This window comes from Pseudorca crassidens, chromosome 14 (genome assembly GCF_039906515.1).
Source record: "Pseudorca crassidens isolate mPseCra1 chromosome 14, mPseCra1.hap1, whole genome shotgun sequence".
In the NCBI taxonomy this organism is placed as follows: domain Eukaryota; kingdom Metazoa; phylum Chordata; class Mammalia; order Artiodactyla; family Delphinidae; genus Pseudorca; species Pseudorca crassidens.
The window spans coordinates 65543834-65688012 of NC_090309.1; the positions used below are offsets into that span (position 1 = coordinate 65543834).

General features: G+C 39.4%; 1 protein-coding gene across 6 annotated transcripts; it reads right to left on the minus strand.

Annotated features, from left to right (window-relative positions):
• Positions 1-6725: 6725 nt before the first annotated feature.
• Positions 6726-112892, minus strand: RASGRP3 (RAS guanyl releasing protein 3). Of its 6 annotated transcripts, XM_067703292.1 has the most exons (18): positions 112611-112892; positions 52800-52928; positions 49807-49998; positions 48691-48793; positions 46798-46860; positions 46129-46260; positions 44552-44699; positions 42921-43094; positions 42420-42536; positions 40167-40442; positions 33138-33215; positions 29645-29761; positions 23644-23759; positions 20923-21070; positions 15914-15950; positions 13310-13435; positions 12599-12963; positions 9271-11032 (listed from the first exon to the last, which is right to left on the minus strand). In XM_067703292.1, exons 3-18 carry the CDS (start codon positions 49874-49876, stop codon positions 11024-11026), a joined length of 2079 nt encoding a protein of 692 aa, XP_067559393.1. In that variant the 5' UTR covers positions 49877-49998; positions 52800-52928; positions 112611-112892; the 3' UTR covers positions 9271-11023. The 6 variants fall into 6 exon arrangements, 5 of the variants coding, with proteins under 5 accessions (XP_067559393.1, XP_067559391.1, XP_067559388.1 ...); XR_010934086.1 differs by lacking the exons at positions 46798-46860; positions 48691-48793; positions 49807-49998; positions 52800-52928; positions 112611-112892 and adding an exon at positions 6726-6938 and having other exon boundaries at positions 9565-11032; positions 46129-46694; XM_067703290.1 differs by lacking the exons at positions 48691-48793; positions 49807-49998; positions 52800-52928; positions 112611-112892 and having other exon boundaries at positions 46798-46859.
• Between the last annotated feature and the right edge of the window lie 31287 nt (positions 112893-144179).

The window sequence follows — 144179 nt, forward strand, 5'->3', positions numbered from 1 at the left end:
TGTCTGCAATCCGAACTCCGAAGCCCGAGCCTCAGCTCCCAGCCCCCGCCTGCCCGGCGGGTGAGCAGACAAGCTTCTTGGGCTGGCGAGTGGTGGTCGGCACCAATCCTCTGTGCGGGAATCTCTCCACTTTGCCCTCTGCACCCCTGTTGCTGCGCTCTCCTCCGCGGCTCCGAAGCTTTCCCCCTCCGCCACCCGCAGTCTCCGCCCATGAAGGGGCTTCCTGGTGTGTGGAAACCTTTCCTCCTTCACAGCTCCCTCCCTCTGGTGCAGGTCCTGTCCCTATCCTTTTGTCTCTGTTTATTCTTTTTTCTTTTGCCCTACCAGGTACGTGGGGGTTTCTTGCCTTTTGGGAGATCTGAGGTCTTCTGCCAGCGTTCAGTAGGTGTTCTGTAGGAATTGTTCCACATGTAGATGTATTTCCGATGTATCTGTGGGGAGGAAGGTGATCTCTGCATCTTACTCTTCCGCCATCTTGAAGCTCCTCCCTGTATATATATCAATTTTTAACATCATGGTTTAGAGTACAGACTCTGAAGGCAGACTAACAGGATCAAAATCCCAGATTCATTACTGGAATCTTAGGCAAATTACTTAACTTCTCTATGCCTCAGTTTCTGCATTGTAAAATGGCTATAATGATAACATGTACCTCTAAGGGTTGTTGTAAGGATTAAATGGATTAATATATGCAAAGCATTTAGAACAGTGTCTAGAATGAAATAACCACTATATATGTATTAGCTGTTTCAATTATTTAGATTTACCTTGTTGATTTTTTAGTTCTTCTGGAGCAGCACTGTCCACGTGAGATATAACACAAGTCACATACACAATTTACAATTTTATGGTAGCTATGTTAAGAAAGTGAAAAAAATGGTAAATAAAATATATTATTAAAAATAATTTTAACTCATTATATCAAAATGTTATCATTGCAACATATAATCAATGTACAAAATTTCTTAATGACATATTTTAGCTGGTTTGTTGTGCACTGTCTTTGAAATCTGACACGTTTTATACATATAGCACACCACAATTTGGACTTACCACATTTCAAGTGCTCAATAACCACATGTGGTCAGTGGCTACTGTACTAGATGGCATAGGTCTAGCAACTTATTTTTTGTGTACTTGGTGCTTGGTATATCATGTGCTGAGTAAGGTGAAAATAAATGTCTTATGCCATTAATATATTTCTGTGTATTTCTCCTTGAATTGCCTTTAGTTCCTGTTCTATAAATGTTGATGCTCTGTAATTTGGAGCAAAAATACTCAATTATTAAATTTTCATTGTGAATTGTATCCTTTAGCATTAAAAATCAGCCTGTCTTTGTCTCTTTTTGTGCCTTTTGCCTTAAATTTAATTTTGTATGATATTATATTTATGACTAGTGTTTTCTCTTTGCATTTGCCCATTATATCTTTGCCTATTTTTTTTTAACCATCTGAATCACTCATGAGAAGTCTCATGTACACATAATAGAATTGAATTTTTCTTTGTTATCAGTCTGAGAATCTTCTTAAAAAATCGTTGAGTTTAGCCCATTTATATTTATATGACAGATACGTTTGAACTTAGTTCTGTCTTATTTTAGGTTCTGTTTTCTACTTTTGTAACAAGTCATAGAGAATCTCTTTGTTTTGGTTTTTGTATTTATTCTGATATTTAGAAAGATTTAGAGATTTGTTCCAGTGTTTACCTTTATAACTATGTAGAATTGCATTCACCTTATATTTCTTTAGAAAGAATTACTAAGAAAAGTCATCCAGAACCTGGAAATAAGGCAAAAGATTGCTGCACTGTCCTTTGGATGTCATTCTAGAGCAGTGTCTAAAGAGTGGCCTAGGAGTTAGCTGACTTCCTAGAGCAGCAATTCTCAAATGCAGTACTCAGCTAATAGCATCAGCACTTAGCACTGCCTGGGAACTCATTGGAAATGCAAGTTCTCAGGCCCTCCCCACCCTGACAGAAACTCTGTGGATGGGGTCCTGCAATCTGTGCTTGAGCAATACCTCCACATGATTCTGATGCATGAGCAGTGGTTCTCAGACAAGAGCAATTTTGTCCCAAAGAGGACATTTAGAAATATCTGGAGACATTTTTGATTGTCACAACTTCAGAGGGGAGACGGAGTACTACTGGCATCTAGTGGCATACCCTACAATGCACAGGACAGCCCCCACCCCTTTCCAACAATAAATTATACACACCAAAATGTCAGTAGTGCAGAGGTTGAAAAACTCTTCTAGGAGAATGTAACTTTGTTTGATATACTATTTATTATGGATTAGGGCCCAGATGCTAACTTGAAAAAATTTGTTAAGATGCAAATTATTTTTATCTGATAGAGGTGCAAATTATTTCTGTGCAGTAGAGAAGATAATCCAAACGTTATGGTTTAATCACCAAGTAGGGTATTTTGTGTAATAAAACACCCTAAAACTTAGTAGCTTAAAACAATAAGCATTCACTGACATATATACACTACCAAATGTAAAATGGATGGCTAGTGGGAAGCTGTTGCATAGCACAGGGAGATCAGTTCGGTGCTTTGTGACCACCTAGAGGAGTGGGATAGGGAGGGTGGGAGGGAGGCTTAAGAGGGTGGGGATATGGGGATATATGTATACATATAGCTGATTCACTTTGTTGTACAGCAGAAACTAACACACCATTGTAAAGCAATTATACTCCAATAAAGATATAAAAAAAATAAGTGTTTATTATTATCACGGTTTCTGGGATCAGGAATTCATTAAGTGGCTTTAGTTCTTAGCTTTGTAACAGCGTTGTTTGTTTGTTTTTCTGGTGAGAGGTCTCACATTTAACTATCCTTTTTTTCCCTCTAGTATGTTCTGGGTTTTTTGTTTTGTCTTAACCATTTTAATTTTGAGTTCTTATCCAAAATTTGTAGGAAGTTCCTGTAGGAAAGAAGCCAGGATAATATCCAGGCCAGGTGAAATTTGTCTTATGATCCTAGGTTTTACATGTAACTTTGCTTACCAAAGGCTAATTGGCAGGGATTGGCAACTGTGGGATTTTTTTTTTTTTTTTCCATCAGAAGGACTCTCTAGCAGTCTGCTATCTCAGAGACAGATCACGTCTTGCCAATATTCCATCTGTGTGTTCCTTCCCTACTGCTTCTCAGAACCAGACCAGATCCAGGACGCTACCACCACCTGCTGGTATCCACTCCTTTGGTTTTAAACAATGGATTGAGGATTTGCACTTCAGACTGTGCCCCTCTGTGCTGAGAGGGGTATTTGTCACTGCCTGCTGTTTCTTTGTTTCTTTATATTGCAGCTGCTAAATCCCTCTTCACTACAGCAACTTCTCTCCATGTTCTCCTGCAAGCCTCTCTGATCAATCTCTGATGCTTTTATCTTTCCTCTGTTGGGCCTAGTATTTCAGATCTCTTCTAGTTTCTCTGCAAATGGAGCTTGGCTTTTTTGTTTGTTTGTTTTTATTTTCATGGTTGCTGTTTTGATGAATTCCAGTAAGAGAAGCAGTAATTTTTTTTTTTCCCCACAACTTTTAAAAACTACAAACCTTCAGAAAAGCCTTAAAAATAATACAGTGAGGGCTTCCCTGGTGGCGCAGTGGTTGAGAGTCTGCCTGCCGATGCAGGGGACACGGGTTCGTGCCCCGGTCCGGGAAAATCCCACATGCAGCGGAGCGGCTGGGCCTGTGAGCCATGGCCGCTGAGCCTGTGCGTCCGGAGCCTGTGCTCCGCAATGGGAGAGGCCACAACAGTGAGAGGCCCACGTACCGCAAAAAAAAAAAAACAATGAATATCCATATCTGTTTGTCATACTAGCATTTCCTGATTGACAAACGTATGCTTTAGTCTTCCTCTCCTAAGAAGGCAAAGTTAGGTAAACTTAGACTGCCCAGCAATTAATGTTCTAATATTTTATCCTATTTGAAATGACCCAGATAGTCAATGAATTCTCTTCATTTAACTTAGTTTAGTTTCAAGTTATGAAAATCTGGAGAGACTATTTTAGTTAGACATTCCCAAAACATAATTATTCCTATAGAGTTTATCTAAAACTCTTACCTCATTTACCTCTATTTACTTAAAAGCTTTGTCATATTGTTATCTTTCTTGCTGACAAACTTTGTAACAGGAATTATAAGGTCTTATTTTATTTCTAGTAGACCTAGGTACCATAAATGTATTATACCTAAATTGATGACTCTAAAGACATGTCTGTATTAATCAAACAAGCAAGCTTAAGCTAACTTTAATACCAGATATTAATTCAATACTGAATATTTCCTAGATCACATGAACCCAAAATTCATTCTGGCCAGTCTTTTATGTTTGAGTATTTATATAAGTGCTTAATTTCCTTTAAGCTAATTAAATAGAGCTCTTTTACAAATTAATTTTGGCAGTGCCATGCATCTATAACACACATACAAACACAGGAACCTCATAGTTCCCATTCCAAAATTTCAGCCATGAATCAGGTATAACAATGTAAAACCCATCAGTTACAAAAGAGATTGGATTCAAATTGGGTTTCTGGCAGATGGGAGAAATCAGGATCACCTGTCTAGATGGCTAAACCCTTTTTACTAGTATTTATGGAAAAGACACTTCTATTTGTAGCTTTTGGTGATTTTAGGAGTCAAGTGGAAACTTTCTCTTCTCCCTGGGAATGTCCCACTCTTGGACAAGAACAGACAGGGTTTTTTTGGGTTTTTTTCCTGATTCTTTCCTCCATTTGACAACCCTCAGAATGGGTGAAAATATTTGCAAATGAAGCAACTGACAAAGGATTAATCTCCAAAATTTACAAGCAGCTCATGCAGCTCAATAACAAAAAAGCAAACAGCCCATTCCAAAAATGGGCAGAAGACCTAAATGGACATTTCTCCAAAGAAGATATACAGATTGCCAACAAATACGTGAAAGAATGCTCAACATCATTAATCATTAGAGAAATGCAAATCAAAACTACAATGAGATATCATCTCACACCATTCAGAATGGCCATCATCAAAAAATCTAGAAACAATAAATGCTGGAGAGGGTGTGGAGGAAAGGGAACCCTCTTGCACTGTTGGTGGGAATGTAAATTGATACAGCCACTATGGAGAACAGTATGGAGGTTCCTTAAAAAACTACAAATAGAACTACCATACGACCCAGCAATCCCACTACTGGGCATATACCCTGAGAAAACCATAATTCAAAAAGAGTCATGCACCACAATGTTCATTGCAGCTCTATTTACAATAGCCAGGACATGGAACCAACCTAAGTGTCCATCGACAGGTGAATGGATAAAGAAGATGTGGCACATATACACAATGGAATATTACTGAGCCATAAAAGGAAATGAAATTGAGTTGTTTGTAGTGAGGTGGATGGACCTAGAGTCTGTTATACAGAGTGAAGTAAGTCAGAAAGAGAAAAACAAATACCGTATGCTAACACATATATATGGGATCTAAGAAAAAAAAAAAAGGTCATGAAGTACCTAGGGGTAAGACAGGAATAAAGACACAGATCTACTAGAGAATGGACTTGTGGATATGGGGAGGGGGAAGGGTAAGCTGTGACAAAGTGAGAGAGTGGCATGGACATATATACACTACCAAACGTAAAATAGATAGCTAGTGGGAAGCAGCCGCATAGCACAGGGAGATCAGCTTGGTGGTTTGTGACCACCTAGAGGGGTGGGATAGGGAGGGTGGGAGGGAGGGAGATGCAAGAGGGAAGAGATATGGGAACATATGTATATGTATAACTGATTCACTTTGTTATAAAGCAGAAACTAACACACCATTGTAAAGCAATTATACTTCAATAAAGATGTTAAAAAAAAAAGTTTTAAATATCACAGAATTGATTTGGCTGTAAATAGAGAAACAGTACCAAACAAAATAAAATGAAAAATCCGAAGGACAAACAGAAAATCCTAAATAAACCCTCAAGTTTGGTCTTGGGGTTTTACATACACCAACGACACAGGAGACCATAAATTGTGTAATTAACACAGCAAGAGTAGCAGTACATGGTGCACAGGGCCGCAGGATAACCCTGCCTAAACTCCTGACAGGTACAATGCCTACACATTTTTACAAAAAAATATCATCTTCCTCTCACCCATGGGTTCATAGCTACAATCAGATCACTTATCCAAAATGTGCCACACAGGATTTTCTTTAGGGATAGTTGAAACGTTCCCCATTTTTAAAGACAGAAATTCAAGACAAGCAAAACACAAACTATACACACAAATGCTATCATCCAAAGAAACAAATGAACCAGTTCACAAATTGGGTAAAAGTCCAACAACGCTTCTCTCTCATCAACAGGGTACCCCGCTCAAATACAAAATAAATTGGCTTATTCCAGAGAAAAAGTCCCAGGGAGGAAAGAAAGTGCCAACTGTACTCACCAGAGTGACCTACCTGCTGTCTGGAGCCCATCGGCTCCCAAGTGTTGATTCCTTGCTCCAACTGCCAAGTGTTGGGGCAACCAGTGCCACTTTGGGGAAATCTGAAAGGAGGATCTTCAGGGCAAGTGACCCCTGCAGCTGCTAGGGCCTTAACTGAAAATTCCCCAACCAGGGCTGGCTAGCCACGAGCAGCAAGGCTCCTGGCTGACTGCACCAAAATTTGTTACCAAGTCCAAGCTCATACTGATCACTGCACGACAGGCCAATAAATCAAGAGACTTGCTGGGGCAAGGAATAGCGACTTTATTCAGAAAGCCAGCAGACCGAGAAGATGGTAGACCCGTGTCCCAAAGAACCATCTTGCCTGAGTTAGAATTCAGGCTTCTTTTATACTAAAAGGGGCGGGAGTAAAGTCAAACATTTCCTGGTTCTGGTCAGCCTCCGGAAGGGGTGTGTTAACTTCTTCCTGCCTGCAGTCATTCACAGGTGGGCCTGGTCAGGATGTTTCCTGTGAGCTAAACAAAGGTATTTTAGCTTAAGGCTCATTACCTGGGAGGCAGGTTTCCCAGAGATGGGCCGTGATGTATAATTTAAGCTGATAGGGAACATCCCTTTAGTGATTAACTTGTAATAGCCCTAACTACTTCACCAGCTATCTCCTAAAAATAAAGACATTCTCCTACATAACCATAAAATCATTATCATACTGGAGTGAATTAACATTCATTCCATGTCATTTAATATGTAGTTCACATTTAAATTTCCACAGTTGCCCTCCAAAAATGTCTGCTTTATTTATTCTTTGGTTCAGAATCCAATCAAGGTTTACAACACTGCATTCTGTTGTTGTGTTTTGTTTGATCCATAACTGCTCCTTTCATCCTTTTTCCTTTTTTTTTAAGACATTTTATTTTTGAAGCATTCAGGTCAACTGCCTTATAGAATGCCCCATGTGATGCTTTCCTTATGCTATTATGTATAAACTGCAAGTCACTTAAATAGATGTGAATTCCAACGTGCTTGCCATTAACATTTTAAAAAGAGAATAAATATTGTTGTTTGAGGTCTGAGTACTCTCTAAACTTCAGCAAGCAAGTTTTGGATGAAGCATGGAGGAAGATATTTCCTGAATGAGCCTTAAATTCCAAGTAGTTTCCTATCATTACCACCTTCAATCGCTATAAAATACATTCTAGTTGTCAAATAAATGGAGTCCTTTTTATATGAAAAGTTAATTTTTATTTTCCTCGTCTCCCTGTAGTAAAATAAATTCTTCCAAGAGTCAGCCTCTTAAGCACATTTATACTTTGACCTATTTTTCTCTAAGCTTATTTACATTTTACCCATTTGGTTTCTTAATCTTGTCTACCTATTTTCAAACAGAGTGAGAATAGCTAATGTTAGAAAACAGAGCAGAACTGACCCTATACACACACAGTGCCAGGCGTAAGAAAAACCCCTGTGAATATTTTTTTTTTAATTCTTTGACACAAAATTTAGTTAAATGTTGGATTTAGAGCCTCCAAAGAACACAACCATGTAAACATGTAGTCTGAAGACAATTGTAGAGAAGAACCTTGTTTAACTGTAAAATAATATTAATTTATAAGGTCTTTACACAGTACTTCTACATGTACTATTAGACTTGATCCTTACAACAACTCTATGAAGAAGGTTGTAAAATCTCTCCTTCTCAAATGTGAAAATTGAGGCTCAAATAGATGTATATGACTTGCCCAGGATCTCATGACTACAACTAGCATAGATGGGATTTAAATCTGGCTGTGGATTGCATGCCAAAGATATGCTGTGGGAATCTCATTTGACTGAATTTACCTCCTCAGTCCAAAATCAAGGTGTTTATCTTAGGAATGCTTAAGCTTCTTGCCATCAATAACAGTTTGGTACTTCCTTCTGTAGGAGTCCTGCCTTCATTGTTAAACAGCAAACCTCTCTGTCTTTTGGAGAGGCTGTTTTACCATGGAAATCTGGGGACATTATTGCTTCAGGAAACACCACTCAACATAAAATGTTCAAATACCGGTTAGGATCACTCTCTGATTTAGGCAGATCTCAAAAAGCATCAATACAATTAGCACATCCTTCAATGAAGACCCAGTTGCAGTATCTAACATTTCCTCTCTTGGTATCTAATATTATTAATTTTTTTTTTTTTTTTTGCTGTGCCATTCAGCTTGTGGGATCTCAGTTCTCTGACCATGGATTGAACCCGGGCCACAGCAGTGAAAGCCCAGAATCCTAACCACTAGAGCACCGGGGAACTCCCAATATTCACTGTTAAGATTTTGGTTTTGTTTTTGCTTTGACAGTGATCATCAAACCTACAAAAGGAAGGTCTGGAGGAACCAAACATCATAGTTCTTTTTGCTCCACCATGGGTTTGCCTAATTTACTTATTTTATTGATTATGGGAAATTGACATATTGGAAACATCAGAGCCACCATTGGTTATGAGTAAATGATATAATCAAAATTATAAAGCAGCTTTATTATGGACTCGAATTCCTCTTCAGCAAAGTAATAATAGTAGTATGTGTGTGTATGTGTGTGTGTTTGCATGCCTGTGTATACATATAAACACACATATACAAAAATAGTTTACGTACATATATACACATAATATGTTAGTTTTATTATTTTTTTGGTTTGTTTTTACTCGAGGTTCATTTAGTATCGTTGTAACAGGAAGGCTGATCCTATAAAACTCTTCTCATATGTGAAAAATCAAAAATAACCCAAACTAAGTGGCAAGTGAAATAACTGCTTTGAGAAGAAAAAGAATAGTCTTAACATTCATTAACAAAAAAAACACACACACAAGAAGGGTTTCTTGTACTTAAATTGCCGTTTTCTCTTTTTAATTTTGTTAACATGTATTTCGTTGCGTTTATGAATAGGAATAGAGGGTATATATACATGGAACCAACACTGGGGATGGCTATTTGCTTCCTGAGGTGCTCGCAAATGGTGAGTTCTTACATTTTTGAGCTTAATCACAACTCCCTCACCTAATAACTTCATTTAACTTGCAATATCTCTGCAAATTGATCTCTGAATCTGTTTGGCATGATTAAGTCAGTTCTACCTAATTTGAAACTCTATTTTAAGGGGTCATCTTGCCTTAAATGCCCATGGGCTCTCAGCTCCCAAGGGCAGAGACGAAGAGTTGTTCCTCTTTGTGCATCTAACTCAGGACCTGCCCAGAGCAGGTACTCAAGTGTTTGTTGAACAGAACTGTCTTCACTTACCTAATGGAAAATGAGAAGAAAGGCATTTTTTTATTGAAGCGACTGCCCCAAAAGAAACAAATTCAGTCTTATGTGGATTATATATACTTAAACTACCAAATGCAGACCAATGCGCCTCTGTGGGTCCAGTTTCTGACTGGGCACTTGGTAGCAGGTCATTCTCCTCAGCCATAGGCTCAAACCCATCTCTATTTTTGAACGTCTTCAACCAAGTTCTTTCTTCTCTCATCATGTAAGAAACAGACCCACGTCTAGTAATGTTGGGTCAAAGGAAGATATTCAAAATATTGATACTTTAAAAGTTTAAATGAAATGTTAATCAAAGGTGGTTTGTGATGATTTGCTTTCTATGACTCTTCTTAATCATGATGGCAATTTCTGAGGAAGAGCATGAGAGCTCTCTTTCACAACCAGAAAGTTTTCTTTTATAACAAACAAAATTCTCAAAACTATTTTGAGGTTTTAAAAATTGCTGGTTGAATTTTAAAAATTGTATTTCAGTAAGGGGTTTGAGGGATGGTTTGTTTTTCTCCTGAATTTTATTCCCAAAAACTTGAATTGATTTTTTTAATTGTTATTCATACTTCTTAATAGCAGTCTTATGAAAGATGGCTAAACCTAGTGAGATGGGACATGTATTTAGTTAATTTCCCCCCATGGCAATGATAAATATTAGGATAGTTTTCATGACTGTGTCGTAGCTACCTAGTGATACAGAATTGGCAAGACTTATATGATTATAGAAGTGTGACTTGTTACACATTATAATAGCAACTGTATGGTAAGAACAATGTAAACAGCTTCTCCTTGCAGCAGATCATCATTAGAAGAACCACTGCCTTCCAAGTCTGGAAGAGCTTCCTTGTCCCTCAAAAAAGTAAGTCCTGGTCCCGTCCAAAAAGCCCACAAAAAGACCCCTAAATTGACTCCTCGTTAAACACCCCCCTCAAAAGTTTATAAAAATACTGAAATAACATTCTCACAGAAAAAGCAAAGTCTGAGTTTAGAGAATGAATATCAAGTACATGCACAAAAGCTTTCATTTCACCCGTATATAAATGGCTCTAGAGAAAGATAGGAGAGAAAACTACCAACTACATAACACAGTCTTTGTGGCACCTCACTAGGAGCAGGGAAGGAGGAAATAAATAGTTCATAGGGTAAGTCCTCTGTCCCATAGTTCAATCAGGGAGATCCCACAGTGTCACAAGGCAGTAAATGTCCAGATATCTTTTCAGATAACTTCCTGAGTTTTGGAGTGTTCTTCAGAGCGTCTCATCTTGCTCCTTCCAAATGCCAACACAGTTGCCTTCAGTGTCCTCAGCCTGAAGTCAGCCTTCCTGCAATACGAATCAGAACCTGTTGTATGGCTGCATCTCATTTAAAAAAATAAGACTACTCCTAGAAAGCAGTTTATCAGATAATTTCAAGGGAACATCTCAAATGATCAGTGCCTTGTATACTCAAGATTCATAGAGGGAAATAAAAGACCATGTAGTCCACGCAGCACATGATGTAAATGTTCTGAAATTAGATTGTAGTGGTGGTTGTGCAACTCAGTGAATATACTAAAAACCATTGAATTATACACTTTAAATGGGAAAATTTTATAGTACATAAATTATATCTCAATAAAGCTGTTTTAAAAGTTGGTGTTAGGGCTTCCCTGGTGGCGCAGTGGTTGAGAGTCCACCTGCCAATGCAGGGGACACGGGTTCGTGACCCCGTCCGGGAAGATCCCACATGCCGCGGAGTGGCTGGGCCCATGAGCCATGGCCGCTGAGCCTGCGCGTCCAGAGCCTGTGCTCCGTAACGGGAGAGGCCACAACAGTGAGAGGCCCGTGTACCACAAAAAAAAAAAAAAAAAGTTGGTGTTAAAAGAAAGGAAACAATGGCTCAGAAGGAACTTACGATAAACTTCATACTACTGAAGACCATGTGCGGCATCCTTACTAATTGTCTTCGATGAGGAAGGAACTAGAGGAATTTTGGTTAAAGGTCATTGGCGATTTTCTCATCATAGGAAACTATGGAGATTGTGCGCTTAGATCTCCTGAGGACAGGTGGAATGTGGAGGACCAGTCATGAGAAAAAAGAGCACTGGCTTGATCCAGTAGGGTCTCTACCTAACCTAATATTCTGTTTATGAAAATGATTCAGTAGAGAGGCAATGGCTTCCCTCCATGACATTACTTTTAGGTTAGGAATGTGACACCAATTTCCCCAAATCCTTTTTCTTAATACACTATGGACTGTTGACTAATAAATTTATCTAAGTCCATCTTGAATCAATTTATATTTTCAGCTTGTTCTAACAAATTCCATATGTTTCCCAATTTGCTTTGGATGATTTGAACATACTTTTTGCGTGGAGGCAAAGCCCGACACATAGAACGCTGAGGTTCCCATGTCTCTGATATTCACCACCCTCTCCTCCATGATGCTGTCAAAAGCCTTTTTTTAATTATTTTTTAAGTAGGGGCAAGAGTTTCCAGCTCTCCTTCTCTATCTACATGTCTTTTGCTTTCACTGCCTCCTCTGAGTTTGGACCCTGATTCTAGCTTGGAAAACTAAGCTGATGGGTATAGCGTACTGTTATATTGGATACAAGCAACAGTCAAGGGTCCCTGGACATCATGTCAGTATACAGACACAGAAACCTTCACTGAGTTTTAGAACCCATTCGGTTCAGTTTTATACATCATAAAACTGATGTCCAAGGAGAAGAGACCATTTGTCCAGAGCCACATAACTAGCCAAAGACAAGACTAAAAGTGATATGTCTTGATTCCCAACCATTCTGCTTTCAAAACTACCAGGCTGCCTTGTGGACTCACTATAACACTCATCTCAGCTGCTTTCAGCCTCCCTCTTCTGATTTTATTTGTGGTTTGACCAGCACTGACCTCACCGTCCTGTCTGGTCTCAACCATGTCAGCTTCATCCTGGTCTGGTTCGAACGCAGTGCCTCGGTCAACAACATCCACACCAGCCTGCACCCTGGGCTTCTCATTTTCCCACTTGGCAAAGCCTTTGTCCTTTGCTGCTTTGTCATGGAACTTGGACTTCATTTTGGGGAAGGTGTGGGACCCTGAGTCCCCCCAGCCAGCCTCTGACCACACAGGCTCGGTCTGGGTGGCCTGGCTAGTGGTGGCCCGCTGCAGCCGCACGGAGATCTTGCGAGAGGAGCCTGTGACCAGTGTGATGGCTCTGCTGTCCAGGTCTCGGTGTCCAGCTGCGACGCCAGGGAACTCGAAAACCTCATCCTGCACTGGAAGGGGAAAGATTACTGTGATTATTGTGATTAATCATACATCTGACTGCTTCACAGCAAACCGTCAAAGTGGGTGCAAACAACAGGAGTCTTACGGGTAAGGTCCTAGAGGAACAGACCAGAGGTGAAATGAAATTGACCTCAGGTGAACTGCATGTTATTGAGACCCAAAAGCCAAAAGGAGCATGTAGGGTTCAAGGGTCTTTAGCCACTGCTGCTTACCCTGAAGACCTTTATGTTTATAATGGCTCTGACTAGCTTTAGATCCAGAACCCAACCAAAGTGCAGGCATGGAAGGTGAGCAGAGAGAAATTGCAGTAGGAAAGAAAGTTGAGGACATTACCTGGAGGCAACGAAGGACTTCCAGGCAGTGACCCATGACCGCTGCCTAAGGAGGGCGCCCGGGCAAATCTCCGGCAGGCCAGAACCAGGAGGTCTTTGCACTGTTTATGACAGTTGGCTCCACAGTCTGACACAACCAAAAGTATCACAGGTGATTAGTGTGAACCACATGTCAGGTGCTGATCAGGCTTCCAGGTTGGCGTTTGGGCTCTCACGCCTCCCCTCCCCCACCCTTGTTTCTGTGTTTAATCTCAGGTCCACAGGGTGTGTCTAGGTCTAGTAAAAGGGCCAGTGGGACTCTCTTCCCTTCCTGGGGTTCCTAAAGTTCTCTCTTGTATTTGTTCAGCTGCTGCTTCTACACAGTTCACTGAAGTGCTGGGGAGCAACAAGCAGGGGCAGCCTGAATGGGGAGTTGCCTTTGCCCAAAACTAAATGCAAATTACATGGAACTGGGGTTCTTCTCCAGACCAAGATGGATTCCCCACAAAGAGGCTCCCTGAGCCAGAATGAGGGTGAGAAGCCTCAGCATCTAGTCTCTCCCAGGACCTACAGTTGCCTCTAAATATTTATAGCAAGCTGTCCCTCCATTCAGTATTTGTCTGCATTTTCTATTCTTCTTCATTTCCCAAAACCTTTTCCAGAGCAAGCGATTATATCTTTTGCTTCCTTTCTTGGCATAGAAGCAGAAGACAAGGTGAGCATATGCTCAATAAACATGTCTCAGATTTGACTATGGCTTGGAAATGGCATGCAGCAGATTCTGTGGCCTTCCCATTAGATGCTTTAGTTAAGAAAGTAGATATTAATTGCTACTTGGGGTACAAAATTTTGGCCACTTTGGAAGATAGCAACACAATTACTTCATACGATGAGGGTCCTACATTTCTCTGAAATCACTGAACAGATATGATCATTTTATAGGGTATATTTCTCTCACCATCAAAGAGGAATTTTCTCATTATTTCCAATACCCGTTTTCCCCTAAATGGTCTTGTTTCAAATGGTTTTTTAATAACATCAGGGAAAGATCAAATTGCAATGACATGTCTGGTCTATTTTAATTAGACTTTTCACTCTATATGTCTTTAAGAGAAATACCATCTGAACAGAGATCCTAGGGTTTAATTGATTTTCATCTTCACAAAATTGTGTGTGTGTGTTTGTCTGTGTCTGTGTGTGTCTAGGGGATAAGGGGCAGAAACCAGTATCTCTGCTGCTTGAAAGTAAAAATTCAAGTTAGACTAAGTCAACTGATTCAGAGAACAAAAGGGAAGGGTTTTTTTGTTTGTTTTTTGAGCACTAAAAGGTGGCTCCCATAGAGGTTCAAGGAAGTTCCCTGTCCATGTAAAATGAGGGCCAAATACTGAAAGACAGCTAGAGAAAAAAGGCATCACAAGGGAACATTATTAATCTGAAGGCATTCTGTGATTAAGATATTTCATTTTGTGGCTTTATTATATTTTTCAAGAGCATTATCAGATTCTTAAAAGAACCAGTATAAACAGTCTGCATAAAATATCCAGCAGTTTTCTGAACACCAATAATGTGTAATAATCATATATCTACAAGTAGCCAAACATTCCTATTGCATTTATCAAATATATATTTATTCAATTGCTATAAATTTCAATTAAATGGGGGAAGTATATGAACAAATTCATTGAAAAGGGCAAATGTATCTCCTCTTTTCTCATCATCATCTGTGATTTAGTAGAGAAAGGAATAGCTATGTGAGAGTAGAAAGAAACGCATATGTATTACAGAAATGAGCATGGGGTTTTTTTTCCCTTGAAGGACAAAGTTCTTATATACAGTATTTCCATTAGGCTTGCCCTCCTCAGAATTCCCACCTTAAATGTGTGCTGATGATGGGCAAGACATCTTAGAGATAGGGGTTAGATGTGTGTGGGATAATAAGTGTGGTTTCCTTGCTCTTTGTAACAAGCGGTAAAATTCCAGCCTGGGATCTCCAAAACTTCAGGGAGTCCTTTACTGGACGGTTAACTCTTCAGTTGCCAGTAGCCCCAAAGCCCCAATTTCTCTGTGATGCCAAGAGCTTTAAAGTTTCCCTCAGAGGGCTTCCCTGGTGGCGCAGTGGTTGAGAGTCCGCCTGCCGATGCAGGGGACACGGGTTCGTGCCCCAGTCCGGGAGGATCCCACATGCTGTGGAGCGGCTGGGCCCATGAGCTGTGGCCACTGGGCCTGCGCGTCCAGGGCCTGTGCTCCACGGTGGGAGGGGCCACAGCAGTGAGAGACCCGCATACGGCAAAAAAAAAAAAAGTTTCCCTCAGACAAATATGATTCCTGCCCCAAAAGTCACATTTAAAAATTTTAACAATGGGAGATTGGGATCGACATATATACACTACTATGTATAAAATAGATAACTAATGAGAACCTACTGTATAGCACAGGGAACTCTACTCAATGCTCTGTGGTGACCTAAATGGGAAGGGAATCTAAAAAAGAGGGGATATGTATATGTATAACTGATTCACATTTCTGTACAGCAGAAACTAACACAACATTGTAAAGCAACTATACTCCAAGACAAATTAATTTAAAAAATAAAATAAAATAAAAATTTTAACAAAGTAACATTTACCTTTGCATTTGTATCCTTGCTTGATTATGCCCCAGAGCTGTAACAAATGACAAAGTAATGTCAGGGAATCTGGAGAGAAATCTGGAAAGAAAACAAGGCCACAGAGAAGGAAGCCCTGGGAAACGTGATGCCTGGTAGAGCACAAACAGGATGTAGCTGCTCTGACACCCTTCCTGTCAGATAGAAGGACCCTCTCCCAGCCCACCGCAGCTGGGGCAATAACAGGAGTTTTGCTTCCCTTTTCTTTCTGGGAGCCAAACGGGAGCTGGGATGGGAAACTGACGTTGGTGCATTTATTGGACTTTGGCATAATGCGCTCTCAGCAAAACTCACAGGGAGACTCTGTCACTCTGCCTTTGATAGCCCCTGGCTCCCTCTGCTTTTTTTTAAAATCACACTAGCTGCTCTTGGCGCCCCCTACGGTAAATTAAGCGACCCAAGCAATGCATCCCACTAAAGCATTTGGATTTTGCTTGATTCTCTTCTGAGAAGCATTTCTACCTTGAAAGAATACAGAAGAGGAAAAGATTTTGCATTTGTTTGTGTATTTATTCTCTGCATTTGCTGCGTGTTTGGCCTGTGCTGGGGCTGTGGGAGATGCAGAAAAGGCTCAGATTCTGCCAAGCAAGTAAGGAGTAGGATGTAGGAAGTGACGAGAGTCTCAGGAGAGATGTGAGGGCCTACAGTTTAACAAGGGAGTGTTTGCCCAGGCGGTTCAGGGGCATCATCCTGGTGGTGGTGTCTTCACAAACCTCTGCCACACTGTAATCTCTGTGAAGAAGGGAACTTCCCACATTCTTTCCCAGGCCTCCTGCAGCACTTGCATATGGGAACCAGGGGCATCAGGAACATACAGTGCTGACGAATTAAACGGGCTTAGCTCAAGTTGGAGAAGCTCCATTTCTACACTTTGAGTGGTTAGGCTAAGTGGCTGATATCTACCTAATAAAATAATTTTGAAAGAAAGAGGGCTGGTAGGCTACTGGCATTGATGGGAGTGTTGTTCACAATGTGTTATAGCAGAACAATGCCCTGAGTGTGGGCATCATGGCCCTAGGAGAGTAGCTACTGATGTGAAGGGATTCAAGGCTTTGGGAAAGTTGCTCCTTACTCTCTTTCTGACAAGGAAATTCCATCAGTGGAGAGTGATTCCTTTGAGCCTTAAAAGTTATTTGGTCCTCCAGAAAACATTATTAAAATGCAAATGTCTCTTGGGACAGGGCAACACTTTGCCTTGGAGACAGGAAGGATTATTAAGACAACTAACTGGAAGCGAGGCCTCAGGTGCCTAGGATGACTGGAAAAGGGATGGGGAGGTGTCAGTACGGAAAAGGAAAGTGGGTGGGTAGGCCAATCACATCTGTCAGAGCTATAAGGATCTTAACGATAATCCAGTTTGCTTCCCTTTTATAAAAGGTGAGTGTGATGATGCAGGAAGTTAAATAATTTGCAAGGTCCCACATCTGGGAAACTTTGTAGCGATGAGAAATCGTTTCCTCACAGAGCCCTTGGTAATAGTAATAACAAAAATAACAATGATAGCTAACATTTAATGAACTCTTGCTATGTGAAAGGCACAGTTTTAAGCTATGTGTAGCAAGTCATTTTTTTAATTAATTAATTTATTAATTTATTTATATATTTTTGGCTGTGTTTGGTCCTCATTGCTGCGCGCAGTCTTTCTCTAGTTGTGGCGGCGGGGACTACTCTTCGTTGCGGTGCACGGGCTTCTCATTGTGGTGGCTTCCCTTGTTGCAGAGCATGGGCTCTAGAGTGCAGGCTTCAGTAATTGTGGCACATGGGCTCAGTAGTTGTGGCTCGCGTGCTCCAGAGTGCAGGGTCAGTAGTTGTGGCGCATGGGCTTAGTTGCTCCATGGCATGTGGAATCTTCCCGGACCAGGGATCGAACCCATGTCCCCTGCATTGGCAGGCGGATTCTTAACCACTGCACCACCAGGGAAGTCCCATGTAGCAATTCATTTAATGCTCACAATATCCTTATGAGATAGGTAATAATAATTTTCTCATTTTTACAGATGAGGAGACTAAGCTACAGAGAGGTGAAGTCATTTGGCAAGATCTCATAGCTAGTAAGTAGGAAAAGAAGAATGTGAAGAGTATGTCACTTCAGGGAAAGAGAGGAAGCCATTGCTCCTGGGAGTTTTGTGTGTGATCAGAACAAAAGCCGCTGATCTAGGACAAGACAGGATAAGGTTTAAGAAGCATCCAAATCTCTGGCTATGGCACGTTATTAGCACAGCTGCAGAAACTGCTGAAGAAGATAAAGTCAAGCATGAGTCCCATGAGGCGGGCAAGTCAGGGCGTTGCTTGCTAATGCTTACTTAAGAAGCAGGGGGTCTTCCCTGCTGGCGCAGTGGTTGAGAGTCCGCCTGCCGATGCAGGGGACACGGGTTCGTGCCCCGGTCTGGGAGGATCCCACAGGCCGCGGGGCGGCTGAGCCCGTGAGCCATGGCCGCTGAGCCTGCGCGTCCGGAGCCTGTGCTCCGCAACGGGAGAGGCCACAACAGTGAGAGGCCCGTGTACCGCAAAAAAAAAAAAAAAAAAAAAAAAAGCGGGAGACAACACGAGGCACGAAGAGGCTCTGGGTCAGCGTGCCAGCCAAGGACAGGAGAGGGTACTTCCCACAGTCTCTGATTTAGAGACCTGAGGCTACTGTAAGACTTGGAGTGACTGTGGTGGGAGGAGCACTCGACTAGGAGTAAGAAGAACTAAACATGAGTCATGGTTCTGCTGCTAGTGATCCATGTGACCTTAGGGAAGTCACTTAACTTCTCCAGAGCTCAAAATAAGGGAATTAGCAAAATTCTTTCAGCTCTGGAATTCTAATTCTAAAATCAATGTATTTCAAGCAGTGTCTATTTGTCTTCCTTACCCTTAAAATGGAATTTATTTCAAAAGCAGGTGGTCCAAGCACTAAAAAATAGTTCCTTCTATTCCCCCACAGTTCCTTTCAATGACCCAGCTAGAGCATGGTATTTATAAATCCCTTTGAAAACCAAAGAACTTTTTAAAAAAGGTGTGTGAGTAAAGATCAATTCAAATTATAGCAAGGAAATTAAGTATATTTTGAAAAATAAAAAGGGATATTAAAACTCTGAATGAGTTAATTTCGATAAAACTCCAAAAGCATAAAGGAACACTAAAAAAAGAGAAAGATTCACTCTGAGCTCTGTGGTATGCAACATGTCTGATATCGTTTAATACCACAACAACATGGCAGGTAAGTCTTAACCCCCTCTTACAGAGAGGAAAACAGCGACTCAAAGATGATCAATAATTTGGTCAAGGACATAGATTAATAAGGGGCAGAATTGAGATTCAAAGTCAGAGTTCTGGACTCCAAGTCCAGAGCTTTCGACCTGATCACAGCTGCATCAAAAACCTAGCGCCAGCAAATCCGCTCTGATGAGTTGGGGAGGGAAGTGTGTGGAAGCTCCCAAGAAAGCCTACCTTGCTGCTTCTATAGAACCAGAGCCTCCATGGAAGGGAGAGACATCCAGAAGGACTGGAGAGCAGAGACAAGACCTTGAGATTTGATAAGGACCTACCAACTCTCACACCACACCATGGGTCAGATGTCTCAGCCTGACTTTTGGCTGTGCCAGGCCAGGGCCAAACAGATTCCCTGGGCCTCACTCTGCAGGAGAGAGTTACACATGGCTCCGTACCACTTGAGAATTTTTCAGGTCTAGATACAGGCAAACATTCCCATCAGAAGAGAGATACATGAAGAAGGAAATGTATTTGTTTGATGATAAAATGGTCAGGTGATGCAATCCCAGTGGTGTAGCTGGTAGGAGAACCTCTCCTTCCCTGGGGTGGGCTAAGAGAGCTGGTTAGGCTGCCTTGCCCCTTGATCACAGCAGCTTCTATGATCATGGGGGGGCCATCTTTGAGGTAACCACTGCCTCTAATTTACCTTTTCTCAGCGGGGTGTGTGCTTGAATTCAAACGCCTGCCCTTTGGCTCCCCAAAGCCAGTTATTCAAGACTGAAAGCGAAAAATGTAATTTAATGGGAGCGTATATGATATCAGCTACGAATTCCATACGGGTCCACAGGGGGACATGACTGCTGAATGAAGCTAACAAAACTGAGCTGGCATCTGGACAAATGCCACTCACCTGGCTGCTGGGCTACCCTTGTGTAGAGTACTACATTTTCCATCTTACATTACTTGGATATCAACTAGAAGATGTTCAGAGCTCGAGGGTCTTTGTTTAACACCAGGGCCAAACATGACCTTAGTTGCTAAAGGATCATCAGATGTGGGGAAGTGAGGTGTACAACCTTCATTTGTTGCGGTGGTGTAGGTAGAGCCAGAACACTAGAGTTTGAGTCCTGGCTCTAGTCATTACTGGCTGTGAAAACCTGGGAAACTTGAGTTATCCTCTCTGGACCTCTCTACATTCATATGCAAATGGGGAGAGTAAAAGGCCCACCTTATGGGCTAGTTATGAGGATTAATTACACTAATGCCTCAGGAAATATTTTATTACTGTCAAATGCCAAGTAAATGTTATTTATTATTATAACCATCTTCTCTTCAAAAAGATTTTTTTTCCTTTCTGAGTTATGAATTATGGAGCCATATCATGATAGATTTCTAGTGACTGACACCATATGAGACAAGAACTGAGAGGAACCGGCTATAATAAATATACCACTTAACTGCACTCAGTGATGGGTGCCATGGCTCATTGGGCAGAACTTTTCCCTGGCAGGTATTAACAGACAAACTGCTCTCCTGAGTTAATACGCCTCACCAACCTTCCCTGTCTTCTCCAGCCCTGCATTCCTAGAAAGAACATAGCTAAATCTGCAGATCTTGCTTTCGTTTTTAATTGCATGTTTAATTTCAGGGAGCCATCATGTTTTACTTTGGATCTAAGGCAGACAATGGACTCTGTTCATGTATCATTTTCCCACATTCTCAGAATACTGCACAAATCACTACATAGAAGAGAAAGCAATGGAAAACAGACTTACAAATCCTGCACAGTGTTCACAGAAGGTTGGCTTGAGATAGGTCATCTCCTGAAAATTATGGACAAATCCCGGTCCCATTTTACAGTGTAGTTGGGACTTAGCTCTCAGGAAGTAAGCCATCATTTCATCCTTACTAATTAGACCATCCCTGTGAAGAGAATCAAAGAAGAGAGGGATCTTTGAATGCCATGTTGCTAAGTAATTGCCACACTTAAATCACTCACCTCCCAAACCTTTCTGGACAAAAGCGGGGGGTGGGGGGTGGGGAATGTTCACTTTCCTGTCACATCTGAAAAGAGAGAAACTCAAAGGACAGCTTTCAGTGTCAAAGGCTTTCTTAGCAAGCAGAAGATATGTGTGTGTGTGTGCGTGTGTGTGTGTGTGTGTGTGGCTTGTGCACTGCAGCACAGAAAGTCTTCTTCATTACCAAGTAGTAGCTTCCAGAAAGACATCTCCTTTCTAGCCTTTGCCTCACAATAGAGTTTGCAAGAATCAGGTTGCTAGAGAAAGGCAGAAAACTGTGAAAACTGGACCTACCATTCTCATATTCATTCTGCCTGATGTCATCCAGGCCACTACCACTGGTAATCTTTTCATTCATGTCTTACTGGCTCACAGATCATTCACTAGAGTGATTCTTCCAGATCTTCTCCACATAGAAACTCTGGTTGCATCTACCACCACACACCCTGACTTCTTGTTTACCAAAAAAGATCAAATCCATTGGCGTAAGGGAGCTGCATATTGCCTTCTCTCCATACCCTTCCATGCCAGTTCAGAATTCCTTTATATCTCGTCGGTCCTCTCTTGGGGGGGTCATTCTCCCCTCCCCCACTCTCCAGCCTCTCCAGGACCATGTTTCTCCTGCTGCATCTTGTCACCCACTCTTTCCTCTGTTTACAAATACACTCAGGACTTCCCCTCCTTACAAATGTCTTTCCTCAATCCTGCCTCCATTTCCAAAATTTGTCTTTTCCCTTTTTCTTCTCTTACTCCTGCAGTTTTCAAGAAGAGTACTCATTAGAGATTTTTTCCATTTCTTTCAATTACTCTTTCCTCCATATAACCAGGTTTCTAACCCACCATTCTACTGAAACTGTCACAGTGACATCCTCAGCAGCCTTTTCTCATTCCTTGAACTTGACCTCCTGGCAGCATGTGACATGGGACAGGTTTCCTCCTTTTTGACACTCCCTCCTCCACAGTCCCCTGTGATTCCATGTAGCCCTGGTTTCCCTCCTGCCTCTTATGCGCCTCCTTTGCCAGCTCTTCTGCAGGATCCACGTCTTCCTTTCAGTTGCTGCACGTGGGGAGAGGAGTCCCTGAAGCTGCATTCCTCAGGTCCCCGTGCTCATGTTCCTCTAAGCTTTCCCATCAGACTGTGCTAACACTCCTGGAACTCCAGCTAACACGACTGGGCTGAAGACCTAACAATCTACGTCTCTTGCCCTAACCGTTCTACTGAATCTTGGCGCCATATCTTTGACAACTTGTTAGACTCTTCTCCTGGATGGTCCATTCTTCTCTCAAAATCAACATATCTAAGCCTGTCTGACAAAAGAAATCATGTAAGCTATGAATACTTTAAACCTTCATTTTTAGGGGAAAAAAGTTTTTTTAGGAAAAAAAATATATCTGCTGGGACACTCTCTGTTCCAAACAAGAACCGGCAGAGAAACAAAATGAAGACTGGGAAGTGATTTTAAGTTTATGTTCTACGAACATGTCACTGACAGAAACAAACTGAGGGAAGAAGTGGGTAGTTAGTGGGAAGTAAGTTTTATAAAATAAAACTTAAGTTTTATTTTATAAAGGAAGTGTATGTTTCTAATAATTTTATTTTAAAAGTATTCTCTGTTATACAATGAAGATGGATTAAGGTTTTAAGATGTTTATGATAAAGTATCAAGGCTTTAATTTTCGTTTAATTCTCACACCAACAAAAATATTAGAGAATTTTAATGTGATATAACTTGGACATTTAACCAATATAAAATCCAGCATTTCATTACAGATGATTTTTAAACTAGGAACTGATCTCACATAACTAAAAATGAAGTGATAAAATTATTAATGCCAGGGTTTCTTGGCAAATTTTTTTTTAATCATTATAATTTTTTAATGATCCAGGTTTTAGCCTCTGAAGTTATTTAATCTCCCATGAATCATTTGAAGCTAAAGAGAAATATATTTTTTCCTTTGTTTCTCAAGACAACCTCTGAACTAGCAAATGAAAAAACAAAGCATAAACACTTCTTGGCTATCTGCAGCCATCACCGGCTCTCCTGAAGATCGTAAGTAATGTAAAAAAAGATCTTACTTACTTGATGACTTTTAAGATTGCCCCTGGGTGCACTGATGCTGAGGACTCCACCATGCTAGATCTAACTATATTTAGTCTCTATTCTTTTTTGATGGAGGTTTTGGGGTTGATGAACTAGCTAAGTTGCAGCAGTAATAATCGGAAATGGAGAGCTAGGCTAATTTGTAAGTGAGCACTTGTACTTAACACGATGATGTGGTCTGCCCTGTGATTCCATCCAGCCAGTCATGTTTGTGGACACCAAGAAAAAAATCAGTGAAAAGACACCTTAGACACCTTTCATCAATACACTAGGATCAACTCTGTCAAGACATAAATTAAAGGTTTCCCTGCTCTCCTTTCGTAGTAATTTTCTGCTTCGGGACAGTTGCATTACAATAAAACAAAATTAAACTTACTGATCTTTGTCCAGCACACAAAAGGAATCCAAGAAGGGAAAATTGGCAGCTATACTTTCAAAGTCCTCTTGGGAGATGTACCCATCCTGGTCATGGTCATAATTTCTAAACACAGACTGCAAAGGAAAGGCAAATATTTATTGAATGACTATTTATGAATCAGCCTCTGAATTGTTACTGGGAAAGCAATGATAACTAGCATATTATTCTTTCTATCAAGGAGCTTGGAATCTAGTAGGAGATAACAAAATTGAGATGCCTTTATGGTATAATGAGATAAGTGCAACGCTGAGGATAAAGACAGAGTGCTGGGGGAGGGGGAAGGGAGATTTTAAAATGTTTCCTGGAGAAAGCAAGGTCTCAACTGAGACCTCAGGGTTGAGTAGGAGTAAGGCTTGGTGAATTCACAAATGCCAGTACCATGACAATAGAAAATGAAACTTTAAAATGTTAAATTATCTCAAAAATCAAAGTATACATTTAATGTAATTGCAGTCAAAATCCCGGTGGGAATTCGTTTGAAATGAACAAATTGATTCTAAAGTTCCTATAGAAGTGAACATGTTGAGAATAACCTAAAATTGTTTGTTTAAGATGAGGAGTAATGATCTCAGGCAAGGGAAACAAAAGCAAAATCAAACAACTGGGACTATATCAAACTAAAAAGCTTTTGCACAGGGAAGGAAACTATCAACAAAATGAAAAGGCCACCTACTGAATAGCAGAAGATACTTGCAAATGATATCTCTGATAAGGGGATAATATTCAAAATATACAAAGAACTCATACAACTCAATATCAAAAAACAAACAACCCAATTAAAAAATAGGTAGAGGACCTGAATAAACATTTTTCCAAAGAAGACTTACAGATGGCCAACAGACACATGAAAAGATGTTCAACATCACTTATCACTCATCTCAGGGAAATGCAAATCAAGACCACACAGAGATACCACCTCACACCTGTCAGAATGGCTATGATCAAAAAGACAACAAATAACAAGTGTCGGTGAGGGTGAGGAGAAAAGGGAACCCTCATGTACTGTTGTTGGGATTACAAATTGGTGCTGCTACTATGGAAAACAGTATAGAAGTTCCTCAAAAAATTAAAAACAGAGCTATCATACAATCCAGTAATTCCACTTCTGGGTATTTTTTCCAAAGAAATCAAAAACACTAATTTGAAAGATATATACATCCCTGTGTTCATTCCAGCGTTATTTACAATAGCCAAGATATGGAAGCAACATAAGTGTTCATCAATAGATGAATAGATAAAAATGTGGTATATAAATAAAATGGAATATGACTCAGCCATAAAAAAGAATGAAATCTTGCCATTTTTTGACAACATAGATAGACCTTAGGGTATTACCCTAAGTGAAATAAGTCAGGTGGAGAAAGACAAATATCATAGGATTTCACTTGTATGTGGGATCTAAAAAACAAATGAACAAACAAAAAAAAACCCAGAAACAGATTCATAGATACAGAGAACAAACATGTGGTTGCCAGAGGTGAGAGGAGTGGGAGGATGAATGAATAGGTGAGGGAAATTAAGAGGTGCAAACTTCCAGTTATAAAATAAACGAGTCACGGGATGGAAAGTACAGCATGGGTAATATAGTCAGTAATATTTTAATATCATTGTATGGTGACAGATGGTAACTAGACTTATTGTGGTGATCATTTTGTAATGTGTAGAAATATTGAATCACTATGTTGTGCACCTAGAACACCTAGAAGGGCAGTTATATTTTAACTAAAACAACGACGGGTAATGAGGGGCAATGTGCCCTATCAGAACTCAAAGATACATTAGTCAAAACAACATGGTATTGCAACTTACTGCAGAGAGTACAGTCCAGAAACAGATCCATATGTATGTAAGAATTCAGAATATCCAAAAGTATCTATTCAAATCCACAGGGAAATTATGGGTTACCTAATAATTGCTGTTGAGTTAAATGGCTGATAATCTTATAAAATAAATTGCCCCCAAACTAAACTCCAGATGCCTTAAATATTTTAATGTAAAAATTAAGTTATAAAAACCCAAAGGTAAATAGATAAAAATATTTTTCATGTTTTATTATCTTTGAGTAGGAAAGACCTTTCTTAGGACCACATCCAAGTCAGAGGTCATAAACAAAAGTATTTCATTACAATAAAATGCAAAATATCTGAATCAAAAAAGCTCAATTAACAAATTTAAATATAAATGACAGAGAAAATCATTTGCAACACTTACGAGAGGACACAAAAGGAAAACAGAGGATCACCAAAGTAAAAATACAAATGGACAATACATTCACGGAAAGACATTCAATTCTGCTAGTAATTATGGAAATACTAATGAAACTTTTTTTTTATCTCTCAAATTGGAAAACATTAAAACAATTGATAATTTCCTAGGGTTATGAGAAAATAGGCACTCTCTTATCAAGTTGGTAAAGCAAATAGCCACAATCTTTCTGGAGGACAATCAGTGCTTACTCTGACACAGCAATTCCACTTCTAGGAATTGTTCTAAGGAAATAACTGAACAAGCTTTCTCAAAGATATACATGTATATATGTGTGTGTGTATGGGGGGGGAGAATAAAATCAGACAAGATGATCTACAATTTACCAGTGATTAACCCTAGACAGAAGAGACATCAAGTCCTGAAAGTAAAACTTTCTATTTCTGAAATGTTTTAATATTCAGCTTTTTAATTTTTTTATTTTTTTGCTGCACCACGTGGCTTGCGGGATCTTAATTCCCCAACCAGGGATTGAACCTGGGGCCATGTCAGTGAAAGTGCTGAGTCCTAACCAGTGGACTGCCCTGGCTTTCTTTATAATCAGAGAAAAATAAGGAAGATTTTTTTGGGCTTCCCTGGTGGTGCAGTGGTTGAGAGTCTGCCTGCCGATGCAGGGGACATGGGTTCGTGCCCTGGTCTGGGAGGATCCCACATGCCGCGGAGCGGCTGGGCCCGTGAGCCATGGCCGCTGAGCCTGCGCGTTCAGAGCCTGTGCTCCGCAACGGGAGAGGCCACAACAGTGAGAGGGCCGTGTACAGCAAAAAAAAAAGAAAAAAGATTTTTCCATTGCCCTCTGCTAAATTGGATTTTCAAAAAGTTTGTAAGTTCTCCCTGCAAACACATGTATGCAAACATTTGACTTAGAGTCCAGTTATAATGAAGCAATCTCTCTTTCCCCTGTGATTTCTTTTTTTTTTAAACATCTTTATTGGAGTATAATTGCTTTACAACGGTGTGTTAGTTTCTACTTTATAACAAAGTGAATCAGCTATATATACACATATATCCCCAAATCTCCTCCCTCTTGCATCTCCCTCCCACCCTCCCAGGTGGACACAAAGCACCGAGCTGATCTCCCTGTGCTATGCGGCTGCTTCCCACTAGCTATCTATTTTACACTTGGTAGAATATATAAGTCCATGCCACTCTCTCACTTCGTCCCAGATTACCCTTCCCCCTCCCCGTGTCCTCAAGTCCATCCTCTATGTCTGCGTCTTTATTCCTGTCCTGCCCCTAGGTTCTTCAGAACCGTATTTTTTTTTTTTTTTAGATTCCATATATATGTGTTAGCATATGGTATTTGTCTTTATCTTTCTGACTTCACTCCATATGACAGACTCTAGGTCCATCCACCTCCCTACAAATAACTCAATTTCGTTTCTTTTTATGGCTGAGTAATATTCCATTGTATATATGTGCCACATCTTCTTTATCCATTCATCTGTTGATGGACACTTAGGTTGCTTCCATGTCCTGGCTTTTGTAAATAGAGCTGCAATGAACATTGTGGTACATGACTCTCTTTGAATTATGGTTTTCTCAGGATATATGCCCAATAGTGGGATTGCTGGGTCGTATGGTAGTTCTATTTGTAGTTTTTTAAGGAACCTCCATACTGTTCTCCATAGTGGCTGTATCAATTTACACTCCTACCAACAGCGCAAGAGGGTTCCCTTTTCTCCACACCCTCTCCAGCATTTATTGTTTGTAGATATTTTGATGATGGCCATTCTGACTGGTGTGAGGTGATACCTCATTGTAGTTTTGATTTGCATTTCTCTAATGATTAGTGATGTTGAACATTCTTTCATGTGTTTGTTGGCAATTCCCCTGTGGATTCTGTTATATATTATCTGTATTGCCTTAGGGCACAACTGCTTCAGGAGTATTTTGGGAAGTAGGCAAAGTATAAATGAACAAATTACTTAATTAAAAATATGATTGTTTAGCACCCATTACAAGTTTATCCATAAATAACTGAATTTTTTTGCAAGTCTCACTATCAATGCTTATCCATAATCAAAATTGCTTAAAAATGAACTATTATGGAGTGCTTACGATTTATAGTTTAATACCTGTATTTATACTGAGAGTACAAGATTTTTTTGGAATAAAATTCATTATGGAAATTCAAATGAAACCCAGTCATTTATTCAATTAAATCAATAGTACTCAATCTAACCAAACTGGGCCAACCTTCCCCCATGAAACTGGAATTGGAGAAAAGAGGTAAGGTACAAAGGGGTGGGGGAGAAAGAGGCTCCTCGTGTGGAGCAAGGAAAGTCTGTCTGCAGAGAATGGAGTGAGCATTCAGAGAAAAGCAGAGGAGAGAGTAGGAGAAAAAATACTTCATTCATTTCCTGATTCTAGACCTTCCTGAGCTGCAACTCCATGCACCCAGATCCTTTGCCCACCTTCCCTGGCTCCAAGTTGGGTCTGTCACTACCACATCATCACATGGTCTCCACTGGACCTTATGGCTGTCTCATCCCCTTCCCTCACCCTTTCTAATCTCCCCTTCCTGACTCCCATGCCCCATGCAACTTTTCTTTCAGCACTTCATAGTTCCATGGATAATCCAAGATATAGAACATTCTTTTTCTGTAAACGTCCTTTCCCAGCAAAGAGCACATAATATCCCAAAGACTTGTTCCTATTGCATCTGAGGATGTACTAGTCCATGAAGGGAGATGTTTAATCAACAATCACAATTTCTAGTGTCTGAGATATTTCCATCTTTCCCACATTGGTGCATCTACTCTTTTTTTGTTGTTTTTAATATAGAAAATTCTGACACAATCTTGCCCTTCATTAAGTGATGTTTCTGACCTAAATGCTGTTGCGCTGCGGTGTCACAGACCCCCAAATATATACAGCTGGAGAAACTACTCAACTTACAGTCTTTTTTCCTACCCTCAGGTAACCAATTTATCCAGCATTTTATGGTGACCCATGTGGGTTTTTTTTATTATAAATAATAAACTTATTTATTTATTTACTTATTCTTGGCTCCATTGGTTCTTTGTTGCTGCCTGAGGGCTTTTTCTAGTTGCGGTGAGCAGGGGCTACTCTTTGTTGCGGTGCACGGGCTTCTCATTGGGTGGCTTCTCTTATTGTGGAGCATGGACTCTAGGTGTGTGGGCCTCAGTAGTTATGGCATGTGGGCTTCAGTAGTTGTGGCACACAGGCTCAGTAGTTGTGGCTTGTGGGCTCTAGAGCGTAGGCTCAGTAGTTGTGGCGCACGGGCTTAGTTGCTCAGCGACATGTGGGACCTTCCTGGACCAGGGCTCAAACCCATATCCCCTGAATTGACAGGCAGATTCTTAACCACTGCACCACCAGGGAAGCCCCCATGTGGGTTTTAATGAGTAGATTCTAATCCTCAAACAGTCCCTTGGGTTGCAGGAACAATGACAGAAGTGTCAAATGCCTGGGGAAGTGAGGGGTTCTAAGTAGCTGAGAGTATTTGGGCAAGTGAGAACTGACAGACAGGAAGGGGAAAGGGGGACTTCCTGGGAGGTTCTTCCCCAGAAGCCAGTGCCAGGTAGAGCTAAGTGTCTACTGAATTGCTCTTACTTGCTAGAGGGCTGTTTTCATGGACTCCATCTGATTCCTGGGCAACCAGAGAATATTCTGGAAAGAGAAAGGGGCCTCCTTTTAACTGCTCACATTTAACTGTCCCTCAACCACTTACCTCAACTAATTTCCTTATGTGTTTGTTGATGACTGTAGGATCTGGCTTTGGCATCACGCCTGAGGCCCACTCCAGGGGCACCACGGGCTTGGTGGGCGTCGTAGGGGAGGTAGGCTGCTGACAGAAAACACACACATTTTTCAACTTTATCTGGGGCCTCGAGCAATTTGGACCAGGGACACTGAGAAAGCCATATAAGTTTTGCATATTAATATCAGTAAAAACTTCTGTTTATGTAGTACTTAAATATTTTGAAAACATCAGTGAAAATTTTGTTAATGCGATATTTTGTCTGTAGAATCTAATCTGTAACTAAATACATATTTTGTTTAACAGCAGCCTAGATTGTATTATTTTAGGTGGAAAAAAATATTGCTCTCCCAGCTCACCCAAAAATCCTATCCAAGTTCCCCAGATACTACTAAAACACCCTTAAACATCTCTGTAACAATCCATACAATTTTTTGCTTGTATAATACAAAGCACATAAAACACCAGTTATCTAATTCTTTAATAGTTAGTGCTAGTGATAAATTAGGTGTGTGCAGTAAGTGGCCAGCAGTGCACAGCCAAGTTTATGTCATCTTACCAGCATCTCTCAATATGCTTAATCAGTTCTTGACGGTTTGGCTAATCATTAGCTCTCTCGAGCCCCGCTTTGGTGAACTTGTTTCCTCCACAGGTTCGTCCACATTCGTGCAAGACATTTTCACTTAATAATGTGGAGAAGATGGTAGTAATAATATATAACTCGTTTACACAACACAAGTGTGAAACACAATCCTATTGGGAGCCAAGAGTGCTGTGCACTTCGTATCCTCTCCCTAGGGATCTCATATGATGAAATATTTTTGCTGGTGCATGCATACAAACCTGTATTAGCAGGTTGTTTTTAAATTTGATACCGAGTTGGGGATAACCATTTTTGCAAGAGGAGTTGAGGCGTAACTGTAAAGATTTAAGCCTCTACCAATGTTGTGAGGTGGGTGCTGCTGTGAGCTACAAACAGGACAAAAAATTATCTGCCATCTGAATATGGTCACTCTCACACACAGTTTCTCTCTCTCTCTCTCACACACACACATGCACACACACAAGCCTTTCATCTTGTCGATATAATAAAGGATTAAACCCTTGGTTCCCAAACTATACAGCAAGGCACACCCCTCCTCTGGAGCACTGCGACGAACTCAGAGGGTTACCGAAAGATATTTCAAACTTCTGAGGGAAATACAGCAATACTCAATATTTGTCAATAGCACACGAACTACCAGCTTGAAATAGTTCACAATTCACCCATCAGCTCATGCCATCTTTCTATCAATGATATCATGCCCCTGAGAAGCAAAAAATCAATGTGGAACAAGCAATAAAGGTGACAGTATCCAATCTGATTCCAAGATTTAAGAAATTGCACCATGCCCAACAGGCACACATATCCATTAGTAATTGTGGTTATTTAAGAATGAAATTAAAATGTTATTGTTTTCAATCTGTGTGTATTATTTTTTCAGGCAGGTAATAAGCCATTAGAACATCAATGTTTATACATATTTAGTTGCTTGGACCTAACTATTCTATAAGTGAAACTGTTAGGTATTTCTTCTGACCTAGAGGGAGCATGAAAAAACTGAGACATGAATTAAAACACAAACAATTATGAGGCACTAAGGGTGCCATGAACAGAATAAGGTTGAGAAGCTCTGGGACTAACTAGGTGAGGTTGGCCAGTGCTAACTGTAAGCACATTAAAGCTACAGGCTCTCAGGAATATAATCCTGACGGGAAATTGTTCTTAGTTACCAGTATGCGTCGAACACCAAATACAAAATAAGGTGACATTCCACTTAGAGAAGAGACAGAAAGGGATTGGGAAATGTGTTTTCATAGATTCATGGGATTTTAGCACTTGGAAGGGGCTTTGAAAGCTTCTGCTTTTACAAGAGATAAAAAGACTTTTTTATGTTGGATGGAAATGTCTCCTAAAATTGGTAAAACTTAATCCTGAAAATAAACCAAAGTAAATCTAAAAGGCACAAATCAGGCATGTGTGCTAAAATGGTCATTCTTACCCTGTTTCTGAACAAGGGGTGGTGGGAAAATAATGGGCAGCATCACGCTGTAGAAAAAGCACAGGCGGTGAAGGCAGACTCCTGAGACCAGTCCAAATTCTCCTACTGACTGGCTCTGTGGTCTGTGTAAGACACCTATGCTCACCAGACTCTGTTTCCTTAACAGAGTTAATGAGATAACATATATATTATGACCTGCCAGGCATCCAACAACCAACAGGTGGCAATTAAGGTGCCTAGTTATAGGTAAAGGAAGGCGTCAGGAGGTGGCAATGCTGTGTGTGCATGTACAGGACAGCTTCATCACACCAAAGCTATGGAATGAGGGAGGAGCTTACGAATTCCTTTTTTTCAGTAACATTACTTTTCTTTCTACCTCTCTCTTCATCACGCGAACTTTGAAGAGTCTGGTCCTAACCCCTCCCTTTGCCTGTGCTGTATCTTCCCATATGGCTGCCTTCTGCAGTGTCCCCAGGAGATGGGCTTCTTGGAGTTGGCAGGGAGGGGAACATGGTGATGGACCACCATAGACATTATTTTAAGAACAGATGCTACCAGGTCAACTGACTCAGACTCAAGTTCATAGTCTCCCACCTGGCCTTTACTGTGAACAGCATTCACAGTCATTCTGCCTCTTTCAGTTCGATGGTTCAGAATGGTAGTAGGTATTAATAGATGGACAGACTTAGGCCCTAGGGTTGCTGGCAACGTGCCACAGAACTCAACTGGTACGGAGGTAATGAATGAGACCTTCATAAGAAAACAGATCTCAGGATATAAGAAGCAGACAGAAATTTTTTTTCAACATGCAAACCTCATCCTCATTGTAAATTTCATATTCACCCAGATATTTGTTTTTTTACTAGTGCAAAGCATATCTGAGCTACAGTCCACTTGATAAGAGTAATGAGCAGTGTACATTCAGTAATTCAGTTTCTTCAACTCATTATATAATGTTTCTTTACTAAGACTCAGCTATCAATTAAGTGAGACTCTATCCAATGTGATACTGAAATTCTGAGCTGGATGAATCATTAGTAGAGAAATTTGTGAATTATGATTAGGGTATTTAAAATTTATTAAATCTAATTTTATGTAGAATCAGTTTTTTTAAAAAAAGCCTAGAATGGTCATTCAAATTATTGTTCCTTCTTTTTTGGGGGCGGGGCAGGTTCTCAGAGGGAAAATGGAAGATCAACAATAAAACAGAGTAACTGGAAATGATGTTCTTCTTTGTTAGCTTCTAATGTGAAGAAATAATTATCTGTCAGGGCTAAGCTGTTCCATTGGTAAAATGGGAAGAATATAGATTTTTTAATTCTTCAATCTTTAGATCACAAAGCACTACTGTAATGGTCAATTATTGTAAATATAAAATAATGGTGTTTGTCACTGAACCTGAGAGAGAAAACAATACTCACCGATTTAGAATTTCTAGGCTCCAGCACCAGTGATAGTTTGTAAATATCATCTTCTGTGTGATAGAGGTCCAGAGAAAGCTACAACAAATTAGAAGGGATAAATAAGGATGTTGAATCATTTATTTACTTATTTACATTACTGAAATTTTTCCAAACTGAATGCTTAAGCTCAATGTCTAATAACTTGAGTAAATGTAGAACGTTAAAAAGATAGCATGCAGAGGTGGAAAATGAAATTTTTTTTAAAGACGTTTTAATATTTTATTTTTTGGCCATGCAGGATGTGGGATCTTAGTTCCTCAACCAAGGAGCAAACCCACGCCCCCTGCATTGGAAGCGCGGAGTCTTAACTACCGGGCCGCCAGGGAAGTCCCAGAAAACGAAATTTTAAAAAGAAAGAAGTTAAGCCTAGTGTGGTCATCAGCATCAACAAGAACCATTGACTCAATTTTTCTTGATAATTATTGAGTAGCTCCTAAGCACCAAGCACTGAGCTGGAGGTAAGGGATCCTTGATGTTACAGGCTAGGACTGGGGACAGGTGTATAAAATAAGACTTGGAAATGGAATAAATGGTGTCTTGGAGGTTTGACTAAAGAACTGCAGAAATGAAAGAGCAATTAATTATTTCAGGGCATTGTGCTAAATTCTGGTGATATAAAATGGTATAAAATCATTCCTGCCCTCAAGGGCCAGACACCTTATTTGACTAAATAGGACCTGAACACAAAAAGATATATTCACATCAACAAAAGGCAACACATGCTAAATGTGAAGGAAGTTGCCCCACTCTAAGTGCTATAGGAATTTTTCAGGGAGGCAGCGTGTAAAGCATGAGGGAGAGGTTTTGGAGACCGGTGGGTTTGAGTTCAAATTCTGAGCCTGCCACTGGTTAGCTCTGTGGCCTTGAGCCAGTTATTTCCTCTCTGACACTCAGTTTCCACTCCTGTAAAATGATCACAAAAGTCCCTATCTAATTGGATTTTTATCAGGATCAAATGAAATAATGCATGTAAAGTACTTCACACAGGACCTAGTACACAGTGAAATCTCAGGAAATGTAATCTGGTGTTGTTGATGTTATTGTTATTATTATAGCTGTTACAACTACTTTTATTATTATGTGTGGGGGCCACTGAGGACAGAAATGATCAGGATGGATTCACAGAGGAACTTGTGAACTGGGACCTAACTGGGAGGACTTGGAGAAATAGAGACAGAGAGAAAGATTAGGGTAGGCAAGGATAAGAATGTAAATGAAGATTAAACTGCGTGGATAAAATCTGCAAAACCTTAAAATGCATGGTCCCACTTACCTAAAACAGAAGTCATAAGATTTAAAATAAGCCTGGATAATTCCCACACGTGCCCTTCAATGTTAAGAACCTGATTAATCATACCATTTTATCAGCAGGGAAGAGAACCAGGTGCCCTGCCCTTTCTCTGATCATTTTAAGCATGAAAATTTTCCTTTGACATATTTTGTCTAAAGATAAAGGCTTAATGTGAGAGGCTTTATTCCATTTCCAAGTCTTATTTTATACACCTGTCCCTGGTCCTAGCCTGTAACATCAAGGATCCCTTATCTCCAGCTCAGTGCCCGGTGCTTAGGAGCAAGAGAAAACTCAGAGGCACAGGATGTCTTTCAAGGATTTATCTTGCTGTTCTATCTCATTTTTTTAAAAAAGAAACTGGCATTATAAACTGTCATTTTTGCATCATTCATTCAACAAATATTCATTGGTCACCTAATACATGGCGGGGACCATTGTAGTCACTATTCTAGCTACTAAATACAGCAGTTAAATTAAGGATTTCATATATCTGGTCATGTATTGCATTATCTAGACTTTGTCATTTAAAGGTTTTTTTAAGCATAATAAAATTGACTTTACTATAAAATTGCCCCAGTATCATTTCAGATCATGAAAATCATGCTCACAAAGAATGCACACTGTATTCACCTTCCTCTGAACAGCAGTCACTTCTACGTCCAGGGGCCCTGCCTTTTTTCAGGAGAGGAACTGTCCCCATGTCACAAACAAATGCTTTGAGGAACCAGCCCACCATATAAAAGAGTGAAGGGAGATGCATGAAAGGGATATTGTGATAGAGACGTTGGTATAACAATGTATTTGGTAAAAGAGTTTTGCAGATATGATTAACTTGGGGATCTCTCCTCATAGCTCAACAATAAGAAAAATTTGTGCTGATAAGTGGAATTTGACACTGGATCTCTGGGTTAGGGAAGCAATAGGGGAAGGTGTGATCACTGATGAATGGGAGATAGCCACTACTCATCTAAGGCAAATTGTTGTCAGTTTGATGACAATTGCCACATCTAATTTGTCAAGAGAAGTCAGAAATCTAGAGTTTTATATAAAATATCCTCATTTTTAAGCACTGGCAACTAATAACAGATTTTTTTTTTATGATTCCATGTGGGCCAAATAAAACACATCTGCCATGGGCAGTTGCCCACTGTTTTGTAAATTCCACAACAGAAGACTCTACTGGTCTCTAAGCTTCATGAAAGGAGACAGTACATTTGTAATCTCACCTCTATAATCCCAGTCCTAGTTTGCTACCTTGCACTGTGAATGTGACATAGACAGAAAACTGACTGACTTCTTCCTTTTGACTTCCTTATTGTCAGGAGTTAATCTGGGCTTTGATGAGTATGTTCCTGTCCTCCTGACTCTTCCTCTGATGACAGCACTGGCATCTGCTGGAAAGGAGATGCCAGCAGTGCAAGAACATCCAACCAGAAACCCAAATAAGCCACACACTAAATAGGGGAGATGCTCTTTCAAAAGACACAGAACATCCCTGAGTATTTTCATACGTCACATGGACAGATATCTGACTCTATGATGGAAATATTTTTGTTTTCTCCCAATGTTTGCTCTCCATTTATTAGTGGTCGTATGAACCTAGGCAAGTCATTAATCTGCTTGAGTCTGTCTCTTGAGCTGTAAAATGGGAGTCATCAATAATAGCTCCCTCCCAGGATTGTTGTGAGGATTAAATGAGCTAATGGTGTCCAATGGGATTTGTTTAGAGGGCCACACAGATGGGAACTGCAGGGTTTGGCTCCCAATCAGTGCAGCAGCCAAATGCCACTGTGCTCATCCACGAGTGCAGAGCCACCTTCTGGGTTAACGCTAGCCATCTCTCTGCTTTCCAAGCTGCGATCCTACTTGCTTTCTCGGATCTCCTCTGGGCCTTATGGCCCTGCACAAAGTGATCTGTTCTACTTCCTACACACCTTTTAAATAATATAGGCAGCTTGTCAATGGGGTTTCAAAAATATTTATTTGTGTCTAACATATCTTAAGCTTGTTTGTTTCTAAAAAATGTTCTGAGTCACTGTTTCAGGTTGTTGCTTTTACATCCAAGCCTATCAGCAAAGATGGCTGTGGATTTAGTCTGCACCTCAGGACCGACATTGTCTTGACTGGAGAATTGTAAAATATCACACACTTGGTCATCAAACTATCTCCAGTCACCATTTTTGCAATTCTTCCTCTTCCTCCTCCTCTTCTTCTTTCTTCTTTCTTCTTCTTCTTCTTCGATTGTAAAAATACAGGGGCTTTCCAGTAATTTGCATATACTCAGAATGGTAAATGTAACTGATAGATCTAAAAATACTATGAAAAAAATCAGACTATTTCGTATACCATGAAACAAGAAGTGTCAGTTTAAAAGCTCCTGGTTACATGAATTGGAATCACAGTGGAAAATGTCTTCTCCAGATCCTCCCTAAAAAGGGGAACAATACAAATCCCAACAGTTTGGCGGTGTGGTCCTCTTTCCTTCATGTGTCCAGTACTGTTCAGGGGGCTCAGATTACAATGATAAAAATGGCAAACATAGTCCCTGCTTGCATAGATTTCATTTTGTAATTAACTTTCTTTATACACCCATGAAGAGGGAGAGAGATTATTTAATTTTCACAGATGCAAAATAAAGTAAATGTCAGCAATATTCCCACATTGCAGAGTAAATGTCCATCAGAGAGAGAGAGAGAGAGAGAGACACACACACAAACTGGGATTCAGAAGTTGGCTATTTGCAAGCCTTTTGTCCGTTATGAATCGCAGCTTCTTCATTTCTAAAATAGGAAGGGGCAGGGGTGATGTTACACCCTCTGACCTGCCCAGGCTACATCATAGGGTGTGTGTGTGAGAATCTACTGAGGAAATGTATGTGAAAAGTGCTGTGAAAACTGTAATCAACTATTACAGAAAGTTCAAGCATTGCTATACAGCCTACTGCACAGAGCAGGCATTTAGTAATTGTTCATTAACTTAAGAGTTCTCATTTTCTTTCTTCCAGGGCTCTCAATCATAAATCACCTTCCTCACCTGGGACATGTTTAGAAGCAGTCACTTCAGGCAGAAACTTGACCTAGAGTCTTGGAGCAAAAAGAATCACCCCTTCAATGCTGTGCTTAATAAGAATGACCTCACATGCATTCGGGCAGCTGCAGTCAACGTATGGTTCTAATCTCAACATGTATGTGGTTCATGAAATGCTCACTGGGCTCCAGTGAACACCTCCTGGGAGTCTCCTCCATCCTCATTCTGAGGAGATTAATCTGCCTAGGGCCAGGAAGAATGAATGCACCGAACTTTCTCCTTGGTTGTGGGGAGAGAGGAAGGCTTTTGGCTTTAAATAGAAACTGGCTTGACAATTGTGCTCATCTGCTGAACTGTGCTATCCTGATGAGCCACTGGGCCAGAACCACAGAATTAGGTTGACACTTGGTTCCTTAGTCCCAAGGCTCCACCATTCCTTACATCTAGCACCACAGAAGTTTAGAGCTGGATGAGATCTTACAAATGAGCACAAAACCCTTTAGGAAAAATCCAAAGTCAAGACTAGTTAGCAAGGAGACAAAGCTAAGTAACTGCAGAGGCAGGACAAAAAGTTGTCTCCCATCTGAGACTCTTGCCACTATATTACACTATACTATACAATGCTGCTGTGACTAAATATGGTGCTTGGTGGCTTCTAAATTTTCCTTCAATTCCTGAGAGAGAGAGAGAGAGAGAGAGAGAGAGACACAGAGAGACTGAGAGATTGAGTCTTTTTCTTTTTTCTTTCGTTTCCAGCAAAAATGAATTATTTCTTAGCTTTTACTTCTAGAGTTCAGATTTTCCATCTGCAGCCCCAAAATTTCATTCCAAATCCTTTAGTATTTCTCAAATATCTGTCCTGATGTTGCCTGCTGCATTTACAATTCAAATTTCTTTTCCCTACTCCATCATTATTTTTTATCCAGATGAGGAATTGCCCAGCATAGGCAGCTGCTCATGAAGTTCTCCCCCAGCTCGTGGAGGCAGCCTGAGCACAGACACTTGGAGCCTAGGCTACCCCCTGAGACTGGTCTTCAGACATCACCTGTGGCTGTGGGGTTACAGTCTGATTGGGGCTGCAACTCTGGTCACTTATTCATGGAAACAGATTTACATGGCAAATGGTTAATAAAGGCAGCTGCCTGGATAATTGTGAGGTTCCCCCACCCTAATAGAGAATGTCTGGGTGTTTACTATTTGTTACAGAAACTCAACCCCAAGAGATTTGTGCTTCTGTGTGTTGGCTACTTCTGCTTTATACTAAGAATGCAGCTACCATTATTGCCTACACCTAGGGGTTCTCTTCCTTGGTAAACAATTCTGTGTTCTAGGAACAGTTTGTGAGAAGGTCTAGGAACTGTACTCTTATCCCAATGCAGCAGTCCTAGAGGATTTAGCTCTTTGGAGTTCCAGAGGGGTTCTTGTTTTCATTCCCCATGGCTACTGGAGGAAAGTAGTCAATTCGGTGTTGCAGCCAAGTTTCAGATGCTACAGTGTCATAAACCCAAACAAGGAAGTTGCTCCTCCACTTGTTTAAGCAAGGGTGAGAGAATTTGCTTATGCCTCTTTCCCCCTGACAAAGAAGCAGCCAATGGGAAATGTTCTCTACTACACACCTGTGTGTCTAAAAGTGCTAGGACCTAGAGACCAGCTAATGGTGCGTGCCGCCAAGGCCAAAACGTATGAGCAGTAGGTGAATTTCTTCCAACCCACTCCTAAATACAGCACCCAGTTCATCTGCTGAGTTCCTAAATATGCCAGGTATTGGGTGGGCCAAAAAGTTCTTTCAGGTTTTTCCGTTAAGATGTTATGCAATACTATGAGAGGTGCTGGGGACGGGCGATGTATAAGGCAGGTAAATAGAAAAAAAATCTAATGTCAAGTGATACTTCCTATAGATAAGAAAGTACAAGGGCAACACATGTGACAGATGCCTTACTGCTTTGGAAGGAAACAGAGAATGCTCCAGAAAGATAGAGGCTTTTGAATTTAAGCTAGTCATGGTGGGGTTGGGGGGTGGGTAAGGAAGGAATTTTCCAAGAAAATGCAAAGCCAGAAAGTAGAAGGCAGCAATTTGTGGTGGAAAGTATAAGTCCCACATTCCTCAAAGGCAGGTGTGATGCGGGATCAGGTGATGATAAACGAGGAGAAACTGATAGTCAGAAAACAAGTCGTGAAGGGCTCCAGTGGCAGACTGGGACCTGTATCTGGTGGTTTGGGGAGGTTGGTGGGGGTAACGGGGAGGGAGATCTCAGAGGAGGTCCCCGCATTACTCCAGGCTTCAACTACAGCAGTGCAGTGAGGATCAAGAGAAGCCGATGAGTTGAGGGCATATAGAAGGAGGTGATGAATTAGATGAGTGTGATGAGGCACTGAGGACAGGGCTGGAGGGCCTCTCTAAGAACTGCAGAAGCCAGAGCCGTGGAGGCTGAGACTGGGACCCTCAAAGCAAAGGGAACTTTCTTTGCTCGGAGATTGGTGTCTCAAGTCACTTGGGTTACAGGTGTGTTTCCCTCCCTTCATCCTTTGAGATTTCTTCCCATCTACTGACCCTGAATTCAACACCTCCCCCACCCCCATTGTGAATTGCTGGCATGGATCGTCCTGCATACCCTGGGAAGTGAGGTACAGGAGAGTTATTAGCACAAACTCTAGTCCGTTGGACTCACCGTGAGCAAGTTGATCAAATCCAGGTTGGGTTCCAAGTGGTGAGAGGCATTCTGTAGGGAGACCAGTTCACTCAAGGTAACGGAGAGCTGGTGCATTTTCACAATGTTCACTTTGTTCTCCTCCATCCAGTCTGGGAAAATGACATGGACTGCTATCAAGTCTTTCAAGTGGACGCCAAGGATTGGGATTTTGAAGCCATCACAGTCGGCAAAGGCCTTGCGGTAATTACAGTAATTACCGTTGGAGGAGACCAGCTCCGTCATTTCATTCCAGTTCTGGGAACAGATGGAAAAGTAGTATTTTCAAACAGCCTTCCCTTCTGCCCACCCTCAGGCCCAACAGTGTGTGGCTAGGAAATTCCTCGCCTACTGAAAGAAGTATCAATTGCACCAACGTTGATGCAGGGAAATATTAACCAGGGAAAAGACAGTTAGAAAAATGTACTAGGCTTGGCTATGAGTTGGACAGTCTGTTCCATTCTGCGTCAAAAGAGAAATAGCCCACAACTCTGCCTACCTACTAGGGGTGTTGAGATGTTAAATAGCATCATGTATATATAAGTATTTTGTAATTCATGGAAATATTACAATCCACAAATACAAGCATGTATTGTATTGAAGTATGTAGTATATTAAAATTTCCTAGTTGTTCCAAGAAAGTTGCATTCAAGATATAACTTGAAGTGGCCAGTATGGGGTAGGAACAGTCATACTGATGTGTGAGATAGCTGTGGTTTTGGACTCTGCCACTAACTAGGAGGGTGACCTTAAGCAAGTCACTTCACTTTTGGGGACCTCAGTTTTCTTTTCTGTAAGAAAGGGGAGTTCAAATAAATAATTTTTGAAGACACACTGGTGGTTGCAAGCTTCTATGAGCCTCCACTGAATTCTTATTCTTTACAACATTTAAAATATGTTTTGCTCTTTACTGGAAATTCATTACTAATCTAAAGGAAAATGAAACACATAATGAGCCCCATTATACTTGGAAAGGGTGCAGTGTTTGAGGTCACTCAGCAGTGCTTCTGTGGTTTATATTCTCCTGTTTATACGCACAAGCTATTGTTGGTTGCCTAACGGCAGCCATACCTTCCTAATAGACCCATGTGTCTACTTTTGATCAGTCTACTCTTTCCCATGTGTCTCGGATGACGCTGTTTCCGTGCCCAGATCCAAGGATGGGTTCTGATCTACCATCTTCATAATTCCATCCCTCTGGTTTGTGATTGGTTCAGGAACACAGAGTTAAGCCAATCAGTACATTGTATTCCTCTGGATACTGTTATTGGCCCAGGGGTGGGCATGTGATTTGAGATGGTCCAATCTGTCTAAAAAAGGTCTTTTATTCCATGGGTGCAGAGCTGAAGAGAGGTTTTCCCTATCTCCAACTTTCATAAACAAGAAAGCATAATTTTCCCGTTGCTGCAGACAGCCCAATCAGGAGGGAAACCAGTCCGATGAAAAACAAAAACTAAAACAAAAACCTCATACTCAGAGGAATACAGAGCAACTGAGCCAGAGCTCTGATCAGACCATGCCTGGACTTGGCCTTGCCTCTGGACTTTCAGGTATGTGAGACGATCCATTTCCTTATTGTTTAAGCAATTCCAAGATTTTTTTTTTTAACTTACAGCTGAAAGTGTCCTTACTGATATAACAAAGTACACGCTTACAAGGAAATCTTTTCATAAGGATGAAATGTTCTTTTTTGCTCAATAAGGAAAAATATTATTGTGGTCTGGAAATAAATATGGCAGAAAAAGTTCAGTTTGGGAAACAATCATTGCTTAAATTTTTTTTTTTTATCCCTGAAAACTGAGCTATAAATCTGAGGGCTTTCTATACAAAAGATTTCTTTCTGCCTCCCCTTCCTTTGTGTCTTCCACCATGTTGAACACAGTACTATGAAGAGAGCAGGTGTTCAATGACTTCATTTGAGGACGGGACGGTAGGAATGATTTCTGTCATATTTGCCTTGTAACCCCCATGTATTTCACAATGCCTATCACATAGTAAGCACCAAACACATATTTTTTGAATATTTACAACTGCAATATGTTAACAGTGTTCAAAGCATTCCTATTAGGACACTTGTTGCCACCTCTAATCTGTTTTTCCAGGTGGTATGGCTGTAACCTCCTATTGTCTAAGAAGAAAACTTTCCCCTTCTGAGTGACATTTGTTAGGATCATCCTACCCCCAAACAATTTACAAACAAACTTTCTACTTGGGTTATGATCTGATCCACTGTACCTTTGTAACTTCTGAAGAAAGATGAGAATGGGTCTCTTTGAGCCGGGAAATGGAACTATGACTAAGGCCTCCTACCACCGCCATCAGGGTGTTAAAATTTTTGAGCTGAAGGAGCTTCTGCAATAGAAAAGGTTAACTTCAATACTTAGTAACAATTTTTGAATTATTCTGAGCTTTTTGAGGTACAGATGAAGTCCTACAATTTAACAACAAGGATGTAGGGAAAATAGTATCAATTCAAAATGAAGTACAAATGAAATCCACTAGAAAAATATATCAATCATTACACAGAAAAATAGCTACATTAAATGCTTCCAAATACGGCCAATTAAAAGCAATCTTCTTGCATGAGAGAAGTATATTTGCTCATTAGACATTTATGGGTATTTTAATTGGCTTTTATATTGTGAACCCCAAATTTTTTCAATGACTTTTCTCAGTAGAGAGAATGAATATCTAGAATCCTTTGAGAATCCCAGTCTAATTAACAGACATACATACCTTGGCAACATTGATAAACTTTGTGATGACTTCTGCCCTTTGCTGAGGGGTTGGTTTGCTTAGAACCATCAACTGGACCCACTTAGAGATTCCATTAAATAAAGCAATAGATCTCTCCAAGGTTGGGTTATTCTCCAGGCAGCCATGGATGACATAGCTTTGGTAATCAGTGAACTAGTAAAGGAAGATTCAGAGACTCTGAATTATAATGGAGTCTTTGAAAAAATTATAAATTAGAATGTTGCATGGAAGGGGTGAGATAATATTTCACAACAGCATAACGATTTCTTTCATTTCACATTTATAATGGAATCTTACAAGTTTGAATATATCTGTATCTTTAACATGTTATTTTGCTGCATTTCACTCTTCCACATCCAGATGCACACTTATTACACACCACAGTGTTGATGGGAGGAGGAAGGGACAAGACTCAAAGTCATATTCCAGTGAGTCCAAAATTTGCTGGATCATAAGATCCACCTGGGGCATTTGCTAAAATACTGGTTTGGGGGAACATGTCAGACCTAAAGGATCACTGTTCCAGAGGAATAACCTAAGAATCTCCATTTTTCACCCACTACTGGTGATTCCAATGGTCAGGCAAGTTCGAGATACAATGGCATACATTAAAGAAGAGGAAATGAATATAAATATTATAATTTCAAGTCAGAATAAGTTTGCAATGTGTTTTCAAGAAGAAAAGAGAAAAAACAGAAATTGAGTAAGGCTGCTCTTTGGCAAAACTGACACATTTTCAGGAAGTCAGCATGGATGTCATCAGATACATATGAGCCTCCTACCATACAAACAGAGCAGGGGATTCCCTCTCATGGCCTGCCTGTGGGGAATCAAAAGGTCCTCTCCAAGTAGGGTTACTTAGTGAAAAGAATCAGTCTTTCAGAAATCCATACTTCTAACCTCATGTTCTTCTTTGCAAGCAATAACGTAATTCATTCTTTGGCATCTTGGAAAAGAAGGAGTGACTACCCCAGAGCTTGGTTAGACAAAGACAAAGGCTGTTTGTGAACCATTGTGGAAATATCATAACAAATGGATAGTGAGTAGGTGGCTAGGAAGAGATCACAGTCAGGGGGAAGAAAAGGGATGCAGAGGAGGAACTCTATCAAGACAGAGTAGGAAAGAAAACTTTAATTCAGGATATCCATCCCTGCGAAAGAAACAACCTGAGGTTGAGATTCTCCTGAAAGCTTACAATTCCTATTTTCAACCTATATCCATAATCAGGTATTTATACGTATCCCAACCTAAATAAATATTTCTTCTCCCAAAATGAAGGGCCCAGCTAAACATGTTCACTTGGGAGAAGTCAACAGAGCTAAATAAACCTTGAATGGTTAAATCTCCACTGAATATTTAGAAAATCATGCTTTAATCCTATGAAAGGAGACATTGAAAATAGCAACAGAAATATAGCTCCTGAGCCATAAAATAAAGACAGGATAATATTTATCTTTGGTTAAAAGGGATTGTTCCTGTGAGTTAAGGGCACTTTTCCAGTGGAGCACAGTGACAGAGGCTGCCAACACTTCAGAGTATGAAAATGCAGCTCTTGGTAAAGTTGGCATGGTGGTTGTTATCCTTGGAAGAATAAGTGTCCAGTTTCTTACTGAGATCCTTCTAAAAGATTTATGCTCCAGAAAAGTGAGGTGCTCAGCCAATTCAATGGGCTCCAGATGGTCAAAGAGCAGACAGGCTTTTCCCTTCTTGGATACTTTTTTCCTCTGTGTGACTCTTCTCATCCAGTCATAGGAAGGACTATAAAAGAAGAGTGAGTCTGGTCAATGTGCTGAAAGCTCATTTCACTCAATGGAAGTTATTAACCTACTGACTGTGTAACTCTTGGCCTGCTTCCAGGGGCTTGTGCAAAATACACGCCCAGTCCTTCATATTTGAAGAGAAAACCACTGACCCATTGCCAATAGAATATAAACTTCGAGTTGTTTTTCCATACAGGGTAGGTTTGCACTGATTCATCCAGAATCCCTTACTTGGTCTCTCCTGTGACCAGTAAGGTTTGGATCATGAGGGAGAGGTTAGGGCTAGGTATATAAATTTTGGAGTTTATCAATATATAGGTGGTGATGGAAACCATCAAAAGCTGGTTCTCACACTTCAGCAACATATGGATTTTTTGAAAAGCTTGTTATAAAGACAGAGACCTAGACCTCACTACCAGAGATTCTGATTTACTAGGAATGAATAATCTGAATAATCTGTATTTTTTAGTATAAACATTTATCAAACTCTTAGATGTCCCAGGCACCACTATAATCACAAGTATTAACTCATTAGATCTTCACAACTCTACCAGGTATTACTACTATTACTCCCATTTTATAGATGAGAAAATATAGGCACAGAGAGATTAAAATTTTACCCAAGATCACACAGCTAGTAAGTAGAGGAGTCAGGCTGAATAATCCTTATTTTTAACAACATCCCTAATAACTCCTGGATCACTCACCGTTGATCACTCTTGAAGAAGTATTCTAGGAAAAGAGACTAGAGTATGAATGCCTAGGACACAAGAGCACATATTTGCAATATGGCTAACCATACTCACAGGCCTAAAATAGTTTTGTCTACAAAGTTAGCTAGTCAATATAAAATGCTAGCCTAATTAGCACCAAGTTCCTAATCCCTGAGCTAACGAGTTCATGGCACAACTATGGTCAACATTTGTACAGCCTCAGGCTGACCTCAGAGCATCTCAAACTTGAATGATCATATGAATCAGCTGGGGATCTTATTACAATGCAGTTTCCAGTTCAGCAGGTTTAGGGTGGGGCCTGAGATTCTGCACTTCTGTTGAGCTCCCAGGTGATGCCAATGTTGCTGACCCACAGACCACACTATGAGTGGCAAGGGTATAGGAGACTAGATTCAGTAACCGAGTACTGAGCATCTGTTATGTGCCAAATGCGTTCACATATAATCTCAGGTATTCATTGGATGCTCATAATACCCCATGAGAAAGTACAATCCCCATTCTACAAATACAGAAATTGAAGCTTGGAGAGAGAAACTCTGTCCGATGGGACTGTGCTCATTGCATCAAAGCTTTCCTCAGAGAAGCACACCTTGATTCTGAAATGGTATGGATGGAGGTCAAGTGGGGTCATCACTACCCCCTCCCTCAAACAGTGGACTCATCTTGTTTGAAAGAAGCTTGTGCCACTCTTACATGCTGGATATGTCGATGAGGCTGACGTGTTTCTCATATCCTAGTTGACTAGCTACTTCCCGGAATTCCTCAGTCATACGGATCAAACCGAGGTCCAAATTAAACTCTGCGGGAAACTTCAGAATCCAGTACCTGAAAGGCATCAAGTATTTTTGACAACTGGAAGATTTCAAGCTAGACCTCTATGGAAACCATGGTATCATTTTACAGATTACATTTAACAATGCATCGAGACCACATGCCAAATTAGCAATCTCCCATCCCTCATCCATCACATTGAGTCTCCCTCTTCCCTCCTTTAATCAAGGACTCAAATCCACTACTCCCACCCTGAGCCTTTCTTTCTCTCTCTTCAGAACCACTGCTGAGAAGAAACCCTTATCCCAATTCATGGCAAGTAGGTGGGAATGTGTATGGTGAGGGAGTAGAAAAAAAATGAATGTACTCTTTCTAAGAGCTGCTTTCATTCCCTAATCACATTGACCATTGCTTGATCTACAGTCCAAAAGAAAGATGAATTCTACTCCCAGGAACAGTTTTAATAAAATCAATAAAAGGGGGACTTGAGTCGATTCTATTGTCAGACTAGGTCGGTTGTATGGTGAAAAGGAAACTGTCAACAATCGCAGAACTAGAAACCACAAGACAATTAAATTCGTAAATATTTACCTCATGAAGTAACAGATCTTTAATCGAAATTCATCACAGCTTTCTCCACTGGCATTTCGATACGTACACTAGTTAAAGAAAAATCCTTGCACGTTGTTTCCTTTGCACAGACCTGCAGCTGTTTGATCAATTTACATGAATTCCTAATAAGAGGGCCGTACTAGGAATATTAGGGTTATGTGTACCTTCAAATGGAGAGAAAAGTGTGTTCTGATGACATCAGTGCTAAATAATTGACACAATGTATTATTGCTCTGGGATGTATTGTTTTGGTCTGGAAGAGAAGCCATTTATAAAATTAGTTTTACCTTTCTGAGCACTTACCAAGTGATGACTGTCAGCTGTAATTACAAATATACTACCAACTATAGATGATTTAAAATCAATAGTACATAAAAGCACCATTTTAGCCAAAAAGATTTTATATATAGGATTAATGCTTTATATAAGTACTCTAATTTCTTTAGTATTTGAAAATGTCATTTTTGGGTATATTAATACACATGTTGTGTTGTGATTTAGTTTCAAGTCTATTTAGTCATACTCTTTTTAACTAACATATATTGAGCTCCTACTATATGCCAGGCACCATGGATATGCAGTGAGCAAGGAATCCAAAGGGAGGAATATCTAAAGAAATGTTAATTCATAGGCAGTTTCAACTTTCATACAATCTGTACTTTCAGATATTAAACTTTACTGTGCCTAAATATCCCTTTCTATTTGTGTTTCATACAGCAGCAGACCTACTAATGATGAGGGTGCTGCTTGTGGGCACATTTCTGGACACTGTTTGGATCCTGAGGCGGGATGGACCAGACTGAGTCAGTTCCCTCCATCCTTCTCTATGTATTGCCTTTCAGTAGTGGGACCTGTGGAATCCTTGGACCACTGGGTACTAGTATCTCGCTCACTTCCAGGGACCTCTGTTCAGGGTGAATGTCCCCTTATCTTCTCTAACATCCCCTTCTGCCCCGAGGTTGGGGGCATGTTGGAAGAAAGAAGTAGAAAATGGAGGAAGCTTGAAGTAAGCAGATGGAAGCCACGCTGGCCCTAATAGTACTCAATGGACCCTCTCCCTCTGAGGCTCCCCTTGTCCTGAAAAGCTTCTCACTCATCTGCAGGACCCCTGGGCTTGCAGCCGGCAAAGACTGTAGGAACCAACATTAGTGGTTATATAATAAACATTAGATCTCGGGGAATAAAACCTCCGTATAAATGTGTGACTATTTTGTAGCCATTTTCAGTCATTTGGCCTTTAACTACCTTTTAGGACTGTACCGTGTACAAAAGTGGTGGACTGCTAAAAGCCCTTATTATAGAATGGGATTTCTAACTATGGATTCTTTTTTTGCTTTTATATCAGAAGAAAATTTAAAATTAATATCAATTAACAAATTGTAATAAACCTGCTAGAATATTCCTTGTGTCTTGCCAGCAAGGGAAGTGTGAAAATTTAGGTGGTGTTTATGCCTGAGCCAGATCATATTATTTTGGCTGGCATTTCCATATGTCTAAACTGTATCCTCTAGGTCCACCATTCTGCATTCCTAAAAGGAATAAGTTAGCTCTTGAATCAGTGTTAAATATTCTTTCATTATACTAACAGCAGAAATATTTAAGACAAGTTAGAAACATTCAGTCTACAGCTCCTGTTTCATTTTATATCTAGTGATTATTTCCAAGCAGAGCCAACACATCCAGATGGATAGTTAACTATTTGGTCAATCATCCAGATGTTTTGTCTAGACATGTATATATATTCACAAAACAGCTGGATAACCGACTGAAGACTGTTTATTCATCTTCATTTACTGGCTGTGGTTAGACACTCTATCTAAATACAGAACTTGATTTATGATTGTAAAAATTACACAGTAGTTGAAAAGATATATGCAGAGAAGTTTTTCTGCCAACTCAGTGGAAGATAAATACCATCGGTGCATAAGTAGAACTATTCTTGGCAAATAACTATTATTCAGCTCTCCATTGTCATCTGTTAAAAAATAAAATAAAATGAGAGGTGAGGAGACGACAGTACATACTACTTTTCTCTTTTTCTAATATCAGTAGAGAAACATCAGTGTCAAAATTTTCTTGTAGACCCCATTATCATTTTCCTCCTACTTCTGCTGGTATTTCCTTGCAAATTAAGTGGGTAGGTCTCACCCTTCCTCTGATGTAAGGTTGCCAAATTTCACAAATAAAAATACATGACACAGTTAAATTTGAATTAAGTAAACCACAAATAATTTTTTAGTATATGTATGTCCCATGCACTATTTAGGACATACTTATACTAAAAATGTGGGTCATCTGCAATTCAAATTTAACTGAGCATCCTGTATTTTATCTGGCAACCCTTTTCTGTCTGGTTTAACTCTTCCTATAACAATCAGTTCAACAAACAACTCCTCTGTGACTCTGTTTGTGCAAGGAATAATCCAAAATGCTGAGGTAGATGAACAACATAAAAGGCATATAACTGTAAAGTCTACAACCTAGTAGGAGATACAAGACATATACACAAAGACAGAATGCAGGAGCTTGGGCAACTCACTCTTGTCTAAGCCAAAAGACCACGAAATTATCACAGTAGCATATACCACATACCATAAGAAAGTCATAAAGGGCTGTGGGAGAGTGGAGGAAGCAATCAGCATTCCTGACAGGGGAGATTAGGAATGATATTATGAACATCTAGGGTGACATCTGAAATGAGCTCTGAAGTAGAATTTCAGTGAAGTAATATGATAGAGGCATGGAGGTAGAAAGATGTAGGGAATGTTCCAGAAACATTAAGTGAACAGTATGGCTGGGGTATCAGCTGTGGGCAGTAAAGGGAAGGAAATGCAGAGGGCAGTGATACTGGGGAGACAGATTGGGGTCAATCAAAAAGGCCTTAAATACCAAGGTATGGAGATTGAGTTCTGTTCCACGGCAACACCTACATCTGAACAGGGGGAAGCAAGAGTAGCAAGATGTACAGAAGGGAGAAAAGGCTCATACCAAACATCTCAATGCAAGTGCTCAGCAGTTCATCTAATGTTGCCGCTTTCCCAAGTCCACTTGACCCCATGGTTATTTAGCCGTTGTCAAAAAACTAGGGGCATTTTCAACATCATGTAGACCATCTCCATAATCATGCAAACAGGTGATGTTTGTGCCTAGTGGTGGTCTCTGTCCTAGAGTCTCAAGACTCTAAAGAAACAAGAAGAAAAAAATATCAGACTAGAGTTCTGCTATCCGTTAAAGCATGACTTTCCTACCTGAAAAGATAATGACTTTCACTGACTATATTTCTGCAAGAAAAGCATCAAAATGACAGAGATTGTGTGAACCACCATGATGGTGAAATGCCTGCTAATCTGTTCCTTAGCATGTATGATGCTCTGAAACCATGGAAACGTTCCCTATTAAATACCATCCCATTTAGCAGCTGAAAAAGTTTTTTGATACAACATGTTACACTTCATATTCTTAAGTGATAAAGACGTTCAAGAGTACATTGTTATAAGCGTTACTTGGTTTAATATTATTACAAGTATATAGAGGGAGATAACTTTAAAGAGCAAATATATTGATGAGCGTTATCCTCAGGGATCATGTAAACGTTCAACAACTGGTAAAAAAAATCTTATTTGCATAACTTCTCTAACAGGAACAGTATTATTAATAGTAGTAAAATATTAACAATAATCTATTGAACATCCACATTATGTACCAGGCACTACACCAAATGCTTTGCATATATTATACAACTTGATCCTCATAACAATATTGTAAGGTAGATTATTATTTCCAGTTTACAGACAAGGTCATGAGATTCACACAGATTTAGCAACTGGTCCAAAACCATACAATTATTATGGCCTTGAATCAGGACTCCATTATAAAATAAAGTTTTTGGTTTCCCTTTTTCCCTTTTATTGCTCTCCCAAGTGGGGATATCATAAGGCTGTCATAATTTTGCCCCCTAATCTTGTGTGAAAAATGGCACTCCACACCACCTCAGAAAAAGGATATAAACCAGATTATCTGTTACAGAGGCAGTAGAAAAATGTTGGCATGACAGCTGTCCCATTTTATAGCACTGTCATGGGGAAGGTGGGATTAGAAACAGCCTCTAAGAGATGCTTATACCGAAAGTATCCCTGTTGGGAACATACCATCATTTTATTTTACAGAGCAAGTCCTTGATGCCAGCTCCATATAAGGCTTAGAGAAATTGAGAGGTCATCATGATGTAAGACAGTTACCCACTGTGGATAGTTTAGGAGGTAAACGTGGCCATTGGGAATTCACTCATGAACTGTTTAAAGTCGATTTTACTCTCAAAGTTTATTTGTTCAACTGGTAGTCATGGAGCACCTGACAATTGCTAGGCACTAGGCAAGGCATTGAGGCTGCCAAGATGAACATATCATTGTCTTATCCCTGCCTTCAATGGGCTCATAGTCAACTTCAGAAGGCAAACACGTGAATGAATCGAAAAAAAAAACTAAGGTCCATATGTGTGGCTGTATTAGTTTAGTGGTACCACTGAAGAGTGACATCTGAATGAGTCTGTTCACCAGCTGTATAAATCAGGTGGAAACATACTCTTGTGCAAAAGGTACTACTCTTAGAGCATCAAAAGAAGGATTATTTCATGTGTCATAAAAATAACGGAAACACTGGGTCAATGCTGTACCACTTCTGGAATGGGAATATTAAAGCTGTCTAGAACCAACTCTTACATCTCTTAACCAAGTCACCTTATTGGTAAGGCCTTTCCCGACCACCATAATTTAAAACAACACTCTCCCTCCAAGCCCACCTCCCAATTGGCATGCCCTACCTCTCTTACTGGATTTATTTTTCCTCATAACACGTATCCCCATTTGACATACTCCATATTTTACTTGTTTATTTACTTTTTAATCTTTCTAGCACTATGAACGTAAGCTCCATGAATGCAGGAATTTTTGTGTTAGTTCTCTGGTGTACTGCCCAGCTGCTAAGATTTTTGCCTCTCATATAGAAGATACCCAAAAAAGAATTTGCTAAACTCATGAATGAGTGGATGGATGGATAAAGAAAGAATAAAATAAAAATGGTAAAAAGTTTGTCTTTGAATATGTATATATTTGTACGAGTGGATACTATAAAATTTTAAGGGATTGTTTTTTAGTTTGTTTTACGTATTTAAACTAGCTTTTAGTAAACATCACTGGGACAGAAGTTTTCTAGACTTTCTGCTAGCCTTCTAGATGTGACAGGATCTGCCTATACTCTATTCATAATAAGAACTTGGTACCTCTTCCAGGACATTTTGCGGCAGCATTTCTCTGATTTCCTTAACGTAAATTCTGTCAATCCCAAGAAAAGTCAACAATGGACAATTGACATGTTTGATTACCTTCCTGTATAAATAGGAAGGTTTTTTATCTTGTTAATTCTTGTTACTGAATAGTAAATGTATTACTTAGAACCAAACAACCTAGATTAACTAAACTAATTCTTAGGTCAAACCCAAAATTATTCAGCTAATTTGTTTGGGGAAGATATTGACTTTCCACAAGAGGTTAGAAATAACCTCGCACCAAACACCTGTCACCATGTTTGGAGTTATATTTGTGATCTGTAAAGAAGCCAGTACCTGAGAGCCAAGTGGGCCTCTCCAGTTGCAATCTGTTTCTTCAATCAGTAGATGTGTCTGTGTCTCTGCTTAGCGTTCTGTCATCTGCATATGTACCTGAGATCTCATTTCATATGTGTGGATATTATTGTATCTACAACTGCTTTTTCAAAAGTAAAGCTTCTTTATTGCAAAGGCAATATACATTCATCATTTAAAATACGACAGTAATGAAAAAGGAAAGAAAAAGAGTTTACCCATAATCTCATCATCCAAAGGACTCTTGTTAATACTACGATATGTTTCTCTTAGTTTTTCTGGCATAATTATTTTGGTGAGTTTCTTACATAATCTAAAATGGTTTAAAGAAACACTTACTTACTGGTCTCACACAGGTAGATATCCAGGTCTGAAATAATTTTAAGGGCAGTTATCATCACTGGAAAATGCATTGGGGACTCAGTCTGCTGAACTGGTTTACCCAACTCGAATAATAAGTACTTTGGAGAACCTGATAAAAGAACAGAAAGAAATCCCCAGAGTTAAATAATAGAAACACTGAATAATCCACATTGTTTTAAAGCATTTCCAAAACCCTTCAATTATAAGTGGTTTTTGTCTAAATGTCACCCACAACATTAGTTAAAAAGAGAATACATTTGAAGTAGTTATTTGGTGCCATGATACTTTAAGATCAAATTGTTTTTAAAACATTCAGCCTATTAAAAATGATGTGTGACCAAACCAAAATTTATACACATAGTGTAAAATACTATTTTAGTCCAAATATACTTCTATGGGTGGATTTCCAAACACTGACTTTGGAATGTTAATAAATCTAAAACAATTTGTTGTGGTGATCACCAAGCTCTGACTATAAATCACTCCTGACTGTCTCAACAAGAATGTCAATGTTATTTTAGTCCAGGTTGTTTAGTCTCTTGATGGCTTAGGAGTTGCTTTTGTGTTGATAGGTATGCTCTGGCTGCACTGAAAATTATTGCTCCTCAGCATAAACATTTTCTCACAAATCTGAAAAGGACGCAATAAGCCAAAATTTCCCCAGGGCTTGAATTATTTCTAAGAGAGAAGGTCTCACTTCAGAAGGGCAATAGAGTTCTGTTTGGTGTGATTTCCAAAGGCCATGATGTCTTCATGCAGCAAAAAAGACCATTAACGTGACTGGTGAAGACTCAAAAACATTGTGAGGTTGCCTAGGACAATAAGAACTATGCTTTCAATGTTAGAAATAGTGAAAAGGAGCCAATTCCATGCAACTATACACGGACAGATCTTAATTAGCATCCCAGGCTCTTGACTCAGAACATTTAGAAGTTTTTAAAAATTGGATTTCAACATTAGATAAACAAATGGGGAGAATTTTACTACTTTGAGTAAAACGCCATTAACGCTACTTACTTTACTAGATTGTTTAAGAAGTTAGTGAGGTAACATAAATGTACCCACTGTCAATCCTGCAAAACACTGGGTGCTCAGGAAGGTGTCTCCCTTTGTCCACACTTCCTCTTCTCTTCCAGTATTTAAAGGCTTTTAAGTTGAGGACTTAAGGTGAAGTAGAAGATCAACATTTAGAAGTGACAGAAAGAGAGATGTTAGTTTAGAGAAGGGAGAAGGAAATAGGAGAAAAAATACTGTGACACTAGGGCATCTAGTAGTGGGGCAGGTGGCCTCATCAGCAATGGAATCCCATTCCCGAAAGTGCTCAAGCCAAAGTAAGGTAATGACTGTCAGAGATGTTGTAGACTAAATTCCCAGACAGTGTCTAGGAAACACACCAAAATAACAGCAAAGTTTGCTCCTGGCTCTAGGATTGCAAAATGTATAAGGTGAAATATTATATCTATTCAAGAAATAGTTTTGAAATTATATTGGCCATATTAGAACTTCCAAAGATAGTCTTGTCTATAGCACTATCTCTGTTGTAAGAAAAAACAAACAAAAACTCTTGAATACTTTTCCCTCCTAATGGCAGATATTGTCTTTAGAGATAAATAACCATGTATATGTTCTTACACTCATATGACCTTCATATGGAGACATGGGGTTTCTCCAAATGCCTAAATCCTTTGATAAAATGAATGGTAATTATTACAAATCTTTACACTTTAAGGATTAACAACAAGGGTGTCATAGCATTTGTTATTCTGGCAACACTCAAGCTTAATCTTCCTTTCTTACCACAGACATGAGATTTTAAAAGTGCTGTCGTTATATTCTCTGAGACTCCACAGGAGAATCAAGATTATTGAGTTCAGTAAGAGAAATGACAAAACTATGAAAGACAGAATTTATTTGACAAATACTTACTGAGGATCTATTAGACACCAGATACCAAGCAAGCTACTAGAGTGACTGGTAGAGGAAGTTGCAGATAAGCAAAGAGAAGGATAAATTGGTGAGCAGGACAAACACGATTCTTGCTCTTACACTCCAGCAAAGAATAAAACAAGTAATTACCATAAAGTATCCTATGAAGTTGCAGGGCACTAATACAGTCTAGGAGCCAGAGGAGTTTTAGCTAGGCCAAGTGTGGGTGGGAAAATGGTAATGAAGAAAAGTTAAAAGACATTTAGAATGACTGAAGTATTGAATGAGACAAGAGATGAGACCAAAAGGTCGGTAGGAATAGCTCATAAATAGTATTGTAAGCTATATTAAGGAGTATGGACTTTATCTGAAGGGCAATGAGAAACCATTGTTTTAAAGGTGAGTAGGAGAATGGCATGATCATACCTGGATTTTTTAAAGATCCTTCCATCTGCAGTATGGAGGAGAGATTAGTTAAGACCTACACTGATGATGGGGAAATCAGCTGGTGGTCAATTATAACCATCCATGAAAGAGAAACCAATGTGTGGAAATGGAGATGGAGAGAAGTGGTTGGTCACAGAATATATTTTGAAGATAGGTCCAATGAGATTTGTTGATCTATTGGCTATGGGGAAATCAGCAGAAAGGAGGAATCAGGGATAATTTGCAGATTTCCAGCTAGACATTTGGTTGGGTTATGGAGCCATTTCCCTGAGATTGAGAAATTGAGGGATGGGGGTAGGGGTAGTTAAGTTCATGGAGGGGGCAGCAAAGGATGAATTCACTTTTGGATGTGTTTAGTTAGAGATGTCTGAGACCTCTTAACGGGAATGTTGAGTTAGCTTCTGGATATCTGTTACATGATCATGTTTAAGTGCTAAGCATCAGTGGAAAGGGAAATTTAAGGGGCAGGAGAAAGAGAATTTATATAACAAGGTCCCTGGGAGGACAGGAGTGATAGACCATGCACAGGTGGAGGGATTTACCTTGGATAAAGCTGAGGGTCACCTCTTTCAATGTGACAGCATGAAAGAGGAAAAAAATGGGTATAGATACAGGTATATTCATCCTTTTGATAGCAGGAAGTCAAGGAGGTTCCTGTCTGGTGACTTCTATTTACTCTAAAAAGGAGGGGATAAGGTCATCCACTGGAAGGTCTGATGGAAACAGATCTGAGATTTATCCAGAGGAGAAAATAAACAAAAGATGCTGTGAAGAGCAGAAGAAAGAAACCAGAAGTATTGGGGTTATTTCCATCCAGAGTAGAAGGCTGATGTTTCTCTTCTTCTGGAGTTTGTTTTGAGAGGAAGTTTAGTGTTCCTTGTTCCTAGGGTGACATCACTCACTTGTGTCATGTTTCTGAAATTATTTAAGGTAAATTTTCTGGAACAAGTCACATGGCAAGTTTCTCCTGTATGGACCAGGCAGTTCTGAGTTTCTGTTGTTAGAGTCTAGTCGTATAAGTTTCTGTAAGTATGAACCTCAGAGCTGAAGCATGGTTGGCATTTTCTAGGTGACTTCCAAATGAGGGCATGAGTCCCTGCTCCAGTCTCACTTAGCTTTGCTTGAAACGTGGAAGAAGATACTATTGGAACGGAAATTATAATAAAGAAATAATTTACCTCCCATCCTTTGACTTGCTCCAGAATATTTCATTCTGGCAACTTCAACCTCAGCCACTATTCCCATGTTCTCTACCCTCCCAGCCAATATTTCTGTATCTCTGTCTCACCATGCACAGTCTCCAATGCCCTCGTTATCTGTTACTTTTCAAAAGGTCATAAATCACAAGATACATTACTTTGTTCACTCTTCATGCATTCTTTGGGTACTTCTACACTGGTCTTGTTTTAATCTTCTTTCTCATTTCTTTCAACTTCACCTCTCAGTTCTTTGAATTTATCTTCCTACTTTATTTCCTTCAATCAGTTACTTTTCCTAGAGTGCTCTGTCATAGTCTCATTGCCAGCACTATCAAGGTTGATTCCATCACAAAGCAACTGGGATAGTATGAACTTAAAAAATGAGCCCAGTGCTTACAGCAAAGTTAAAACATTCTAAATGGGCCATAATGGTGACCCATAGAGGAAAGTATCCCACATTTATGGATAGTGGAGCAATATCCCTGAAGTTTATTTAAGGCTGACAGGAGGGAATAGCCATGCATAATACTGAATTTCTCAAATCTAAAAGTAATTTTTTCATTCTTGCCTTAGACGGGTGTAATTAATGTAACCATGAGGTTTTTCTGGGTTTTAAATTGTTAGCTCTTGTTGTTTATTAATTTTTCCCTACAAAAAGCTTTTACTAAATTAATGGAGCATTAATAATCAACATTGTCCTGGATTTTAGAAAACAATAATTTCTACAAATATTACTTGTTGGTGGCATATAATGTGATACACATGATGTTGGGAAAATTACCTATATTATGTTTAAATCTTATAACACCCTGAAAGCTAAGTGCTAGTCTCACCATTTCATACAGGAGGAAATTGAGGCCTAGAGAGGTTAAATTATTTGTCCATATCATATTACCATGTAAGTTGCAAAGCTAGGCCCATCTGACTCCAAAAATTTATATTTTTTTCCACTACCCAGACAAATGTTAGCTGTTGTTAAGGCTGCCTATTAGATCAATTTCTAGGCATTGTCTAGAACAAATGTTTACTATTCCCTTTGCTTAGCTTCTAGGCATTCTATCACTGGCCCTATTGTCTGCAAATGAATAACCGTCATTAGTACAGCAAGCCTGACAATTCAGGGACTAACTGGTACCAGACACTGAACAGAAGTCAATAACCAGCTCAGAGCGCATCTCATAAGGCCTCATTGCATTTTTTGGTAACAAGTAACAAGGTTAAACTGCATTTTATTTATTTTTTTCTTGGTTAACAGTATTTAGTATTGGAAACCAAACTAACACATTTACAGCCACCTGACATGAGTTGAATGAGAAATTAAAGTCTTGAAGAAGCTCTAGTAATAAATACAATGGAATTCTAAAGTCCAGCCAAGGAGGTGTTTTCCTGGCATTTGGCTGTAGCCAAACATGGAAGAGAACCGACATATACACATATGAGGCATTTGCAATCAGATGGTTTCCAGATGGACACGTTCAACCACACGGAAGGGTTATGGCTACTACGGCAACTCCAGCGTTCAAGTTGTAAATAATATCCCCCAAATAAGGCCCATAACTAGGAAAGGCTTAGCTCAGAAGTTAACATTTCAAACTTTGGGAAAATAGATTTGTTTTTTTTAAGATCAATATTTTCTTCTCCTGAAGATGCCAATATTATATTCATAACAATCCTGTTTGTGGCACTAATACTTTGGAGGCCCTGGTTCCAAACGCCTTGAAATAAAGTCACATTCCCTTATCATCTGATTATTCATTTACTTCCGAGTGAGTTTGATGATGATGATGATGATGATGGTGATGATGAGGAAGGAGAAGGAGAAGGAGGAAGTCATCTTACTCAGTGCTCCTATCTAGTCACTGTGCTGAGCACTGTACCCAATGAACTTTGGAAGGCTAGGCCCCACCCCAGAAATTCAGCGATAAATAAAATGCAGCTAAACTTTGCTATTTAATTGTTACCAAAAAAAAAAAAAATGCAAGGAGGCTTTGTGAGATGAGCTCTGAGCTAGTTATTGACTTCCATTTAGTACTTAGTATCAGCACTAGCACCCTCATGCCTATGTGCCCACCATGAGCAGGAGGGCATTCTCAGTACTTGGCATGGGTTAAGTAAAACTTGGGATCCTCCCACTGGGACCAGATGACAATCTCAGGGGACAGAATCTACACAAAGGAGGCTCCAAGAGAATGAAGACATTACACAGGAAACCTCTAAGAAGCAGGAGAATGTGAACAGAAGACACAGCCTGGAGGACAAAATCTCTCGCTCACATATCACCACTTGGAGCTGGGAGTGGAAGCTGCCTGTCTCTGAAGATACCAAGAAAGGTTTTTTTTTTTTTTTTGCGGTACGCGGGCCTCTCACTGTTGTGGCCTCTGCCGTTGCGGAACACAGGCTCCGGACGCGCAGGCTCAGCGGCCATGGCTCACGGGCCCAGCCGCTCCGCGGCATGTGGGATCTTCCCGGACCGGGGCACGAACCCGCGTCCCCTGCATCGGCAGGCGGACTCTCAACCACTGCGCCACCAGGGAGACCCCCAATAAAGGATTTTAAAACCTGAGTTCTAAGTTGCTACACAGGAATGCAGCAAGAAGCACTAATATAATGAAAGATTGTTTTCAAAAGTATCTCCAAGCTCTCAGAGAAAGGCGTTTGTTTGATTGAGCTAAAAGGCCGATGATTATTGAATACCTATTAAATGTTCAGCACTGTGTTATGAGCTGAAGACGTAAAGAGCTATTCACAAGGACCCAAATCCCTGTGTGGGAGACACATTATAAACTGGTTATTATAAAACAATAAGCCTGTTAAATCCAGTGTCAGAGACACATGCCCAAGATGTTGCAGGAGCATAGGAATTGGACCAAATTCAACCAAACAGATCTAGGAAGATGTCCTCAAAGAGGAGACACCTGAGAGTGTTAAGTTTTATGGATCACAGAACTAAAACAAAAAATACCAGCTAAATTCACTTGTGTCAGACAGCAAAGTGGCTAGAAATATCTGAGTATGATTTTAGAATTGGGCATAGGATAGATATTACCAACCTGCTATCAAAACTTTTCATCACGTAAAAAAAGAATAAGAATACACATAAGACAATATTAGAATAAGAGCTGGTGAGAGTAAAATGATTGGGATTGGGTAGGTATGCGTTGAGTTCTGAACTGTTTTTGGCTTAAAAAAAAAAGCATAAGTAAATGAATGCAGCACAAAAAGATAGGGACTGTACAATGCTTTATTATCACCATCATTATTATTTATTTTATCTAATTTTACTACTGACACTGATAGGCTTTAAAAACTAGATTTCTTATGTCATTTTGATGCCAATTTCTATATACATAGATACAGACCTACTTGAAGTTGTAATAGTAATTTCTCCTTATCCAGTGAAACCGTACAGTGTTATCATCTAAGTGAAAACATTTGGCTCTTGTTCAGAAACTAGTATGTTTATAGCATTCTTTTATGGTATAGTAAATTCTTAGTTTGAAATTACTTCTGAATCAAGGATTTGGAGCTACACTTTTTATTGGAACCAATTAAAAGTAAAATATAGTAACCCCCCAAAATGCTTTTTAAATTATTTCTGTATTCTCAATTAAATTTACACAGCTTGAAGCCCATAATTAGAAGGTGCCACTTAATGACTCTGTCATTCTCTTTTATTTCAGATTTTTCTCCTACAGAAAACATTGCTTCCTTTCTCTAAAAGAAAAACAAATCTCAAGAGATGGTGATATCTCTCTTCCTCCCATCTAGGACATTAACTATTTTCACCTTCCTTTCTCTAAGGTTCACTCTCATCATCCCTAACACGAGAGAAATAACATTACTCTGCCTTCCACATCAGAACAACAACAAAAAAACTTCACTTGAAAAGGTTTTAAGGGCATTTAACACAACAAAAAAAAGGAAGCCCTAGGGCTTCCCTGGTGGCGCAGTGGTTGACAGTCCGCCCCGCTATGCAGGGGACACGGGTTCGTGCCCCGGTCCGGGAAGATCCCACATGCCGCGGAGCGGCTGGGCCCGTGAGCCATGGCCGCTGAGCTTGCGCGTCCGGAGCCTGTGCTCTGCAGCGGGAGAGGCCACAACAGTGAGAGGCCCGTGTACCGCAAAAAAAAAAAAAAAAAAAAAAGGAAGCCCTAAAATTACGAAATGTCCCAAACTATATTTGAAAAGTCATTATTCAGAATTTAGAATATATTTCCCCATTAGGACAATATTATAAATGGATTACTAGTAGGTTTACACACGGAGGACAAGGAGGTCGGTGGAGACTTGTCAAAAATACTGAAAAGAACTTTTGGAATTCCCAAGAAGTTCAGAGGTTGACAGCACTGGTTCCCTATATGCCAAATTACCCTTCAGAAATTGTGTAACTCCTAGAAGCATGAAACTAATGGGTATTTTTAGATCTAGAGAGGCAAAGGAGGAGAAAGAAAGATAGAGGGAGAGGAAAATAGCTTTTCACAAAGTCACTGTTAAAGAGTTAGAGGGGGCAAAGAAATGGGAACAAGGATTTTGTTGGCACAGTTGTAAAACAAGGGAGGAACTGATGAACTGGCACTAAATTGTTAGCAGTTTAAGTAAACAGGAGGTGTCTTTCCTGGCCTCAGGCAAAAACAAAGAATGCAAGCTCTCCATTGGCCATCTCTCCTGTCTTCCCATCCTTCACAGCCAAGTAGAATTGGCTTATTTCATCCCCTCTTCGGACCACCAAAATCAATTCTCCCTCCACTCCGCACCCGCATACCTCTCCAAAAAGACTCTGGTAGAGGTCACTGCATTTTGTCAGAAGTTAGATTAAGCCTCAGCAGCCATGTGTTACCTCTTGACCACACCCTGCCTAAAATTCTCCCCTTGGATGGTTTTCCTGGCATCTTCTCTTCCCTCATTTTCCTCCTGTGCCTCAGGTCACACGTTTCCAGTCTGATATGCAGATCTTTCTCCTACTGCTGAGGGCTCGCAGGTCTCTACGCCTTTTCCTTTTGCCTCAGACCCTCCATGTAAACTCATCCACAACCACAGATTCAACGACCACCTCTGTGTTGGACTCCAGCTGTGTGGTGTGCTGTAGAGGACAGAGTGGGCTCTGCAGAGAGGCATGTTTGAGCTCTGCTCTTTACTAATGAGTGACTTTGGATGAGTTTTACTTAACTTTTGGGTAAGTTTTCATATCTTACCATCATGCATTGCTAGTGGAAACGTAAAATGAGACGGCCACTTTGGGAAACAGTTTGGCTGTTCCTCAAATCTTAAACATAGAGTTACCATATGGTCAAGAAAATTCACTCCTAGGTATATACCCAAGAGAATTGAAAACTTATGTCCACAAAAAACTTGTATGCGAATATTCATAGCATTGATATTCATAATAGCCCAAAAGTAGAAACAACCCAAATGTCCATGAACTGATCAATGGAAAAACAAAATGAGGTATATCTATACAATGGAATATTATTTAGCCATAGAAAGAAATGAAGTACTGACACATGTTTTAATAAGGATAAACCTTCTAAAAGTTATGCTAAGAAAGTCAGACACAAAAGGCCATACACTGTAAATTCCATTTATATGAAATGTCCAGAATAGGTAAATCCAATAGGTAGAGACAGAAAGTAAACTAGCAGTTGCCAGGGGCTGAGGGAAAGGAGGAATAGGGAGTGACTGCAAAGAGTTCAGGGTTTCTTTTTGGGGGTGATGAAAATGTTCTGGAATTGGGTTGTGATAGTTGTACAACCTTGTTAATATACTCAAAATCACTGAACTATACACTTTAAAAATGTAGATTCTAATGGTATGTGAGTTATACCAATTAATTTTTAATTAATTAAAAAATATGCCCTCTTCATTTTCCTAAACTACTATATCTCCTATATTTCCTTCCTTGGTTTATGGCTCAACCTTTCTCCCAATATTCCATGCCAGAAACTTGGGACTCACCCTAGATTTTCTGATGCCTTCTTTCATCATCCCTCCATGTCCAAGTCTGATTATCTGTCCGTGGAGAGTTTCTCATATACCTCCACTTCTTTTCCTCTCCACTGCCACTCCTGGGTTTAAGCTGTCCTTACCTTTCCCCTGGCCCACTGCAATGCTTAGTTGTCAGGCTTCCAGATTGACTCTTACCTCCTGTTTATCTCTCCTCTCTATTGGTGCCAAATCAGTCTTTCCAAATTATCAGATTGATCACATAACTTCCCTATCCAAAATTCTTCACCATCCCCTATCGACTCAATCTAAAGTCTTTGCTTGGCATACAAAGCCTTTCATGAATGACCCTCACTCTGTCCACCCATACCCTCACTCTTCTTTCTTCACCCTCGCTTTACCTTTTGCTGTAAAATGAACTTCTTTTTTATAGTGCCCATGTGATAGGGACTGAATGTTTGAGTCCCCCCCATATTCATATGTTGAAACCCTAATCCCCAATGTGATGTTATTTGGAGATGGGGTCTTTGGGAGGTAATTAACTCATGAAGGTGGTTTGTTTTTTAAGCCACCCATTCTATGATACTGTTGTTATAGAAGGCTGAACTAAGACATCATGCTTTGCACATATTCTTGCTTTTTTTTTAGAATGCCTCTCCTCCCCCAAGTATGTCTGCATGGCAATCACATACTCACTTCTCAAATGCCTACTTGAATTCTCCTCCTCCCTCCCAATTCTTCCAGGCAGACTTTTGCACTCAACGTATTGACTTCCTTTAGGCTTTGTATGATTTATGTTACTGAATGGTTCTGTCTCCCCAGAGACAGTTCTTAAGAACTAGACCCTGTCTCTTGTCTTTCTAGCCCCCAACACCGAAGTATGTCTGTTATCTTTATATGGTTATCTTTCTCTGCCATCTTATTCTTCCAACATGGTCTTCAAACTTCAAATTTGTTTCTTCTCCAATTTTCATCTTTAACCTTATTCTTGTCTCAAACTTTTTCTTTTGATTATTGAATGAATTTACTTCTTTTATATTAACATGTCCATAATGGAATTTCAAGACATGCCTCCAGATTTGTTGTAGCACAGATTTATGTTAGAGAGAATAAAAATACACCAAATACTTCTGCCAGTCATTTTCTCATCTATTTAATAAATACTTATTTCTGTGTCAGACAGTGCGATTAACACCATGGCAGAGGTACAAGTATATATCAGGTACAGATTTTGATCTCAGAGACCTTAGGGTCTAAAGAGGCGACACACATGAACAGAAATTATGACACAGGGCATTATGAAAGAGTCATGAGAGAAGTAAAAACAAGTTCTGACTCACAGAATTGAGCTGTGCCTTGAAGCATGAGTGAGGTTGCACTGAGCAGAGAAAAGAGCACTGAAAAGAAAACGTTGCAAAGAAAATGACACTGAAAAAAGCAGATAGGTGTGGAAAAGCAGGAATGCCAACAGAATGGTGAGGTCTTAAAACTGGACTTAAAGTACCTATGTGTTTATTTACTTACTCAACAAACATGGAGAGAGAGGGAGAGAGACTACCATGTTCTAAAGATCAGAACTAAAAGCCTCTGGTGGGATGAATTGGGAGACTGGGACTGACATATATACACTACTCTGTGTAAAATGGATAACTAATGAGAACCTATTGTATAGCACAGGGAACTCTACTCAATGCTTTGTGGTGACCAAAACGGGAACAAAATCTTAAAAAGAGTGGATATATGTATATGTATGACTGCTTCACTGTGCTGTACAACAAGAAATTAACCAACATTGTAAAGCAACCATACTCCCATAAAAATTAATTAAAAAGGCCTCTGTGATGGTCTATGTGATGTAATCCAATGTAGCCTTTTCCTGTGGGTCTGTGTAGGCTTCACACATTTTACTAATTTAATGATTTCTGAGTATAGTTTAATGGTTAAGAGCCTGGATTCCAGAGCCAGACAATTGGGATCTAATTCAACTCTTGTGCTTTCTAGCTTTGTGCCCTTTAGCAAACTCTGTATCTTTCTCTATATGGTAGGATAATAGCGGTATCTCTGTTGGAGGGTTGTTATGAGAACTAAATGGGTTAATACAATTAAAGTGCTTATTCACTGGCACATAGTATATTCTCATAAATGTTAGCTACTTTTATTATTTTCCTGGCAAGTAACCAAAAACTGCCTTCAACTTATGGGATAAAATGATTCCTATATATGTCATCTCTCTCAAACTCATAAGTCACATATATCTTACCTATATATACACATTTTGCAAGAGAGAGAGTGATAAGGAGAGAGGAAGGAAGGAAAGAAAGAAGAGAGGGAAGGAAGGAGGGGAGGAGGGAGAGAAGAAGGAAGGAAGAAAGAAAAAGAGAAAGGGAGAGAGAGAAAGAAAAAAAGGGGGAAAGGAAGCATAGGCCGGAAATTTGAGTAATGAAATGAGAACTAGTTTAAATTCCATTTCTACCAACTGTGGCTTAGTCCCCAAAATTTTTTAAATGAAGATTCTGTAATCAGCTACCTACTCTAATATTCATTATTTTGGAAGGATAGACCTAGTTGTCTCTAGACATACAACCCAACCTATTATATTTTTATTGTCAGTTACAGTCTATTTTTTTAAAGAAATATTTATCAAGCACATAAGATATGTACTTAAGGGGATATAAAGACACATACATGCCCTCAAAGAGACCAGGAGAGTTCAGTAAATACATATAGAAATGCCAGCAGTATCTCGTGTGTACCAATGAGTCATGAATGGGATCCCAGTCCTGACACTGCATTCATTCCTCTGCAGAATGGAAATAAATGTCAGCTTAATAATATCCTGAAAAACAATTCTTGAGAGTGGGTATTACACAAAAACATTTCCACCAGAAGTTTTGCTGATGGATCTACTTGTCACAAGAAAGATGTTGAAGAGTTGAAATAGTAAGTGAAACCGAGCTGTGTGCTAAAATTAGAACAAGAACCTCATCGGCTTCTGTGGTAATTTGTGGGGATTTCACAAGTCTACATGTTCACACAGTTTTATACCCTTGCCAATCTTTATCTCACCACAATATCTTATCTTCAGTGACTTCTTTTCAACAATTGCTTCTAATTTCTAGTCCAGGAGATTGGACATGTATTTATTTATTTACCTTAGACCCTCTTTAACTATTAATCACTTAAAACTTGAAGGTATTCACCAAGAACTTGGTAAAAAGATACTTCCTCACTACTAAATGCAACACAAATTAGTAATGGCATTTTAAAAACAGAAAAATACAAAAGAAAATGTTTAAATCAATCATTTACTTACCACTCCATAATAATGTAGTAAAACTTGGTTTGGGAGATAAAGGCAAAAACCCACCATAAAAACATCAATGACTAGCAAAAAGTACTGGAATATCTGAAGCAGTATCTCACTGAAAAATCAAAGAAGGCTCAAGACCAAAATATAGTACCTTCATGCATCTAAAGTAATGTGAAGGGAGTCCAGGTTTTGTAAAAGTGTTTCTGTTTTTCAGTAATTATAGGTTCTTTCCTAAAATCTAATTTTGATTTTGGATAAGGAGTTTTAAATTCAATAATGTGTTGTCTATAAAGTGCCAAACATCTGTTTTATAATGTATCCAAACCTCCATCTCTTCATTATAATATGGAACAACCTGAGTCTTTCCAATGAGTTTTTTGGGGTTTTGTTTATTGAGAACCATATTCACACCAAGGTGACTGAACAGATGTCATGCTTGACATCAGCAACATCCCACATAGATATGCTTGTGGGTCTTAACACAAAATCATGATTTCTGTAATAACCCAAGGACTCTAGCTCTGATGTTACAGCAATTAGATATGAAAGTATTAGTGGCTGTATACACATTATAAACACTGTTCTCAAATGCCCTTCTCTTTTGCATTTTTCCCTTTATCTGAGAAAGCCTACTTAAAGACATACAAATAATAAACCACAAGTGTTAGCTTTTTCTCCAAAGTGAAGAGGGTGTATGTTAACAAGTTCTTCCTCACTCAGCATCTGCAGGTTATAAAATAGTGACCTCCTAAACAGAGATCTAACTCATAGTTGTACTTTTTTGTTAGGCTCACACAGGATTGGCTCTCACAAAAGTTGCAAAAATGTACAAACCCAGACTTCCACTTGAAACAATCCAGTTTTCTAGATTCTTGTGGAAACATCAGATCTACCGGCTTTAGGGCTGCATTCTCACGAGGCAACATGTGTTTGGAACTGAGTAGCAACTGCCTCCCAGTTCCCCAAAGTCTCCACTACCCTCTATTGTCTCCCCAATCTGAGGCCAAGTGTCATGGCCATTTATCATCCCACTATGTGCCTTTTCTTTTTTAGTACATTTAAGAGGAAAGTGAAATATCACTTGTCCCAAAGAGAATTCTTTTTATCCCTAATCCACATCACTTATTCCGGTATCTTCTTGGCCCTGCAAACATTTGCCTTTGCAAGCCTCTACCTCAGGCCCACCAGGCTGCCCCCTGACATCACAGATGCTAAGGAGGACTCTTCACAATGTTCCTATTTTTGGATTAGACAAGGAAGAGTCACAAGCCCACTACTATGCCTTCTGACCTATTTCCATTAAAAGAGTAGGTTCAAACTTCAAGACAAACCCTTGCCCAAGCAAGAAAGTAAGTTTGGGGATTTCTATAGCATTTGTCAAGGCTGATCAGGCTAATAAATTCTTATTTATTTCCACTTACAATATGTTTAAAATGTCCAGATGACCTCCAACTTTTGCAATTTCCATAGATTTCTATGTTTTTCTTTTACAGAAAAGTTCTTGGGGAATTCCCTGGTGGTCCAGTGGTTAGCACTCCATGCTTCCACTGCAGGGGGCCCTGGCTCCATCCCTGGTCGGGGAACTAAGATCCTGCAAGTTGCACAGCACAGCCAAAAGAAAAAAGAAAGAAAAGTTCTCATAATCAACAAAACAGATGTTCACTAACGATTCCCAAAGAGCATGGGACTTGGTGCCAATGCCCTCTCAACACTTTACTTTGTAGATTCTGGAAAGATTATGGGAAAATAGAATGTATACTGGGATAGCTATACAACAAATATGTACCTACTCATGCTTAGAGGCAAATACATTTTCAGATTCCTCACACTACAGTAAGTATCTAGTTTCACTCTCTCCCACTTCCTCTCTCTGCTGCTTTGGATTTGTTGACTACAATTAGTGACAGCTCATTCCTCCCTGTCAGATTCAAGTAACTCAGAGGTACTATGGACTTCTCAGGATAATTTCCTGTGGATAATTCCCAAGATCATTTCCAGCACTTAGACAATGAGTCAGTTGGATGACTAGGGACTACACAAGTTGAGCTGGTATTCTTCCTTTGTTGTTGTTTATGATTGTAAAGAAAGAAACCAGCAATCAGGGGAGGGTTATTTACTAGTCAGTGCAGCTGCAAGGATTAGCCTCTAAACACCTGATTTCATCATTTTGCTCATTCAAGTCTTCTGATGGAGCTTTTTTTGTCTATTCAGAGAAACTCTGTAGTTCTAATAGAAAAACAGCTTGTGGTACAGGAGAGACAGAGAGATGTTTTTCCACTTTTCAAGGGGACCTTTTGTTTATCTGGTTAACAGCCTCACTTTATAAAGGAGAAGCCCAGGACCAAAAAGATAACATAATCTGCCCAAGTTTAAACAGTGAGTTAATGGGAGAAAGGAAAATATGCCATCACAGTAGAGCTTCCATAGAATCCAGGCTCATACTGGGTGGGGTCCCTGGGACATAAAAAGTGCATGTTTCAGAGGCTGATTTTGAACTAATCCATCTGCTTAAGAAAGTGTGAGTTTTCTGATACGAAGCAGCTCTTTTGCCATTTAGATATGGAGAAATGAATCAGCACTGATGATGTGGAATTTCTGTTCACCAGTCTGATTTCAAGGGAATTTGACTCTCTGATTTTGCAAAAACTATTCCAACCTAATCATCTCCCTTCGTCAAAATAATTTTTGTATTCAGGGGTCTAAAATGATAACGGAGGTTTTAAATCCCTGGTTGGTGGATGCTGGGCATCAGAAGCAGTTCTGGGTACCTCTGAGATGAGTAAAGACGTGTAGTGAAGGTGAAATGAGAAGGTAGAGCCTTGGAACTCAAAATTCATCTTGGCACATCTGGCTCTCTGGCTCTGATGCTTGGATCCTAAACCCTGTCCAGTCATTTACTCTTATCACGTGGAACCCCACATATTTCCTTGGTTACCTTTGGTCACTCAAACTTTGACTTCTCTTTTTAAGTCTTCTAGAAAAGAGCTGCACATGCTCCACTCCCCCAGTCTAAACTCGCTTCTTCAACACCGCTACGGGCTTTGAGACTCTGTTCCTGCTCTCCCAGGTTGGGGACCAAATAGTCTATGAATTGCAGCTCTCATTGTCCTTGTCCTCAAATTCCATTCACATCAGACAGCAGCAGCTTTTTCAAGAGGGATAATGATGGAGCAAATACTTCCCACATTCCCAGCAATTTGTTTTTGGCTCAGGTGGCTCCAATCTTAACTCCGGGGGAAAGGATTTCTCTACTTTACAAAAAGGGATTTTTGTATTCAGGAGGAACCTGCCTCTTATTAAATATTTGAAAGAAATTCAAGGAGCTTTCTGGGCTCAGATGGACAAACTGCCCAGTGAAATGAAGGAGAACCTATAGAAAATGTCCAAGCCCAGCATAAGAGCACATCATCCTTCTGCATGGCCTTCATACTTTGCTCTGTAGTGTGGACTCATGAAGCCCAGGGCAGACAGAGAGCCAGGCCTGGTGCTGCCAGCTGATCTTGTCCCTGTGCTTCCAGGCTCCCACACACCCCTCAGGGCAGTTCTCCCACACGCAGAGTTTGCTCACTGGGGAGCCCTTTCCCCAGCTCCACTCCTTCAGGAATCAGTGACCATAAACATTGCTACTTTGAGGGGAAGAGCAGTTTCTAGGATAGAGGCTTGTATTAGTTTGCTCCTACTGCTATGACAAGATATCACAGACTGGATGGCTTAATAGAAATTTCTCATAGTTCTAGAAGCTAGGAAGTTCAAGATCAAGGTGCTGCCAATTCAGTACCTGGTGAGACTCTCTTCCTGGCTTTCAGCCTTCTTGCTGTGTCCTCACATGGTGGAGAGCAAGAGCTCTGGTGTCTCTTCCTATAAGGGCACAGCCCTATTGGATTAGGCCCCCATGCCTAAGGATTCATTTAACCTTAATTACCTCCTTAATAGGCCCTATCTCCAAATACAGTTACATTGAGAGTTAAAGCTTTAACATATGAATTTGGGAGCACACAATTCAGTCCATACCAAGGCTTTTAACCAAGAATCAGAGATTTGTAAAACCCCTGACATCATATGCAGAATTTTTTTTTGTGCCCATGAACTTCTCTCTGGAGAGAGGGTCTCAAAGGGGCCTGTGATCAATAAAAGTTAAAGAACCACTGCTCAAACACACAGAGAATGATTGCCCTAGAGGATTTCAGAAGACACAGGAAAATCCGTATTCCCTGAGGTTGCACCATCTGATGTCATTTTTTTATATCTTAAAACAGATAAAGTTGCCTAATGCAGAAGGAGAGGAAACACAACATTATTCCCTGATTCTCACCACCAGCTTTTTAGAGTCACAAAAATTTGAGATACAGAAATTTTCACACCCTCCCAAGAGTCCATGAGCCACCTTAGACTTAATATCCAATTAAAAAACATAAGGTTTCCTTTTTGCAGAGGCATCTATGCCCCTGTCAAGGTCTAGAAATACTACCCCTACTCCTCCCTGTGAAGTTGCTTCCTTCATACCACTTCATTCACCTCCATTACCCTTCAGTACCTTGGTCAGACGCCATCAGCCAGGGAAGTGGCGGGTAGGCACTGTTCTGTGTGGTCCACCAGCTTCATAAGACACTTCCCACAGGGCAGGGCAGCCGAGAGGAGTGCTCTGAGGCTGCATCGACAATGATAATTCTAGCCACTCCACAAAAACACTGTCAAATGGTGTCCTTTCAAATAGGGCGTATAACGATTTAGACTGATGACATTTTGTTGGCTCACAAACCACAGGAGTTCAGACATTAGTGCAGCGCAGTTCTCAGACTAAAGAAATTGATAGTATGTGTAATCTCTGCACCATCTCAAATGGGACTTTGTGTGTGTTTAATGTCTTTCTTCAAAGGAGATTAAAGGGCAATAATCTAACTTTGCCCTATAATTCTGGAAAAGAGAATTAATAGTATTATTTCTATGTTATAACTAAATGGGAATTAAAGGAATTAAGTAAATATTCAATTGGTTAATCTATCCATCAATCAACAGGCATTTATTAAATAACTTGTTTTTTTCTCTTTTTTCCCCCCTCTGGGTGGTGTTTAAATGCTACCTTTTAATATAATTAAAAATATAATTCTAACAGCAAAGGACCTGATTCTTACCTTCTCAGGAAAAAAAAAAAAAAAAAGAGTCTGTTTTATGTTCAGTATCCCAATCCCGGGTCCTTTATTGTTTCAACAAATATCAACTGAGCACATACCTCTACCTTCCAGACATTATGCTGGGGCCAGGGTATCCAGTGGTGAATAAAACAGATCAGGTCCCTGTCCAGTGGACTGTACAATTTACCAAGGGAAACCAACATCACACAAATAGACAAGTTGGCATATCATTACAAATTTTTATAAAAGCTATGAATGAAAATCCAAACCAGATGGTAAACTAGAGAATAAGAGGGATTATTCTAGGTGAGTGATAAGTAAAGATCTCTTTGAAAAGATAATACTTAAGCCAAGAGCCAAAACTCGGAGATTAATTTAGAGAAAGATGTGAGGGAAAGAAAGGCTTGAAAACCTGGCTAGATCATAATTACATTTGCCAAGTTGGAGAAGGTTGACTGGACGGAGAGAGTGGGTATACTGGAAGAAATCCAATGCTTAAGATGCCTTAATGTTAACACGCCTGTGAAACTCCTGTGTGCAGGTCTCAAGAAGCTATTATTTATACAAATATGGAGCTCCAAGAAAAGTTCTGAGATGGAATTTAAAATTGGGAGTTAACCCCATGTGAATAGCATTTAAAGCCATAAGAATGGTTCAGATTCCTTAGGAAGAAAGTATAAAGAGAAAGGACGAAAGAGTCCAGGCTTAAGCCTCAGGCATTCCAACATCTAAAGGTCAGAGAGAAGAGGCAAAGCAGCAAAGCATCTTAAGGAGCTGTTGTCAGAGGGGTAGAAGGAAAACTTAAATCATTTTGTGCCATGAGGCCAAGAGAAGAACATACTCGTGGAAGTTAAAACAACCAACTATGTTGAATGCTACTGAGAGGTCAAATAGGAGAAGGATGGAAAACTATCTGCTTTAAAATTTTTGCTACAAGGAGATCACTGGTAACCCTGACAAGAGCAGCTTTAGCGGAGCTGTTGGCAGAAGTCACGTTAGTGTAAGTTGAAGAGTGAATGGAGGATAAAGAAACAAAGACAGCATGTGTAGAATGTGAGTTTATTGAGTTTGTCTAGGATTAGAATGAAGAGAAATTGGCAGATGATGTGGGGATCAGGGGGTTTTTTATAAGATGAGAGTTGCTGGAACATACCGGGATGCTGATGGGGATGATCTAGTAGAGAGGAAGACGTTAAAGATTCAGAAGGAGGAAGAGATAATTGAAGATGAGGGCATGGGTGCCAGTTGTAACAAGAATGAAGAAAGAAGGAGAACATGGTTGCAAACACAGGTAGAGTATATACGATTGGTAAGGGTAAGAGGAAGGAGAATAACATCAATCAGAGGCATATAATCATCAGGTTGGCAGCAGGAGTTTATCTAATCTACCTGCTTCCAATACCCTCAGATCTCCTTCCTGAGTTTTTGAAAAGGAGAAAATGAAGAGAGAAATGAACTCCCCAAGTCCCAGAGGGAGATGTCCCAGGATGAACCGTCCCATGACTTAGAATCTAATGATCCTTTTTCCTGCTCCAGTAAACAATGTGGCCCTAATTCCTTGGAATACTGCTGTTGTACTATTAACAACTAACAGTAAAAATACTGTTAGTTAAATATCTGTATTCTTGCCAGACAACATTTGATGCTCTTGCACACCAAAGAGTGCTGTCAGCTTGTGTTGTGAACCACTCAGCTTGGCTTTTCGTGAACCTTATTCTGAATGACTAGTCATTTTACATCTTATTTTTGCCCTGGTGATGATGCAGTAGCATTTCATTAAGAGTATTAGGTTGTCACTACTTACTGTTCAACAGCAGTTACGGAGAAGAAATGTCGTCTGTAAATAATCTGAAGTTTTTTGAAGGCATGTTAGAGTAAGATTTGTAACTGACTCATATGGATCAGGGTTTCTCAAATTTGGTACGATTGATACCTCAGCTAGATAATTCTTTGCTGCAGGGGTCCAGCCTGTGCATTGTAGGATGTTTAGCAGCATCTTTGGCCTCTACCCACGAGGTGCCAGGAGCATTCCACTCCCACCCCCAATAGGGACAGCCCTAAACCGGCAGACATCGCCCAATGTCCCGTGGAGGGTAAAACTGCTCCTAGTTAGGAACCATTGATATAGACAGATGTCATAACATCAAAATGGAAACTGAAAAAGTCAATCAAACACTTAAAATTTTTTTCTAGTATCAGAATATCTGCTTTTTGTGTAGACAGATGTCTGACTATTTGAATTTTTCAGTTTTCAAATGAATCTTAGATATCTTCAGCAACAACAAACATTTGAACAAACACATCTTCTAGACATCATCTCAGCTTGAGTTTCAATTCTTGAACCAACTGGCAAGATTTAACATGGCAGAATTTGATTCAATTTACAACATTTCAAAGCTTTCTAAGTCTAAACTTGTTCCTCACTCTACTAACTGGCATATTTTGATGCTTGTTTTATTCCTATGTTAATTATTTGGAGTTTCATTTTATTTTATTTTTGCTGTTTATCATAAGCTGTTTTAATCCCTTTTGGATGATATCAGATGATAAATATTTATGAACAGAGGTTTTTTTTTCAATATGTGAATAAAGAATCCTATTTTGCGAGAACAGTTCACTTCCTTTCCCATTGTCCAAATACTGGCTCCCCTTGAATAATCTCAGGATGATTCTATATAGAATGCATTGCCTGTATTACAGTTTTTACTTATAAATCATCCACTCTGTTCCCTTGTTACTCTGCAGAGTTGTTCCAGGCAGGGAGTGATGCTCAATGTGAAACTATTAGAGGTGATTTATTCTCCTACCAGCTCTATCACTTACTGGCAAATAGCTTATGCTTCTGGGTCTCATTTTTTTCACATTCAAATCCAATTAACATTTACTGAGAGGCAGGTAGTTTGGCCAAGTCAATACTTGACAGGGCCTCAAAGGCTGTTTTGTGGGAGGGTGTGTCTGCTCCATATGGCAACAACTTTTGAGGATCAAGAGGTTCTCAAACAGCTTTTCGTTTTCATAAATGACCCAGTAACAAGCAGCCATGAATTTTGTTAATCTTTCTTGAATCACAGCCTTTCCTTTTGGCAAAACAAATGTATAAATTTAATCTCTCGTGTAAAATATAAATTCTGCATAAACAAATATTGAACTCCAGTTAATGATATGTATGATGCAATGTTGAGGAATGGAGTGTACTGCTGTCTACAACTAATACTGAAAAAAAATATGGACCAATGGATGGATAGAGGAATGAATAAATGCATAGATATGTGAAAAAGCAAACATAGTAAATTATTAATGGTAAAATTGAATTGGCAGTAGATGGATATTCACTATACAATTCTTTCAACTTCTTGTTTGAACATTTTCATCATAAAGTGTGAAAAATTCCTTCCATTATTTTATATCTTATTTTTATGTTTTTTACAGTCAACTAATCTTTTTTAAATTGAAGTATAGTTGGTGTATAATATTATATGTCACAGGTGTACAATGTAGTGAATCACAATTTTTTAAAGGTTATACTCTATTTATAGTTATTAAAAATATTGGCTTTATTCCCCATGTTGTACAATATATCCTTGTAGCTTATTTTATACATAATAGTTTATACCTGTTAATCCCCTACCCTTATATTGCCCCTCCCAGCTTCTCTCTCCCCATTGGTAACCACTAGTTTGTTTTCTATATCTCTGAGTCTGCTCCTTTTTTGTTATATTCACTAGTTTGTTGTATTTTTTAGATTCCACATATAAGTGATATCATATCTTTATCTGTCTGACTTATTTCACTTAGCATAATATCCTCCAAGTCCATCTGTGTTGCTGCAAAATGGCAAAATTTCATTCCTCTTTATGGCTGAGTAATGTTCCACTATATATATGCATACACATACACACACACACATACCACATCTTCTCTATCCATTCATCTATTGATGGATACTTAGGTTGCTTCCATATCTTGACAATTGTAAATAATGCTGCTATGCACATTGGGGTGCATGTATCTTTTCTAATTAGTGTTTTTGGGGTGTTTTTTTGATATATACCCAGGAGTAGAATTTCTGGGTCATAAGGTAGTTCTATTTTTAATTTTTTGAGAAACCTCCATACTGTTTTCCACAATGGCTGTACCAGTTTACATTCCCACCAATAGTCTTTTGTGTTTCCATACAAATTTTTAAATTATTTGTTGTAGTTCTGTAAAAAAGTGCCATTGGTATTTTGATAGGGATTGAACTGAACCTGTATATTGCCTTGGATAATAATGTCATTTTAACAATATTAATTCTTCCAATCCAAGAACACTGTATATCTTTCCATCTGTTTGTGTCATCTTTGATTTCCTTCAGACATGTCTTATAGTATTCCAAGTGCAGGTCTTTTACCTCCTTAGGTAGGTTTATTCTAGGTATTTTATTCTTTTTGATGTGATGCTAAATGGAATTGTTTCCTTAATTTTTCTTTCTGATAGCTTGTTGTTATTGTATAGAAATGCAACAGATTTCTGTATATTAATTTTGTATCCTGCAACTTTACCGAATTCATTGATGAGCTCTTGTAGCTTTCTGGTGGCATCATTAGATTTTCTATGTATGGTATCATGTCATCTGCAAACAGTGACAGTTTTACTTTTTCCTTTCCAATTTGGATTCCTTTTATTTCTTTTTCTTGTCTGAATGCTATGGCTAGGATTTCCAATACTATGTTGAATAAAATTGGCTGGAGTGGGCATCCTTGTCTTGTTCCTGATCTTAGAGGAATTGCTTTCAGCTTTTCACTGTGGAATATGATGTTAGCTGAGATGTGTTATATATGGGTGTTTAGATGACCTTTATTGAGGTATGTTCCTTCTATGCCCACTTTCAGGAGAGTTTTTTTTAATCATAAATGAATGTTGAAATTTGTCAAAAGGTTTTTCTTCATCTATAGAGATGATTATATGGTTTTCATTCTTCAATTTGTTAATGTGGTATATCACATTGATTGATTTGTAGATATTGAAGAACCCTTGCATCCCTAGGATAAATCCCACTTGATTGTGGTATATGATCCTTTTAATGTATTGTTGGATTCGGTTTGCTAATATTTTGTTGAAGATTTTTGCATCTGTGTTCATCAGTGATACTGGCCTGTAATTTTGTATGTGTGTGTGTGGTATCTTTGTCTGGTTTTGGTATCACGATGAATCTGGCCTCATAGAATGAATCTGAAGTATTCCTTCCTCTGCAATTTTTTGGAATAGTTTGAGAGGGATAGGTGTTAACTCCTCTTTAAATGTTTGGTAGAATTCACCTGCAAAGCCATCTGGTCCTGGACTTTTATCTGTTGGGTCCTGTCATCATTTTAAATTTACATCTTTCAAACTTTTAGTGTTTGGGGATTTGGTGAATAAGTCACGTTCATTAGCCTTTATGATTTTATAACTATCAGTCATATGTAAACCAAAGAGGTGTCAGCTATGAGTCTGTCCAAGTGGCTCCTTTCTACCCTGGAGAATTTTAGATGCTATTCTCTGGATGTTTTCCAATTTTTGCTAATGACTTTCTTAAGGTGGAGCAATCAAACTTACTCCAAATAGTCCAAGTCTCAAAGTTTTGTTTGAGGGTAATAAGAAAATATTTTTGGATTTGTTTCCAATAGTCTCTGGCTAATGAAGAATCAGGCTAAATTTCTTTTCACGGAATCCCTACACTACATCAGTTATTGGCATATTCATATGCTGACCACACAAGTTTAAAATCTCCAAGTTAACACAAGTTTAACACAAGTTAAAATTTTCTCAACTCCCTCCTCTCCTTCATCTGCATTTCCAATTGCTCTCAAGAACTACCAACTTTACTTTTTAAACATTCTGAAAATTCTTCCATCCTCACCACTGGCTTGATTCATATTCATCTCTGGAGTCGTCTATTGGTCTTTGGCATTTTTTCTCTCCAACCTGTCTTCCTCATTGCCTCCAGAGTTTTCTTTCCAAAATGCAAATATATTCATATCACTCCTTTACTTGACAAGCTTCAATAATCTTTAAGAACTATTGTTAATTATTTTACATTTATTAATGGTACTATGGATTTTTCAAAAGAGAACTTATCTTTTAGAAATGTATACTAAAATATTTACAGGTAGAATGATGAAATGTCTGGCATTTGTTTCAAAACTAATATGGGACAGAGAGAACATGGGTGGGGATATAAATGAAACAAGATTGGCTATTGAAAATTGTTAAGGTCAGGTAATGAACTCATGGGGTCTCATTATATAATTTTACCTACTTTTGTGTATGTTGGAAATTTTCTATAATAAAAATTTTTTTAACTTTAAATTGTTCTCAAAAATATCTAAATGCTTCAGAAGGGCAAACAATACCCTTAACCATCTGGAACTACCTTATCTTTGAGCCTTTTATCCAGTTCCTCCTCCAACATGTACCCTATGATTCAGCTCTACCAAGTTACATGTTACTTCTGGAAAGGAATCTTTCAAAATATAGTTTTTTCTTCTTGAACAATGACTACTTATCCTTTTATACCCAGTTCAAATGTCACCAACCCTAAGGAACCTTCCCTGACTCACCGTAATATAGTCATCTCCTTTCCCCAGACATCTATAGAACACTGTACAAACCTCTTTTATAGAAAAATATTTGTAAGATGTTTGATGTAATAACTTTTTAAATATCAATGTGCTTAACTAAGTGGTAATGTCCTGTAAAGTCTGTGCCATTATTTATGTTTGCGCAATATGCAGTGCAAAGCATATGTTTAAAAATACTTGCCAAATGAATCATAGGAAAATATAGTTTGGATTTTTCTTTTACTTTTGTCACCCAAATGTGAATTCTGACTTCCATGTAAGAGGTCCCATAAACTAGAATGTACTTAGTGAGGTTTTGATAACTTCTGGTTGAGTGAAGTTTCCAAATATGAGGATTACAACGCTAAACCATTTTTCAAATATCTTAGCCTCTTCCACAAACTTGATGTGAGACAGTATTCCAAATAGTTGCAGAATTTTATGCATGTCATAAAATGACATGCTATGCATGCTACTCAGTCATTCTTGTAGCTAAAAAGATAAAGCCTTAATTCTTACACAATAACACCATCAGTGGCTTAATTCAATCAAAGTTCTTGCATCTTCCAAAGAGTTTGAAGGTATTTCTTCTAAAACATGGAGAAATAAAATAAGGTGAAATATGTTCCACTGGTCCTGCTTCAAGTTCTGCTCAGCCCTTCTATCTACTTGTAACTATGGCCCCAAGAATCAATTCATGGAGTGAATGTAATTGCCATCTTGGTGCCAATATTGTGTCATTTCTTGTAAAAACCAAACATAATGTAAAGCAAACTGTCACTGCTGGTTAATCAGCCAGGTCCTAGAGTCATGATCTTTTTTATACCTGTCATCATCTGAGACAGTATAATAATTTTTGAGTGTTGCCAGAGGCTTAGCTCTGCAGGGGTGCCCTGGCCAGTGTACAGAGCACCACAGTTGACGGAACACCTCAACAATGGAAACAGGATGATACTGCAGAATCCAATCTTGAATCCAGATTCCTAGTATGTTTCTTTGTCTTGCAGCATGCTTCTAATGGATATCGCTATGCATTGGGCATGACAAGAACAGCAGAATCCGGACTCCACAGAATGGCTGCCTTTTCCATAGTGAGCATCAGTTTTTAACATAAACGTAATGATATAGACAGTGTGATAGAATAGAAAAGGCATGCACTTTGCTTCTATGAAGACCAGGGCCAGAATTCTGGCTTTACTACTCACTGCCTTGTGACCTTGGGCAAGGCCCTCATTCTCCCTGAAATTTAGTTTTTCTTCTGTAAGTGTCACAGTAGTGTCTGCCTCTGAGTGTTGTAAAAATAAACACCAGTTTCTTTCCTCTCCCAGCAGCAGATTCAGTTTAAATGCCTACTACAGAAGGAAAATAGAAAGAGACAGATTCATCTTAAAATCAGAGTGATGTGACCGGGGACAGAAAGAGACCACAGAGAAATCTCGAGCACCACCATTCAGATTGAGCTCTGTCCTAGCCATAAAAAAATAGCGATCTCTAAAATATTCTGTCAACTTATAGGATTTTGAATGGCAGTCATTCCATGCACAAATGAAATTCTATCTGCTTCTAAAAAGCAGAACTGTTAAGTGGAGCAGAATCCAAAGTTTAGTCAAATTGAACTCATGGTATTAGTTTTCTAGAACCAAATATGGAAATTATACTCAGTTCTTCTATTTTAAGACTGTTTTAAATTCTTGCATAGTTTATGAGCTCCAGAAATCTATATTAACTAGAGATTTGGGAACGTTCATTCTTCACAGTTACAGGGCAAGTTGTTAGTGTGGCTGGAAAACAACATTAGTCCTTCCTAGCTCCTTGATCCTAGGTCTAAAGAGTTCTGCAAAACCAGGGTGGTTTTACAGTGTGTCAATTCCTAAAAAGGAATCCCTAGGTGGAACATTCCCAAAGTGAACTTAAGTAAAAGACTCTAAGGAAACTTGGTTCAACCCATTTTGAGTTGTTGGATGAAAGGAAAAATATTACTTTCTCAAAACAAATCAGAGGAGTGACTAAATTGTCCCTTTTTCTTTTCTGTTTTTAAAAACTATGGAGTCTGATTCCATGGCTGATTGATGGACCCTTTGCCTGAGTTCTCCTTCCATTTAGCCAGCTCATCAATTGCTAAAGTCTCTGCCACAAATACCTCAGAGGGGGAAAAGAGAAGCGATTAAAATCACTTAGACACATTACAATGTAGTTACTTGTCTGTGACTTTTGCAACAATTAAGCATCAGCAAAGTGGTGACTAAAATGAAATTCTGTAATTAACTATGAACTTAATCTTTCCATGTTATTGATATTTTCCCTCCTTACTAGTTCTCGATCAAACATTGTACCTGGAACACATTCAAAGACGAAACTCTGAGTACGCTTATAATACTAAAGTAAGCCAATGGCATAATGATCTATGCAAGGGTCTTGGAACATTTTGTGAGGTAGGGACAGGTTCACCTAAACCAACACTAAGTGAAGTGCAAAGATAGGGCAGCAACTGGCAAATAGAGAAGCCTTCAGAAAACAAAATTACCAGTTTGATCACAGAGAAACCTAAAAGATGTTGGGATATTTGCAGTGTAAGTCATTCATATATTGAGTTGAATTTTCCACTTACAATAGGGGCATTAAGTTTATATTACTTCAGGTTCCACAGACTATAACACAGGAAGGTAAGCCTTTAACCCACTATTTCATCTTTTTCTTTTCTTTTCTTTTTCTTTGACAGGCGCAGAAAGTTCTGATTATTACACTGTAATCACTAAGGAAAAATGCTCTTTGAGTCATTTTATGAATTAAATATTATTCAGGAGTTTTTAAATTTGAAGAAGGATATTTTTCACACGCATATTTTTAAAAAGCTACTTTAGAAAGAAAAAACATAATAGCTGTTATTGTCATAAAGCTGTTCACTTGTTTCGCCCATCCTCTGCCTCTAAGCCCTAGCCATCATAACGTGCAGCTGCACTGTAAAATCATCAGGCAACACACCCTGTCATTTTTAGGACCTTGCCAATGTACTGATTATGCTGTTATACAATGGACTGGATTGCTATAACAGAAAATTGACTAGTAGTGAAGATTCTCAACTAGTCTAGCAAGCTAAGACTCTCTCAGTTGTGGGCAGATAACTTTGCAGAGGGAAATGGTGGCAGGGACTCTCTTCCTGGTGGTCAGAGTACACTATTTTCCCATGGGAATAAGGGTACTAAACCAGGCAGAACTTCCAAGAATGCTGATGGTTTTGTTGGGTAAGGGGAGTGCATAGTGGACATCAGACTATACTTTTTAATCTCAAAAAACAACAAGATCCCTTCTAAAAGCTGAATATTACATCATGCCAAGGTCGATATGACTCCAACTTAACCACATTGGGTCTGCAGGGTAGGAAAATGACCACTACATTCCTTCACAAATATTACCAAAGCAAATATTATTGTGTCTGTAACTAAGCTGACCCTGTTTCTGAAGCCAAATATCCAAAGGCTTTGGAAACATCATCATTGACATGTGTGAGATGGCACATCATGAATCAATCATCCATTTACCTTTCACCCATGAGAAGATAACACAAATCATAGCCCTATGATCACAAAGAACAATTCCATGGATATTATCCAGCGTCTGAAAACTGGGGATTTAGTTGGGCTTGGTCCCATGACCATGGATAAGTCACTCACTTTCTCTCATTCTCAGTTTCCTCACTGTAAACAATGGTAACAGTGTCTCCTCTCTTTCATAGGATTGTGGCAACGTGCAAAAAAGTGTCTAATACTGGAAGAGTTCCATTAAAATGCAGGAGTTTGTCTTCTCGATAGAGTTGATGGGCTCAAAAAAGATGAAAGCACAGCGAACTCAGATACACACCGCAGACTCCAGAGGTACCCTACTGTGATCATTTGAAAGCAAGAAACCCAAACTTTCAAATCCATAAAACAATGGGAATGTGACACACAAACAGCTAAACAACTCCAGCGGGGGCGCATGAGCAACCAGTACAAAGAGAAAGTGAGACCCAAGGGAGTTAACTCTTTGGGAACAGGTTCTTTGGAACACAAGCTGGCAAAAAAAAATAAATAAATAAAACAAGCACTGCATCACAAAATTTGTTTCCTTATAAAAGATCCCACGAAAATAATCACTTTATTTTACTTCAAACCAGGTCTGGAGTATGACTTGTGGATCCTGCTGCGATTCTGAATCCATCTCACGAGTCCCCACGTAACACCCACCGCAGCACACCAATTGCTAAGAATTGGAGGTAATTTCCAGTGGCTTTGGGTTAGCAGACTGTATTGCTGGCTGCTCTTGAATTGGGCTTAGGTTTAGAAGCAACAGGCAGGTGAGAAGTAGATGAAAAATTCCTTCTTCTTTTTACAAAGAGCTTGGTCTTCAAAATGTGTAATCTTGTTATAACAGCCTTGAAAAAACATTGAAGACTTTCTCAAAGACATGCCTGAATGCTCTGCTTACTAAACTTTCCTCCTGATTAACCAAAAGACCCTTCTGCTACTTACTCAGTGCTCTTTCTCATCGCCAGCCCTCATTTTGACATTTAACCACATGGAGGAATACAGAGAGTTAAATTAAATTTTTAGAAGAGTTTGAGAAGTAGGTTTTTCTCAGGGCTCTGTCTCTGGTTGATGACCCAGGCAAGCCACAGGTTCATGGCCCACAAGTGAGAAGGTCAGTCTTCAGCTATGGGGCAGGTGGGGGGAGGAGTGTGCACCCAGAAAAATGCAGGTGCAGGTAGCCTCCCAGTCAGCAGAGAAAAGCACATCTCTCCTCTCCCCCGCTCCCCACCCCCAGTCCCCTGGCCAGCGACCCTCTCTCACAGCCAGGAACAAACGGAGCAAAGAGAGGGAAGGATTGCATGGCTTCTAAGTCCTAAACAACAACAACCTCTTTGGACAACCAACCTTCCAGGTTGAGTCACACAATGAACAGGACTGACACTAGTGTTATCACCACTAAGCCAGCTGTTTGGGGTGGGGCATGGGTGGAGTGGCTGTCCTCCAAAGGAAAGGAGTGACAGGAAAAAACGAGGCAAAGGCCAGCAGGGGCAGCGAGAGCAGTGCATTCTTGGGAAATAAAAAAGCTCTCAATTGCTGTTCTGACCAATGTGAGGGCCATCAGTGAACTACTCTCACCGGAGAAAAACACGCTGCCGGTCAGTGCTGCTACATAGCCTGGGCTTGGACTGTCCCAAGGGGAAACCTCACCCTTCCTGCCATGGAGAGTTCGAAAGGGCCGTAACACACATTGTGTGTCTAATTGTATTGTGCTGAAATAGTCTCATTTGCATTTCATGAGCTTTTAAGCTTCAATGTGTGAGATTAGCATATGAGCTCCACTTTTATTTGTTTAATGTGTGCAGGTTCTGGAGTCTGATCTCGGTGTCACTTCTGCCTGTGTCATGTATAGCTGAGTGGCTACAGTCTCTGAACTTCAGTTTCTCTAGCTATAAAACTGTAATAATTATATAAAGCACATAGACTTGCTGTGAGGATTATATGAATATAAATACACTTGTACAGCACATCATTTGGCAAAGTGCACAATAAGTGTAAGTTATAACTATTAGTGTTAATATTATGATGGTAGTAGTAGCAGAAGCCTTGAGCTCTTTTCAAGCTCTACCACTCACTAGCACTGGGACCCAGAAAAATGTTCTACAACTTCCTCATCTTTGAAATGAAGGTATTAAGTTGCATGTTCTATAATTCCTATCCTAGAATTAAGAGCTTTGGTTCTATGGACATACTATCTGCATGTAAAATAATTATCTCTGTTATTCTGATATTAATATTTTGAAAGTCAAGATATCATTGGGTTTTTCAAAATAATCTGTGGGCTTTCAAAAATGCAACACTCTTTATAATTCAAAGGATACTCAGATTGCCATTAAGACCCTCTCGGTTTTATGGTGTGTGACTCTGATTCTGGAGACACAATTTCACCTGAGAGTTCTTTTCCACTATCAGCCTTCAGAAAAAGGGAAACTAACTATACCAGAAGCAAACTCCCTAAAGAATGGCCCCTTGGGCAGCCGGTGCCCTGCAGTCAGACAGGGAACTCACTGGCCACGTGGCCACAGGCTGACCCAAGGACCTCACCCAACTGGCATAAAGAGGAACAAGAGTTGCAAATATTATTTTCTCATTGGACATTCTAGGTTTTGTGAATCCTACATTTTAAGGGAAAGAAGGAGAAAAACCTCCCAATGCCAGACTAGCCAGGCATCTGAATCTGCTTCCATCCCAGATCTTTGGCTGATGTGGCAACTCAAGACCAACCATGCTGAGGGAAACTTGGATAGAACCAGCGTGTCATTTTCAATCCATCCTCCATATACGAGGAGAGGTGGCAGGGGTGCAGGGAGAGCAGTGCTCCCTCCGTGTAGCAGGCAGAAATTGCAAGCAAACTGTACAGCTTGAGCCTGTGTGACCATCTGTCAGTCACTTGGGGAAACAAGCACACTTCAGGGTGCCCTGGGTTTCTCACAAGCAAAATAACTGTTTGGCCAGAATTCAAATTAAAACACCACTCTCTGCCCCCCTCTTTAATGTCCAGGCAGTCCAGAAAAACGAACTTGTTTGGTTACCTGCCCCCATTGGTCTGATTCAGAGGCCTGTCGCTTTCAGAGGTTCACATCATTGATGCAGGGCTCTGCCCTCTCCCTTTCCCCTTTTCCTTTCTTCTTAAACATTCTGTCTGGTGACAACCATGGAAGGACAAAAGCCTGTGAACAACAGCTTTGTTCCAGGGTTGTGCCTACTTCGCTGCTTTCCCAAGAGAAAGCTCCATGACTGCCGAATGAACCAAAGAAAGAACAAGTCCTCTCAGTTTTGGATGCCAGGACACCCCCCCACACACACACCCTAGAGCTGATAATTGGCTTCAGACAACACTTTCATGATCCAGGTCATAAACAAGGAAGGAAGACTCTGCCCATCATAAAAACATGAGCTTTCCCGTATCTAAAAGAAGGAAGACCAGGGACAACTAAAAATGTTAGCTGTAAAGTGATGAAAGTGAGTTAGAAAAGCTGTAAAGTAATGAAGATGAGAAGAAAAGAATTATAAAGTATATCTTTCAAAGAATTAGAAAGCATGCCTAAAATCTAAATATAATTGCTAATCTAAATATTTTGTTAGCTTTCTGTATTGCAGATTTTTACACATAGTTAAATGAGACAGTCTTCAAAATTGACTAGGAATGGTCCAGTCAGACCTACAATTGATTCACAAGCTATTTCTCAAAAAACATTTTCAATGGTTAAAAGAAAAAAAGTTTCAGTGATAAAACTGACTAAAATCAAATCTAGTCATCAACTCACTTCAATAGTCTCTACTTCGTAACCTGAATCTTGGCTTTGAACCTAAACACCATGGACCATAAAAATTCCGAATACCAGGAAATAAACTCGCTGTTTCCTAGATAGGAATCAAGCAATATGCCTCACTAATCCTTAAAGCTAGAAAACAACATTGCTGAAAAGAACAGTTTCTAAAAAAAAAAAAAAATCAGTAAAAAGACAAATGGTTATTAGGAACAGGAACAAATAAAATACCTCCTTTAGTGCCAGAAGGAAATAAAAATTAAAAATTGTCAGTGGCTTGCAAAACACGTGTGCACACGCATGCACGCACACACACACACCACGCACACGCACACGCACACAGAAGAAAGTTCTCCAGTTACTTACTGGGGCGGTTGGGCGCGGTATTCCTCACATCAGCACCCTGCCTGTTCAGAGGCCAAGTGCCAGAGCACTCTGCGAGCAGCTGTTTCCTTCATGCTGGGGCTCTGTGTCTTAACCAGTCACATGCACCTCCTGATAAATGCCGCTGCATGCCAGGAGGTCAGAAACTGAATATCATTATTCTCCTAATTCACAAACCTTCTCGTAACCCTTGTGCTGGCTCAGCCATTTCATTAGCCTGTAAAGCAGTACATTCCATAATTTGTTTTCTTTTAGTGACAAAACCCAAACAGCTGTTAGGTCACCCTGGAGAGCAGGTCACTGCAAGTGGAAAGTTGATGTGTTTGTATTGGGGAGGGCGTTGGGAGGGATGGGCTGGCAGTCCGTCTGCTCTCTTATCTCCCGCAGGTTTTCATTGGGACACGTGAACAGCAGGAAGAAGGAACCCCAGGCAGTACAGCAGGTGGCAGCAGCTCTTCTTTCCAGGTGCCCCTAGACTACATCAATCTGCCACTTACTTTGCTCCATCTTGGTTTCGTTTTCTCAGCATCCCAGCCTCCAGTTTGTTGGAAGAGCCACGGACTAAGTGGACTCTTCTGAGGAGGGCAGACTAGCAGCCTCAGGATGCTTAGGTTTAGTTTCAAAGGACAGGGCTGCTGTGCCCAGTGATGCTGAGGGCCAGATGTGTGTGGGGTTAATGAGGAATATCAAAAACGCAGCTTTATCTAAAGAGCTAATGGAAATGATTTCAGGCAGCCGAAGACCAAACTTCCGCATAGTTATCTGTTGGATTGTGTCAACATTTGGGGGCACTGTTGAAATTACCAGCCAGGGAATGAGAGTGGAAACAGAAATTATAGAAATTTACAAAGCACTTTACAGATGTGCTGCTGCCCCCTTTGGTATGCTAGGAAGTGGGACCAGCCTGCTGTTTCCTGTGTTGCTCACAAAAGTGGCAAACCATCCTGAATGCTTTGTTGAATTCATGCTTCTCACCTGGGCTGCTCTTCCCAACCCCTTCACCCCCCACTTCCTATTCGTCCCTCTCTCCAAAGAAAGCCCTTAAACTATCTGACTTTGGGTGGTATCTAACCTTGGGTATCTGACCTCTTGGTGTAGTAAGAGTGACACTTCCCCAAATCAGTGCCCAAGCAGGGTAGAGTGGAGATATGACAGAGAGAGTAAGCCCTTTGGGCAAACTGAACATCCAAAAAAGATTTTAAAAGGTTAAAATGTCCCAGGGGATTTCTGAACCATAATGAGCCTGTTAAACTTTCAACTTTGATTTTTAATAAGTGAGATCTTACTCAATAGAAGAGCCTGTGTGGGCAATTTTTCATATCTCGATTTTGTCTCATAATTATTTACAGTGTTAATCAAACCAGAAGTTTCCCTCCATACGGAAGATAGACTCTTTTTCCAGAATAACAGCAAAGGACTAAAAACCCCTCAGTCTTACCAGTCTTTCAGGGGATTCACTTGTTAACATCATGTGAGAGCCCAAAGTACAAATGAAAAATTTTTTACAAGCTTCAAACTGTATCCCTTTTTAAGGGTTCAAAGTTAGTAATAGAAATAAGACATCAACATACAATGTGCTAAAATACATGTCAGCTTCATAAACATTTTTTCCTTGTATGTTGATATGACAATCATTAATCAGAAACAGAAAAGGAGGCCTATTGAAGATTTAAAATATTACTTTGATTTATTTTTACTTTGTAACTACAGAAACTTTTGTGACCTTATGACATCCATCAGTTACTTCATTTGCAATTGACTTGTTCATTGTTCTGAGGATCTATTGCATACCACATCGTTAGCAAAAGAGAGAAACCCTTCAATTACCAATAGAAAAAAAAACAAACTCAGGAAACGGTAAACACAGAAATGCCTTTCTCCTTTTGGCAGAGAGGAAGGGATGGATCCTGAATCATACCTAGGAAGCAAACTGTCAACTGCAGACCAAGACCCGGGAACTTCCCGGGTCCAGGAATGTAATAGAAGGTTCTACAATGACACCTTCCAGCCTCGTGAAGAAATGGGGAGATCCCACCTCCCTGCCCATACTGTCTACAGGTACCAATCATTTCCTTCAACTTAAAAAAAGTCGCCCTCCTCCGATCAGAGGCCATCCACCCCCTGGGTTTGTGTCTAATTTTGCAACTCCTAAATGTTTAGGATGTTTTTGCCAACAGCCGTGCCTTCATTCCCTGTCTGCTCACCCTCCTAATTATCTAAATATGCTCACGGTTTTCTATTTCCTAAAAAAGGGATCCTTTGCTTCTTTAATTCCTGCCCTAACCCACTCATTCCCTTCACAACTAAGCTTCTGGGGAAATACTCCATGTCTCCATCATCTCGCATCCCAGTTAAGTCTCAACCTGCTTACAGTCTGGCTCCTGCCATCCATTTCAGTGAAACTGCCTTCCCCAAGTCACCAAACACCAAGGCTATTGCCTCTGCTTTTATTTTACTCGACTTCTCAGCTGCATTTGACCCAACTGTTTCAAATGTTCTCCTGAGACTACCGTAAAATTTTACTCCTACCTCCTTCAGCCTCCTATATGGACTTTTCTTCTACTTGCCCCTTAAGTGTGAAAATCCCCACTTTTCTTCGTGTTTTCTTACATTTCTCATATGTCTTAATTTATTACTGAATGACTATAGTGGTTTCCTAATTAGTCGCTTTGCCTCCAAAAGCCTGTCTCTGCCTTCAATTTATTTATTTATTTTTACACTTTTAGAATGAAAGCCTCTCAGGGGCCATGGTAGTGTCTTTGGTACCTTCATATTCCCAGAACCTATGACTGGGTTTGAATTTTTCTCTTGTATTTTCTGCTGCTGTTGCATTTCTTACTCTGTATTATAATTAGGTCTTCATGTATCTATGTTGCATCTAAACGTTGACTACCTTAGAAAAAGTGTATGACTTATTCATTTTATAGCCTGCAACGCCTAATACAATGCCTGACATATAGGAGAAACGTGGCTGAAACCATGCTGAATGAATAAATGAATGATTAAAGAGAAGGATTTTCTGCCTACTCCTTTAAGAAAAGATAATTTTTAAAGTGTGCAAAAACATTTTATATTAGGTCATCAAACCATCCTAAGCAATTTCCCCCCAAAAGAAATTATTTTGTCCACATTCTATGACCATGCTATAGTAAAACTATAAAACAATTACAAAAGTGTAAGTTAGAAAGGAGCCAAGCTCTTGGAAAATTTTTATAACTCTTCTTTAAAAAAATCATTGACTGGTAAAGAAGAAAAAAACATCTATAGAATGCTTAGAAGATTTCAATAATGAGAACACCACATACCAAAAAGTGTGCACAAAGCCAAAACAGTTAATTAGAGGCAAACTGACTCAAAAAGAACCTGAAAAACAATAGCTCAATAATCATGGAAAAAAGCAAAAGTTATTGAGAACTTGTTTCCAAGAAAACTTTTTGGTCCAAATTACTTACACAATCAAGTTCTCTTGGGGCTTGAAGCCACAGATAATTCCCAGGCTATATAAAATGTTCAAGTGGACAAAACTAACAGAAAGCTAACATAATACCCTTGACTTAAACAAACAAAGTGATAAAACATAATAAAGGAAACCACAGACTAACCTCCTGTATAAACATAGTTTACCCTTGAGATGAAAAAAAAAACTCAATATTAAAGAATGCACTAGCATAGTAACATAAATATATCAATGGAAAAAAGCTTTCAGTTTAGCACAATAGGTAATCTTAAGTCTTTTGATAAAATTAAATATCAATTTTTAAAAAATAAAATAGGAGAATTTTTCTTAGCATGGTAAAGATTGTGTATCTCAGACCAAACACAGGCATCATACCTAAAGGTGTAATACTAGAAGTATTAACATTAAAATCAGAAACAAACAAGAAAAGGATGCTCATTGTCACTACCATCATTTAGCATACTATTCTGGACCAGATAAAAAGAAGCTAAAAAAGAATTATGAGAGAGCAGGAGACAAAATTACCCAGCTTGTACGTGTTATAATCATTTACTCAACAGAATCAACTTTTTAAATAATTGGAAATATCAGTGGGGTGAACAGTTAAAAAATAAATACATGAAATTAATAGAATTTTCCACATAACAGCCAAAACCTGATAGGAAACATAATGGGGGAAAAAAAACCTCATTCATAATAGTAACAACAACAACAAAATTTCTAGGAATGACAAAAAAAAGTGAATAACATATTAAAAAATTTTATAAAACTCTATTGAGAAAATAGAAAATATTTCAATAAATGGAGAGTTATACAATTTTCTGGGACTGGAAGACTCAACATTGTCAAGATGTCAATTCTCTCCTATTTAATTTATAAACATAATTAATTTTTGGTTAAAATCCCAAAGAGATTTTTTGGACTGCTTAAAAAAGAAATCCTGAAGTTTATCTGAAAGAATAAAAAACAGAATGGTAAAGAAATTTTTAGAAAACAACAGGGGAGTTGTCCTAGGTATTAAATAGGCTAAAAAAATCAAGAATTAGAAGTTTGATACTGATGCCAAGAGAGGCAGAGCAATAGAACAGAACAGAAAGCCCAGAAATATAAATACAAGTACTATAATAAAATGTTTATTTGTTAAATACTGTATTTAAACCCAGTGGGGAAAAACTATTCAGTAACTTGTTGAATAGTTAATTATTAGGAAACATAAGATCCATTATTACCTCACATCATACACAAAGTAAATGCCTAGTGAACCGAAGAGTAAAATGTGAGAATAAAACCACAAACTTGAAGAAAATGTATAACCTTAAAATCATTTTAATCATGATTAAATATTTTTATCATGAAAATTATTCTATGATCATAAAAGCAGAAACCATAAAGAAAAAATTACTATTTAAATGAATAAAATGTAAAATTTGTGTATGTCAGAAATAATACCACCATAGCCAAAATTAAATCACAAATGACAAAATGAGATTAAAAAATGAAACCTTTATGTTAAAGGTTTAAGAGCCTTAACATATGAATAGCGTTTGTAATTAACAACTAGGCAAAGGATATTATAAAGAGTTCACAAGGGAAGAAATATAAATGACCAATATACATCTGAAAAATACTCAGTTTCCTAAAAATGAGTACAAATTAGACAATAATAGGATACCATTTATTACCTATAAGCTTGACAAAGATGGAAAATTGATACTTCCCAATGTTGGCAGGAGGTCTGGAAAATGGCACTAACATCATCTGCTGGCAAGAGTATAAATTGTTACAACATTTAAGGAAGATAATTTTGTAATATGTAGCAAAACTTTAAAAAATATGTATAATCTTTAATTCTTCAGTTCCTGTTCTAGAGATATATCCCAAAAATATAATATGGATTTTCATATATAATGGTGTTTCTCACAGCATTGTTTATACTAGCGAAAAATTTGAAACAATCTATGTGCCAGAAGTAGTAGAATAAATCATAACACATTCATAAGAGGTAGCACTATGGAATCATTATAAAATAATGTTGAAATATATTAATGTGGAAAAATATTTGGCATAGATTAAGTGAAAAACACAAGTTACAAAACAATTTATTCAGTATGATTTCATTTTTCTAAGAAAAGATGTGAACATGTAGAAGTCTGAAACTTTAGATATCAAATTTTTAATAGTGGTTATCTTTGGGAGTTGGAGTCACATGCAATTTTCCCCCCTTCTTTATGCTTATCAGCTTTTTTTCTACTGTTTCCATGACAAATGTGTATCAATTGTTCATTTTCAAATTAGATCTTTTTTATATAAGAAAAAAGATATAGGGCTTCCCTGGTGGTGCAGTGGTTGAGAGTCCGCCTGCCGATGTAGGGAACACGGGTTCGTGCCCCGGTCCGGGAGGATCCCACATGCCGCAGAGCGGCTGGGCCCGTGAGCCATGGCCGCTGAGCCTGCGCGTCCGGAGCCTGTGCTCCGCAACGGGAGGGCCCACGCAGTGAGAGGCCCGCGTACCACAAAAAAAAAAAAGAAAGAAAAAGGAAAAAGATATAGACCTATAACTCTACTTAAGTACTTTAATCATCTACGCAAAGAGAAAGCCATTGACAAGAAATATGATCAAGAAAAAAGGACCAAGAGCAGAAAAGCCTCACCATCCATTAACAAAGCCAGACACTTCCTCTCAACTAAGTCTCTATTCTCTAAACTGCTGGTCCTGGATGCAATAAATACTGCAAATCACTGAAGTGATGGAACTACCAGGTTCAGAGGATGCAGGAAGAAGAGGGAAATGCGGTCTGGCTTGAACACCTTGGATTCAGTTTCTCAGAGACGTCCTGATGGGCCTTTGTGCCTATCAGAGGCATTCCCATAAGCAGAATTTCCCAAATGGTATCCATCCCATGCACGCATGATCAGGTAGCATGAACCAACCCCTGCCAGCTGCCCCCTCCTAAAGCTGCCCAGCCAGCCATCTACTTTGTGTCAAACTCCAAACAAGCTGCTCCAAGTTGGTGACACACCACCTGCTGGTCAACTTGAGGTACTAATTCCATGCTGCATCCCCACTCCCACCTTCTTTTCAGGGGACATTGTAGGCAACATTACTCTCTTATTTTTTGAATTCAGTAAATTCTACCTGATCATTTTTTTCTCAGATACATATACTTTTGGGGTCCTTTCTCTCTTTCTCTTTTTTGTCCAACATTTGTCTAAAAATCATGGGGAATTTTCTCTACCCTTCTTGTTCTTCCCTTTTTCTACCCCTTGAACCATGTGTGAACCAAAATAAATACCGAATCACCATCAATTATAAGAGCTGTGCTGGCTACATGCCTGTAACAAATAGAAAGAAAAAAATTGTGAAAGAATCAGAGTAGAGCTTTTAATCTCCAAAGCCCTTGAACAAAGCAAATCATTGTCAATAAATGAGAAAATACAGTGTCTTGTGTTTAATGTGCATTGCATTTAGGGATTCACCAAAGTACGTGACAAAAATCTCTGCTCTCAAGGCTTATAATGTCTCTGGAAGAAAAGTGGAACATGTAGAAAGCCATATATAGGAATAATGATAATTATATATCATAACAATCAGTATCTATCAGTACTGGGTTGGCCAAAAAGTTCGTTCAGGTTTTTCATCGTACAGAAAAACCCGCACAAACTTTTTGGCCTAACCGATACCATACTATATTAAAATATTGTTAATAGTATATAACAAGCTAACATCTTTGCAAAATGCTCCTTTAATTCTCACAGCAATGCTCTATGGAGATGCTGTTATTATCCCCAGATGACCTTTAATGAGATTAACTAGCCTGCCCACAGCTAGTAAGCAGCAAAGGAGACATTTGGATGTGACTGCCTGTCTGACTCCAAACCCTGCACATTTATCCCACAAAATGATTTAGTAGTCATAGAAGTTTTCATAGACTTGCTTGTCCTTTTCTAGTTAAACCTGCTTATCCTCAAGCACAACAGCCAAGTCAATTGTATTGCACTTTGGGGGCTAACTACTGGCATCACCACAGTAGTTTGCTGCTATTATCCATTGCAAATGTACGCTGTTTCAGCCAGTGATATTGGTTAAGTGGTCGTGAGGTGGCCTGGTAGACTGAGTGGCATTTATAACATTGCTTCTGTGGATACTGCTTCTATGGGTTAAAAACATCTTGAGTTCCAAATAACTGATTCACAAGTGAAACTTTGGAACCGAAGCCTTTCATAAATTGGAGACGGGCTGTAGAAAAATAAAGAGGAGAATTAATAAGGAGGACAGTCTTCACCAGAGGATGCCTCAGCAGAAGATGCCCTCACACCCCATCCTCTACACCTCTCTTTTATGCACCATCCCTGAAGAAACTCGCAAATTTCTGGACAAATCAGTCCAGATTAAAAATAGGCTTCCACTTTCAGTCTCTTTCTTTTTCCTGCCTATCTCTTCTCTTTTCTTCTTCCTTTTTTTATAAAATTTCATTTACTTTTTAAAAACACATTACATATTAGTATAGTTGCATTTATTCAATCTAATTCATTTAAATTTATCTTTATGGCAACATTTTTCCCTCCATCTAAGCTTCTTAGACTTCTTAGCATAGCTTCTTAGACTATGCTAGATTTCTAGCTGAAGCTGTATTCAATAACCCAGGAAGGAGAATTAAGCGTTCACGGCATAAAACACCTTACTTAGCATAATTACTTACATAATAACTTTTCCCCCAATAGTTTTATTTCAAAACCCTGACTTGACAGCAGATTTCATCGGTCTTTGAAGATCTCACCCCTAGAAACCACAGACTCGTGGTAAAGTTAAACTAAATCTAAATCTTCTAAAATGCCACTGCTGTTTCCACAATTATTTTAGTTCTTGAAAAAGGCTGCTTAGAGTAATAAATAAATAAATAAAAATAAAATCCCTGAGGCCACCTCTGTGCATTTTTCTGAGACTCATTTAGTGTGTAGAAAATAATAGGAGGGGAGTTTTCAGATTTATGGTTTCCTTTCTATTTAAGGGTCAGCATCATTGCTATTTCAAAGCATAAAATACAAATCTGATTCAGTGATAAATGAGGCAAAGAAAATATTTAAATTTTTTTTTTCTTGAAATGTGTGATAACTGAGTGCAAGAGGTGGGGCACAATTTGATCTTCCTAGGAATCATAGGAAAAGAGTAGTGAGAAACTCCGAACCCTCTTATTCTCATATGCAAACTATAGGCCCCCTTGGCCTCACTTCTCCCCATCCTCTCATTGCTGTTTTGCTCCTGTTAGACACTGGCCTCCTTCTGAGTCAGCTAAGCTGTCCTGGGTTCACACCACAGCCCACTGGCCTGAACTGCAGGATGATGCTCAGTGGACACTTTCTGAATGAATGAATTTATGTTTACACCATGGTTATACTTATAAATAGCCACAATATTTTGATACCAAATCCAATTGCTCAAAATTGTGCATAGTTCTAAACAATGTCAATGTTCTACTTAATCACTTTTGCTCTTCATTATACCATATTATCCAAACCCAGTCAGCTGACTACAAGTCCTGTTTTCCAGTCTTTTTTTTTTTTAACATCTTTTTTTTTTTTTTTTGCGGTACGCGGGCCTCTCACTGTTGTGGCCTCTCCCGTTGCGGAGCACAGGCTCCAGACGCGCAGGCTCAGCGGCCATGGCTCACGGACCCAGCCGCTCTGCGGCATGTGGGATCCTCCCAGATCAGGGCAGGAACCCGTGTCCCCTGCATCGGCAGGTGGACTCTCAACCACTGCGCCACCAGGGAAGCCCCATGACTCTTTTTGAATTATGGTTTTCTCAGGGTATATGCCCAGTAGTGGGATTGCTGGGTCGTATGGTAGTTCTATTTGTAGTTTTTTAAGGAACCTCCATACTGTTCTCCATAGTGGCTGTATCAATTTACATTCCCACCACCAGTGCAAGAGGGTTCGCTTTTCTCCACGCTGTTTTCCAGTCTTTAGTGCCAAACTACTTGCTCAAGTTTTAATCCAACCATCACCACCTGTAGGTAATAAATCTGTGAGGCCTGAGCTTCTAACCTCATTTCCATATCTTTTCCTAAGGTATCACTGTCTTTATCATACACTTGGTTAAATATCGCCATGGTTTACTTGCACTTTATTTGCTGAAACTTTTGGCTGCATCTCAGGCTTACTTATACTCTTTGTGTGTAGAAAGCCTTTGGATAAGATATTCTTTTTTATGACTTCCTGGCAAAACACAAAGGCAACCACAATCAGAGTGGGAACCTGCCAAGGAATGAGGATCTAATATTTTGCTACAGGGTTTTTTTATTTGCAGATCACAGGGAATAAACTAAGAAAGCCCTTTTAGAAGCACATAAAAAAGTGGTAGGGACATTTCTAGTTTTCCTTCATGTTTTAATTAAACAAGGAGTGTTTGTTCTCAGGGTTTTTCTTGGTGATTGCCATTCTTATCAGTGAAAGGCAGTAGATCCATTTATGTTGTGGTAAAACTCTCAAATTGAAAGGCAAGCGCAGAGGAGGGGTCAGAGCTGAGAGGTGGGTGCTGTTTCCTTAATACAACCATAGGAAGTAAGAAGGTCAGCCAAAGCTTCTTGGCTGGTGGAAATAAACACATGGTAGTGAGAGATCAATGCAGGAGAGCATGGGCTAAAACAGCTGAAAAGTAACCTAAATGGTGAGGCTTCAATAGGTATTTGAATGCCTATAAATTCTTTTTAAATCTATATTTTAGTGGTCAGAAAAACTACATTATCACTTGGAAGAATGGTCTTGTTTCCCTTTACAAAATAAGAAAAACAGGATGCTTGTGTGTTTTTTAATTTATAAGATATTTAAACTTAAAAAGCAATAATGCTCATTGTAGCAAGTCAAACAATACAGAGATACACATAAAGAAAATATGTTATTATGGAACCCCTCTTTCTCACTGAGATAGCACACACCTATGAGAAATGTATCTCATACCTACATACATACACGTGTAGGGTTCTATTTTTCAATTAAAAATTAATCTGTAATTTGATTTTCCCCCATAACAGTGTATCATGGTTATATATATTGGCTCCAAGATCAAGAATACAGATTTAATTTATTCTTTTTAATAGTTTCATACTCCTTCACAGTGTAGTTATATTATAGTTAATTCACCTTATTGCTGAACACTAAAGATGCTTGCAGTGTTTTGCCTCTGTAAGCAGTGTTACACTAAACATTCTAGCACATATATCTTAGTTTCTGGTGCTTTTATTTCCAGAGTATAGATCTCCAAAACTGGGATTATTGGGATTGCAAAGTTATTCATTTTACTATGCATTCTCATTTATTTTCCCAAGACTAAACTAAAAGCAATGCAAGAGTCATGGCCTTTAAAAGACTGATAAATGTCAACTTAGAGCATCAAGATTATTCATTATTCATTTTCTGAATCCTATCCTACCAGGCATATTAACTAAATCACTTGTATTGAAGATATTTGCCTGCTTTTCATGTAGAATAATATTTTTTTTTAAAAAAAACAAAGCATCTTAAGACAAATTGACTAAAATTGGCCAAAGTTAAAAGCTGGAGTCTATTTCTCTCTGGCTAATCCTTATTATCTGCATACACCAAAAATTCCATGAACTCTAAAGGCCATTCCAATTGTAAAATCAACTGCTGATTGATTTTTAAAAATGTATGAGCAAATGTGAACTGATAGAAAGAACAAAAATGTTAAGGTTGGACTAGAAATTTTGGACTATACTTTCAAAGCGGGCAATGGTACTAGTGTGAAAAGGGGTCTCACGCACCCTCACTTGTTTCTATCTTATTTTCTGGACTGTGGCTGTAGTAACTGAAGAGACACCTCTTCCACGTGCCATCTCAGTGAGGCAGGAATGGGGCCCACAATCCAAACATAAGGATAGGAGCACCCAAGGTCTGCAACTACACTCCTCCTGGCGTGGGGTGTTTATCACAAACCACCTCTTCTGATTTATATGCTTTCACCATGTCGTTTACTTTGGGACTTTGGAGTGAGAGTTTCGACTATATTAGTCTGTAATTTAACAGCATATATATTCCACATTACCATTAACTAATATGGTTATACCAGACAACACATTCTAAGACACAAGCGACTGAGCATAGGGTTCCCTGCCTTCAGGAAAAAAAAAAAAGTTATATTCAACATAAATTAAGGGAAAATTGTTCACATTACCAAAGCATTCTTTGTTTTAGAAAGCCACTCATTGCAGGATTACAAGAAATATGTGTACCCCTGGTGCATTAAAAATGGCATTCGACCAACCAAAATTCAACTCATATTATTCAAGAACACATTTATTAAGTAAAATAAACATGAGTCCGGTTTTGGACCCAACTTACTGGCCTAGATGGTCTGTGTCCTTTCCTTCAGAACAAAAAATTAGGCAAGCAATTCCTAGCATCCTGTGGTAGACAGGCTATTTCACAACCCCTCCAGGGATGCTTAAAAGTAACCTGCTAAAAATAGCCCCTCAACTCTTATATTCGTGTCCTCAACTTCAGGGCCAAGTGAAACTATAAATTGCCTGAAATATGTCCCCTGCATTCTAATTCCATAGGACTACTATTAGCTGAAAATCCCCAGTAATCTTCCCGGCAATTCCAACATTAATAAACTTTTCCTTTTTTAACCATTTTCCAAACTAGTAGGACAGGATGAGCAGTGAGTGGTGAGGATGTTGGCACATTGGAGAACTGGGAAATCAGGATTCTCATACCCTCATCAGCCTCTCACTAGCTAAGTCACTTAATCCTTTAAGTACAGACGGTCCCCGATTTACCATGGTTCGACTTACCAATTTTTGACCTTATGGTGCTGTGAAAGCTATATGCATTCAGTAGAAACCATACTTTGAATTCTGAATTCTGATCTCTTCCCAGGCTAGCAGTGTGCACTCCGATACTCTGTAGATGCTGAGCAAGCTGCACCTCCCAGTCAGCCCCACAATCACAAGGGGAAACAACCCATACACTTAACGACCATTCTGAACCCCTACAATCATTCTGTTTTTCACTTTCAGTACAGTATTCAATCAATTACATGGGATACTCAACATTTGGTTATAAAATAGGCTTTGTGTTAGATAATCTTGCCTGACTATAGGCTAATGTAAGGGTTCTGAGTATATTTAAGGTAGGCTAGGCTAAGCGATGATATTCAGTAGGTTTGGTGTATTAAATCCATTTTCCACTTAATGATATTCTCAACTTATGAAGGACATATTGGGACATAACCCCCTTGTAAGTAGAGGAAGATCTGTGTAAGATTCCTCAACTGCAAAAGGGAAATGATAATATCTGACTCAAAGGGTGGCTGTATGGTTTGGAAATAATGCATTGCGTTGCATTTCAGACTTTTAGCCTATTAAAAATATTCAATAAATGCACAAGGATGTACATAAGACAAGTTCAATACAACACTTGTAATAACAACAATAAAAAGGAAACAACCTAAAATTAAGGGAGATTGATCAAAATAATCACAATGTATTATCAATGCTGAATAAATCATGCAGTCATGAGAAGGACAGATGGGAAGATGGCTTTGATGTAATAAGTGAAAAAAGCAAGCTGCAAAAAACAGTAAGCAAAAATGATTATTGTTTTAAGCCAACAAACAACCCCCCAATGTATCTAGCCCCATTTTTATTACAATCGTTTATGTTGTCAAATGCATAGAAAATATCTGCAGTGACAACAAGCAATAAACATGTATCTACTCTGAAGAAAAAAAAGAAGAGGATTGCAAGTCTTTCCTCTTTTATACTATTCATTTTGATATTGAGTACATTCACTTATAATAAACTTGCAGTGCATTTATAATTAAAAATGAAAGACAATAAATAAAGAAATGAGAAATAATTAATGTAAAGCACTTAGCAGAATGCCTAGCGGGCTTGGATGAATGGTGATTATCATAGTTACTTCTGTCCAGAAGCAACAGAACCCCTTTAGTAAAACAAGTTTACATGCAATCAGGTATGTTTGTGTGTGAACTCAATCAGTATTTTTTTTAAGGGGTTGATTACTATGTTTATTGTGGTGATACATATGGATGTATACATATGTCAAGACATCAAATTGTATATTTTTATTATATGCCATTTATTATATGACAATTACACCTCAACAAATTTGTTAATAAAAAGTGGAGCTAAAATTTGCAACTGTAAGAACATAAAAGATGGGAGCCTGAGATTGGAATTAAAAGTTTCTAAGATCTTTATGTTATTCAGAAGAAGATTTCTTTATGTTATTCGGAAGATGTTAATATGAAGATATTAACATTAGGCTTTGCTAAATCAAATATGTATTCAAAATTTTTAAGTATAACTAATAAAAGAAAAGAAATAGATTACATAACTCCCAAAACACTAGAGGGGAGAAATTGGAATACAGAAAACTTGAAAAATCCAAAAGAAAGCAGAAGAGGAGAGAAAAAGAATGGAAAATAGAAAATAAAAAATACCTCAACAACCACAGTGTTGATTGTCTGAATTCACCATTAAAATGCAAAGACTATCATTAAATAACAAACAAAAAAGATGGATCCATTTTTAACCCATTCAGTTCCACAGGTGTAGGATATGTGTGTGTATGAGTGTAAGAGTATGTGTATATGAGTGTATGTGTGTGTGTTTACACACACAGATAAGAGGATCAGATAATGCTCCCTGACTCAACTTCTTTTAACTATTTTTCTGAAGCCTTAAAACTAATTGAAGTATACCCAAAGCAATCTACAGATTCAATGCAATCCTTACCAAATTACCAATGGCAATTTTTACAGAACTAGAACAAAAAATCTCAAAATTTGTATGGAGACACAAAAGACCCCGAATAGCCAAAGCAATCTTGCAGGAAAAAAATGAAGGGGGAGGAATCAGACTCCCTGATTTCAGACTATACTACAAAGTGACAGCAATCAAGACAATATGGTACTGGCACAAAAACAGAACTATAGATAAATGGAACAGGATAGAAAGCCCAGAAATAAACCCATGCACATATGGTCACCTTATCTTTCATAAAGGAGGCAAGAATATACAATGGAGAAAAGACAGCATCTTCAATAAGAGGTGCTGGGAAAACTGGACAGCTCCATGTAAAAGAATGAAATTAGAACACTCCCTAACACCATACACAAAAATAAACTGTGTGTGATTCCAAAAATCATGTATGTTCACCATAAAAAAAAAAAAGTATAGAAAAGCACAAAGAAAAATAAGATCAGCTCTAATCATACTGTTCTTAAAATTCTTATTTCAGTGTATATTTGTGGTCACCTGCCAATGGTCCCCAGTGATCCTCACATGCCCTGTGTTGTCCTTGCTGACTAAAGGCTGACCCAGGGCTGGCCCTGCATGACTACTGGAATACAAGAGCAGCAGTGGTGTGTAACTCCCAAGGCAAGGTCATAAAAAGCATTCCAGCTTTCATCTTAGTCAAGGATCTCTCACTCGGAAGGAAGTCAGATGTCATGTCATGAAGATATTCAAGCAGCCTACAGAGAAATCCAAGAGGAGAGGAACTGGGGGTCCCAGCCAACAGCCAACACTGACCTGCCAGCCATGAGCATGATGTGCTTCAAAAGTAGGTCTTCAAGTCCCTACTTCAGATCAAGTCTTCAGATGACTGAAACCCCACCTGACACCTGATTGCAACCCACTCTTTAAAGGCACTTAGTTTGGGAATGACTTGTTACACAGAAATAGGTAACTAATAAATATCTTTCCTATCTTTTATAAAATTTAAAATGGGCATATAGATTTTCAGTCTACCTTTTTAATTTATCATAAATATTTCCAATGTCAATAAATATTCTCAAAGATTCCAATGTCATCAAATATTCCTCTGAAACATGATTTGTCCCATGGCTGCACAATGTTCCATCTTACTTACATAGTATATTATATTATGTCTTTTTTTTGAGACTGAAAGAGCATAAAGCTTTATTTAATGGCCAGAGAATGGAGAAGCAGGAATCTAGTTCACAAATCAACTTCTCTTTTAATATATTATGTCTTAAGAGCAGATATTTGGAAAACAATGTCTCAGTCCTAAAGAATGAAACCCCAGTGATGGTAAGTTGGTGGCGGAAAAAAATACATATATGAGTAGAAATTCTGTATACCTTATTAATATTTTTATTCATTCTTTCACCAAACATAAAATTAGTATATTGGTGTGTAATACTTTATAGCAGGTACTCCACAAAAGATAAAAATGATTGACAGAATTTAGGATCTCAAATCATACCTGGGCAGCACTTGACATGTGTCTCAACACCTACCTTAGCACCAAGTGCAGAGTAATCATGTTATACCTTGTATATATAACTGAGGAAACATATCTGCTCCTCTATCACATTTAAATTTGTGTCTTAACGAATCTCATTACAAATTATAATGTCGTGATGACTCAGAACAAATGATAAAAGTATTACTTACACACTTATTATACATATTATCTGGTTCCCAGAGGGAATTTTTAAAAAATAGCTTTATTGGGACATAATTCACATACCATACAATTCATTGGTTTGGGTATATTACATTATTATTATTTTTAAATTGTGGTAAGATATATGTAACAAAAAATTACTACTTTGACCGTTTTTAAGTTTACAATTCATAAGGATGTTACGTTCACAATGTTGTGCAACCATTACCATTATTTCCAAAAGTTTTTTACCACCCAGATTAGAAATTCTATAACCATTAATGAAGAATTCTCCACTCATCCCTGCCCCCAGCCTTCAATAACATCTAACTTGCTTTCTATCTCTATGATTTGCCTATTCAAGTTATTTAACATAAGTGGAATTACACAATTTTTCTCCTTTTGTGTCTGGATTATTTCACTTACAGGACACATCCATGTTGTAGAATATATCAGAACTTCATTCCTTTCTATGGCTAAAGAACATTCCATCATATGTATATACCATTATTTGTTTATCCATTCATCTGTTGATGGACACTTGGGTTGTTTCCACTCTTTGGCTATTGTGAATAATGCTTCTATGAACACTGACCTACTCCAGAGGGAGTTTTTCAAAGCACAAAACATGGCTCATACCTCAAGGAATTCATAATTAGGTCGATGAGAGATGGAACTCCTGGAAAATTAACTATATAGGCAAATAATGGCTGAATAAATGAAAGAAATACCACCAAACATCATGTGATTAAATATATTAGACAATTAGACAGTGTGTTATAGTATTTCAGAAGAGGTGATGTCACAGAAGACTAGCGATGGTTTTATCAAAGAGAGCACATCTGTACTGCATCTGGAAGCATATGCAGGCTTTGAATTGAGAGAAAGGAGCGGGGTGGCATAACCCTAGCTGGCCAGATCAGCACAGGAAAGTCTGGAGGGAGAGAAAATACATGGCACTTATACATGGAGACAGCTTTGGCGGTCCCAGCTCAAGCCTCTCTTTGCTGAAAACTGCCCCCATCTGCAGGATTAGTATAGTGACCCCCCACTCCCAAGGCCATAACTGACTAGACAAGGTATTGACACCTGAGGCAAGTATAGGTCAGCTGGATAATTAGATTCTTTCTCAAGAGAATTTGGAATTTAGAGCTATCAGTGCTTGAACAAAAAGGACAAACAGGAGCTAATGGACATCCTCTTTCTCCCTGTCATGGTGAAGCAGGGAAAGATGGAGAGAGAGAGAGACAGAGAGAGAGAGAAGCAGAACCTCCCAGGAGGAGTGGAGGTAAGGAACCATCAAGTTCTCCAGTCAGGTCTCAGACCCTTTATCAGCTGGTTTCTGGAGGGAGGCCCCTGCCAGTCTCAGCTTCATTTCTTGTGCTTCTGTGAGATACACTTTTTTTCTTATAACCACTATAGCTACTTTGAATGTATTTCCATTCATTGCAACTTGGCTAAGATCCCAAGCAGTTTGCCTGCCGAGCGTTTAGCTAAGCTACTCCATTTTTTTTTGCTTCCTCGGCATCCATTTTGTTCGGCTAAGTGGCCGTCTGGGTGCCTTAAACTGACCCTCGCCCCTCATACAAGGGCATGCCCTAGAAAACAGCCAGAAGAATCACAGTTAACTTCCTGCTATGACTTCCCCAAGAACCCTCGTGATCAAAGTCTCCCCTACCTCCAAGAGCCCTGTGTCCCTTTGTTAGGAGCCCCGTGGAGCTTACCAAAACCCTGCTCCTTTTGGTTTGAATTGAGCCTTAGCTCAGGAACCCCAAAGCATTCCACCCACGGATTCTACCCTAATATAAGCGTGTGCCCCATGTCCTGTCCCTGCCTTGACCTCCCCCTCCAGGGCTGCTGAGTACTTCCCCCAGGATAAACCTCTCCATTTCAGTTTCTCTTGTGGTCTTTTGTTTTGCTCACCATCCTACACCTGGGGCTCTCCTTAACAAATGTTAATTCAACGAAGTCACAACAACCCCCAAGACAGATTACAGTTGGTCAGTTCTTCTGTATCCGTGGGTTCAAAAAATTTTTTTTTTCGGAAGATTCCAAAAGGCAAAACTTGAATTTGCCATGCACTAGCAACTATTTCCATAACACTTCCATTGTATTAGGTATTACACATAATCTGAGATGGTGATTTAAAGTATAGTATGTGTAGTTTAAACGCAAACACTATGCCATCTTATGTAAGGGACTTGAGCATCTGAGGATTTTCATACCAGCAAGGGTCTTGGAACCAATCCCTGTGGATAGAGAATACTAAGGGACGAATCTGCTCTCAGGCGTGTGGAGAGTTGAATGTGTGGGGAGGGGGGACCCTGAGGGAAGGAAATCAGGTGGAGAGAGTCCTTGAATAAGGGGAAAAGGAGCAAACATAGAAGCAATAGTGACGGTAAAGGAGGAATGGGATAATCTCAACTCACCTGTATGTCCCTGAATTCTCTTGCTGATTTGTGAAATCAATCAGTGGCCCCACTCAACTCAGACTTCTTGACCTTGCCTAAAGACCAGTTAGTGCCTAACCTTGCCACCTGCTCCTCGTTTACTAGTGATAAGGAAAAGCAGCAGTAGTATCTGCAGGATCCAACAGCTAATGGCGCTCACAAAGGTATGAAAGACTGACTCGGAAAGCACACTCCACACGCAAAGGTCAGTTGCACACGCCGCCTCCCTCCCCTCCTTTTTCCCCTTCTGGAAGCTGCACAGGAAAATTTAGAGAATGACCCAAGTCCTGGTTCCCCCGTGCTCTTCCTCCCCACGCCCGCCCATGCCCCCAGAAGGACGGAGCAAGCTTGTAGAATTCTCTTTCTCAGGTGTCCCTACATTCACTTTCACTGCAACCTTTCTCTACCTTCTTCTCTTCTAACCTCTCTGCCAAATGTGACTTAGGAAAATCACGCCCTATTTAGGAACCAAAAAAAGCTCCTAGTTATGGCTACACCCTGAAGAGCAGCGTTAGAGGTACTCGGTCCTAAGGACGGGGGAAAAAAAGGAGAATCCAAAGTTTAGAAGTTAAAATTAGACACAAATGAAAAGGCCTTCTCCACCTAGGCATCACGCAGATAATAAGGCCGTCTCCTGAGAAAAGAATTCCATCTATTTCCTCATTCTTCTCCAGTGAAGTTGCTTTCCTACTGACATTAGCAAACAAGATAAATACAATTTATCTTTTATGCTTGTCCCGGCATCTGATAGAGCACCTGGCACTTCCTAGATTCTCTATCAGTGCTTTTGCTTTGGGTAGATGGAGATTGTAAGTTGATTCAATATATTATTTTTCTGTTTAGGTTAATTATTCATGTATTATTAACGTATAAATGTAATGTAGTTATTAACATAGTATTAGTGCATGGTATAATGTATTAATGTAGAAATGATACATTAATAGTTATATTTCATTGTAAATGCATTGGAATAATTAATACACATTTATAATAATTATGATTTAAGCATAATAATTTAATGTAATACATTGTGAATACGTTGTAAATACACTGTAATGATTTCATTGTAAGTATATGAGATATGATATTTTAGGTGCACACACCAGTCACTCTACAACTTTGCTTCTATGGGAAAAATGAAAAGTTTATTCAGAGGGCCAAGAACATTCTTAAAAACAAGCTTTTGGAACACTTCCAATCTGTAGATCATGCAATGGATGGTCATTATTTATATTTTAAATGTCTTTAACTTTTATTTTGATTTTAGAATTTTCTGATTGCTTTAAATCTAGCTCCGTAACCAAACCTTCATGGAATAAGAAATGAACCCAAAATATGATCATTTCAGTTGGCTGTGACTCCTTGCCAGGACTTCAGAAGCCCTTGTTTCCAGGTCTCTTGCCATTGGCGGGGCCTTAAGAACCTACAGTGTCTTTTAGTTTTATCCACTTCCATTGGTTCTATTTTTGTATCTCCATACTTAGCACACAGAACTATCTTTGTCACTCCAACTGACTGGCATGAGAGTCCCCAGGGCATAGTAGTTATACAAGATTATTGAAGCATACTTCCTACCCTTCAAATAAGACAATGCAGACTGCAGAAAAGACATCAGAAATGGTCACAATGGTAGAAGAAGTGTGTGTATGTGTGTGTGTGTGTGAGTGAATTGCTAAAGATTTCTTTGTACTAAGTTTTATGCATTATTAAGAGCACAACATCTATAATGCTTTCTAGAAGTTCATTTTAGTCTGTGTAATGTCTGTTACCATGTCTAAATTCACTTGGAAGCATCATGATAAAATAAAGTTTCTTATAATCATGTAACCCAGATTTCAAAAATTGAGAGTTTTTTAAAACCTCTATTACCCTTATTCTCAACTGAAAAATCCATCGTTACTCGCAGCATTCCAGTTGATCCAATGAATAGTTGGACTGTTCTAAGAGGCCAAAACTTAGAAACTCTCAATCCTTTGCTTGCCTTTCAGTGATTCAGTTTTATTTGATACACGTAAGAGTGGCCTGCTGAGTACATCAGAAAGAAGACTGTGAGTCCTGAACAGACAGCAGAATCTCTCAGCGCAAACTTCACATGCCATGCATGTAACTGCATAGCACTGCAGCTCTGCTGTTGAGATTTGCACTGCCCACTCCAGTAGCCACTAGGCACCTCAAGCCACTGAGCACATGAAATGAGGCCCGTGAACCGAGATATGTAGCAGGCATAAAATACACCCTGGATTTCAAAGACTTGGTACCAAAGAAGAAGGTAAGATATCTCATTAACAATCTTTTATATTGATTGCACGTCAAAATGATAATGTTTTGGATATATTGGGTTCAACAAACGAGATTCTTAAAACTAATTTTTACCTGTCTCTTTACTTCCTTAATGTGGCCACTAGAAAATATAAAATGACATTTGTGGCTCACTTTATATTTCTACTGGACAGTGCTTGGTCTAGAGGCCTCCACAATAAATTGCATGACCAGTAATTAGTCTTTCAGATTGGAAGTCAGAGCCACTGCAGAATTTTATTCCAAATTGGGCTAATCAGAGGAGAGTATGACCAGGAGTAAAGATTAAAGCAGCCCCTCATGTTTAGTTTTCCCAACCAAAGCATTTTAATAATACCCAACAGGACAGTTAGGTCATGTCTAAGGACACAAGTCACTGGTTGAGATACTGATAAATGTCACTGCAGTGCACGTAGTACCTGCCTTACTTAGCTCTTTCCCAGTTGATAACACATCCTTCTTTTTCATCTCAGTCGTTGTTAACTGTACTCATTTCATAGCACGGAAACAAGAGAGGGAATCATGAATTCACTTGTTTTGACTTTTTGTTGTTGGTTTCCCCCACCATTGCTGTTAAAATGAAGACAAGGGATCTTTTCACAGAAAATAGAAACGTGAATTTGATTTTTAAAAATTTAATGGAAAATAAAACTTTTAAGATTCTGTGTACGGGCAACAGGGGGCTAGTTATTATTATAGCAGCATTATAACTGGACACGTCATGCACGTGGAGAAGTTCACACTGACACTGAATATTAACATACATAAAAATTCATTCCCAAATCACTGATGTGGGATTACCAGATTACTGAATTAAAAACACATTGGGGGTCACTACTGCCAGCAAAGAGTTGTGTAACTGCTGGTAAAAACAATAGTGATTTCAGGAGTAGATTGAAAACAAAACAATAATATCTTTGTAATGTTCTGAAATTGTTGCACTAATAGAACTAAGACAGGCTCCATTGCATTTCCCAGTCTGATTTGCTGACCATCTTGTCTGCCCATAATTGTTTTCTGCCATTCATTTCCTCCAATTGTCAATTATTGCTAAAACAATTATGAAAAGAACAAGTGTCTGTCTTTGTTTCCTGTTGCCCATGAATACAGTGAAGTCATAGACCAGACTAGTGCATCATAATCTTTTCCATTACAATGAATTATGCTGTCACAAACAGGATACAGTGCTTTACTGGGCAAAGAAGCCAAAATGGGGCTGAATTAGCACAAACCTGACTGTCAGCCATGACAGCAAGAAATTAGAGCACTGGGACTTAGTTTTCCACTTTTTCAAAATATACTGGTTTTTGTACCTGATTATAAAAGTACATGGATAGACCTAGAGACTGTCATACAGAGTGACGTAAGTCAGAAAGAGAAAAACAAATACTGTATAATATTGCTTATATGTGGAATCTAGAAAAATGGTACAGATAAACTTATTGGCAAAGCAGAAATAGAGACACAGTTGTAGAGAACAAACTTATGGATACCAAGGTGGGGGGAGTGGGATGAACTGGGAGACTGGGGTTGACTTATATACATTATTATGTATAAAATAGATAACTAATGAGAACCTACTGTATAGCACAGGGAACTCTACTCGTTGCTCTGTGATGACCTAAATGGAAAGGAAATCTGAAAAAGAGGGGCTATATGTATATGTATAACTGATTCACTTGGCTGTACAACAGAAACTAACACAACATTGTAAAGTAACTATACTCCAGTACAAATTAAATAAAAAATAAAAGTAGTACATGCTATCCCAGAGACAAAGTAGAAAATAAAAATCATCATTATCTCACTGACCAGAGATTCTTATTGTTAACATTTTGGTGTATGAATTTTTAGTCCTTAACTCTTTTTCATATATACATGTATAATTTTTAAGAAAATGGGATCACACCATGTACATAATTTTTTGTCTTCTCTTTTTCACCTAACATTTACTACAAAGAGTTTCCAATGCCATTAAATATTTTAATGTAATTTAATGGCTATTTGTAATTCCATATTGTGGGATATTATTTGGCAATTTCCTTATTTTGTATATTTGTCCAAAATTTGTGTGTTTCAAATAGATAAACATTCTTTTACATACATTTTTGCCTCGATCTATGAATGTTTCCTTAGGATATATTCCTAAAAGATAGACTATTTACTTTTTTATGTATATATATATATATATTTTAAATTTATTTATTTTTGGCTGTGTTGGGCCTTCGTTGCTGCACGTGGGCTTTCTCTAGTTGGGTGAGCGGGGGCTACTCTTTGTTGCGATGCGCGGGCTTCTCATTGCAGTGGCTTCTTGTTGTGGAGCATGGGCTCTAGGTGCACAGGCTTCAGTAGTTGCAGCACGCAGGCTCAGTAGTTGTGGCTCACGGGCTCTAGAGCACAGACTCAGTAGTTGTGGCACACAGGCTTAGTTGCTCCACGGCATGTGGGATCTTCCTGGACCAGGGATTGAACCTGTGTCCCCTGCATTGGCAGGCGGATTCTCAACCACTGCACCACCAGGGAAGCCCCAGACTATTTACTTTTTAGTAGAAAAAATATTGTGTATTTTGAAATAAATATTTAGAATAAAATGTCTAGGAAAATTCCTTAACAATCAAGGCACAGATGTGCATTAAAAATTTAATAACCGAGCTTGATATATGTACCTTCCTAACAGGATAAACAAGTGAAATATTTTCAATGATTACAAAGTTTAAGATAAATCTACAACGGGTCTATCCGAAATGCCCTTTGGGCCAGCCAGCTGTAAAAGTCTAAGTAATTCCACGAAGTCCTTTTCCAGAATCTTTTAGCACAACTAGCCTCCAAACCCTTTAGGAGCCCACAGATGATTCTGCAGTGATTCTGTGACCTCTTAGTTTCCTAAAGAGCTTGCTTCTAGTGGCTGCCTGCACTGTCCGTGACCTGCGCTGAGCATTGTTACCTGGTTCTGCCACTAGAGGGCAGCCAAGGACAGGGAGAGGTGTTTAACCCCTTTCTTGGTCCTGTTTTCTCTTCGGTATGGTATAATCTTTATTTCATAAGATAACCGAGGAGAAATCTAAAAATGAGGCACTGAAGGGAAAAACAATTTAGGTAATAAATATACAAATAAGTAAAATCAATAAGAAAATCTCTGTGTATAAACTATTCCCGTTTCCTCAGAGAGATTAACCAAAAGGTGCAGAATTCTGAGGGCTACCGTAGTGAGGAACAAAGACCAGGCATCTGGTTAAAAATTGGGTTACAGCATGAACAATTGTGCCCTTAGATCTTTGCAGATGGAGAAAGTGAATCCACAGCAGATACATTCTCCAGGGGAATGAGTGGGTACATGGCTTTGAGCTCATGCACACCTGGCTTCCATTTTCTGTCTCTAGCTAGGTAATTAAGGACAAGTCCCTTAACCTCTCTGAGCCTTAGTTTTCTCACTTATACAATGTGGCTAGCAATGGAACCTGCCCATAGGTGGTTGTGAGCACGAAATCAGAGAATGTATATTAAAAAGCTTGGCATATAGAAAATTCTCCATCAATGTTGGCCGTTGTTATTATTTCCAGCCCTCACCTTTCTCCTAAGCTGTTTCCCATTTCCAGCTGTCCACTTACTATTTCTACTTGATTATCCCATCATCACCTCAAATTTAATATGTCTGGTAATAAAATCCTTGCTTCCCTCACTAACTCCCTGACCTGCTTCTATCTCTTTGGCTATTTCTTTGAATGGACTCTAAGTAAAACATAATATCCTCTCTAACACTTCTTCTCCTCCTAAAACCATATCCAATCAGTTTACAAAACATGTGGGATATGTTCTCTAATGTGTCCCCAATCGGGATGGTTTCTTTTTCTCTGTTGTCACCAGCACCCAGACCTTAGTGACCTGCTCTTTGCCCCAGCAAGTCCTGCCTTGAATGGGCAGGTCTTATTGATGTCATTTCCCTTCTCAAAATCCTCAGTGACTCCCCAGTGTCTTCAAATTAGATTCTAAATTCCTTAGTCTGGCATTATTGTCCCACTGCAGTCTGACTTCAACCTCCTCCAGATGCTTTCTTCTTGTTCTGTATGGGCATTGCCCCTGCTCCTATCAAGCTGGTTGACACAGAGTTCGCTGGTAGGGTTGCCAGTAGGAAATAAAAAACACAGGACACTCAGTTAAATGTGAATCAGATAAACACCAAATATATTTTGTATAAGTATGTCTCATGCAATACGCCTCATACACACCAGTGAAATAGGACATACTCTTACTAGAGAAAGTATATGTCGTTTATCTGAAATTCATATTTCAGTGGGAATCTTGTATTTCATCCAGCAACCCAAGTATCAATACATTCCTATCTCTTCCCATGCACACAGCTCCGTTCTTGTCTTGGATGCCCTTATCTCTTGCCGTACCCATGAGATCTCCCTCTGCCCTTCAAGGCTCAGCTCAGCCTCATCCCTCCATGAAGACTGCCTGGATCAGGCCTTCCTTATCTGTGCTTATTATCTACATCATTCATTTCGTTCCATATATAGTATGCCTTGTGTTCTGTATAACTCCCACTCTCCAAGTAAATGTTGAGTTTATCAAAGGTAGAGAATGTATTATTATGAGTAGGAGAACTTAACAAATATGCTTTGGTGGTGTGGTGCTGTGCTGACCTGTAATATAGGATGTGAGAGGATGAGAGCACAGGAGAAAGAGAACATCCAGAGGCCACTAATCTGGATTTAAGGTGCTCATAGACCCACGAAAATCAATTTGCAATTCCCCCTCCTTCCATAGCATCAGGCCAGGTGGGTATGGCTGCCTGGCCTTGGCATGCTTCTTCCTACACCCCACCTTCAATACATCCTACAAGTTGTGGATTACATTGGTGACTAAATTTCTTAAAACTCCACTCTATCTGAAGAGTAATCTGATTTCACTTATATTTCTATGTGAGAGTCGGGGTGGCTATACTATGCAACCTGTAAACATATAGTGATTATAGGAGTTATGCAGGAAATGAAGAAATAAATGACTATTTAATTAATAGAGAAGTTAAAAATTGGCAATTTTTTTTTCAGAATTAGCTAACTCTAATAACGTACCGTATTCTCAGGAGCTTGAGAATACATCAAGAAAGCTATGAAACTATTAAGCCATTCCCAAGAAATCTATTTTAAATAACTGGCATTTCATGGATACATTTATAAGCATCTACGGGCAACCAGAAACCAATGACCAACAACAAGACTTTTAAAAGTGAAAAAATATATATTCTTAGAATGAAATACATAACTCATTATTTTATCTATTATTTAAACCTTCAATAGTGTTTAAAACATTTTTATTCTCATCATGTAAACATATGAATGTGTCAAGTGAGAATGTTGTTTTGAAATTATAAGAGGAAAGGTTCAACATGAACAGAAATCAGGATCACTGTAAGCAATGTCCCTATCGCTGACCCACCTGGAGTAGCAATTAATTAGGTTACCTCAGACTTTTCTTTGTGGAAATAATAAAATGGATTCAGCACTGAATTCAGGACTTTGCAGCACCGGAATGTCCTGGAAACAAGGGCTAAGAGTTTGTTTTATTTGTTTCTTCAGACCCATCATATTTGTCCAGATTAATTTTATTTCACTCTATTTTTTACAACCTAATTTTAACTAAGAAATATCGCTCTTTCTACTCAAGAATATTATACTTTGATATTTCCATGGAATGAATTATAATTTTCTAATCAGAAGAAAATAACCCTTAAATTCTTCCATGAAGGAGAACAGCCAATGCGATCCACACTGAGACAGAACTGAGCCTTGGCCTCCTGCACTAGTTGCAACCTGGCTGGCTCAGCTTTTCTGGCTTCCAGATTTGCTATCTTCTTAAGACAGATTCTAAACATACCAGTCTCAAACTGGGATAAGCCAAAATAACAGCAACACATTTCCTTTGGCTCTTCCTTTTCAATAAACCACCAGAACCTTATTCCTTTGTTTGACATCATGGTGACATTAATCACGTTTCTCCAGGACACGAATGTGGATATTATCGGCGGTGAATGCAAATACGGTGCATCATCTAAACAAACGTACTTGTTTGATGGCAAAGAACGTTAACAGAAGTTGGAATGTCTCTAGGAGCTTTACAAGTGTTTGTGGGCAGCATCAACTGCTCTTGGATTTAATCCATTCCCTTTTGACCTTTCCACTTCCAAACCCAGGGACATTTTTTCAGGTCACTCAAAAATATATGTTGAATGAATGTTTTGAAATAATAACTTAAATGTAAATAATTATTGTGAACAGTTTCTATCACTGGAGCTGTTAAGTGCTGTTTTTTGTGCTTCTAGAGGGTTTTTCTTGGTCTGAAGATGAATGTTCAGGAGAAGCTCTGTATTAAAAAAAATTTAATCTTCACATAATTTTATACAAAATTTAATTTTTAGTTAAAATAACTTTTCTAAAATAGACCACTTTTGCTTGAGGGCCTCTCTATTAAATGTATTCTAAACCAGTATTGATACCCCCAAAATGGTATATGGATCACTCATCAGCACTTTGAAAAGGGTAGAAAAACAGACAAATATCAAGAAATTATTTTTCAAAAATGATCTTCAATGAAATTATGTATACTGTTTAATCCCCTGGTGATAATGAAACCAAAGAAAACTTAGTGGCTATAAAGCTATCTTAAGGAAACAACTACTTTAAAAACATTATTGTTAAAAAGCGAAGATGTCACAAGTGAGGCTGATTTCCACATTTTTTCAGAGATATAAGCAAAGCTTATGAGCTCTTCATGAGTGACCGCCCTCAAATTATACGCACCGTCTGGGGTTAATATCCACAGTGCATAATATGCATGTAGACACAACAATAGACAGTCTTAAAAAGGACACTTACCTTAACTCGCAGGTGTGGAATCATTTCAAGCGCATCCCTCTGTTGAATCCTCTCTTCTGCTTCACCAACCCGTTACAAGTTTCTCTTCCACGTATCTAAACACCTAGAGATTCCTGTTCTCTCTTCTAAAATCCTGCGTTCACCTCCATTGCCCAAATCCAGTTCAAAAATGGGGAGAGTAAAAAATTCGAATTTGCAAGCTGTTTACGCCTAACGACGACAGCGAAGCTGCTAAGCTTTGAGCTCACTAAATTAAAGGTTGTTTGGCTAAATGGCAGGCACACTTCCTTCTATTCTTTCTGAACTTAGTTTTCCTGCCTCCAGCGGAGCTTTTTCCTTTCCTGGGCTATAAATAGGCTGGTCGTAAGAGTCCGGAGGAAAGAAGAAGGCAGGAAATACATTTGATTTCAAAAAGCAGTCTTAGGGTTGTGTGTGTGTGTGTGTGTGTCTGTGTGTGTGTGTGTGTGTGTGTGTGTGTTTCTTTCAAGTGAACACCAATAAACAAGTTAAGGAAAATTCAGCTTTGGTGTGTGCACCATAGTCAATATTTTCTTTGATTTCCTATAACCTCAGTTTGGCTATAAGCTGTCATTTCTCATAAGCAAAGCTTGGGTTTAGAGATGTATTATTTTCTACAGACCATAAAAAAAATCTACATCTAAGCCTTCATTTTTCAAAGGATTGCCAAATAAATCAAAATTTCCGGGGGAACTGAGGAAAGGGGCAGACAAGGGGGGTTACCGTAGTTGTTTCTTTTCATTCAAAAGGAGGTGAAGCAGTACTTTTTGAAGCAAGATTCAACAAAAGGAAAATATCAGGTGAACAAGAAAAGCAGATACTTTTGCTTGGATGAAAGTATGACGTCGAATTTATAAGCCAGTCAGCTATTTGTACTAAATTAATAGATTGTCCACAGTCTTGCTACTCAAAGTTGTTTAACTTCTCTTATAATTATATGCAACACAAAGTAAAATAAAAATTAGACGTCATTTTTCACATGTCAGAATGGCAGATCAAAATTTTGGATATTGTCTGCTACCATTGAAGTGTGGAGAAATAAGCATCTGTATAATAGTAGATGGGAGTGTAAACTGGCATAGACTATTTGATAGGGGGCAATTCTCAACCTCTTTCAAAATGTGAAGTGCACATACTCTAACAAGATACTTAAACATGCTTGATTCTGCAAAGCGGGAGTGGAGATCTAGAAAGGGGGAACAGTTTAGTTTCTGATATACATATTTTGTGCTCTTTTAACTTTTTTATTTATTTATTTTTATGCGGTATGAGGGCCTCTCACTGTTGTGGCCTCTCCCGTTGTGGAGCACAGGCTCCGGACGCGCAGGCTCAGCGTCCATGGCTCACGGGCCCAACCGCTCCGTGGCATGCAGGATCTTCCCGGACCAGGGCACGAACCCGTGTCCCCTGCAACGGTAGGCGGACTCTCAACCACTGTGCCACCAGGGAAGCCCTCTTTTAACTTTTATACTGTGTATGCTATGCTTTAAAAACTTATTAAAAGGTAGAATTTTTAAAACTGTTATTACTTAAGTAATAAATAATAACATAGGATTCATAGGATTCTATTATCTATTTATTATCCGTCATCTATCTGTCAATCATTATACACTTACCGTCTCAACAAGCTTTTCTTTTCATTGGTTTACATTGGGTAACGCTTTAAGAAGCAATCCTGGAATACCCAGGAATCTCTTTGGGGGGGAAGGGCTGAGTACTGAGAGCACTGTCCACAGATCAATAGCATCAGTAGCACTTTGATCAGAGCCTCCAGGGCAGGGCCCAGCAATCTGTATTTTAACTCCAGATGGTTCTCATGCTCACTAAAGTATGAGAAGCACCAGCCTATAGAATTATTTTGTTTGTTTATTAGTATCCCACCCTCTAAAAAGAATTTGAGAATACAGCTGGATGACAAGGGTTAATAATACCATACTGCATATTTGAAAGTTACTAAGAGAGGAAATCTTAAAAGTCCTCATCACAAGAAAGAAAATTTTTTGTAACTATGAATGGTGGGGATGTTAACTAGACTTACGGTGGTGATCATTTCGCAATATACACAAATATCAAGCCATTAGGTAGGTTAGGTAGGTTATATGTCAATTATACCTCAATTAAAATAAGCAAAAAATGAATGAAAATAAAAGGGTTTGAGACAAGATTTTATTTTGTGGAAAAATAAGGATAACTTTAAACACTTAATGCCAGTGACTCCTGTTTAGAAGGCTAGAAGAGTTCTTACACATAAAGGTTGAGAAGACATACTAATTTCCCAGTTACTTAGGAGGAAGCTATCTAAAGCAAGGCAAAAGCAGTGGAAAGAGCAAGCTGATGGTATTTAAGGGAGAGATGAAAGCACTCTCTCATTTGGGGTTAATCGTAATTAAAAAGGATGAATTCAAGGCAGAATTTACTAATGTGGATGTTTGAAAATCGTTGCTACCTGAAATAAAGCAAAACAAAGAAAATATGAAGAAATTAAAAGAAAAGTCTCTAAATGCAGACAAAATATTCCACTCCCTATTTTTGTTTAGTAATTTGATGACGGTTTTCTGAGCCAGCCGTTTTTTGTCCATTCGTAGCCTTAATGCAAAGCCCTATCTTTGAGAAACAATAGGTTGAACAATGAGCGCAGCCCCAGCTGGTGAGGGAAAAGCAACAGTATCTGCATCCCAGGCACAGATGGGGAGGAAAAGATTTCTTTTAAAAAAAAGAGAGAGAGAGAGAGAGAAAGGAATGAATGACCTCGTTGTAACAGCAGAAAGGAAGAAGGAAGTCCACGGTGGTCAGGATATAACAGCTGCAGTGTACTGAAGTGGCTAAAAGGTACATGAGTTGACTTTGGCAGAAAAATGACTGGCAACGGGGTAATAAGTTTCTGGGAGCAAACCACCCTCCCGTGTGCGAAGAATGAACTCTTCTAAGAAACTCCGAGTACAATTACCTGGCTTTCATTGTTCTCTGGAAACTTTCCTTCTCTTTTCGTGGGGAAATATTTTACTTCTCAAAAAGAACAACTTCACAGAGCTCCCCATATAGCCCATCTCTAGGAACGAAGCATTAAAACATTTATGGAAACAGAAAGGCTCTGTACTCTTCATCTAAAATTAACGATAGACTCTCTTAAAAGGCATTAGGGGAAAAAGCCAAAGGCCTCGCAAGGAAAGGTAATGTGTAAATTTCTTCAACTGCTTTGGTTTTGCAAGTGGAGGAAAATACATTTTTTTATTGCAGTCATCTACAAAGAATTTCAATGTATACAATATAAAGGAAACGCAAGCAAAAGTCCTCAAGGAAAATGTGAAAGAAGTCTGCATATTATTTCTCAAATGACCTGAATGCACTGCCTGTATCTGAGCCTGTATGCCTTGCAGGTATTTTTTTAAAAAGCCTGTCTTCGTTCACAAAGTGCAGAAGTTCTAGGTATTACCAAATTGTGGGGAACTGTGTTCCTTTGACTTGAATTGTTGTATCATACTAATAAAAATAAATCAGAGCTACTGGAATGAATAATCAAAAGGACATCAGTAAAGAATGGGTCTCTAAATTTTAGCAGGAACATTGAAAAGCTGGTTGAAAGTCAGGAATGAGCTCTATGTTATAAAAATAAAATATAAAAGTTAACTCTTTGAAGGAATTAGAAGACTTAGCGGGATAAAGGTGAAACTTTTCCATTAATTTCCATAAATTTTGTTCATCAGTAGTTTATTTTTTACTTAGCCTGATAATGTTAAAGTTACCTTGCAAAATTACAGTAATCCTGGCACAAATGAAACAGTTCACAGTATCGCCCAGCAGAAGCCCAGCCTTGGTTAAAATTCAGTGGAGAAATCTAAATTAGACTGCCCTCACTGGATTTAGCTTTGGACTGGATTAGTATTCTGTCAGTTTGCCATGCACCTAAAATAAAACAGCACTAGTTTCCGTGTAATGATGATTTAAAAAAAATGATCTTGAAACTCTCCAGTTATGAATGTCTAGAGCTTATCAGTTTTGTCAAGACTAAAATCTGATGTCATAATAACCAAAGGAAATTCTAACTGGTGTTGTAGTAAAAGTTTTTCTATTAATTTTAAAACATGGACACTTTCATTTTATTGTTTCTGTCAGTTGTGTGTTCTTTTGGGGAAAAACCTTTGGACTCAACCATACGGTGGTTTGTGAAGCTAATCACTGGTGGAGGCAAGAAGAAGCAAAACCATCACTGGGAGGAAAATATGCAGAAAAGAAAACAGATCATTGTAGGCACAGTGCATGGCACACTTCTGAAGACAGAGGGAGATTGCCATGGGCTCCAAGAGCATTGGTGCCCAAATATAACATTTTGGTGCAACATTTGGAAAGAAGGGAAGGAAGTAGGGGAGAGAACATGGCAGTGAAATTGATTTACCTACCTAAGGTAAAATTTATTGCTTTGGCAGATACTCTAGTCTAGTGAAGGCCAAGAGGTAGGTTGGTTGCTGATTTAATAGTTCATACAGGTTCCTTGCTTACACAATAGATTAGTTTGAATTCATAATAGAGTCAATATACTCCATAATCCCCTGAAACATATGACTATACAATTAATGAAAAAACTATAAACTGAGTTTATATTGATGTTGTCAAGGTGAACACAATCACAAGCTCTAGAATCCTAATATAAATTACGGGGTGCAGGGCTTCCGTGGTGGCGCAGTGGTTGAGAGTCTGCCTGCCGATGCAGGGGACACGGGTTTGTGCCCCGGTCCAGGAAGATCCCACATGCCACAGAGCGGCTGGGCCCGTGAGCCATGGCCGCTGAGCCTGCGTGTCCGGAGCCTGTGCTCTGCAACAGGAGAGGCCACAACAGTGAGAGGCCCGTGTACTGAAAAAAAAAAAAAAAAAAAAAATTACGGGGTGCAAATTCACACCAGTTAGATGCAGCAAGTTAAAATAACTGAGTCTGATTTAAAGACCTAAATGTAAGGCCAGACACTATAAAACTCTTCAAGGGAAACATATACAGAACACTGTATGACATAAATCACAGCAAGATCCTTTTTGACCCACCTCCTAGAGAAATGGAAACAAAAATAAACAAATGGGACATAATGAAACTTAAAAGATTTTGCACAGCAAAGGAAACCATAAACAAGATGAAAAGACAATGGGAGAAAATATTTTCAAACACATCAGTGGACAAAGGATTAACTCCAAAATTTACAAGCAGCTCATGCAGCACAATATCAAAAAAACAAACAACCCAATCCAAAAATAGGCAGAAGACCTAAATAGACATTTCTCCAAAGAAGATATACAGATTGCCAATGAACACACATGAAAGGATGCTCAACATCACTAATCATTAGACAAATGCAAATCAAAACTACAATGAGGTATCACCTCACACCAGTCAGAATGGCCATCATCAAAAAATCTGCAAACAATAAATTCTGGAGAGGGTGTGGAGAAAAGGGAACCCTCTTGCACTGTTGGTGGGAATGTAAATTGATACAGCCACTATGGAGAACAGTATGGAGATTCCTTAAAAAACTACAAATAGAACTACCATACGACCCAGCGATCCCACTACTGGGCATATACCCTGAGAAAACCATAATTCAAAGAGAGTCATGTACCACAATGTTCATTGCAGCTCTATTTACAATGGCCGGGACATGGAAGCAACCTAGGTGCCCATCCACAGATGAATGGATAAAGAAGATGTGTCACATATATACAATGGAATATTACTCAGCCCTAAAAAGGTACAAAACTGAGTTATTTGTAGTGAGGTGGACGAACCTAGAGTCTGTAACACAGAGTGAAGTAAGTCAGAAAGAGAAAAATAAATACCATATGATAACACATATATATGGAATCTAAAAAAATAAAAACAAAAAAAAACGGTTCTGAAGAACCTAGGGGCAGGACAGGAATAAAGAAGCAGACATAGGGAATGGACTTGAGGGCACAAGGAGGTGGAAGGGTAAGGTGGGACAAAGTGAGAGAGTGGCATGGACTTATATATACTACCAAATGTAAAATAGATAGCTAGTGGGAGGCAGTCGCATAGCACAGGAAGATCAGCTCAATGCTTTGTGACCACCTAGAGAGGTGGGAGGGAGACGCAAGAGGGAGGAGATATGGGCATATATGTATATATATAGCTGATTCACTTTGTTATAAAGCAGAAACTAACACACTGTTGTAAAGCAATTATACTCCAATAAAGATGTTAAAAAAATAAAAAAGATAAAATAAAATAACTGAGTCTTCTGGTTGTAGCCAATGTGACCCAAAGACTGTCCCTTGCTGGCTTTGAAGAAGCAAGCTGTCATGTTGTGAGCTGCTTCTGGAGAGCACCACGTGGCAAGGTACTGACGCAGCCTCCCTCCAACAGTCAGCAAGAAACTGAGGCCTTCAATCCAGCAGCATGCAAGGACTGGATGCTGCCAACAACCACATGAGCTGGAAACAGCTCCTTCCCAAGTCAAGCCTCAGATGAGACCAAAGCCCCAGCTGATAACTTGATTGCATCCTTGTAAGACTCTGAATCAGTGGACCCAGCTATTTCATGTCGGGCCAGGCAGGCTAAGAGAGTCTCCTATCAAGTTGGTTTATAGTCATGTGTAAGGTCATCATATACACACAACCATGTATATTCCATCACCTTTGCTGCATTCTATTAGTGAGCAGGAAGTCATAGGTCCTGCCTATACTCGGGGGGAAGGGGATAAAAGTGTGTGAATCCCAAGAGGCAGGGCATCATGGTAGCCACCCTAGAGTTTGTCTACCACAGTGGGTAACCAACCTAGAAAGAAGAAACAAGTAGACATGATACCAAGTGGATTTCTAAACGATAGTGAGGACAGTGTTATCCACAGGCAGAACAGACAAAACAACTTAATTTTTCCTCCTTCAAAGCAGTGGGAAGTGCACTGCCTCAACAGAGAAGCAGGTCATCTCTCCACCATTATACACTCTTGAGCAACTCAGTAACCTAAATGTTCTTCTGCTCCAACTCTGAGGTCCTTTCAGGTCTAAGCTTCTGTGACTTTGGACCTGCCCCTTCAAGCCTCTCAAGACATTTTGGAATGTCACAAATCCTGGCTGTATTCATACAATGTATTTGGTGACCATTGTGTTACTGTTGAAACCTTAAAATGGGGGTGGGGGCGGGGAAGAGCATATATAAAAGCTTAATCCCTTAGAAAACTTAAAAGACAAATCAGTTGGGGTGTTACTATCTGATCCAATGTTTGATTTTCCACTTGAATGTTTATATTTCTAAAGTATGACATCATTCTAAAAATACATGAAGATAAAACTATTAGACAATTCACTTTGTACAGACAAATTTTGGGCTAAAACTATGTTCTCCGTGGGGAACAAATTACATTTCACGTTACATCCAAGTAATATTGAGTGTATCAAAAATTACTTTGGCAGTATAAATTCACAGATTCTCAGGGTTAGATAGAGCCTTCACAGACATTTATCTAAACATCCATCTAATGGGCAAAAATCCTCCAGAACATGAAGAACAAATTGTCTTATTAATGTCTAAGTAAAAAGACTGTCATTGCACATCCTTGTGATATCATAAATGTAAATGACTATTAAAATTATGAATTTAATCTGAATGAGGCAACTCCAATTGCTTTGCTCACTAGATAAATGACACTTTTTTTCTTCAGACAAAAAGTTAAATTCTAAAATATATGATATTTAAAAGTATATTCACAGTTATTCTTGTATGGACAGACTACACGATGAAATGAATGCTATAAATGTTCTCCAATACTTCCTTGAGAACACATTGAAAGTTGCAAGTCAGGTTGAAACTAGGAATGCTTCATTTCCATCTAGAGGCTGAAGAGGGATAAAAAGTTCAAAAAGGAAAGGACATTTTTAGAGCTATATGAGATCAGAGTCTCTCAGAGTCTGGATTTCAAAACACTAAACACTAAAGCCACATTTTTGGAGATAGCATCACATTATAGCTCTTTATTATATGGCTTGCTCAAATACATATTAATGCACAATTAATTCTAAAATAAACCACATGCTACAGATTGTATTTTATTTGGACAAGTCCAGCAAAATGCTTTTTTTTTTTTTTTTACTGTATTTTTTCAACCACATGGGAGTCCTTACTAAGTACAAATCTCTGAGATTGAGCCCATAGAAGAAAAAATAAAATTAAATATTTGGTCCTTGCCTTAAAAACAGCATACCTTCTAAAACAGAATTTCTCAAACTGTGGTTCAATGACAGCCTGTTTCAGCATAACATAGAGTTTATTTAACATGCAGATTTTTGGGCCTCAGACTCAGAGGATTTCTAATTCTGTAGGCATAGGGTAAGCCTTGGAATATGCATATATAATAAGCCTGTGATTGTTATTACACACTGAAGTTTGAGAACCCATGGTCCAGGGGTCAAAACATATATTTTTAACTAATACAAGAGAGTGATCCAAAGGATCAGGTTATGTAATTACTGCATGAATTCTGACTATAGCCGTAGCCAACATCAAGGTTCCATATTGGAATACATGTTATAGCATAAACTTCCCTTAAAACAAGTTCAAATTTGTAGCAAATTTAATTTGTGTCTCTCAGAAAAAATCAGGATGGAGGGACCATTTATTTTTTTCTGGGTGCTAAAAGAGTTTTTTTTCTGCATTTTTTTTATTGTGGTAAAAAACACCTAACACAAAATTTACAATCTTAACAAACTTTAAGTACAGTTAAGTAGTGTTAAGTATATTCACATTGTTGTGAAACAGATCTCCAGAACTTTTTTATCTTGCAAAACTGAAACTGTATACCCTTAAAACAACAACTCCCCCTTTCCACCCTCCTCCAAGCCCTTGGTAACCACCATGCTACTTTCTGTTTCTAAGATGAAGGAGCTATTTTAAACACACTATCCAATGACAAAGTGTCAGGTCTGAGAAAAAGAGAGCAAGGAGAGTTGAGTCTAAACACCAAAATTGGGGGTTGGAGTTAAGAAATGAGATCATAAAGCAGAAGGAAGGAGCAAAGCAAAGACAGATGGATATAGAAGCAGAGGCATTTTCCAGAACTGAGTTGATAGAATTTGGCCTTCTGGCTGTGGGTGTTGGAGGCCAGGGAGGTGTGCTCTCTGAAGCCAGATTAGAACTGTAAGCCACTGTCATATCAGATAATCTTCCTACATCTTTGGTGAACAAATGACTATGATGAAAGTAGATGAGAAGGAGGTCAGAGGATGAAGACTGGGGATTATAAAGGATATTTACCACCTCCAAAATTTGCTGCAGACTTGGGAGATGGGCAGATCTGTGATAAAAGCCACTGTGATAGTTTACTAGGACTGGAGTGGTTGAGGCAGGCTGTGGGGCATTGTGGGTCTCTGCTTTCTGGGCACAGATGTCATTAGAATTAAGTGTCAAAAGGCACCATTCGAAATACAGAGCCATCAGAAGTTCTGAAGGGCCATGGTTAATGCTTTGAGTAGGCCAGGATCATCCAACAGGGCTGGGGAGATGGCCTGAAGGAAGTCAAGAACTTATATGAAGCTTCCTCCAAGACATTAAACTAATCAATCTGGAGAACTAGACACCTCTCCTGCTGTGTATGCTGGGGTGGCTCTGCAGCTCATCCAAGCCATGCTCTAGGGACGAAAGCATGGAAAAAGTAGAAAGAGCCTACACTTTGAAGCCAGACACACCCAACTTCAAATTCTACTGCCGCTTACCATCCGGATGACCTTTAAACCAGTGGTTCCCACCCTTTCTGGCACCAGGGACCGGTTTTGTGGAAGACAATTTTTCCACAGTGGGGCGGGGCGGGGGAAGGGAGGGGATGGTTCAGGCAGTGATGCGAGCGATGGGGAGCGATGGAGAGCAGCAGATGAAGCTTCACTTGCCCTCCCGCCACTCACCTCCTGATGTGCGGCCCGGTCCCTAACAGGCCGCGGATGGGGGCTTGAGGAGCCCTGCTTTAAACCATCTAAATATCAATTTCCCCATCTACACCTCAAATTCTAACAATAACTACCTACTGGGGAAGGACATGGGTCAAGTGCTGTGTAACAGGAAGATGCTCTCCTGGTGCAGAGGCACAATTTTTCTTCTCAATGATGAAAGCATCTTGCTAAGAATTAGATGTGGTAAGGATCCTAAGGTTGAGAAGGAACAAGGAAGTCTGGGAGGTATATGGAAGACTGAGAGTTCTTTGGCTAATAGGTTATTCGGATCCCTAAGTTATGGCGTGGTTTTCATAGCAGAATTGGTGGTCCAAGTCATAGCACCAAAGGGTGCCTTAAGAGGGCCATTAGCTCCCATGACATCCATTAGCCTCCACAGCCAAAGTCATCCCAAATAAGCATACAAAGTAAGTAAAAATAGGATGTTTTTTATGCAAAAGCAGCTTAATGGCAGACTCCTTAGCTCCCCCTCCCAGCTGAATTGCTACCCCCAAGTCATGCATGGAAATTTTGATGCTGTTGGGAGCCTCTGATTCTACTATGGCTTGAACTTGGAGGTGGGCACTGATTGTTCTGATCTCTGTGTGTGGGGCCTAGTCAGCTTCATTTTCCCAGTAGCAGATGTGTGCTGCTCAGACCAGTCCCCATATATGTGACGTGCCCCAGCACAATACATGGATGGCTATGTGCCCACCTGGAGGTGGCAGCAGAGAGTGGTGACCATAACCAGCTATTGTGGCTTGCAGTTCATCCCTGGAGTTGTGTAGGCTGAGGACGGAAACTAACTCTTCAGGTAGCAATCTCCATTTGTCTAGATTTGGGGTTGATGAATTCCAAAGGCAGCTTGCAAAATGATTCCTAATGTGTGTTGCCTCTGGTCATAGAGTAAGACACACCTGGAAAAGAGGGATTTTTTTTGCCCTGTGGCTCTTTCTGGCCCACCATGTTTACTGCAAGGACCAGAATTGCTTTGAGACCGAAGTTATGAGAGCACTTACTCAATGTGTCCTCAGAATTACTACCTGAACATTGCAGAGTACTAATCCCAGTGGCCTTTTAAGCTCTAGACTGGTTCATCTCATGGCATCTCAAACATCTCCACTTGGATGTTCCTGGGCATCTCAAACTCATCATGTTCAAGATTGGATTCCATTTCTTTTTCATTCAATTTTCCTCATGAGAAGTAGGTGAGAAGCAATACCTTTCTTCAATGCAGCCACTGAAACCAGAAATCTGGTGTCATCCTAGAATCGTCCCTTTTTCCTCTCTCTTACTGACTACAAACTGCTTGGATAATCTATGTGACATATCAGTGAATAAAATGAAATTTTGTTGCCTAATTGGGAAAAAAATCAGTAAAAGGTAAATCTGGGAAAGACTTTTATTCAAATGTCTCTCTTACAAGGGAATCATGAGCAAAAGGGGGGGGTGGGGCTGGTGATTAGAAACATGGGGAGAGAATTCTGAAGATCTCTAGCTCTGATCTGCAGGAGGAGTTTGAGAACACAAATTCAAAGAGTTGTTTGACTCCTGTTGCCTGATTCTGAAATGCAGAAGTGCCCTGGCAGGCAACCCTGTGGAGAGTACAGACTACACCATCCTGCCATTGTCCACCACACAAGGGGCTGAGCAACTGGAGCAGAAGGAAGTTGTGTTTTTTTGCATTGTTTTATTTTTGTCTTAAAGAGATATCCTTCTTAATATGTATATTAAAGTTGTGAATAAAGACGTAGAGGGTATGCAAACTTGAAAGAGATAGCAACCATACTGAATGACAGAATCAGAATCTCAAAAGATCTTGACAGGCTAAAGTACAGGGACAAATGACAGAAAGTGAAATTAATAGGAGCAAAGGTAAAATTCTGCACTGAGGTTAAAAAAAACAGTTGCACAAATTCAGAAGGGGGAGACATGGCTTAACAGGATCCCATACTTTTCAAACTTGTCATTGATGTTACATTAGTCAGCGTATGCTGATTGCTATAATTTCCAAGCCTCAGTGGTTTTAAGATATCCAAGGGTGGAAAAAGTGCCAAGGAGATGACAGTCCTGGCTCAGTCAATCGACTGCTTCTAGCAAGTCTTCAGACATTCCATTAACGTGTGCCCAGTAAGGAGATTTTCAGATAATATCTCATTTTAACTAGGTTAACACTCATTTTGGAAAAATGGTTTAAAAAGCTTTCTACAAAAAAGTAACTGGTGAAAGAAAGATAACAGCAAAATGAACTTAAAGAAAATGGCATAGCAAACCTTTCTACTCTGAGTACAAGTCAGCTGCATTATGGTAAAAAAAAAAAAAAAAGAATGATAATGCGATTAGAACAGCAAGAAGGAGTCCCTCCAAATCTAAAATTATCAAGAAGACCATTTAAAATATGGATTGACATCGACTTACACTAATGGACATATACATTCATGGTAAAATTCTCCCTAGTTGGCTAGCATATTATGTCTTGAGATCTTATCTATTAATAATATGAATTCCAGTGATTAACCAGACATTTGAAAGCTAAGCATTCAGAACAGGAAGACAAACTTCAGCAGTTTTTTGGAGATTTTTAAAGTTATGTGGAACAAACCCAGTTCTTGACAAATCTCATGAAACCTACTGATAATTGCTTAGAAGCCTCTTTTGAGGTTTTTCATTTTACAATTAAGGAACAAAAGCCACGAACCATCAGTGTCTCTGGTTCTTCCTGCCACAGTAAAAGATGGTTGAAGTAATTATAAAACAAAGGACCAACAAACTCAAAAGCATTGCTTTGTCAGCACATTTTTGGTGAAGTCACATAGAAAACATTGCTGAAGATATGAAGAAACAAATATTAGAATAGATTGGCCATGTACTGGGGTGAAAGTACAAACGTTTGTAACATGTCTACATCTATGGTACTTGTTAGATTCTATTTCAACAGTTACATTCCCAAAGAACTGCTTTTTTTGTGAGGCATTTAAAAAATCTTACTGAAAAATCCTACCAAAGAATATCCCAGTGATAAATGATTTCATAAATAAAAACAATATTTTTATGGGAAACCTATTGAAGTGTAACCACTGAATTCGAAGAATAAAAGGTATTCCTGCAGAGGAATACAAGGATTTTGGAAACCCTGACAGGGATGTTCATCTCTGTGGTGTTCATCCAATGTTTCATTCTTTGGGGGAGCTAATTCAGTGAAGACATTGAGGCTAGAAGTGCCAGTGATACTACTAGATGCCACCGATGTGATTGGTTTTAATGAAAACCTTTAAACAGTAGAACTTTACAAGATTGTAAGGAGATGGAGAGTCTGCTGAGTTTGAAAATTCATTTTCTTCTTCTACCTAATATCACTTCCTTCTCTTCCCTTCTACAAGCATGGTTCCCCAAAACACTCCCTAATGCAATTCCTGTGTGATGAGTCTGCTTCCCAGGAAACTCAACTTGCAACAGTGATAGGAGTGGTCCAAGAAAACAGATGCTCATGTGGGATTCTGAAGCTGCCACCTGACTAGCCAGCTAGCAGTGAGGACCCTGATCATCAGAAGGAGGAGGGCTGCTCTATATAATGGGACAGAGAAGAATGTGATGATATCCTCCTGATCCACTGGAGTGCCTCTTGACAATTCCTTGCTCACCTTGATGATAAACGGATAAACACAGCAGTAATACTTAAGAAAGGCATGGAGATCAGGAGCTCAGAGGCCTCAGAAATGAAGATCTGGGTCTTGCCAACAGGTAAAGCATCTACTCGGCAAAGACAGTGGCTGAGAATGAGACAATCTGGAATGGGTAGTAGATGATGAGTATCAGTTGTGGTCCCAAGTGTTTGGGCTCCAACTGCTTACAGCCAGGGGTGTAATTTATCTATTAACCTTCTTATCCATATCCCCCAGGAAGAGAGATCCAACAGAACCTTGGAGGAACTCTTCCCAGAATTTATATGAAGTGGATCTGAGCAGTGCAAATGGTGGACCATAGTGGAAGCTGTGATGTGCCACTCTGTCTCCTTGAAGACTGAAGGACTTATTCCTCCAGCTATTCAGGGCACCATTGGCTGACAGTCCTCAGAAATTACTATAGGCTGGAGAGTTCTGCCTTGCACAAAGTTCCTTCCCCAGGGCAGCTCAGATCTAATAACTGGTCAATGTATAATATAAAGGCCCAAATCCCTCACCTTATTTCAGGACATTAAAGGACATCAGAGCTTCAGGGTCCCCAGAGGGTTAACCTAGCCTTTGCTGAGACCACATCACAGTGCAGTTTCTTCTATTGCTTCCTTCTCTCCCTGATCCTGAGGGTGCTCCCTAGAAAAATTTCTGCACACTGATCTCCATCCCAGACTTTGCTTCCTGGGAACCCCACCCTACTACAAAAACACTGGGACACCTGATGAAATTTGAATATGGACTCTTTTTTAAACAATGGAGTTGTACCAATGTTAAATTTCCTGATTTTTGATCATATATTGTGTTTATATAAGAGAATGTTTTTGTTCTTAGGAAACACACTGACAAAAACAGGAATAAAGGCACACAATATCTGCAACTTAATTTCAAATGATTTAGAAAAAAATTATACATGGAGAGGTGGAAGATCAGACAAAAAGAAGAAAATAGGGCTAAATGGAAACAATTGGCGAACGTGGGTAAAAACTATGGAGGTTATTTATACACTTCTTGCAACTTTTCTTTAAGTTTGAATTTACATCAATATTAAAAATTACCAAAGTAAAATGACTAGACCTTATACCATTCTCAGAGATTCTGATTCCCTTGGGTGTTATTATATTTCCAGCACTCAGCTCCAGTCTGTAGGTATTCAATAAATATTTATTGAGTAAATGAATGAGTTAATGAGTAACCTTGAAAGTTAAGATAATGAGTTCAATTTTGGATATGGAGACCTTTGAGTGCCTGTGAGTCCTCTTTTGAAAGTCCACTCTAGGGACTGAATAACCTTTTGCTCAATTCTGAAGGTAACAAGTGAAGATATAACTCCTGTGTCCTTTTTTGAGACCATTATTCTCCCTAGCATTTAGAAGTTTGAAGTCCTTATGAGACCTTGTGTAAACAATATCTCATCACTTTGGACCTAATTTGATTTTTAAATGACATAATGACTGAGTATTGACCTTAAATGATGGAGAAATTGCCTGACTTCTGTGGGCACCCAAATTTCTGTATCCTGTTTTAACCACAGTACACATAATTATCTTTCCTTTTTTTATTTTTGAACTTTAGCCTAGCAAGTCATAAGCATATCACATTAAGGTGTTCTGGTAGAAGTTAACTCTAAAAGCATGGCATTTGTAAGTGGACAAGATGGACTAGCTAATGAGTAGAAGGGGAAAAAAAGAGGGGGGGAACTCCAAGGATTGTTACTGCCATCCAGTGGTGGTGCTCTCAGATAAAGATGGTTCAAAGCCCATCATTAATCTCTGTTTTCCACTGCTAAGTCCCAAATGCCATTCATTCAAGCTTAGGGACTAAACTGCAATGCTAACTTGCCATGAAATTTGTATTACGGTTTTCTGATTTTAAAGTAATGACTTCAGTTTGTCCTCTTGTGGTCCTGAAGAAGATCATATGCTTCCAGAGCAACCACTTTACTCTGAGAGTGTATTCAATGTGGGGAGAATCTGGCCCATTAGAGCCCTTGTCTTGATGACACCCCAAACCCCTGCCCTGTTCTCCCTAGCTCTGCCCATTTACACACCCTTAGAGAGAGAGAACATCACTGATTCACCCTTCAGTCCCTACTGGACATTTCCAAGTCATTTTTTATCTGTGAGCTCCTACATTTTAACTGTGAGCTCCTGTATTGACTATTTCAGGCCCAGGGAAATAAAAAAGGGAATTGGCCAAAGTCCAACTCATTGATTTTAACCCAGCAAGAGCCTTTGCCTACTGGAGAAAAAAAAAAATTATCACCAAATTTAGAATAAAAGAAAAAAATTGGCCCAAGCATATCATGTAAGTTTTATATAAAGCACACTTTTTGGCCTTGACAAACACCATCCAGTTTACACAAAGCTCATAAAAGCGTTAATGTTTCCTACTTTTAAAATTCACATATAGTGTTCTCTGTGCACTAACGATGTGTCCTGTTAACCAAAGTTTGACCTTTCTGTGCTGTAAATCCAAGCCCACACACCAGCTTGTCCAATGCCATAATCTCTGGCAGTGATGTCATTCCTTGACACTAAAAACAAACACCACCCAGATCTGTTTCCTTTCTCCTGCAGGTTTGTAGTCCATTGTAGAGATGCCAATGGGTAGGGGCTCAGGAGACCACAGGGCTTTGCTTGTATCTAGTGGCTTGAGCAGCTGGCTTCCAGGGACTGGCCCAGACCAAAAACCAAAAACAAAACAAGAACAACAAAAACCCCAAACCACCTCCAGAGAATGCTGTGCAAGTTCTGCTTATATAATTCATAAGGATGTAAAGACCAAAGCAAGCAGTTGGCATCCAATAAAAGGTCAATATATATTGTATTTACTGGCAGATAACTTATGCCAGTTTTACAAGGAAATTTGGTAGATGGGAATGTGGAGGAAAAAATTGAAATAGTTTTCATCTTACTTGTTTTAAAGAGAGTTTTAAAGGGGTTCTGTAGATATAGTATTCAATATACAGACGTCCAGATGAAAATCATTGGTTTTGATTATGCAAGAATATTCTACTAATCCTGGAAAAAAATAAATTCACATGGTTAAAAAGAAATATATCAGTGACATTTGGTACTGAGTAGGCTATAAAACAAAACAAATTTACTGGTAAGTGAAATCCCATATCCCACATGGAATTCTGTATAAATAGATATCAATACACTCTTCCAACAAATAATGGAAACCAAAAGTTAATAACAACGTGAGATACATTTAAATAAACTTTTACAAAAGCTAAGACAAATCAACTAGCAAAACAGAATACATAAGAACAGTTTCTTCTACAGTTGCAAAAGGAGTCAGTAAAAACTTGGTACAAAACACACAGCAAGAAAATAAATGTGAAAGAATGCCCATTTCACACTCATACATATAGTAAAAGTAAATATTTCACTGGATATTAGTACAGTCATCCCTCCATATCCGTGGGGGATTCGTTCCAGGACATCCACAGATCCTCAGACGCCTCATACATTGATAAAATGGCATAGGACCATTGGCCCTCCATATCTGCAGGTTCCATATCCCAGAGGATTCAACTCTTGAATCTTAGAATGCAGAACCTGTGATATAGAGGGCCGACTATATACAGTAAACAGCAGAAAAAAATTAATGGATTCTAGTGCAAACCCTTGACACTAACATCATAGCAATGCCTCCACTGGCTCTTAGATGGACAATATCCACTTTGCTCTGATGTTGGTGTCTCCATGCTCTTTTCACTAGGAGATCTCATTATTGCTATTGTCTCCCTGTTTTTTACTCCACCCTTCCTTACTTCCTCTCTACATTGTTGGCTCTTTCATCTTTAATATGGGTACACTGGGGGATGGGGTGGAGAGGATGTATGCCGCCAGAGCAAATAAAGTAAATCTGTGCTTCCTAGATGCTAGGGCACTGCATTTGACTGTTCTATGCCTCTGAACTGAAGGCTTCCTAGACAAGCCCCTCTGGAAATACAATACACTCATGGTTTTAATTTTGCACCAATGTATGTACTTAGAGTTGTACACTGTTTGAGAAGTCAAGTTATAATTTCCAGTAATTGACTAACTTAGTTGCCTGCTTAAAGGGAGAATAATAAAAGATTTTATTATCTCAATTGATCAATGAACATTTTTATAATCCTATGTGACCTGGGTTTCTTGGATGACTCACTGAGTATTCCCCCCAAACAGAGGCCAGTTCAGGCATGTCAGACTTAAAGGTTTATTCTTGAGTTGCATGAGGTTTCTGTAGGCAACAAAACCAAAAGGAATATTTTCTTCAGCTGCAAAATAATTCAATAAAATTCAACATTTATATTCATATTAAGCCCTCTAGCAAATTAGGAATAGGAAGGAACATTCACCAGATAAAAGGCATACCTGAAAACAATTAAGCACACACCATATTAAAGAGGGTGACAGTGAAAGGATTTTCTTTCAAATCAGGATGGCTGCTCTCACCACTCTACAATTCAATATTGTACTGGAGGTCTTAACTAGCTCAGTAGACAAGAACCCTCTGTCCTTTCTCTCGATTTTTCAATAAACATAAAGCTGCCCCCAAACAAAGTCTATTAATTAAAAAAAAACAAAAGCAATAGTGAATATACTCCTTAAAACAAAAAAAGGGGGGGGGGATGGAGGAATTGCTCTTACCAAAAATGAAAGCTTTAAGAAAAAGCTATAATAATAAAAACCTATGGTATAGACTCAGAGATAAACCCAAAGTGATGGAATTGAACAGAGTGCTCAGAAATAGAACCATGCATAGCGGGAACTTGATCTATGTCAGAGCTGTCACTGCAGATCAGTGGGGTAAAGGATGACTATTAAATAAAACAATTGCCTCCACCCACAGGAAAATACCCTGAAATAATGCGTCCTAGTGTTTTTCAAATGATGGGAAAAAGCCTATTTCACAGGTATTTATTTGGCACACTGGGGTAAGAGGGAGGAAATTTGAGGCCACTAAATGGAGCTTGAAGGAAAAAAATTCATTAAAATTTCTTTACATTATACGTATACTCATTTTTAAGAAAGATAAAATATGAAAGCAGCAGGTATAATATTAAGTATGGGACAATTTTCCTAAACCTTCCTAATAAAATGTCTTTTAAAGTTTTATTGAGAAACTCGAGCTTGTAGCTGCAAACTTTAATGTTTTATCTTTTAAATGACCACCTGCAGTTCTTATCAAGACTTTTGCTTTGATCTCTCAGACTTTAACAGTCGCCTTGAGTGAAAAATTTGCACAAATAGATGGCTAAAAATTTTTAAATCTTCTAAAAATCATTCAGAAACTTAAGACATTTAAAAGAATATTTAAAGAAGTTCTTCCTTTTTCACATTGGCAAATATAAAATTGAAATTTCTTGTCATAATGCCAGTGGGTTTGGAGTCTAATCAATGTTTTTCATGTCAAGTCTTTCAAATGTTGAAGCTCTAATCTGCAGAATGCAGTGTATTGTTAGAGCACTCACCACCTGTTCTTATGCATCTGTGGAACACAGAAACACCCAGCTTTCCAAAGATTTTTCCTGAGATTGCTTAAGCCATTCGAAAGTAAGGGATCATGTATGTGCTCACACTTAACAGGATTAAGAAATCAGACTGGGAAAGAGAAGACATTTCGATAAAAGGAAATCGAAGAATTAGACAATTTTTGACATGGTAGGGACTTCGGAGCTCACGTTACTGATCAAAAACCAAAGTTACAAGAGATACAGGGTCTTGTTCAAGGTCTCATAGCTGGCTGTGGAAGAGCCAGAAATTAGGACCAGGTAGGTAGTCTAAGATGCCAAGTTCGGTGCTCTAAGGAAGGACAGATGAAGTGGCTGTGACGTTGCTTTCTTTTTCCTAGTGAAATTTAAGTCCAATACAATTTCAATCATCTCATCTTCTCCCTAGGGCTTCCACCCCATCCCACCCCACCCTCGCAGCCAGGCAGAATCAATTGGGTCATCCTTGTTTCCATAACACTGAGCTCTAGCTTCCACTGAATTACTTACCTCGTTGTAGTACAGCTAGTTGGGCTCACATCTGTTTTCTGAGCTAGCTGTGGGGTCAGACACTACAAGTTATTCATCTCCGTGTTCCCAGGGTCAAGCACAATACCTGGTAAAATAAGCATTTAACACATGTTTATTGGATAGATGAGATAATGACAATTCTCTTTGGCCTTTAAAAATCTCAGCAGAAGCTAATTAGTGCCCATCCAGTTCTATGTGGGAAAAATCTAATCAAATCATTTCCCCCTTTTCAACCACTTTCCCTCTGCTCCCTGCCCACCTGTGAGGAAGGTGTACATAACACCCCAAGGATCCCACCTGGTAGGAACTTCTGGGTCTAAAAGGAAAGGAGCTGAAATGGACCCTGCTGGGCGTGTTTCCTAGTGCCCACCCCTTGCAATTGCTCTTTGGGCTTCCAAATGGTGAGAGGAAAGGGCTGTTTTCTCTTCCAAGAGCTGGCCACCTAAGGCTCAGGAGCAACGTGACATCCTGTTCTGTATGCCGTAGGATGCCCTGGGATCTTTATAGCCCAGAATAATCTGTAGGGGACTGTAAAAGCCACAAGGGAAGGAACAAGCGGGGATCACCCCTATGGCGAGGAAGCAGAGTTTGCTTACAAATAGCAGAAAAATGATTCACCATTTAAGGACATTTGAGTCTGGAAATGGAATGAAAAGTTGAGATGCCTAAGGTTGAAAGGGAACGTTTAAAACAAGTCTTAAGAAGTAGGAAAACTTTCTTACCCGGGCCCGTAATCCTCACAGGAGAAGGGTTCCCTCTGCCTCTCTGAAGCCATCACTTACTGCCACCAGGAGAGCCTTGTAACAAAAACAGGCTGATTTGGGAGTTACAAGACCTGGGTTAAAATTCCTATATATGCAATCTTGGCCAACTCAACTTCATTGATCCTGTTTCCCTCATTTATAAGAAAGGATCATTCAGTGGTGCACTGGTAAATGTTTAATAATCTGCTCTCCATCTGCCAATTTCTTTGGTGTAAATACTCTCACATGGCCAGTTTCCAGCCACCAGTGAGCTGGGAATAGATATGCACGATTAGCTCTCATGAGCTGGTAACGGCCAGCTCCAGCAACACCTCTTAATACTTAGGTTACAGGGTTGTTATGATGATTAAGTGTGAAATGTATGAAAAATAATTAGTGGAGTGCTTTAGTAGACCATCAATAAATAAAATACTATCCAGTATTATTGGATAAGGTGAGAAAAAAGGCATTTACTTTGGGCCCACTTGGAGGGGTGAAGTTCAGGCTGGTTAATAGGAAAAGCTGGTGGGTTGGGGGGCAGAAATAGGAAAAAGAGAATGAAACTGAGCTTTTATCTCAAGATCTGTGCCTGGGAGCTCATTGGGTGTAGGATCTTCTTGAAAGAAGTCCCATGATTTCTGGAGCCTAGTGGGCACCTGTTGCCCACCAAACAGACGGTTATTTATGGCAGCGATTCTCAAACATTATCATGCATCAGAATTCTCTGGAGGGCTTCTTAAAACATTTCTGGGCTGCAACCCCGGAGTTTCTGGTCCAGTAGGTCTGGGGTAGAGCTGAGAATTTGCATTTCTAATGAGTTCCCAGGTGATGCCGATGTTGCTGTTTGGGGCCCACACTTGGAGAACACCTGAGTTATGGCAATGACGGCCAGAGGAGCTAGAGATGGAGTTTTCTCTGTCTTGGCAGGTATCTCTGGCTTTCTTTCTCTGGGGTTCAGGGCTCCGTAATCCTCCTTTTGCCCCTGTTTGCTGCTATGCCAAAAATGATTGATTATATTTGGCAGAAGTGAAATGTGTGTAGTGATCTCTGAAGGTAAGACAAGATGATTTATGTGAGTTCATTTGTTGTTTTTCTTAAACATTGATTGTAAATTTGCTTTGGAGGGCTGTGGTAGCCACAGAGACATTGTTTCCTTTGCCATAAACAGCTTTCTGCCTAGCACTTCACTGGGGAGCCACAGGTTGGAGGAGGGAATTGGGAGAGAATGGATCCTCGTGAAGTGTGAGGGCCAGTGTACGGTCAGACCATAGGGCTGTGCTGTCCACACTAGCCACAGGTGCCTATTTAAATTTAGATAAAATTATCTAAAAGTAGATGAAATCTCAAGCTCAGTTCCTCAGTTGCACTAGCTAATTTTCAAGTCCTCAATAGCCACATGTGGCCAGTGGCTATCATACAGGATAGCTCAGATATAGAACCTTCCCATCATGGCAGCAAGTTCTATGGGACAGCACTGGTCCAGAGAACTAATGAAGAGAAAGCAAAGGAGGATTTGAAAAGGAGGGAAGGAGTGATATCCCTCGGGAAGTGAGTTTCTGGCCCATCAACCAGGCTGGGAAGATTTTGGAGGACATTTAAGTGCTCTCAGACAATTTGCAGAAACTGCAGTGTTTTCAATGCAGTGAACAAAGGTGAAAGTCGTCCAAAGGTGTCCCGGCCCTTGTCCAGCTAAGTAATTTTGCAATTAGAGCTTGAAAATCATGAATGGCAATTGCACTGAATGATTTGAGTGCTTTTCTGGTCAACACATTGTTTCTTGGTCACACAGCTTCTTGGTCCTCAAGCTCAATGTCATGGCCTTGCTGGGAAGAAAGGTGTCCCAGGAAAACAGGCTGGGTGTTCTCAGACCGAGCCTACCATGCTATCCAGGAATTGCTTGCCTCTCACTCTACATGGTGGTGGAAGGTTTCTGGCCTATTCTCACTGAATCACCAGGACTCTGGTGATGGCAGGACTCTGGCTACACGGATGGCAGGGCCTCCCTCCTAGGGCCCTGGCTATGTCTCACAATCCCGTTCAGGGTGGGAGAATAAAGCCTCAGGTACACTTCAGATTATGTGGGTCAGTGTGGCCATTTTTCTCCAAAGAAGAGAGGATCCAAGAAGACCTTGAAAATTGAATACTTTTAAACTGTGTCTCAAATGACACTTAACCAGCTTGTGCAGCTAAAGGCATTTTGTTCTCTGATTAATTCCCTTTTTCTCCCACACCTTCTAACACAGATTCTGCCTCCAAAATCCCATGCTTTTTTTTGTTTTTAACAATGTTATGCTAGTTTCAGGTGTACTGCAAAGTGATTCAGTTATACATATACCTGTATCTATTCTTTTTCAAATTCTTTTCCTGGGGCTTTCCTGGTGGTGCAGTGGTTGAGAGTCCACCTGCCGATGCAGGGGACGCGGGTTCGTGCCCCAGTCCGGGAAGATCCCATATGCCACGGAGTGGCTAGGCCTGTGAGCCATGGTCACTGAGCCTGCGCGTCCGGAGCCTGTGCTCCACAATGGGAGAGGCCACAACAGTGAGAGACCCAAGTATTGAAAAAAAAAAAAATTATTTTCCCATTTAGGTTATTACAGAATATTGAGCGAGTTCCCTGTGCTATACGATGTCTTTTTGTCGGAAGGTTTAGATGACTCCTAAATTTTACATATAACTTTTCTAGTTTGACCCTCCAAGATCTTTTGTTTCTGATCCTCCATTGCAGCCATTTCCTCCAGAAAATTATTTCAGTATCTGGGCAAGGAATAGGGTCTCTAGATCCTGGAGACGTGGAGAGTTTAAGTGAAAGTGTATCAAAACAAAGCCTCGGGTTTGGAGGAAAGCAGCTGGGAAGGGAAGAGAGAAGAAGGAATCCAGACTAATTCTTTGCTGTAGTAAAAGGATCATGTAGAAGAGTCAAGGTTTTAAAGTGTTTAGTGACGTGGGGCAACGAATAATCATTCCTTATCTGCGCACAATGAATCCTGGTTTGTAAAGCTTTTCCTATATGATCTTATTTTGATCCCTTCTACACTCCTGTGAAGTAGTAAGGGCAGGTATCATTGTCCCTATTTTATAGATAAGGAACATGGTTCAAAGAGTAACAGTTCTAAGAATTCCACTGCACCCCAGGCCAATTAAATCAGAACTTCTGGAAATAGGGCCATCAGTTTTTCAAGCTCCCCAAGTGATTCCAATACACAGCCAAACAAAACCCACTTCTTTAAAACAATGCTTCTGAAAATTTAATATGCAGAGGAATCATCTGAGGAATCTTGTTTGTAGGCCAGAGATTCTGCATTTCTGAAGGTTTCTCAGGAAATACAGCTGGTCTGAGGACCACACTTTGAGTGTGCCTGGCTTCAGGGGTATTTGGGGAGGGGGTGGAATTCTCATGCAGGCTTCAGTGAATTCTTATGTAAATACATGTGTGGGCATGGGGAGCATGTGGGGAGGAAGCACCAGGATAATCAGAGTCCTATTCAATATTCTGTGTTTGTTCACAAGAAAGCATTGCATGTTCTAGTTATGCTTAGAGTCATCTATAAAAAAGAAAAACTCTCTCCATAAATGCCTTGGAAGATAACTGTTACTCCTTCAACAATGGCTGTCCTACGCTCTCAAAGACAGGTGAAAGCTGGTGATGAAACGGAGGGTAATCGTTAGTTAAATCCAATTCACCTGTAACCTGCCTTGACCTATCAAGGCCGTTTTAATTGTTGCCACAGAAGACTTACATGTCTTCCAAGGGGCAAGTAACTTAAAGAGTAAGATGTTTGGCCCAGGTGTCTTCCAGAAACTTGGAGTTAGCTGTGTCTATTTCAGTTGAGCTGGTTAAGACAAGATGGGACCACTGACTGTTCAACTGGGCAGGCGCAAGTGTCCACCTGGTGACCTGAAAGTACACAGACCTGTAGTTTAGCTACGCCTGTGCAGAATGATGATTACCATGATTCCCGCACCTTTTTCCAATCACGGCTCCACGCCTTTCCCCGCCCCCCACGTTCCCGACACTCCCCACCAGTTTCCTTACGCTGCCTGCCTCTTTATTCCTTAACTCAAATACTCCGAGCCCACGCCTTCTGGGAGGCGGATTTGAGATTTGTTCTCCAGTTTTCTCACTTGGCTGCCTTGCGAACAAGGTTTCTCTTTGCTGCAAACCTCTGCGTCTCCGTGTTTTGGCTTGCTGTGCGTCAGGCAAAACAAACCTGAGTTGGTAACAGATTTGTTGAGGGCAAGTCCAGGAGGGAAGTCCGGATGGACCATTTGCCCATGGCTCTTCAGCCCCGTGCAGGTACTGAGAACCTGTGGACAAGTCCCAGCAGCCATCTCGTCCATTAGCTCTGGCACCATCCCTGGCTTTCCGCGGTGAGGTGCTGCCGACCTTCAGTGCTTAGTTTTGCAGCGGAGAAACAAACGGTTTTGGAGGTTTGGTTAGGAAGACATCTTTTGGGTGAGTAACTTCAATAAAGAACCACACCCGTTTCTAGATTGTGTTTGCAATTCTGACCAGATAGTGGGTTGGTGGCCCAACTGGGCAAAAACAGTTTGGTTTTGTCTGGATTTTGTCAGACAGTATAAAAAGTTACAGCTGCTGAGATATTCACTACCTGGATTAAAGGCCTGGGGCTCTGGTTTTTGTTTTCATCTTGTTTGTCCATGTCCGTTTACATCTGATTGTCTTAATTTTTAAGAGCTAGCTACTGGGGGGGCTTCCCTGGTGGCGCAGTGGTTGAGAGTCCGCCTGCCGATGCAGGGGACACGGGTTCGTGCCCCGGTCCGGGAGGATCCCACATGCCGCGGAGCGGCTGGGCCCGTGAGCCATGGCCGCTGAGCCTGCGCGTCTGGAGCCTGTGCTCCGCAACGGGAGAGGCCACAGCAGTGAGAGGCCTGCGTACCGCGAAAAACAACAACAAAAACTGGCTATTGGGGATTAAACTTCTTGGCTAGGACCCTCAGAAAGATTTCATTGCTGTGACCCTCGGAAGCAATGCCCCTTCAAGGTGGGAAACGTTCATTCAATTCCCTCTTGCAGCCCTCTCTGCTGCATTCTCCAAAACTGGTACATTCAATTATGAATCTGGGGAAAAGAAAAAGATGGTATTTTTTGGTAATACTGCATGGCCACAATAGCTTTTAGACTCCAGAGCAAAATGGTCTGAAAATGGGCCCTTAAATTACAATATAATTTTGCAAATAGACGTATTTTGTAAATGGGGAGAAAAATGGGATGAAATACCTATGTACCGTCTTGTATGTTGTATCAAAATAAATGTGTGCAAAGAAAATAAGATTATGATCCAACAGGAAGGAAAGGCAAACCTGTTTTTCTTGATTCTAATGAAAAGGAGGACAACTTGCTGTTAGTTTAGTCGGACACTCAGAAGGCTCCTTCTCCCACCTTACGTAGATGCTGCCACTGCTCCTTTGCTGCCAAGGCCTGAGCCACAGGCTTAGCATCCCCGACTCCCACCCTTGTCTCTGAAGAGGGAGAAATAGGAATGATCTTGCCCCCTCGTACCTGCCAGGGAGCTACCCAAACTCAGGTGGAGCAGTCTCCATTAAGTCAAGTCCCCACTGGGGATGTGAATGCTGAGACTGGGTAGCTGATGGGATTGATCTGGGTCCACTCCCCTTTTTCAACTTTGGATTTATTTAGTTGGAAGAACAATATGTCAACTTAGAGATGACCCAAAGAGTATGGAAAATCCTTTTCATCAGTTTTATTTTATTTTTTTTCTGCAACCCATAACCCAACCTAGGCAGCTGTTCAAAATGTATTAAATAACCTCCTCACTTGAGAAGAATGTAGAATGGTGCTGGATAAAGCTAGGAGAGAGGCAGGTGGGCTTCATAAAGAAACCCCTGGGAACCCAGTACTGGCTGCTGCAAGAGTAGCTGTGCCAACAGCGGATTCTAATGAAGTACAGGAGGTAAAACAGAAACTGCATTAGGATCCTTCAGAATTTCTAGAAGAGGTCTTTAAATCCTAGAAGCAATATACAGATCTACATCCTGAGGCCCAGAGAATTTATTTTTGTCTTTTCCATTGTGGTTTATTACAGGATATTGAATATAGTTACCCATGCTATACAGTGGGACCTTGTTGTTTACTCATTTCTATACAATTGTTTGCATCTGCTAGTGCCAAACTCCCAATCCAACCCTCCCCTGCCCCACCCCCACTTGGCAACCAGATAATTTAAATATGGTTAATGGCTTTTATTGGTCAGAGAGCCCCCATACACAGAAGAAATTGCAGAAGGTGGAAGAGGCTTTAGGACTGCCTATGTCTCTGTTACCAACCAGGGTTCTTGGCCTCCTTAATCAATAGAAATTGATAAGAGGCTGGACAAGAAATTCAGGCAAGGCTTTATTGGGGCTCCTGCTGCAGCACAAGGGAGCAAAAGCAAGTAACAGGTTCCCTTGGTTACTCCTCAAGGAGGGGCAAGCTGGTTCCTTATATGGGGTGAGTGTAGGGGTGTGTCCAGGGGCTGGGCTGGAGGAGTGGCTTAGGTGTTTCGCCCAGCCCTTTGTGGTGGGTGTACAGGGAGCATGTGCGATACCCTGCTTTTGCTCCCAGCTCTTCAGAAGTGGCAGTTGGGTCCTTTTGGTCTTTTTGTATCTTGTTGCCTATAATTTGTCCCAACTGCATGCAGTTATTTTTAGTTCCTTATAGTTTCTTTGTATTCTGTTGCTCGAGGATACGTTTGTCCAGGTGAAGCACAGCAGCAAAGGGTTCCAGGTTCCAGCCTGTCTCATCTCAACTTGTTGAAATTGCCTTCAAAGTTTTTAACGACAGCGACCAGGTTCAGGAAAAAGGAACAAAAAAAGAATGAAATAGGCTATTCTGCTTGAAGCTGTCTTTATACAGGGAAGAGCCAGGCCCAATGAAGCACCCCAGCAAGGGACTCAGCAAAAGGTAGGAGGCCTCAAGCCCCTACCTTCCACTCGAATGAGGCACCTGATAGTAGGGACCTGCCAATGTGCATATTGCAAATAGGAGGGACGTTGGAAAAGAGACTGTCCCATCCTGAATAAGATTCTTGAAGGTAAATAACAGATGGCACATCAGATGCCCATGTAAATGAGAATGACAGTGAATGACAACGGGGCCCAGGGGTTCCTTTAAATCCCACTGAGTACATCAATATTGGAATCCCAGGTGACTATGTTGGTGGGAAATCAACTTTTAGACTTTCTGATCTATTGGGGGGGCCACTTACTTGGTTTTAAATACCCGGCTTTCTAAACTTTCTTCTGAGACTTAGTAACTGGGGTATCCAGAGAAATTTTGGAAAAACCTTTTTTCCAGTTGATAAACTGTCAAAAGGGGAGATCCATCTGAAGCATAGCTTTTTTTTTTTTTTTTTTTTTTTTTTGAAGCATAGCTTTCTATACATGCCTGAATGCCCCATTCCTCTTCTGGGATGAAATTTACTAACTAAATTAAATGCCAAGATTACATTTGCACCTGGACGAATGGACATTGAAGTACCACCAGAGCAGGCTTATGCATTGCAGACTCTATTGCTCGAAACCCAAAGAGAATGGCCAGCAACCATTCTGGAAGAGATACTACAGAAGGTGAGCCCAGAGGTATGGGTAGGTGGGACACCAGCAAGAGCAAGGAGGCTATGTCTATAAAGGTTAGTCTTGGCCCTGGGGCAAAAATTCCAAACATAAAGGAGCAGGGAAAGTATGGAGTTCAACCCCTGCTAACAGACTTCCTTGAATATGTTTTAATATGCCCCTGCTGGTCACCTTGCAATACTCCAATTTTACCAGTCCATAAACCAGACACAGATGAATATCAGTTTATGCAGGACTTAAGAGCAAATAATCAAATTCTAGAAGATATTCATCCAGTAGTCCCTAACCCATACACTCTGCTCACTACTCTGTCCAGAGATTTTTGTTGGTTTACCGTATTGGATTTGAAGGATGCCCCGCCCCCCCGCCTTTTATTTTGGTATACCCTTCAGTTTTGAATTCTAGGAGTTGTTTGCTTTCGAATGTGAAGATCTAGATACAAAAGTTAAACAACAGTACTGCTAGACAGTACTGCAAGGATTTAAAAATTCCTCCACAATATTTGGAGAAATCCTGGCAAAAGATTTGAGGGACCCTTAACTAAACGAGGGAGCCCTGCTCCAGTATGTGGATGATACTCTGATTGCTAGTAAGACAAAGGACACCTCAGACCAAAATACAGTTTTGACTGAACTTTTTGGCTGAATGAGGCTATAAGGAGTCAAAGAAAAAGGCACAGATTTCTCAGCCTTCTCAAATCTTTGGGTTTTGAACTGACGGAAGAAATTTTGACATATTGATATATGGGAAAGTCATTCCGCTTACACGTGACTTAACTTGAATTTTATACTAAGTAAAACAGGCTGTTGGTGTCCTATCAAATATATATTGTACATCTGCTTTTTTAAACTATTTTTTAAAGTTAGTTTTACAATATTATGTAAGTTATAGGTGTACAATATAGTGATTCACAATTTTTAAAGGTTATACTCTATTTATAGTGATTATAAAATATTGGCTATATTCCCTGTGTTGAACAATATATCCTTGTAGCTTATTTTATACACAATACTTTGTACCTCTTAATCCTGTCCACTGGTAACCACTAGTTTGTTCTCTATATCTGTGAGTCTGCTACTTTGTTGTTATATTCACTAGTTTGTTGTATTTTTAGATTCCACATATAAGTGACATCATACAGTATTTCTTTCTCTGCCTGACATTTCACTTAGCATAATACCTCCAAGTTCATCCATGTTGTTGCAAATGGCAAAATCTTCTTCTGTTTTATGGCTAAGTCATATTCCGTTGTATATACACCACATCTTTATCCATTCATCTGTTGATGGACAGTTAAGTTGCTTCCATATCTTGGCCATTGTAAATAATGCTGCTATGAACATTGGGTGCATGAATCTTTCTGAATTAGTGTTTTCTTTGTTTTTTTGATATATATCCAGGAGTGGAATTGCTGAGTCATATGGTGGTTTGTTTTTAGCTTTGAGAAACCTTCATACTGTTTTCCACAGTGGCTGCACCAATTTACATTCCCACCAACAGAGTATGAGGGGTCCCTTTTCCCCAGATCCTCACCAACATTTATTATTTGTAGACTTTTTGATGACAGCCATTCTGACGGATATGAGGCGATATCTCATAGTGGTTTTGATTTGCATTTCCCTGATGATCAGTGATGTTGAGCATCTTTTCATGTGCCTGTTGGCCATCTGCATTTTCTCTTTGGAATAATGTCTATTCAGGTCCTCTGCCCATTTTGTTTTTGAAGTATGGTTGATTTACAGTACTATTTCAGGTGTACAGCAAAGTGATTCAGTTACATGTATACATGTATTTTTTCAGATTCTTTTCCATTATAGGTCATCACAAGATACTGAATATAGTTCCTTGTGCTGTACAGTAAATCCTTGTTGTTCATCTGTTTTATATAATAGTGTATATCTGTTAATCCCATACTCCTAATTTATTCCTCCCCCCTTCCCCTTTGGTAACCAAAACTTTGTTTTCTATGAATCTGTTTCTATTTTGGAAGTAAGTTTATTTGTAATTTTTAGATTCCATATACAAGTGATATCATATATTTATCTTTGTCTGACTTAGTATGATAACCTCTAGGTCCATTCATGTTGCTTCAAATGGCAATATTTCATTTTTATGGCCAAGTCATAGTCCATTTTGTTTGTGTGCGTGTATGTATAATATATATATCTCATCTTCTTTATCCATTCATCTGTTGATGGACATTTAGTTTGCTTCCATGTCTTGGCTATTTTTAATAATTCAGTGAACATAGGGGTGCAGGTATCTTTGAGTTTTCATTTTTTCTGGATATATGTCCAGGAGTGGGATTGTTGGATCATATGGTAACTCTGGGGGGTTTTTTGTTGTTGTTCATTGTTTTTTTAAATACATGAGTTAAAAGCATTATAACTATTATGGCCAACAAATTATTCTCCAATTGTATGGGGGGATGACAAAGCTGTACAAAAAGCACCCAAAAGTGCTCTCATCAGTGTACCAACCAGTGAGAGATCCAAGTGGTTCACAAGGGTTGTGAGGTTAAAATGGAGTTCCCAGGGAATTCCCTGGCAGTCTAATGGTTAGGGCTTCATACTTCCCCTGCAGGGGCCCCAGGTTCGATCTTTGGTTGGGGAACTAAGATCCCGCAAGCCGTGTGGCATGGCCAAAAATATAAAATGGAGTTCCCAGCATCTGAAGATTAATTTGTTTTCTCAGGTTCTAAATCTAAATAGTTTACTCCTCTACGGAGTAATTGCCTCTTGGCCTTGTCAACCACTGGTATAGAGGGCATGGCAATTTGGAATCCAGTAGCAGTACCCCTTTTGTGCAGAGTTCATCACCTAAGAATGTCTCTTATTAATTCAAGAAATATTACTAAAGGCCTACCATTCATTAAGCACTGTGTATAAAGATAAATTTTTAAAACGTGGAGTTTGCCATCTTATAAGAAAAACGACTATAAAGCAGTGTTTTATGATAACATGGGAGGGGGCGACTAAGGGAGCAGAAACAAAGGAACATGTAACTTTGACTGAAAAGGGCTGGAAAAATCCTTATGGATACAGTATCACTGGAGCTGAGTCCTAAAGAATAAGTAGGTATTCACTTGGCCACAAAGAAGGGCAAAGCATTCCGGGCAGAAGTAACAAGGTCTGCAAAGGGTATTGGGGTTGGGGGGTGGGGGAACACACAGCACGTTGAGGAAGGAACTGGAATACGATTGCGATTGATCATGATGGTCCAAAAGGGGTGGGGTGAGCATGGGCAGTCTGTGATTTAACTCTTTATACTTTAGAAAGCACAAGGTATTTTCATAGTAAAACTTGTTTAAAAGCTAAGTTAAATAAAAATCTTAGCTATGTTAAGGATAAACAAGCAGACAAAGGGAGAAATTGAGCCTCTTGGGACAAGTAGAAATCTCTCCCCATCAGAGTGTTTATCAAAAAGGAGCCTGGGAGCTTTCCTGGTGGCGCAGTGATTGAGAGTCTGTCTGCCGATGCAGGGGACAGGGGTTCGTGCCCTGGTCCGGAAGATCCCACATGCCACGGAGCGGCTGGGCCCGTGAGCCATGGCCGCTGAGCCTGCGCGTCCAGAGCCTGTGCTCCGCAATGGGAGAGGCCACAAC

Bases quoted from the DNA above. Each gene is read 5' to 3' on its own strand.
- RASGRP3 (XM_067703292.1), bottom strand. From the start codon at position 49,876: ATGGGGTCAAGTGGACTTGGGAAAGCGGCAACATTAGATGAACTGCTG. The intron at 46,861-48,690 runs ATATCTTTTCAA...TAACTAGTGTAC, and splicing joins GCAGAAAAACTTCTCTGCAT to GTATCGAAATGCCAGTGGAG. The intron at 33,216-40,166 runs GTGAGTCCAACG...AATTTGTTGTAG, and splicing joins ATTTGATCAACTTGCTCACG to CTTTCTCTGGACCTCTATCA.